This window comes from Cannabis sativa, chromosome 6, assembly GCF_029168945.1.
Source record: "Cannabis sativa cultivar Pink pepper isolate KNU-18-1 chromosome 6, ASM2916894v1, whole genome shotgun sequence".
Lineage (NCBI taxonomy): Eukaryota > Viridiplantae > Streptophyta > Magnoliopsida > Rosales > Cannabaceae > Cannabis > Cannabis sativa.
In genome coordinates this window covers 66,548,206-66,692,384 of record NC_083606.1, presented here as the reverse complement: position 1 = coordinate 66,692,384, position 144,179 = coordinate 66,548,206, and the positions used below count along the sequence as shown (strand labels likewise).

The window sequence follows — 144,179 nt, the reverse complement described above, 5'->3', positions numbered from 1 at the left end:
GTGAGCCTATGTGTTTAATTTGATTATAGATACATATAGGTTGTTGTTGCTAAAATAAATTATCATAGTTCTTGATAGAATTTATTTAGGCCCATTTAGTTATTGGGCTTATTCAATTAATAACAGTTGTTCTTATTAAGGTTAAATTCCTCTCTTTTGGGCCTTGTGTGAGAGTTGGGAGCCATAGAAGTGGGTACAACATACTAAACCCAGCACCCCCTCACATGAACCACCCCAATTGTGAAGGCCCATTTGCCTGATTTGAACAACTGTACTAGGTTAATTACACTAGTTTAACCTAATAAAGTTGATTAGCAACATAATTAATTTCATTTATTTTGAAATTAATTTAAGAAAATTATAGTTTAAAGAATTTTTTATTCTAAGCTAAACTATATGTATTTTCTTGTATTTAATTAAATATAGAATTATAACCATCTAGATTCTTTCTGGAACTTAATTTAAATTTTTCATTAAATATTCTTATTTAAGTTGATATTTAGTTATCTACAACTAACCAACTTAAATCTGAATATCTTTTGAATTTCAAATTTCAAAATTAAGTTGAGGAATTTTAGGCATTGGTTATTAAGATTCTTTAGATATTTTTTTTTAAGTTAATATCTTTTCGAATATTAACTTAAAATGGAATATTTTCAAATTAAGTGGTTACAACTTAATTTTTGATATTTAATTAAATTTAAATTTGAAAATATTTAAGTTCTAGATTTTTTCTAATACAACTTAAATTAGATATTTTTTCAAATTTTGTGGAAAAGATACTTAGTCAAATAAGATATTTTCTAGATAGTTATTTCTAGGGGAAAAAAAGAGGAATATTCTAAAAAGGGAAAAATATTACAACAATACTGTGGGCCGGCCCAATGAACATTTGTACAGCCCAAAAGGAAAATATTACAAAAATACCACTTGCCCTTACCTTCAGCCGCACGTCACAAACGGAGAGGATGAATGAAGCTCCATCGATGCAGTCGGCCACGCAACCATAATGAAACCAGATCGAACGTAAAACAGCTGTAAATCCCGTCGAATTTCAATAGGAAACGATCAAATCCAACGATCTAAACATAAATTTTTTAAAAAAAAGAGCAGGACAACCGTGGAGAAACTGAAATTCAACATTTGATTTCGGTTTTTATAGTGCAATATCACTCAAACGATCGTCGAAAATTCAGATTGAAGCAATGTAAATCTGTATTGAACAGATCTGGAGCTCCCCCTCAAATCCAAAAAAAAGGTATGAACTGAATTTTTTTTTTCAACAATGATACACAACATTTTTAGTTGCATTCTGGTTGATTCAACGGTGTGCAACATGCAATTCATATGGTAAAACCAATAAACAAGAACTGATTCTGATTAAGGAACCAAGGGATACTAATAACTTTTTTTTAATTTTTTTTGCGTTGGCTTACAGTTGCATTATCGTTTGAAAATGGTTTAGAAATCATGAAGAAGTGTTATATGACAAGTACCAAGAGCTAGCATATATACAAGGTAAGATGTATGTTAATGGTAGCAAATTAGTTTTATAATAGTTGTAAATCGATCTGATTCGAATAAACATGATGAAAAATGACAATGAGTAAGAACTATGTAATTTTGGAGATATAATTGTGTTTTTTCAGTTGGTTTACAGTTGCATAATCATTTAATAATAGTTTCATTACGTTTTTTGCAGGAATTTATTGTGGAAAAGATAGAGGACAGAACAGTTTGAGAAATGGTTAGTTTCCCAAAATTTAAATGAAGTTTCTTAATAGTTTTATTCTCGTTTCTTTGTAGTTTATTAACAACCAAAAAAATGGCAAAATCAGGAATCAGGACAGGAAATACAATGCTTGAACAAAGGAACAGAGATAGAAGTAAGTTTGTACTCTATTTCATAACATAATAAAAACCAGTTTTAAAATTCGTTGCCTCGGACTAATAACCATTGCAAAAACACAGGAAAGGAAAGACATTCCATTCCTAGTCTTCTACAATGGAAAATTCGATGATCGAATGAATTATGAAAATTATGAAGCCAGTGGACACTACATTTCTGCCAATTGTAACTATGAAGATTTGCAACAGAAACTCAAAGATGCCCTGGAATGCAACCAAGAAAACACTGTTTTGCAACTGAAATATCAAGTGAAGGAAGGATACCAACCATTGAGGATAAAGGATGATCAAAGCCTGCATTTCTACATACAACTCAAGGCGAAAGACCCCGACTTCACAACATACCCAATGTGTGTGAATGTCATCAACAACCCAACAACAACCATCGATGCAACATTCTTTGGAAATGACAATTCATTAATTACACATAGAAGCGCCTTCCAACCAATCGAATACAATGCAGCAACAACAGAAGACTCAACAAATCAACAACATATAATTGAAGCAAAGTCTTGGAATTTGGGGAAGAAAGTTTTGACTTCATGGACTATGCAAAACTTGTGGCGAGAGGAAATGGTTGAGCAACCGGAAAACAACGAGAAAAAAGGAACCGAAATCACAGATTATGACGAACTACTAATCACGAGATCCGCATCATCCGGAAATAGAAGAAGCACAAATATACAAAGACAAAGAAACAACTGCGCAGAGTGTGCTTGGTTTCTATGCAATTAGGAACAACTTCCAATTCAGAGTTAAAAAATCATGTGCAAGAACATACAAGATTTGTTGTTTGGATCCAAAATGCAAGTGGGCACTAATAGCATCCAGAAACGGGCCAACAAAGTCATTCATCATTCGAAAGTACGACAGAAAGGTGATACACACTTGTGATCTAAACATCAGATTTGCCGACAAGAGACAAGCTACAACGAAATTGATTGGAAACTACATCAAGCCACGGTTCACCAACATAAAAACAACTCAAACGCCACAAGACATCAGAGGAGAAATGAAACACAAGTATGGGGTCGAATGAACTACATGAAAGCATGGAGAAGCAAAGAGCACGCGCAAGAAGAATTACGAGGAAAAGCCAACGAATCATACGGAGTTGCTGCCGGTTTTTTGCACATGTTGCAAAAAACTAATCCCGGAACAATAGTGCACATGGAAACGAGAGGATGACAACGGCTTCAAGTACATGTTTGTCGCCTTGGATGCATCAATAAAAGGATGGAAGAAATGCAAACCTATAATAGTTGTTGACGGAACTTTCCTTAAATCAACATATGGAGGTACACTTGCTCTGCTTGTACACGGGATGCAAATGGGCACATTTTTCCACTAGCTTTTACATTGTGGATTCGAGAAAACAACAACTCATGGCAATGGTTTTTCACAAAAGTGAGAGAAACATATGGGATTAGAGAGGAACGATGCTTGATCTCGGATAGACATGAGAGCATAAGTAAGGCGGCTTGTCAAGTATTTCCGAAATCACACATTGCTATTGTGTATACAACCCGTTAAGCAACCTAAAAGCAACCTTCAAGAAGAATGCAAGCAAAATTTGGATAAACCATTCTTCGGCTGCAACGCAGCATACACGGAGAGGAAATTTGAATACCATATGAGCGAGTTGGACAACTTGGACATCCGTGTAAGACCATATTTACAACAAGTTGGATACCACAAATGGTCAAGATACCACTGCAAAAACAACAGGTATTCAACTATGACTTCAAACATTGCTGAATCTCTAAATGCAGCAAACTTGGCAGCTAGAGAGCTACCAATCACAACACTGATGGAGTCATTGAGAGCATTGGTTCAACAATGGACATACACAAACAGGAAAAAAGCACATAAAACAACAACATTTTTAACACCTACAGCAGAAAAGAAATTAGTCGACAACTTTGTGGAATCATTGACAGAAAATGTAATGACATGTTTAATATTTTAGTTGCATTATAGTTTCTTTATAGTTTGTTTTTCGTTGTTATACATATTAATAGTTTTACACTTAATACGCAGGTAAAACCAATAAACGAGACCATGTTCGAAGTCATTGAACTAACCAGATCATGGGTCATCAACTTTGAAGGAGAAAACATGCGGTTGCAACGATTCCAACTTGATGAGTTACCGTGTGCTCATGCGCTTGCTTTGTTATAAAAGAGATGAACTTGAATGTTTACAACTACGTTCGGGTTATTACACCACGCGAACATGGCTTGAAACATACATCGGCTCAACATATCCGTACACAATCACACAACTTGGGATGTGCCACAAAACATAAAAGATATCATTGTTACGCCACCAAACCAAAAAATAAGATGCGGAAGACCAAGGAAACGAAGGTTTTTATCTGAATGGGATACAAAAAAACATAACAGGTGCGGCAAATGTGGACAACACGGACACAATCGAAAGACATGCAACAATCAAGCAATAAAATAGATACATATGAAATATTTGAATTGTTTAATTTTGTGTGCAAATTCAAATAGGTTGATCTGTGATGTTCTAAATACATGGGATTTCATTTTTATGAAATTTGAAACAGTTTTTTAATAGTTTCAAAATCGTTTTGTTACAGTTGCGACACTTTGTAAAATATTAAGTGGCGGAATGACTTCTTCTTCACAGTTTTAAAGGCAGTCAGTCAATAATTGATAAAACATCACTTGAATAAGGGAAAAGGATTAATGGAATACGAAGAATAAATATACATTCATAGCACTATTTAGGAAAAATGAAAACATAGTTTGTATTTAGTTGGTTAATAGTTTCTCTATAGTTGTGCGACCGTATATAAGAACTTGAACAATTAAAAAAAACAAACAACTTTGGGAAATACAAACCTATACAATAAAGATATTATAAGGAGTGAATGTCAAATATCCTAAAAGTTTTAAACCAGCTACATAGTATAAAATCAAATATAATACCTACATTGAAACAACAACACTAAAACTTGTCAAGTAAATAGATTCAACAAATAACAGAATAGAGCCACCAAATTAAAAGATCCTATTTCTTCAATTTAGATGCCTTAGAAGACTTGGTTTGCTTCTCATCCTCGCTGTCAATACTTTCGTCAATTTTCCTTTGTCCGTACGAGTAGAAAAGTGAAGCAAGTCGGGTTCGATAAACTTCGATGTCAAAGTCTGCAGGGACATCCTTTCCGTGTATAAAGAATTCAGCAAAGGCAGCAACATATGCTCCACAATCACTGTTAAAAAACATAGAGAAAAAATAAACAGTTTAGAAACTAAAAAACAACATAAAAGAAACTTAAAAGAAACACTCACTTCTTCTGCTGAGACGCAAGACCACTAAGCTCCACGATTCTGAATGGAGCTGTAGGGTCAGAAACTGAGGCAGGAGCTTGTGCTCTATTCTTCCAGAACCCAAGTAAATCGAAAAACAAAGGCAGCAACACGGAATAAGCCTTCATCGCATTCCTAGCTGCGGCATTCATCTTCGCGGTTCTCAAAGAATTGTACAGAAACAACGTCCCTTCGTTCACGTCAAGACGCCCAAAAACCCAATGACTTTCCCTTCTTAAATTGATGATGAAAAGCACGTGATCGGCTTCATACCAAGGCTTGGAACAGGGAATGCGCATACCTCGGATGTAATGCGCAATTGGGTGGGCAGCGTGAATGTGTGACATCTTAGTCTTCATTGACTTGGCCTTGTTAAATTTGTGGTACAATGCTTGGATGGAATCATCAAAAAGACAATCAGTAGTTGCGAAATTCAACGTCACAGCGGAAGAATACTTACCTTTTTTCCGAAGGTAATAGAATATGGTGTTCATATGCTGAGAAAAAAAAACAACACAGAAACACAAATGAAAAGGTTTAACAACTGTAAAAAAACTGAAATGTAGTATCAAAACTAAAAAACATTTATAAAGCAACTAAAAACAAACTACCATAAGTACAATATAAATTGGAAACTTTACCGAGTCGTTCATAAACATGTCGCATGTGGCCAAATGGTAAAACCAAGTTTTATCCTCAACATAATCAACACCTAGCCTAAAACCGGGGTAAATTTCTTTGCGCCGTCTTCATAACAATTATAATGCCTACAACAACAAAAAAACGGCAAAAAAATAGCATTAAAACGGGAATAAAAGCTGAAAAAAAAATAATACAAAAACGATTTAATAAAAACAGTGACCTAGGATGTTTAAGCAATCCTTCACCAATCCAAGAGTCAAATTTTGCCTCAATCTCGGTAGATACGGGATCAGCAAAAGCATCATTAAGAGCATAAAGGCCCTTCACATAAGTCACCATTTTGAAATCCCTATCATCCCCGAGTGATTGAGAACACCGAGGACATAAGCTCCATTGGAGTGCTCCCGACATCGACGGACCCGAAATCAACAAATGGAGATTTCAAGGCCGGAGCACGCTTCCTCTTATCCAACGAGAGGTGTATCGAGACGGTATCCTTAGTTTCTTCATCGGTATGAAGGGCATACCGACTTTTCACCAACAACATACGGATTGGGTGCGGCGACCTAAAAAATAAAGAATGCATTAAAACAGTTGCAAAACATACTAGAAACTAATGAGCAACCAAAAAGAAACCTAGTTTTTTTGAAAACAATTAAAAGTAAACTTACATTGATTTTAGCAACAGCCTCCAAGCCGCCAACACAACTTGATCATCATCTATTACAAGTCGGCTCAACCCATCAAAGAAATCGTCCCCCTTCAATCGAGACTCATCGCCCTTCGGCTTCTCAACATCCTTAACATTTTTATCACTCCCTCCAACATCCTCGAAGGATTCACATCGGCGAAGGAACGGCGAATGACGGCCTTGTCGGCATCATCGGCATCCCCACCAACTTTAACCAACTCACCACCATCGTCGGAGTCGGAATCAATATTTTACGGATCGAGCAATTGCTTCTCATCATCCTCGGCATCATCATCATCATCATCATCATCGGCATCATCATCGAATCTTGAGTTACTAATTCATCCGATGACTTTCCCTGTATCAACCAACATAAATGAAACTTAAATAAAACAGTAAAGAAACTATACAAAAAAAAATATAAAAAAACCTAAACAATAAAATAAGAATAAATACCTCGTCAGAAGGACGACGATGAATGGCATTAACTTTCTCTTGGATATCCTTAATTACAGTCATTACGGATTTGAAATTAAAATCAACAAAACACCTCAATGAAATGAAGTCCTCGGCCAATGATGATTGATTCGAAATGAGCATCTCCAGCTTAGATTTCATCCAATCAATATCTGCTGAATCAGACTTCTTTGAAGATGACCCACCCTCGAAGGATTGCTTCGCTACACCACGTTCATCAATAGATTCATCGATAAATAGACGAAATCGAAGTTGAAGCTGCTGCCTCTCTTCATCAGTAGGACGCATGTTTTTTATCTTCAACTGAACAGCATAATCAAACATAATATGAAAAAAAATTAAAACAATTGGAAAAACCAAAAAACAACAACATAAATAAAACTGAAAAGAAACAGGAAAAAAACAGTAAAGAAACTGTAAAGTACCTTCTCCAAAGGTAAATCAAAAATCTTGCCCTTCAAGTCTCGAAGGGTTGGATTTTTGGTGATGATGGTGTTGCTCCAGTTCAGAATCCTAGGAATAGAAGATGAAACTCTCTTACAGAAAGAGTTCACCATTGCAGGACAGCATTCATAAAACCAAACAGTGAAAACCCAAGGACATCCCAATGCCCTATACCAGCCATCATATTGGCCTCCCTTCTCTGCCTTTCTATTTTTCATAATGATCCCATGCTCAATCCTACCTTTGAATGAGTCAATTGTCAATTCAAATGATTCCCTACCCCAACAATACTCATCCCACCGACCGCTATCAACTACATCTAGAACAAACCTAGACACTTCTTTGTCAGGAGTATTGCTAAGAAGAAAACACTGAATGAAATACAAAACAGCCATTTTCAAACCAATAGACTCATCCAAACCCCACCGACTACCCAAAAAAGCATCCTCGATGGCTTTGTTGTCAATAGTTTTTACACCACGGAAACATGTTTCTACCAATTGATTTGTTTCCTGTGAAAACAACAACTTGTTGCAATCACCGAAACAATCTAAACCAGAAATCAGGTAAAATTCTTCGACACTAAACCGTATGCAACGGCCAGCAACCTTAGCCCAAAACTCCTTAGGATTAGGCTGTAAAACTTCCCTTAGTAATAAACTATGTACGACTTGTGGATGAAAAACAAACTCAGGCATATCCAGAAAATGCCCAAACTGAGTACGACGAAACAAAGAAAGCAAATTAACGAGATAAAGTGTTTTTAATATTATCTATCACGGAATAAACAACGGGTGCATACACACTTAGATCTGTAAAAATCAGAAGGACTAAATTTACAGTCCCAAACCTGCAACATAACGAAAAGGGCCAAGATAAATTATAAATCCTGAATAAAACAGTATGAAAACTGTAATACAACTACAAACAAACTAAAAACAAACTATCAATGGCAAACAACTACACAGAAAATAACAGTAAAGACCTGAAATCGTTTGGAAACATAAAAAAAACAGTAAACAACTAACCCTAAAAGAAATTGAAAAATGCAGTATAAAAAGAACAATAAAACTATATTAAAACAACAAACAAACTAAAAAACATATACAACTATAGAAAAATATAGAGCAAAGATTTGAAAATCGTTTTGAAATCTAAAATATAACAGCAAACAACTAAACCTAATGAAAATCGAAAACACATCAAAACATACCAGTAACAAACTATTAAAAAGCGAAAAGAAACTACCGACGGCGATTGAAAACACCAAAAACGAAAACAAAACACATAACCTGTAAGCACAAAAAAACACTGAAAATAAAGAAAACAAAACCAAATTAAAGAACAACACCCAGACCAGAATCAAATGAAATGGTCAAAAGCAACAATAAATAACTAAAAAATTTAAAAACATGAAACAAAATGCGCAAATGAAACCCTAAAATTACACAAAGCATAATGAACATGAAAACGCCAAAATCTGGGTAAAGCATAAATGGAAGAAAGGGGGAAACGAAAATAAAACTAAAAACCAACCTCAGTCCGATCTTCAGCATGTGTAATAGATTTTTGAAATTTTTTCCCAGAAATTTCTGGAAGCGTGTGCTCCTCCAAGTTCAGCTTCGTTTTCTTCGAAGAATGGGGTCTCACACGCTTCGGCATTGGAGCTTCAAAATCAGAATCAAAATCATCAATGATTGGGCGTTTACCCTTGGATTTGTTGGCCAAAGATTTCTTGCCCATTTTTGATTTCTGTTTGAGAACTGGAGAAGGGGATGAAGATGAACGAGTGATTGCCATCCTATAAATAAGATTGAAAAAAACTGAAACAGAGAGGGAAAAACAGTTGCTAAATCGTGGGCTAAGAGGAAGTTGAAAATTCGTGGATGAACCAAAAATAAGAGGGAAAAACGTGATAAATTATGGGTGGTTAATGGAGGTTACTTGAATTCAAAATGAACTTAGAGAACAGAAATGAAGAATCGAAAATGAAATGAAAACAAAAAGAAAAAAGAGAGGGAAGAGAGTATGATTTGATTGATGATGCATGGGGAGAGCACACGTGTATGCATGGTATGATGAGTAAGTGGTAAATGTGTAATAAAAATAACTTTGTAAGTAGAAATGTAGTAATAGGCGTGTGAGGGTAATTTTGTAATAAAGTGTGTAAAAAGGATTTTTCATGTAAAAATTTCTATTTCTAGACTACTTATTATTTCTAATATTAAATGGGAAATATTATACATTGTGAAATTAATTATTTATTAATTAATTTTGGTACAATTTATTTTAAGTATATTTTTCCTAGTATTAAACTAGAGATTAATAATTAAGCCTTCTCTACACTTAATTATTTATTTCTTGAATTTAATACATTTAATTAATTTGAAAATTAAATATCTAAGTTGATTTTCATCATCATACTTAAATATTTCTTTTTCATGACATTTAATTAAATAGAAAATTATTTTTAGTTGAAATTTATTTTCTCAACTAAATTTAAATAATTTTCAAAATATATTTTTTTTATTTTATTAATCAATTTTCGAAATTGCATTTCTTAAATGCTAGAATTTCGAATTTTATCTTGAAAAATAGATTAAGTTGTAAATTAATTATTTATTTTAATTAATTCTTGGATCAACTTAAATCAATGATTTTTTCATTTATTGATTAATTTAAAATAAATTGAATTAAAGTATATTATTAGAAATTGAATTAATTAGTCAAAGGAAAATCTAGATAGATGATATTTTTGCTTGAAGTATTTTTCTAGTGTATTTAATTAAATAGAAAATTAATATTTAAGTTGATTTTCATCATCATACTTAAATATTTTAAATTTTTCTTATATATTTAATTAAATACGAAAATTATATTTTTTGTTGTAAATTAATTTTATTAATTAATTTTGGGCCAACATTAAATTAAATAATTTTTCCAGGATCTATTTTTTATTTTAATATGCATTTTTCGAAAATTGTATTCTTATATACTTTAATTTTTCGAAATGCAATATATATTTATAGAAAATTAAATTTGAGTTGTAAATTAATTTAAATTAATTTTGTAACAACTTAAATTGAATATTTTTCTAAATATTTATTGGAAATTATTACTAAGATGGAAATAATTCATGTTATTTTCATATCCATCTAAGTAAAATTTATAAATATTAAATTAAAATTTATATTTAGAATTTTTCATTCTAAATTGGAAATTTTAAATAAATATATATTTAAAATAATAAATTAAATAAAGAGAATCAAAGAAAATAGAAATTTTTACATTAAAAATACAAAATATTAATTTTATTACCAAAAAACCACTACACTGTTACCCAAACATTTATACCCTTTTCTTTTAATTTTTTATATTTGTACCACATGCACACACAATAAATGCTTTCTTGATTGACACGTGAGATTGATGTACCACATCAATCTTTCTATATATCATTTCTCTCTTTTTTTTTCTCTTCTTTTTTATTTTTATTTTTCATTTCTTTTTCAGTTTTTTTTTTTAAATATTAACCTCCATAGCTAAACACTTCCCCCTCCACGATCCCAACTCAATTTCCCTCTTCTTTTTGTTCTTTAATTTTTTTTCAACTCCCATTACCGAATCCCATAACTGTAATGATTAAGATGATGCTCAGGAAAAAAATTATCAAGATGATGCTCAAAAAATGATTAAGATGGAGCTGGTCTTCGATCTCAGGTTTGTTTTCGGTTTCTTTTTCGTTTCCCCCCTTTTTGAAATTTTTTTCGTATTTGACATTATTGTGTTTTGTGTTTATCGATTTTTCTATTTTAGGTTTTTCATTTTAACATTTATTTTAGTTTTGTTTAGTTTTTTAGGGCTTTTATTTTTTAGTTTAATTTATTTGTTCTTTTTAAGAGTTTTTCATTTTCGTTTGTTTAGTCTTAATTTCTGTTTTTTTTTTTTTTTCTGTTTTTGTTTTTTCAGATGTTTTATTGTTTTTCATTTCAGTTTCTTCATTTAATTATTTCTCATTTTGTAATAGTTTTTTCATAGTTTTTTAATAGTGTAAACACCTTCTGTATGTATTTTTTTTAAATATGTTTTTTGTCTAGTTGTTTCTTGTCCATTTTTATATCATCAATGGGTAACAATGAGATTTATCATGGATGTTGATGTTCAAAGAGTTTTTCCTGTATTTTAGTTTGTATACAGTTGTTTAGTAGTTTTATTATAGTTTTGCTACTTGCATATGTTATTTCTATATAAAACTAATATGCAACTATTTCATTATAACTACAATTTTTTGGTCCCCGTCAAATTAAATTCATGCATAATATATAAACTATAATAAAACGATAATATAAAAAAACGACGTGGGAGAATGGTCTTTAACTTTTCTCTCTTCTGAGGACGGGTCTTCTACCTTTCCTCTTCGCGTGTGTACTTTGTTGATCCCTGCCTTAACCTTAGTTCTTTGTTTCCCTGCTTTTGTTCCTTGTTTGTTTTGTCTAGTTCTCTCCTTCTTCTGTCGTCCCGTGGCTGGTTTTTTTCCTGTGTTATTTTCTTTCGTGTGTGTTTGGAGTGAAGTTTGTTTTCCTGATTTCTTTTTTTCGTGTTGTTTGTTTCGTTAGTGTGTGCGGGTTAGTTTCTGTGTGGGGTTTGTTTTAAGGTTGTGCGAGTGTGTCCTGTTAAGGTGGGGTAAATTCCTTTTGTTTTGTTTTGTGAAGCTTTTATTTCTCATTCCCTTTGTCTGTTGTTGTCGGGTAGGTATGGAAATAGTTAATACTCATAATGAAGCTCTTAAAGGCAAAGCTTTTACGTGCATGGAGGCTTCTATCGCTTTGTCCCCTAGTGCCTCTTCACTAAAGGTTTTGTCTTCTCTCTGCTTAGTTGGCAAGGTGGTGGCGCCCATGGTTGTGGATGCTAGGGATGTCACGGATGTAGTAACCAAAAAATGGCAGAAAAAAGTTGTTGTGAGTTCACTGGCTGGCTCTGGTCAAAACTTCTTTAAGCTTGGCTTTGAGAACAATGTGGACAGGGAGTGGGCTCTGGAACAGGGTCCTTGGTCCTTCAAAGGGTATACCTTTGCTCTTCGCACGTGGAGTCCAAGCTGTGAGGGGCTGGTGTCCTTTGAGAGCATCAAGTTATGGATTCAAATCCACAACTTACCTCATGAGTTCTTCTCTGTAGCAAATGGCCAACTTTTAGGCAACTTGATTGGAAAAGTGATGAAAGTTGAGTTGGAGGAAGACAACCCAATGTCTTGGAGTCTTTATCTCAGGGTGTTGGTGGAGGTTAATATTGAGAAACCGTTGGTATCGGGTTGCTACTTTGATTTAGCTAATGGTGTGAAAAGATGGTTACAGTTTAAGTATGAAAAACTGGGTATTTTCTGCTATTTTTGTGGATGCTTGGGACATCAAAGGAAAGGCTGCTCTCTATCTTCTCCGGTGACTGTCGAGAGTCTAAAAGGTGTCCCCTTTTCTCTTTTTGGTCCATGGCTTTCTCCTTCTTCCAAGTATCATGATGTGTTTTCAAGCGTATCGCCTCAGCCTGTGCCGGTTCAGCATTTGGCGATTCTGCCAGTGCACCCTTCTGCTGGGACGTCGGCCGTTAATGGGAACGGTCCATGGCTACCTCCTGCTGGGACGTCGACCGGTAATGGGAACGGTGAAGTCGTGGTGAAAGGGACGACCATTGATGTGCGAAGCTCGAGGAAAGAGTTGAAGGGGACGTCTCGTCCATCGCCTGGAAAAAACGTGCTATCAAAGAAAAAATGGGTTCCCAAGGTTCGGTCAGGAGGGGTTGTACGAAGCTTGCCTGGTTTTGGTAATGGGGTTAATTTTAATTCAAATGGTAAGGGAAAGGGGTCTGATTATTTCCCATGTTTGGAGACATTGACAAGTGGCAAGGAAGGTGTCAACCCCTTATCTCTTGGGCCGACCGTTGTGAGGGGTCCCACAAGTGTACCAAATATAAATGACAATAGAAATTTTAATGAAAAGGCTTTTTCCTCTTCAGGTGGGCCTCGGGTTGGGCTGTACTCTTCTATTGGGGCTTCTATTGGTCCGCCTAATGTAACTAACGGTGAAATGATGGGCCTGCCTATTTGTAGTGGGCCAGGGGCCGGTCCCTTTAATGGGATATTGATGGAAGCTGAGTTATCTACAAAGCCCATTGACATGAATGATAATTTAGATCAAGTGAGCCTACTCCCTTCTAGTTTAATCAATACCGTGGCTCCTTCGGCCCCTTTGGAAAGTGGTGGACTTATCATTGGTGAAGAAACTCCTTTAGGCCATAAGGAAGGTAGGGAGGCCGAGCCTAATGATGAAGAAGAGAGGGCGTTGACTAGTTTTTTCAATGCTCAAGAACAATTGCTCTATGATCTAAAGCATTTTGGAAAGTTGGACTTATTTGAAATAAAGAAAATTGGTGGTGATATTGGTGTCCCGCCTTCTTCAGAAACAAATGAGAGAACAACTCTGTTCAAGAAAAGGAAGTTTGAAGGCTCTGCTTCGTTGTGCACTAGACCTCATAAGGTGCATAGGAAGTATCCGGATGTTGTTCGAGACTTTCCTTGGGACCCAGTTCGGCCGGATCTTGAATCCAAGGTGGAGGAAGATGATCCGTCGGAAGAGAGTTCTAGTGCTCCGAGTTATTCTGATGGCTTCTTGAAGAACCCTTTGGTCGGATCTTTTGTGATTAAAGACTCTGACTCAAGCCTGTCTGTTCACTCTAATACCCCTGTGGAGGAGGATGCTTTATCTCCTCCACAAAAGCCATGAGAGGCTTAGCTTGGAACTGTAGAGGGTTGGGGCAGACCTCTACAGTTCGCGAGTTGAAGTCCCTGATCAGATCGCGCTCTCCTGATTTTGTTTTTCTGACTGAACTAAAAGTGGATGCAACTCCTCTGGTACGTATTCTAACATCCCTCCACTACTATTTTAATATTAATGTTCCCCGTATTGGTACTGGGGGGGGTATTATTTTAGCTTGGAAAGTTGGCTTTAGCTTTGAATGCGTCTCTTGTTCTAGTAACCATATCTCGGGCTTGGTCTATTCGGACCCCCCCACCCACCCTTGGCTTTTATCTTGTGTTTATGGTCCTCCCCACCTCCATGCTAAGAAAAAATTTTGGGCTGATCTCATGACTTTAGGGGATAGGTTTGGGGGTCCCTGGTTGATTATTGGTGATACCAACTTCGTTCTTTGTCACTCTGAACGTGAAGGGTCGTCGGGGAGGGATCCGTTTGTCCCGTTCATTTCTAATTTGGTTGACTCCAGGGGTCTGATTAATTTGTCTATCCAAGGGGAAAAGATGACTTGGGATAACCACCGGTCTGGAAGTAAACATGTGAAATCTGCCCTGGATAAAGGCATTGTGAATGGTAGTTGGCTTCAATTATTCCCCAAAGCTGTCCTTAGCTCTTCTCACACGAGCAATTCGGATCATAGGCCGCTGTGTCTTGATATTGTGGGTCCCCCCTCTAAATTTAAAAGATGCTTCAGGTTTGAGGAAGGGTGGACGAGAGATGAGAGGAGTAAATTGGTAGTAGCCACTGCTTGAAAGACAGTTGAGCATCCTTGGGCACCGGCTAGTGTCTTCAAGAAAATTGGGGCTACTCGTTTGGCTCTGCTTCAGTGGAATAGGACTCAATTCGGTAAACTAGATTGTCTAATTAAAGACTTGGAGCAGAAGCTTGATCGCCTCCAGAAGCTCCCTGCTGGAGGGCGTGACTGGAAGGAGGAACGTGATATTCGCCAGTTATTGAACGAGTCTTTGACTAGGAAGGCCATTTATTGGAAACAAAGGGCGAGGATTGATTGGATCAAGAATGGTGATAAATGTTCTAAATTTTTCTTCCTTTCGGCTGCTATTAGAGGAAGACGAAATGCTATTGAAAGCATTATGGATAGAAACAATGTATGGATTAATGACCGGGAGTCAATTGGGCGTGAGTTCATCGAGTTTTTCAAAGAAATCTTCTTGGGGTCGGGTCCTGGGCAAGCTTTGGACTGTAGAAATCTTTTCCCGGCTAGACTTTCCCAGGAAGAGCTAGAAGGAATTTCTCTCTGCCCTTCTCGTGATGAAATAAGGAGAACGTTATTTGCTATGAATAACCATAAGGCTCCTGGACCGGACGGAATGTCAGTTCTCTTTTTCAAACACTATTGGGAGTCTGTGGGTGATGCCTTTTGTGATGCAGTAGTTGACTTTTTTGAGTCTGGAAAGATGCATAGAGGTATAAACTCGACTAATGTGGTCCTTATACCAAAGATTCAGAATCCGAAAAGACCTAGCCATTTCAGACCTATTTCTCTATGCAACGTGCTGTACAAGGTGATTTCCAAGATAGTTGCTAACAGACTAAAGCCTATCCTCCCTTCTTTGATATGCCCTACTCAAGCGGCTTTCGTCCCAGGGAGGAATATCCAGGATAACAATGTGATCGTTCAGGAGATTATCCACTCATTTAACAGGAAGACAGGCAAGGAGGGTTATTTTGCAATAAAGATTGATCTTGTTAAAGCTTATGATAGGTTAAATTGGGGAGCCATTAATCAAGTGCTTGAGTGGTATGGTTTTCCCCTGAAGTTCCGTAATTGGGTCACCCAGTGCATCTCCACCTCCTCTCTTAATGTGTGCCTTAATGGAGGAGTGGTGGACAAGATCATGCCCGCTTGTGGACTTCGCCAAGGGGATCCTCTTTCTCCTTACCTGTTTATCTGTGCTGCTGAAGTTTTATCTAAACTTTTGGAAGATGATCTTGCAAAAGGGGTTTTTAAGGGTATCAAGTTAAGTACAGGTGGACCGGTGTTAACTCACTTATTCTTTGCCGATGATTTAATTCTGATAGGTCGGGCCAATGTGAATGAGGCTAAAGGCTTCCGGAATTGCTTGGAGAAATTTTGCTCCTGGTCTGGTCAAAAAGTGAACAAGCTCAAAACGTCAATATTTTTTAGTAAGAATACTTCCATAGGGATGAGAAGAAGCATAAAGGAAGCTTTGGGTATTGGTTCTCCAGAAGGTATCATCAAGTACTTGGGTCTGCCTCTATTTAGATCCAAACAAAAGGATGCGAATTTCAACTTCATCCTTGAAGGTCTAACTTCAAAGTTACAAGGATGGAAAGCAAAGACGCTATCCAAAGCTGGACGGGCCACTCTAATTAAGTCTGTGGGTCTTTCGCTTCCTCTGTATGCTATGCAAACCACAAAATTTTCTGATAAGTTGGGGAAAAGGATAGATGGTCTCGTCAGGGATTTCTGGTGGGGTTTTGAGCGAGGAAATCATGGCTTGCATCTAAAAGCTTGGGATAAACTCTTCCTTCCTAAGTCTTTGGGAGGGCTTGGGTTTCGGAAAACGAAAGAAATGAACCTGGCTTTCTTGGCCAAATGGGGTTGGAAGATGTTGAATGGTTGTCAATCTCTTTGCTGTAGAGTTCTTAGAGCCAAATACCTACGAGGTCAAGAGTTTCTCAGTTGCAACTACAAAGAATCTGACTCGTGGTTCTGGAAGAATGTGGTCAAAGCTAATGAAATTCTGAGGAAAGGGGCTTGTAAACTTGTGGGTCATGGTAAAGACACCTCCATTTTGAGGGACCCCTGGGTTCCTCATCTAAAAGGTTTCATTCCGAAACCAATGGGAGAAATCCCGCCTAACTTAATTTGGGTGGCTGACCTAATTACCAATTCTGGTGATTGGGACATTCCCAAATTAACTGGATTGTTCGACAGTGATACAGTCTCGGCTATTTTGAAGGGAGGCCCCCCCTCGGGCCAGGGAACGGATAGATGGGGATGGACTTTGGAGTCTAGCGGAAAGTTTACAAGTAAATCGGCTTACCTAGCTCAAGCTCTGGAGAGAGCCAGCCACTGTGAGGTGGCTCCATCGCTCTGGAACAAACTTTGGAATAGCAAAATTCTAGAGCGGCACAAGATTCTGTGGTGGTGCATCCTCTCCACGGCGCTTCCTGTCAGAGGGGTTATTGGGAGGAAATTCTATATAGCAGACACCAAATGCCCTTTTTGTGAACAAGAGGAGGAATCCATTGAACACCTCTTTCTCACTTGTGATGTGGCGTTACACTTTTGGCGTTCCTCCCCGTGGGGCATATATCCAGTCCGTGGCAATGGAATTCGTGTTTGGGATTGGGTGAAGTTTCTCTGGAGCCTTAAAAATAGGGGTATTCGCGAGGAGGAGGTTTTTCTCTATGCATCGATAGTAATTGATACTATCTGGAGGGCGCGAAATGAAAAAGTTCACAATAATCTTTCCCCGGATGTTCCAAAATGTATTGACCTTATTTACACTTCTTTTGCAGATTTACATGCTTCTCTAGTGCCGTCACCAACTCCGACCTTGCCAGAAAATTGGAATCCTCCTCCTGAGGATTGGATCAAACTAAATTGTGATGTTCGAGTAGGACTGGCGAGCATGTGCACAGCTGTAGTTGCTAGAAACCACCTGGGTGAGGTGATTCGGATCCATACAACTCAGTTGGACTTTTCGGATGCTTTATGTGGAGAAGCTGCGGCCTGTTGTTCAGCCATTTCTCTGGCAATTGATTTAGGCTTAAAGTATATTATTATTGAGAGTGACTCGAGACTAGTTATCAATGTCCTCAATGGGAAGGAGTCTCATTGGGCCCTTGAGAACTATGTCTCCTTTTGTTTGAGATCCACTTCCTCATTTACTAGTTGTAATTTTTTCTTTGTTAGTAGACAATGTAACTTTGCAGCCCATAATGTGGCTAAGTGGGCGTTTACCCACCAGATGTATGGATGTATCCCGGTCTCCACTTTACCGGAGAACCTTCTTTGTAATGACCGTGAGGTCTAACTTTTGGTTACTTAATGAAGACTTTCGCTAATTTCAAAAAAAAATAATAAAACGATAATGCAACTATAAGGCAACCAAAACAAAAAATAAACAGACTTATACGTAACTGGTTGTACCTTAATTCGAATTTACTCTTCTTATTGTGTTTCTAAAAAAATATATTTATATTGGAAACCAGTAATCAATCAAAATGCAACTGTATATAACGTACATGTATTATTCATGAGGTTTTTTTTAAAAAAATTTCACATCATACAGTTTTTTTGATTTTTTTTCGTCATTTTCTATTTAAATCATTGCAGGTCTTCTTTTTCAGTTTATTTCGCCAGAATTAATAGTTGTATTTTTATCGTTTTGGTTTCATTTTGGTTGTTTTGCAGTTTTGAAACGATCGCGGTATTTTCACCTTCATGGTTCGCTCTGTACAGCTGAAGACTTAGTGCATGTGGTATTTTTGTAAATATTTATATGTGGACTGTATAAATGTTTAATGGGCCGGCCCAAAGTATTTTTGTAATTTTTTTTCCTTTTTTGTATTTTTCTGTTTTTTTCCCAAGAAAATACAACTCTTTTTAAATAATGAGCTTTTAATCAAAAGACATTCGATCTCCATTGTGGGTTTTACACCGCGTTTGTTTTAGTGAGTAATCCTCCCTAACGGAGGAACGTTCATTAGCAATTTCGCACCGTTTAACCTCGCATGATAAGTAGTTTGTAAGTGTTTTGTATGGTATGGATCACCCTAATGGTGGCGACCATACTTGACTTGCAAGTAGTTTGTTCTTATTCAATTATTTGTTGTTCTCATACAACTCACGGCAACATCATTTATAACATAAATGCAATATTTTTAAAATTTAAAACATATATAATCATAATTTTATTGATTAACTTTGTCCAATATTATTATTAACATATTTTTAAAAATCAATATTTCCACTAGTCTAGTTTGAACTAAAAATAGCAAAATGATCCATATTTATAACCAATTTAATAACAAATCATTATAGGGTATATTTTAAAATCAACATATGATCAAGATATTATGTTTAAATAAAATCAATATATGATATATTTTTAAAGATTAACACATTATCATGATTTTTAGGTATAATTAATACATTATAGAGAAGGAGGTAATTTAAAAATTTGGAATCAAATTACTCTAAATTGTTATATATATAGCACGTTGCTGTATACACACACCATTTTTCTTATCAAAATATCTTAATGTCATTACAATGGCATTGAGATAAAGAAAAAGAAAATTTCAACTATATGAATGTCATTTGTGAAAGAAGTTTATTTTTTTCGGCATCAATCACCATTCTTTGCAGCACAACGGAGCAACAAATCTCAAATCGTAAGCTACTATACATAATTTTCAGCACCGATAGGTAAGAATCGTATATGATAAATAACCATTTGTTTAATTTTGTTAGTATTTCTAATTATTATTTTAGTAATTAAATATATGATATCTTTATATATTAAAAGTGTCTATCTAACGTCATTTCTTGGTTTAACAGAATATACTTAAAAATAAAAGAATATTCTGTTAAATTTACTGATTAGGTTTGATCTCCCGTTAACAAATAAATCCAATAATTAAACCCAAAAAATTAAATAATCTTTTAAATATTAATAATCTCTTTTTAAATTACAAAAATCATATTAGCACATATCTCTCTAACAAACTTATCTTAGACTTATTAGTTAAAGATAAAGATGAGATTGACGAAGTCGGTACAAAGAGGTGAGCCATTGTATACTTTAATGTTAAAAATCAGCATTACACATTACTGAGCTTGAAACATTTATAATTATTATATCAAATTCGGTTGGTTTCTTTATTGTGGGAGTTGCTAACAATAGTTTTCCATGATTGAATTATGTGTTTCAGGTGACACACGCGGACTTTAAGAAGGCGAAAGAGAAGGTAATGTTCAAGAAGAAGGAAGGAGTGGACTTTATATGTGATAAGATTGTCCAATGTTGTTGGAGAACTATGCCACCATTGGAAGATGAATTAAAACCCAAAACTTTCATTTATTGTTATTCAAACTCATAATGGATTCCCTTTCAAAAAAAAAAACCCCATACTGAATTCTAGATTCTTCTTCTCCCAAAACCATATTCTTCCCTAAAGGACAAGGGCTTCGAGACAGCCAGCGACAACGAGTTTGGGAATAGCGATGACGATGACAATCTCACTGTCTGAGAAAATGGCCGGCCGGTACGGATTCTCGTCATCGTCTTCTTCTCAGGCGACCATGAAGGTCACCACCACTCCATCTCCAAATCTCGCTCTCACCAATCTCGCTTACGTCTGTCCCTCTGATCTCCAGAACTTCGCTGTCCCTAGCTCCAAGCTTTTCCTCGCATTGATCGGAAACTCATTCGTTCTTTCTCTTTGATATCCTTTATTAACTCAATTATCATCGATTTAATCCTTTTGTGTTCTTGATTGTTCTGATTCTTGCATTTCGAACTTTACATTTCCTAATTTCTTGCTATGATGATAAGAAAACATGTGTTTATTCAAATTATATTGTTATTGGATTTTTCTTAACTAAGAAGATACTCCTCATCCAAGCATACACAGTGGAGAAATCGCTCTAAATGCAATCCAACTTCGGCATGCGAAAGTTTCTACTGGCGATGTTGTACCGGTGATCAGGTTATCTTCACATTACTATTGAAATTTTGATATTATGCATTGGACTATATATGTATAAATATGTAATTATGGCTGTATTAAATCGGTGTGTTGTGTGTGTAGATTTATTCCACCTGATGAGTCTAGCCTGGCATTGCTCACTTTAGAGTTAGAGTTTGTGAAAAAGGGTACTAAAAGTGAATAGGTACGCTGTGCTGTGCTGTGCTGTGCTTATTGAGTTTTACATATTCAATTGGATCTAAATAAGCATCGTGACCATGAGTTTCTGGTTATGTGTTTTTAGGTTGATGCTGTTCTCTCGGCCAATCATCTTAGAAAGAGGTTTATTTACCAGGTAGATTTTTTACCACTTTATTTTATTATTGATCAAATTGTAGTTTAGATTCTGGAGTGTCATGATCAGATGTTTTTGAACTGGAATTATGATTTTGATCAATGCCAACTGTTTAGTTTAGAGTATAGTGTCTTGCTGAATGCTGAACTTTGATGATTAATCAAAATGGAATGGCTTTGTTGTGCTATTTTTTGGATTGCTTTAAAATTTGTTATAATAATATATCCATTTTCTCTCAATTAATTGGTCATATTTCTACCTACACATTTCATAATCATGTTTTTGGTTTGTGTTTATTTTATTTTTTTGTAGTCTTTCAATTATTTTTGTTGATCATATTAAATATGTCCTTAGAGTGAAGAAAATGGCATGGAGATGACAAATTTCTCAGAATTTGAAGGAGTTTTTTGAAAGACCAACTAGACAAACACCTAACTAAATTGGAGAGAGTATAGCTGATGGCCAACAAGTTGTTTAACTAAAATATGGCCAACAACTTTAATGGTGTAAGGTTTGTAATTCTTCAGTTGATGTGGAAAGGCATGCTATTGACTTTATGGAGGCTGCTAAAAAGCTTCAATTCCATTTAATTGGCCTGCAACGTGAAGATGAACCAAGCAGGGCTGAAACACTGAGAAAGGTTATTGCATGATTTTTTGAAAGTTAAAACGGAGCTTATCAACAAACATGAGAAGTTGATTCAAGGGTGGAGAAAAGAATTGAAAGACCAACTAGACAAACAGTACCTAATTGAATTGGGAGAGAGTATAGCTGATAGCCAACAGGTTGTTTAACTAAAATATGACTTTCGCAGGTTGTCATTGGCATAATTTTATTAGTCTTTTGTACAACATGTAGAGCATTTTGTTCAGCTTTGTTAGAAGTGAAAGTGTTGGTCTAGGATTGACGAAAGGAATTGTATGACTATGTTTTGATAAGCAAATCAGTTTTTCTTTGTTGACAATCTTGTTTCATGTATTGTGATAACAGTTGAATTAAAATTAGACACAGAAACATTAGCTTTTGCTCTCTATTGGACTTTGTTGCTTAGGGAAACCTAAGGAATTAATAATTCATGAAAGAAATTCTGAAATTCGATTATGTGTGAGTGACAGTGCAAGTCATGAGAGCATACTTTTTCTTTATTTCTAAGGGAAAGAAAGGACCGAAGGAGAGCCTTCTTGTGTTGTGTCGAAAAACTTGCCCTAAAAACCATGCATCTATCTTTAAATTATAGTGCTAATTTTTATTGTTTCTTTAAATTATAGTGCTAATTTTTATTGTTCCTTTAAATTATTTTGTTATGACTTAAATATACCCAATTATATTTTACTAACCAAATATGATAGCTCACATATTACAAAGCTCACATATTACAAATCATTCGCATGATCATACATTACAATATAAATCAAACAATAAAGAACTAAAATCTAAATAAAATTAATATTTACGTGCCTCGGCACGTAACTTTTAACTAGTATATATGTAAAGCCCGCTTAGTTAATTTGGAAATTAGCAGTTATTTATGTTAATCATGAAATTATTTATAGCTATTTAAATAATTTATCATTGATATTTATGGAATTCAGATATGCATAATTATGTCATCAGCAGTTTTTATATTTCGCATTTCCGGTGTCCGGTATTTTGGAACTCGGCGTTTGGCTCAGTAGAAATCACAACTTAGTATGCTAGTATTTTGGGGACGGGTTTTAGACATTGGGAATGTCGGGAATGGCCGGGAATTTAGAATGTCCCAAAAATACCCCTTTAGTATGATTTATGTGATTTTATGGTGGAGGGGCAAAATGGTCTTTTTGCCCCATTAGTGTTTTGTCTTATATGAGTTTATTAAATGGGAAAAATAAATGAATTAAATGTTTATTCTTAAATAATCTTTTGGCTGAAATGGATTTAATAAAATGGTATATTATGCTTGAAAAATCCTTTTCCTCTCTTTTCCAACACTTAGTCAAATTTAAGAAAAAAATAGAAAACTCTTTTTCTCTCTTTTCCTCTCTTTTTCGGCTGAGCTTGGGGGGTTCAAAGCTGGGATTTTGGTTGGTGATTTCTAGTGATTTTGCTTGATCAAAGTGTATTTTCTTTAAGGTAATTCTTGGCTTTAATCTCTTCCTTGTTTTTCTTGAAATTCTTGATGAAAATGGGTGTTGCATGCTTGATTCTTGGATGTTGTTGCTGCTGATTATTATTGTTGTTGTTCCTTGTTTAAATGCTGAAATAATTAGGTTTTAGGAGATTGTATAGCATGCTTGAATCCTTGTTCTACTTGGTTAAGTGCTTAGGTGAAAAAGTTATGAATTTTGAAAGAAAATGTTGTGTTTTGTTTCTGTGAATTCTTTGAAGGTTTACGTATGTTTTCAGAGGTGTTATTATGCTTAGTTAAGTAGAATTAACTAGGCTAGGATGCATGTTAGTGGATTTAACCAAGTTTGAGTTCTTAAACTCAAAGCTTGGTCTTTAATGGTGAATTTTGCATATGTGTTTTCTGGGTGAATTCGATGCCTTGGAATTGTTATTTGGGGCATATAGAACAGGTCTGGAAAGTTTGGGACCAATTGGGTTTGAATTGGTCAAGTTAGGAGATTTTTAGTTGGCTGCCTGCGAGGAACCGGAATTCCGGTTGAGCATCCGGGTCGGATGGGGGTTCGAATTTCCCGAACCGAATTCGGTTGGGCAACCGGTCTCACGGTTGGGGGATTTTTCGAACCCTAGTTTTCTTCGTTTTTGGGTTTTTAGGGGTATTGCCATGCTTTTTATCGATAGGGAAACTTTTAGTTTCGAGTTTTAGTCCGGGAAGTGATTTAGCGTGTCACTTATAGCGTTGTGATTTTTATGGTTTAGGAGCCGATGGTCGCCGTTCGGCTTCGGTTCCGGTCGGGTTGGCGGCACACCTGAAATCGGAATCCAGGTAAGATTAGTATAACAGTATGCATATGTAGATTACATGTTTAGCGAGCATGTAGGAAGCCTATTAGATTACATTAGTTGTATGTTGGCTTCGAGCTATCCAACCCTGTCACGTCGGTACAGGCTGGAGTATGACCAGCAGTCGGAGTATGACCGGTTTGACCGATCAGTGACATCGGGTTGGTGGTCCCGTGCTATTGACGTATCCGTCGGTACAGCCGGAGTATGACCAGCAGCCGGAGTATGGCCGGTTCGGCCGATCGGAGGATACGGTAACACGTCGGCACGACAGCCGGAGTATGACCAGCAGCCGGAGTATGACCGGTTCGACCGATCAGGTTGTTACGTGTCAATAGTACCGTCCCTATGAACGTTCAGAACTCAGTACCATGTTGGACATGGCAGTAGTGGCTCAGTACCATGTTGGACATGGCAGTAGCGGGACTCAGTATCGTGTTGGACACGGCAGTTAGTATTATGTATGAGTATTATTATGCTTTTCTTGCGAGTACGTCGACTCACGGTTTATGTTCATGTGTAGGTAAAGGCAAGGTCGTGGGCGATGGACCGTGACCGAGCATATGAAATTGTACATGTCGGGGCGATTAGGCCTGGAGCGTACGATCCTCGGGACAGCAGGGCTGGGATTTTTGTAACGGTCGTTAGATGACCTTATTTTGATGTAAAAGTTGAATAGTAAAAACGTTTGTAAATATTTTTATAAATCGGGATCCCGAGACTTTTTGGTAAAATGGTTTATGAGTTTAATGAAAAAGCAAAATTTTAATTAATCACGTTTTTCCATAAACCTCGTTGATTAGCAACGAGCTGCACAGTACGTTTAAAAATCACGTAATACGCCTAAATTAGTTAGGGTGTTACAACTTGGTATCGTAGCCGCGGGTTGTCTTAGAAGATCGTCACGACATGTACAATCATCATCAGCAGTTAGCTCGGTTCACGGTTCAGTAAGCCTTTATTGCTTTAGTAGTTTATTTTATTCAGTTATGAAAAAGAAAAGCCTGTTAGGAAGCATGTTAGTAGCCTGATAGTAGAATAGGCGCATGTTTCATTTTCAATTTCCGAATTAAGCGGCATTAGTAAAGCTCTCGATGATCGTGACCTGAAGTGCCAACTCGGGATTTCGAGGCAGTTCAGACTAGATGGACGCCAGGCGAATATTAGGAGTCAGGGCATCTCAGTCGGGTCAGATCAAGGTCGAGGAGCTCAGTTCCCCTCAAGTGTTTTGGGCCGAGGTAGAGGTCCCAGGGGCAGGGTTCGCGGTTGGAGTGATGTTAACTCGCCGCAAGCTGCCCAAGTGAATCAGGAAGCCCGAATTTGGGAAGTTACAGTTTGCGGAAATGCAAACCCGGGTAGAAGAGCAAGATCTCGAGATTCAGAGGTTGAGACAGCAGGGTGCTCTTGCAGTTCCAGTGCCCGTAGTTCCAGTGGCACCTCGCTCGCCGCCTGTGCCGAGATAGTGGTAGCGGCCATTAGATTGGAACCTTAGTCTGAGCGGTTCCGGAAGCAGGCACCTCCGGTTTTCCTGGGAGGTCCGGACGTGATGAAAGCCGAGTAGTGGCTGACGGTGATCACCAAGATTCACAACTTTATGGGTATCACCGGGAACGACAGAGTGGTGAGTGCCACTTTTCAGTTATAGGAAGACGCTCTGGTCTGGTGGGTCATGGTGTCTCAGATCCATGACGTCATCTCTATGACCTGGGAAAGGTTTTAGGAACTCTTCAGCGTTAAATGTTATAACGAGGCGATCAGAAGCGCCAGGAGGAAAGAGTTCGCCCACCTGACCCAGCGAGAGAATATGAGCATGACGGAATATATTATTCGGCTTAGCCGGTTGGCGAGGTTAGCCTCGGGATTTGCGCCAACCGATTTCAGTAAGAAAGAAAATTTCTCGATGGACTTAATGTGAAGATCAAGTATGACCTTATGATCACTACCGACGATAAGACCATCTAAGCTGAGATGGCGAAGAAAGCATGGTGAGCTGAGGGCGCAGCTAGATGTATGTGGAATCAGTTAGAACTTCGGAAGGTGGCGGGGCTCCTACCCCTTCTGCGTCAGGTTTCAGCAGGGGAGGTAGCGGTTCGGCCATGGACCGGAGGAGGAATCATCCACTGCATCTGGTGGCTCGAGGCAGAACAAGAGGTTCCGAGGGAACCAGAATCAAGACGATCGTCAGGGTAGTGTTGAGACCCGTTATTCCTACTGGAGTGTCTCATTAGTAAGAGGCATCCTATGGATGAGTGTTTAGGTCAAGGATGTCTGGTGTGGCAGCCAGAGTCTTTAGAAAAATTGGAAAGATCGTATGATAGATATGAATCAGGGTTTGGAACCCTGTTACCTGGCGGAGAATTGGTCATCTCCAATAGGTGGATTAGAGAGTTAAGCGCTGATCTGATAGAGATGAGCTTAGTCGAATTTGATATTATTTTAGGAATGGATTTCCTATCTAAATATTCGGCGAGCATTGACTGTAAGAGGAAGATGGTGGTCTTCCAACCGGAAAGTGAAGAACCGTTTGTGTTCGTGGGTTCAGTTCAGGGATCTCGGATCCCGGTGATCTCGGCTATGTCAGCGAGAGAATTATTGCACGGCGGGTGCTTAGGGTTTCTGGCCGTGGTGGTGGACACCACTCGGCTAGACACCATTCGGCCAGAGGACATCAGAGTGGTTCGGGAATTTTTGGACGTTTTTCCCGAAGAACTTCCAGGGTTACCACCTCAGCGGGAGATTGACTTCGTGATTGACTTGGCACCAGGGGTGGATCCGATTTCCAAAGCCCTGTTATAGGATGGCTCCAGCTGAACTTAAGGAATTGAAGATTCAGCTCCAAGGGTTGCTTGACATAGGGTTCATTCGGCCCAGTGTGTCACCCTGGGGAGCCCCGGTTTTGTTCGTCAAGAAGAAGGATGGATCTATGAGGATGTGCATCGACTACAGAGAGTTGAACAAGCTGACGGTGAAGAATAAATATCCATTACCTAGGATCGATGACTTGTTCGATCAGCTTCAGGGGAAGACGGTCTTTTCTAAGATTGATCTCCGTTCGGGTTATCATCAGTTGAGAATCCGAGAGGAGGACATTCCAAAGACGGCTTTCCGCACTAGGTATGGACACTACGAGTTCCTGGTTATGTCATTCGGACTAACCAATGCTCCTGCAGCATTCATGGACCTGATGAACAGAGTATTCAAGGATTTCCTCGATATCTGCGTGATTGTGTTTATCGACGACATCCTCGTGTACTCTCAGTCAGAAGAGGAGCATGAGTTACATCTTCAGATGGTACTGCAACGACTTCGAGAACATAGACTCTACGCCAAGTTCAAGAAATGTGAGTTCTGGTTGTCTCAGGTGTCCTTCCTAGGACACATTGTGGGTAAGGATGGGATCAAGGTGGATCCCGGGAAGATCGAATCCGTCAGGGATTGGCCGAGACCGAAGACAGTGACAGAGATCAGAAGCTTCTTGGGATTAGCTGGGTACTACCGTAGGTTCGTGGAGGGGTTCTCCAAAATTTCAATGCCCCTAACTGAGCTTACGAAGAAGAATCAGCGATTTATCTGGACAGATAAATGCGAAGCTAGTTTTCAGGAGCTGAAACAGAGATTGATTACTGCACCAGTACTAGCTTTGCCTTCGGACAAGGAGAAGTTCGTAGTCTACTGTGACGCATCCAAACAGGGTTTGTGGTGTGTATTGATGCAAGCCGATCGGGTTATCGCTTATGCCTCCCGTCAGTTAAAGGATTATGAACAGCGATACCCGACTCATGATTTAGAATTGGCCGCAGTGGTTTTTGCACTGAAGATTTGGCGGCATTACCTTTATGGGGAGAAGTGCGAGATCTATACCGACCATAAAAGTCTCAAGTATTTCTTTACTCAGAAAGATTTGAACATGAGACAAAGGCGTTGGTTGGAACTTGTGAAGGATTATGATTGTGAGATCCTTTACCATCCCGGGAAAGCCAATGTAGTGGCCGATGCCCTGAGCAGAAAGGGTCCCGGGCAAATGGCTAGCATGGTTCAGATCTCACCTCAGCTAGCAGAGGATATGGTTAGATCCAGCATTGAGTTTGTGGTAGGTCAGCTGCACAACTTAACGCTGCAATCTGATCTGTTAGAAAGAATCAAGGTTGCTCAGACGACAGATCCGGAGTTAGTGAAGATCCGAGATGAGGTATTGGCTGGTCAAGCCAAAGACTTTTCAGTGTCAGCTAGTGGGGTGCTTTTGTATAAAGCCAGAGTTTGTGTCCCGAACAGTGTGGACTTGAGGAACGAGATCTTTGAGGAGGCTCATTCTACTCCGTATTCTCTACATCCCGGCACCACCAAGATGTACCAAGATTTGAAACCGTACTTCTGGTGGAGCGGTATGAAGAAGAATTTGGTAGAATTCGTTTCGAGATGCCTCACGTGTCAGCAGATCAAGGCTGAACATCAGAGACCAGCAGGGTTGTTGCAGCCTCTAACCCTACCAGAATGGAAATGGGAGGATATTACGATGGATTTTGTGGTCGGGTTACCTAGGACCACGGGTATGTATGACTCCATCTGGGTAGTGGTAGATCGATTTACGAAATCTGCTCATTTTCTGCCGGTCAGAACAACATTTACAGTGGATCAGTTGGCAGAACTGTACGTCAAAGAGATAGTGAGACTTCACGGGGTACCGAAGTCTATAGTTTCGGACAGGGATCCGAAATTCACCTCCAAATTTTAGCAGAGTTTGCAACGGGCAATGGGTACGAAGCTAAAATTCAGTACAGCATTTCATCCTCAGACAGATGGTCAGTCCGAAAGGACAATTCAGATATTGGAGGATATGCTGAGAGCCTGTGTTATGGACTTTGAGGGTTCATGGAGTAAATATCTACCGTTGATAGAGTTCTCTTACAACAACAGTTACCAGAGTACGATAGGGATGGCACCCTACGAACTGTTGTACGGTAGAAAATGCAGATCCCCTATCCACTGGGATGAGACAGGGGAGAGAAAATACCTAGGTCCAGAGTCAGTTCAACGGACCAATGAGGCAATAGAAAAGATAAAGGCTAGAATGCTTGCCTCCCAGAGCAGACAGAAGAGTTACGCAGATCCGAAACGTAGGGATGTTGAGTTCCGAGTAGGGGACCATGTGTTTTTGCGAGTATCTCCGATGAAGGGGATCAAACGTTTCGGGAAAAGAGGCAAGTTATGCCCTAGATTTACAGGACCGTTCGAGATTCTCGAGAAGATAGGTCAAGTGGCATATCGATTAGCATTGCCTCCAGCTTTATCAGCAGTGCACAACGTATTTCATGTCTCAATGTTGAGAAAATACGTTTCAGACCCCTCTCATATACTCAGTTATGAGAGCCTTCAGCTTCAGTCAGATATGTCTTATGAGGAACAGCCAGTGCAGATCCTGGATAGAAAGGATAAAGTCCTTCGAAATAAGACCATAGCGTTGGTCAAGGTTCTCTGGAGAAACAGTAAGGTGGAAGAAGCCACCTGGGAGATAGAATCAGATATGCGAGCTCAATTTCCAGAGTTATTCAGGTTAGATTTCGGGGACAAAATCCTTTTAAGGGGGGGGATAGTTGTAAAGCCCGCTTAGTTAATTTGGAAATTAGCAGTTATTTATGTTAATCATGAAATTATTTATAGCTATTTAAATAATTTATCATTGATATTTATGGAATTCAGATATGCATAATTATGTCATCAGCAGTTTTTATATTTCGCATTTCCGGTGTCCGGTATTTTGGAACTCGGCGTTTGGCTCAGTAGAAATCACAACTTAGTATGCTAGTATTTTGGGGACGGGTTTTAGACATTGGGAATGTCGGGAATGGCCGGGAATTTAGAATGTCCCAAAAATACCCCTTTAGTATGATTTATGTGATTTTATGGTGGAGGGGCAAAATGGTCTTTTTGCCCCATTAGTGTTTTGTCTTATATGAGTTTATTAAATGGGAAAAATAAATGAATTAAATGTTTATTCTTAAATAATCTTTTGGCTGAAATGGATTTAATAAAATGGTATATTATGCTTGAAAAATCCTTTTCCTCTCTTTTCCAACACTTAGTCAAATTTAAGAAAAAAATAGAAAACTCTTTTTCTCTCTTTTCCTCTCTTTTTCGGCTGAGCTTGGGGGGTTCAAAGCTGGGATTTTGGTTGGTGATTTCTAGTGATTTTGCTTGATCAAAGTGTATTTTCTTTAAGGTAATTCTTGGCTTTAATCTCTTCCTTGTTTTTCTTGAAATTCTTGATGAAAATGGGTGTTGCATGCTTGATTCTTGGATGTTGTTGCTGCTGATTATTATTGTTGTTGTTCCTTGTTTAAATGCTGAAATAATTAGGTTTTAGGAGATTGTATAGCATGCTTGAATCCTTGTTCTACTTGGTTAAGTGCTTAGGTGAAAAAGTTATGAATTTTGAAAGAAAATGTTGTGTTTTGTTTCTGTGAATTGCTGAAGGTTTCTGTATGTTTTCAGAGGTGTTATTATGCTTAGTTAAGTAGAATTAACTAGGCTAGGATGCATGTTAGTGGATTTAACCAAGTTTGAGTTCTTAAACTCAAAGCTTGGTCTTTAATGGTGAATTTTGCATATGTGTTTTCTGGGTGAATTCGATGCCTTGGAATTGTTATTTGGGGCATATAGAACAGGTCTGGAAAGTTTGGGACCAATTGGGTTTGAATTGGTCAAGTTAGGAGATTTTTAGTTGGCTGCCTGCGAGGAACCGGAATTCCGGTTGAGCATCCGGAATTCCGGATGGGGGTTCAGAATTTCCCAGAACCGGAATTCCGGTTGGGCAACCGGTCTGCCGGTTGGGGGATTTTTCAGAACCCTAGTTTTCTTCGTTTTTGGGTTTTTAGGGGTATTGCCATGCTTTTTATCGATAGGGAAACTTTTAGTTTCGAGTTTTAGTCCCCGGGAAGTGATTTAGCGTGTCACTTATAGCGTTGTGATTTTTATGGTTTAGGAGCCAGTAATCCGCCGTTCGCCTTCGGTTCGGTTGACCTAAGACACACGAAATCGGAATCCAGGTAAGATTAGTATAACAGTATGCATATGTAGATTACATGTTTAGCGAGCATGTAGGAAGCCTATTAGATTACATTAGTTGTATGTTGGCTTCGAGCTATCCAACCCTGTCACGTCGGTACAGGCTGGAGTATGACCAGCAGTCGGAGTATGACCGGTTTGACCGATCAGGCTGACACTGGGTTGGTGGTCCCGTGCTATTGACGTATCCCGTCGGTACAGGCTGGAGTATGACCAGCAGCCGGAGTATGACCGGTTCGACCGATCAGGAGGATACAGTAACACGTCGGTACAGGCTGGAGTATGACCAGCAGCCGGAGTATGACCGGTTCGGCCGATCGGTTGTTACGTGTCAATAGTACCGTCCCTATGAACGTTCGAACTCGCACCATGTTGGACATGGCAGTAGTGGCTCAGTACCATGTTGGACATGGCAGTAGCGGGACTCAGTATCGTGTTGGACACGGCAGTTAGTATTATGTATGAGTATTATTATGCTTTTCTTACTGAGTCTGTCGACTCACAGTTTATGTTCATGTGTAGGTAAAGGCAAGGCTGTAGCTGATGGACCGTGACCGAGCATATGAAATTGTACATGTCGGGGCGATTAGGCCTGGAGCGTACGATCCTCGGGACAGCAGGGCTGGGATTTTTGTAACGGTCGTTAGATGACCTTATTTTGATGTAAAAGTTGAATAGTAAAAACGTTTGTAAATATTTTTATAAATCGGGATCCCGAGACTTTTTGGTAAAATGGTTTATGAGTTTAATGAAAAAGCAAAATTTTAATTAATCACGTTTTTCCATAAACCTCGTTGATTAGCAACGAGCTGCACAGTACGTTTAAAAATCACGTAATACGCCTAAATTAGTTAGGGTGTTACAATATATATATATGTACAAGACATATATAAATTAGTTAATAAATTTATTAAACTGTAGAATACAAAATTGTTGCAATTTTAAATGGACAAATAAAAAAATATTTTATTTCAATACTAACACAATAATTTATTTAAAATGTTTATAATTTATTTTTTTTGTTGAATAATAATGTTGTTATTGTTTATTATATATTACTAATGTTTTATGTTTATTACAACAGTGGTTTACAAAAATTTATAATAATATTGTTGAATAATAATAATATTGTTGAATAATAATATTGTTTATTATATATTACTAATGTTTATTTTAAAATCATAAAATAAACAATAGAAGTGGAATTATAATAAATTAATAATAAACAATTTTTTTTAGAAACATAATTAATTATTATAAAATAAATGTTTATTATTCATTTTATTTTGATTAATTATAATTTAATTATTTTTTATTGAAATATAGTACCAAAATAATTATGTATATAAATTTTAAAAGTGTGTTTATTTAATTTTAGTTTTAAAAAACAGTTTAATCAGTATTATATATTAGTGTGTTTCAAGTTAAACATGATAGTTATAGTACTTTATGTTTATTATGACAATGATTTAAAAATTCTTAATAATAAAAAATCTTTATAAAAATACAAAATAAACAAATTTGTGAAAATTGTAAACGTAAATATTAAACAGTTTTTAAATTTATAAAAAAAAAAAAATTATTAAGAAACCTATGTTCTTTACTCATTTTATTATAAATAATTAAATTTTAATTAATTTTATAGTGTGTTTATAAATAATTTTAAAAAACAATAAAATGTATATTATATATTATTGTGATTCATGTGTGACATCATAATAATAATAATGCTTCATGTTTAATTTAACAATAATTTTGAAGTTTTTAATAATTAAAAATGTTTATAAAAACACAATAAAAACAACCTTGTGAAATTATATAAATAAATATTAAACATTTCTAACATTTATAAACAAAATAATTTTGTATTGAGAAATGAATATTTATTATTCATTTTATTTGGATTAATATAATATCATTTTATTTATAATTTAATTAATTTTATATAATAATATAATATCAAAACTAAAAATATTGTTTTATTTAAATTTTTAATATGTGTTTATTTATAGGTTTAAAAGCGTCAAAAAATCAATAAAAATCAGATGTATGATTATTATGTTATTCTAACAAATGTTTATAATTATATTATGTAGTAATAAATTTTATTCTATACATTATTTATAATATCACATATTCATTAAAAAAAATACAAAACAAATAATTTTACAAGCTAAATTAAAATTTAAAAAATAAACATACTAAAATTGGTTGTAAAAAATAAATGTTTATAATCTGTTTCAATATGAAATATTATAATAATAAAATATAAAATAACAATTGTATATAATAATATGTATATAACCTACATAAATAATATTATTAAAAATTAAGTTTTTTATTTAAGTTTTTTCTAATAAAAACAAATATGTATATATATGTTTTAGTAAGAAAAGTTAAATGACGACAGTATATGTTTACTACAATGGAGATTGGGAAGATCGTTACACATATAAAGATTTTGATGTGCGCAATATAAGTTTTCCCTGCTCTGGAATGTTCTAGGGTCCTTTCTGGTTTTTCCAGTTTCACTCCCAGTCTCTCTTCCAGTTTACTTCCACTTCCCAACCGTCGTTTTTCTCCTTCTCTTTCTCTAATTAATGCATCCTCATCATACTCTGCATTTCATCATTGTTGTTTCTTAAATGCAGCCCCCGTTTTTCCTCTACCGAGGCTACCATTAATGAGTGCTCAGAAAATATTTGGTTCTCCTTCTCTTCCCCATCCTTTCATGCATTCATTAACCGTCTGTTTCTTCAGATGGAGGCGCATCATTGCCCTATGGCTGGGCAGGCGAGGATCTAGACCTCCAGCAGTTCGAATGGCGCACACACCTCCTCATCTTCCAGGTTCTACTTACCTCAGGTACATCTTTCTTTCCTTTTTCTATTTAAAGACCTGCTTTTTGTCTTCTGATCATCCTCCGTCTGTACCTTTTACCATTTTTGCTCTCTTAAATTTCTTGCTTTTGTACCTACCCATGGCTCACCTACCCACTTCCCAGTCCACTCAGCTAACCCCAGAAGAAGCCCTTGTCCACGACTTTGACCATGTCTCCCTTCACCCACAACCCCAAACCCATTCCTATTGTTTGGTTGTTAAAATCTTATCCCCTAAAACTTTGAAAATCGATTGGATTCAGAAGGCTATGAATGAAGCCTGGGTTGCCCGATGCCCCTTTACGTTCTCTGAATACCATTCTGGACTCTTCCTCGTCCAGTTTGGCTGTGAAGGCGATCGTCGAAGGGTCATGGAAGGCCAGCCATGGCACTTTGATCGATCTCTCATGATCTTTGCCATCCCTGATGGCTTTGACACCATCCTCCCCTCCCAACTGCGATACATCCCGCTCTGGGTTCAGGTTCATTTCATTCCATTTGGGTCCAGATCCTATGGTCTGGCTCAATTTGTTGCCGATGCCATTGGTGACCTCATTGAGGTCCATCTCATTTCTCTTTATGACTCTGTCACTCCCTTCATGCGAGTTCGTGTTCTACTGGACACTACTAAGCCCCTCCACCGTGGAATGAATGTTCGATTTAGGAAACTTTCCCTTACCAAATGGCTCAAATTCCTTTACGAGGGTATTCAGAACTATTGCTATCATTGTGGAAAACTTGACCACACTTTCAACAAGTGTGACAAGTTTCTTCATCATTGTGACCACCACCCTTTTCCCCCTAGTTTAAGCTACAAGGACGTCCTTAGAGCCCCTGCCAAATCCATCTATAAGAAGAGCATCTTTGAATTGTCCAACTCCATTCCCTTTGAGGAACAACCATCCCTTACCAACCTTGACCACCATAGCTCTCAAGACCAAACAAATAGTTTTCTAGTGACCACTGTTCCCACCACCTTCCCTGCCACTGTAGCATCCTCTACTCTCATTCATTGCACTACTGATCCCACCCCCAACATTACCCATCCCCACCAGCCTCAAACGGTCAATCCCACTCTCCACTGCACCCTACCAACTCACCCCATCATGACCACCACCACCCCTCCAACCATTTCCAAAGGCAAAGCACCTATGTACCCACAACCATCCCTGGTTTCTCTGAACAGTCCACCTCTCTCCAGTCTCAACATCAATGATTCCCCTGATGCCCCATCCTCCACCAGGAAACGATCTTTTGCTCGACAGACCTGTCAAGTTGGCTCCTCGGTCCGTAGTATGCTGAAACGGGCCCGAGCCTCTCATGCCGACTTTGCTGTTGTTCCATCCATGTCCGACAACGAGGAAACGGCGGGTGTTGCTCAGCAACCCCGTCGAGAAAAATGAATTTCATCAGTTGGAATGCTCGTGGATTAGGGAGTTCCCGAGCATTCCAAAATTTCTCCCTCCTCGTGAAGCAGCACCAGCCCCAGCTTCTTTTTGTCATGGAAACAAAGCTGCCAGATTCCTCCTCTTTTGTTGCAAGGGCTAATATGTTTTTTGATAATGTTTTCCAAGTTCCTAGATCGGGTTTAGGGGGGGTTTGCTTTTGTTTTGGAAGGAGAATGTTTTTGTTAATATTTTGTCACATTCCCTCCACCATATTGACTGTATGATTACTATAAACAATATTAGTTTTCATTTATCTTGCTATTATGGATCTCCCTATGTTGTCGATAAATAAGCTTCCTGGACTTTGTTGCATCGTCTTTTTGATACTGCCCCTCTATTACCGTGGCTCATTATTGGGGATTTTAACGATTACCTTGGTTTCAACGATCGTAACACCCGTGGTTTACCACCTTCACATGCCATGCATTCTTTTCAAAATTTTGTTGGTAAATACTCGCTTTTCCCGCTTGTTTTCTCTGGCAGCCGTTTTACTTGGAAGCACGGTACCACCCTGGAACGTTTGGATTGGGCCATTATTAATCAGAAATGGGCCGACCTCTATCCTATGGCCTCTCTCCAACATCTAGGTTTTTTCGGCTCTGATCATACAGCACTAAAAGTGTTGCTCGATGGCAACCCTGTTATGTTTGCCCGCAATTCCACTTTTCGTTTTGACAATCACTGGTTACTTGAGCCTGACTTTCCTAAGCTTTTAAGAGAAAGTTGGTGCACGGACTTAAATCCTTCCGCTTCCAATAACCCCATCCTCACTTTTCTGTCCAAACAGAATAATTGTTCCGTTTCTTTGTCCTCTTGGGGTCGAAATAAAAATCAATTCTCAGATCGTATCAAAAAAATCCAAACGGACATGGAGCGTCTCATGGTGGGTCCTACTGTTTCCCCTTATGACGTCAAAAAGGCCAATGATCTTCAAAAAAGTCTAGATACCCTTTTAGTCAAAGAGGAAATCTTTTGGAAGCAACGCTCCAGAGTTAATTGGTTAAAAGCGGGGGACAAGAACACTAAATATTTCCATAACCGGGCCTCTGCGCGAAAACGTACCAACTTCATTAAATTTTTAACTCTGGAAGACAGTTCTCAAGTAACCTCTCTCAACGATATTACCACCACTTTTGTCCAGTTCTACACCGAGCTCTTCACGTCCCAAGGTACTAACACGGACGCTATGACTTTTGCTACGCAAGGTCTCTCTAAACGTCTCACCCCTACTCAATCAACCTTTCTTTCATCTCCTTATACCTTGGATGAAGTCAAAACTGCCCTCTTTCAGCTGGCGGGTGACAAAGCCCCGGGTCCTGATGGTTTTAATCCTAGTTTTTTCCAAAAAAATTGGGACTCTGCTGGCAAGGACCTCTGTCAAGCAGCTTTACATGCTCTCACCACCAATGCTGACCTGAGACAGGTCAATGAAACTATTTTGGTGCTCATCCCCAAAATTAAAAATGCTTCTCGTGTCAAGGACTTCCGTCCCATCAGCCTCTGCTCCACTCTCTACAAGGTAGTTTCCAAAACCATTGCCAATCGTCTCAAAACTACTCTCTCCGATTTAATTTCCCATAACCAGGGCGCTTTTCTCTCAGATCGCATTATCTTTGATAACATCATTATTGCCAATGAAGTCATTCACGCGATCACCAATCGTAAGCATGGGAAAGTGGGCTGGGCTGCTCTGAAGCTTGATATGGAAAAAGCTTTCGACAAAGTGGAATGGGCCTACATTGACCACATCCTTCATCATTTTGGCTTCCCCGACCCTTTCATCTCTCTCATTCTCAACTGCCTTTCCTCTGTTTCCTTCTGTCTCCGCATTAACCACTGTCTCTCTCACCAAATTTTACCTTCTCGTGGAATTCGTCAGGGCGACCCTCTCTCTCCCTATCTTTTCCTCCTTGTTGCTGAAGGCCTTTCAGGGACCATAAACGCTAAAGCCCACTCTAACGCTTTCCACGGGATTTCCATCTCCCGCTCCGCTCCTACTATCTCCCACCTCCTTTTTGCTGACGACAGTCTTCTTTTCACGAAGGTAACTCCATCCACGGCCATGGAAATCAAGGATATACTTAACCTTTATAACCTTGCTACTGGCCAATTTGTCAACTTCCACAAATCCTCCATCCTCTTCTCTCCCAATACCTCCTCCGTCGACTGTCGTTCCTTCAGGGACACTCTTCACCTTGATGACAAGCCTTTCATTGATAAATATTTGGGGGTTCCTCAATGTTTCTCTAGGTCAAAAACCTCCTCTTTCCTGTTTCTTCTCCAAAAAGCCAGTTCTAAGCTTTCAGTCTGGAACCAAAATCTTTTCTCTAGAGCGGGAAAAGAAGTCCTTTTAAAAGCGGTCATTCAAGCCATTCCTTCGTATGCTATGTCCTGCTTCCGCCTCCCGGTGTCTCTCTGTAAGCATTACAGCAAGTTAATGTCTAAATTTTGGTGGGGATCCCTGGGCCAAAACCATAAGATACAATGGAAAAAGTGGGACAATCTTTGCACCTCCAAATTTTACGGGGGTTTGGGTTTCAGAAACATTGTTCATCACAATCAAGCCATGCTGGCCAAGCAAGCATGGCGTATTCTCACCAACCCTGACTCCCTTGTTGCCCAGATCCTTAAGGCTAAATATTTTAAGCGCAACGATTTTTTGCTCGCGCCCACTGGCCACACTCCTTCTTTCTGTTGGAGAAGCATCCTTTGGGGTCGCGATCTTCTGATCAAAGGCCTTATTTGGAAAATTGGGGATGGTAACATAGTCAATATCTCTGAATCCAATCGGCTTCCCTCTCATGGCAAAGCTGTTCTAAAACCTGGCCTTTCACCTCCTTCCCAAAATGTTTCTTTTTTTATCACTGAAGACCGACATTGGGACCTTTCAAAACTCAGGCGTTTTTTTGATGAGGAGATGTGTAATGCCATTCTTGCTGTTCCCATAGACCCTCACAACAACGATAGCCTCATCTGGAACCATCACCATTCGGGGGTTTTCACTGTTAATTCTGCCTACCACTTGGCTTATTCAAATCTTTCCTCTCCTGGTCCTTCAAACCTTGCTACCTACAAGCGTTGGTGGACCTCTGTCTGGTCCTCTAACATCCCACCCAAAATCAAACATTTCGTCTGGAAAGCTTTCCATCACATCCTTCCTTCTAATCTTAACCTTTTCCATCGTAAGTCCACTACCTCCCCTTTTTGCTCCCTTTGTCTTTCTCATCATGACTCCAATACTCACTCTCTTCTTGAATGTTCCAGGGCAGGTAAAATTTGGAAACACTCTTCTTTTTATCAATTTTATCTTAAAAATAAACATTGTGATATTAAAGAGTTTATGTTAAGAGGTTTTGAAAGTTTTGATAAAGATCAATTTTACTCTTTTTTGGGTTTAATTTGGGCCATTTGGAATAACAGAAACAGAGCCATTTTTAATCCTAATCATGTCACTGATTTCTGTGTGGAGAGCTATGTCAGTTATTATTTGCAGGAATACAGGGATGCGCAAAATCGGATATCCATATCATCTCACACCTCCCATCATCCTTCACCGGGTGTTCAAGTTCCAAAAGATACATATCGGCTTTCTGTGGATGCCGCTCTTTCTCATTCAACTAACCAACACGGGTACGGGGCGGTTGTAACTGATTCCAAAGGAACAGCCATTGCAACTTTTACGGCTACTTCGCATATAGCTCTTGCCCCTATTTTCGCCGAGGCCGAAGCCCTCCATCGAGCTCTCCTTTGGTGTCAAGCAGTCCGTTTCCCAATTGCTGTCATCACCTCTGACTGCCAAACCTTGGTGCACCGTATCCAGAATTTTTCTCCAGATCGATCAGCGCTCTCGGGTCTACTCGCCCTCATAGTCTCCTCTTTGTCGTCGTTTCCAGGTGCTGTTCTCCACCACATTCCCAGATCTACGAACATCGCAGCTCACGACCTCGCCAGATCAGCCCTTGGAACGGACAAAGAGATAATTCGGAACCTTTTCAGTTCCCCTCCTTGAAGATCTTCGCCTTCTCCTGCTCTCGGTTTAGATCTTCTTTTTCAAAAAAAAAAAAAAAAGATTTTGATGTGACGGGAATCTTGCTACCAAATGAATGTAATTTTCATATTTTGAGTACAATTTTATGTTTGAAACTTAAAGTCTCTAGTGATACAACAACATTAGAGATCAAGTTCCAACCAAAAATTGGAATACCCCCAATGACCTTGGATGATGATGATACATTAAGCTTCTATCTTGAACTCTTAAAAAAACATGTGGATGAGACGAAGTTTCCCTTGTTGGTAAATTGCAAAGAAAACATAAGCATCCTTGACCTCCCCACAACACAATACACATTAAATAAACAGGCCTACAATAAAGGTAACCATGAATTACTATTTGGTACATTAAACAATGCAATTTTTACAAAGTAAATAAATATTAAAAAAATATTACAACACAATACACAACAAAACATAATAAAAAAACCACAAAACAACAAAAGAAAAAAAACAACTAACAAAGATAAAAATACCAAAGAAATGACATTTATAGATGGAGCATGAATAATTCTTCCACCAAAAAAATACATTAAAAAAATAAACAAAAACAACCCATCAAGATTAACAAAAACATATATAAATTTTTAAAAAAAAACACTAAAAATGAATAAACAATATTAAAAAAAATATTACAATGCGATACACAACAAAACATAATAAGAAACACCACAAAAAAAAAACAAAAGAAAAAAAACAACTAAAAAAGATAAAAATACCAAAAAAAAAAGAACCTTTATAGATGGAGCATGAATAATTCTTTCACCAAAAAAATACATTAAAAAAAATAAACAAAAACAATCCATCAAGGTTAACAAAAACATATATAAATTTAAAAAAAAACACTAAAAACATATAAACATATTAAAAAAATATTACAATACCATACACAACAAAACATAATAAGAAACACCACAAAAAAAAAAGAAAAAATAACAACTAACAAAGATAAAAATACCAAAAAAAAGGACCTTTATAAATGGAGCATGAATAAGTCTTCCACCAGAATCTGAATCGGATACTTCATCTACATGCGTGTGTGTGCAGATTTTTTTAGCGGGTCTTTTACGGTCCGGTTGCTTCCCACTAATTTTTTTCTTGATTCCAGCTTTCTTCACACTAACAAGGGATGAGATCTTCTCATCATCACTATCAAAATCACGAGACTCAATAGACATATTATCAGTGGAATGAGTTTACACCATTGAAAAATTATCTAACAAGAATGCAATCTATAAAATAAAAAAGAAAGAATGAATGAAAAGTAAAATATGGAACATATATGTATATCACTAATTCAAAATATATGTTAATTAACATTAAAATATATTAAATTGGCTTGATATGATCATATGTATAATTAATATCAATTTTTAATATTTTTCCAATAAAATCTGATAATGTACGTATAGCTAATCTTTTTAATAATCATATAACATAATTAGAATTTGATAATTATGATTAGATTATGATAATATACGTATAGCTATAAATTTTTTAATAATCATATAACATAATCAGATTATTAAAATAATATCATAATTAGTTTTCATTTCCCTTGCAATTATAATAATATATGATTTCAATTTTAAAAATATAACAGTTATGATATTCACGTGAGTTGTATGATAACAAATTTATAATTAGAATCTTTTATGTTTTTTAATTATTAATATATATATATATTTTGCTAATTAGTTGTGGCCTTTTCATTAATATCATATCAATTCGTCATAAATATTTATTATACAAATCTATATATAGAAAGTTAAATTATTAATATATTTATTATAATTTAATTAAAAATATGTATGAATTTTCGTAAATATGTTTTGAAATGTGTATATTTTTAAAATTGTGTTTTTTTGCATATTTTTTGTAATTATTTAAAAAAATGTATACATTTATGTAAAATGCCCTATATATTTCATAATAATTATTAAATTATATGAGAATTATATATACTTTTTCCAAACACTCAAACAAAATCTCAATCATTATTCTAAAGTAAAAAGTAACTAGTATCAATTATCTCCAATATAAGGAGTATTGTAATTTTCTGGTTGCCTACTTAAAGCATATATATATATATAGGAGAAATCTAATGTACTCTCTTTTATCTTTACCTCATAGCATAGGGAAGTTAAATGCACCATTAACAATAAAGAAAAATATTGTATATTTGATATTGGTGCACTCTTTTACAGCTGATTATTTCTTAAAAAAAAAAAAAAAACTGCTTTATCAAATACAGCGGCATGATGTTGGGTTTGAGGTTGAGCTTTTTAAAAATTTCGTAAGTTAATTGTAAGTTATTAGTGACTATAAATTATTTATAAGTTTTAAAAAATTATATAAATATATAATATATTTATTTTTTATGAATTAAGCGTTTATATATTATAATGCATAATTTGAGACTCGAACTCAAGACCTCCAACACACACGCACTCTCTTATGCCCACTTGAGCTAGCCTCAAGTGATTTAAATATATAATATTTCAATAACAATAATATATATCATGAAAAATTAAGATAATAATTATTAAAGATCTAAAAACACAAAAATATACCAATACTAAGTGTCGAATTACATATTTTAAATTAGAAATGCATTTTTTTAAAAAAATAATTATATTTTTACCTATAAATTTATGACACTACTAAATAATGTCTCCCATGATAACGGAGTGTTGTTGTGTTCATTTAATCCAATCCGCACTATTTTGCTCATAGATTCGTAGTAAGTGTGAATTTCATATTTTGGGTCCAATCTAATTTGCACAATAGCTCAAATTCAATCCAATTCAATCAGTACAAATACAGATTGAATCGGTTATTTTGGATTGGTTACTTTTTAATATTAAATTTTTTTATATTTATAAAAAATATTTTTTTTCTTCACATTTGATATTTTATATTGATTAATATTATATTGATAGCAAAGTTAGTAACTAAAACTATTTTTAAAAATAAATATCTATATAAAAAAAATTAAACTATTTTTTAAAAAAAATAATAATAATTTAAGTTAAAAATTAATATTTTTTTTATAAATTATTAATATTATTTTATTTTTAAAATAAATATATCATTAAATATTATTATAATGTATAAAGTTTTAATTGTATACAAGCAGTCTTATCGTAAGAGTATACACCTTATATTATAATAACCACACGATCTAAAATTAATGGTTTAAAAAAGTACCCTACCGGTAGGGAACTTTTGTTAGGTCCTAACATAGTCTTGCCCTATATATATATATATATATATATATTTATATATATATTGATCAACTTCGATGAGACTTCATAACACTAAATATATTGTAATTTATACTAGAAATATTTTAACTAAACACTATAAATTACACTATAAATAGATTTATCTACTGGGCTGTAGATCACACTATATATTTTGTTTAACTTTTTAATAATTATATAATACTTAAAAAAACAAAATAATAAAAAATATAATATTTGGTATTAAAATATTTTTATTATATTAATGAATAATAGAATGATAAATAATATAATATTTTGTGTATTTTAGTGTTGCAGGTGGAATAATAGGTTTTTAGTATTTATAACACCAAATTTAAATTTCCCTATTGAAGATTCCAGTATTTTTAACACCAAATTTAAATTTCCCTATTGAAGATGCCCTAAGACAATTTAACAATATGAAAAATTTTAAAAAAACCATAAAAACACTAATAAATTAATAATCTTCAGAGTTACCAACACTAAGAATATCAATACCCCATATAACACTTTGCTACAAACAGCTCCATTACAATTACTTTCTTATTCTTTTTTCATGAAAGATCACAGCTAGCTAATAATTTCGAATACGATCCAAGATTGACTTATCACAAAGGTTGTTACTTTGTTGAAGTTGCACATAATCCTTATACTTCATTCCAGCAAATGCTGATGAATGAGAATCATGGCTTTCAACCAGCTTTGGTACTGGATTCACAACTGTCTCAAGGGCTGGTCCATTGGCTATGGCTAGTGAGATTCTTGTGTCATTTTTGTTCACTACGGCTCGATGCACAACACTTTTGTACTTCCCATTGCTCAATATCTAAATTACAAAACAACCCCAACAATATATTTAAATCAAAACATATATAATTATAGAAAATTTTAAAATGCACCCCCTTCAAAATGAATGCATTGATACATCTCTATCCGTTTTAGTATCTGAAATATTTTTTTAGTCAAATTTTTTCTTGTAATCATGTAAATTATAGTTATTTAAGAAATTCTGTAAAATTTTAAGAAATTCAGAAAAATTTAACACGCTGAAAACTGTGTTCAAACAGTACGTTACACACGTGATTATTTTATTTTATACGCGTGTAAAATAGACTGTTTTAAGATTGTTTTCTATATTGTAAATTATTCTGAATTTCTCAAAATTTTGTAAGATATCTTAAATACTTATAACGTACATAATTATAATAAAAATAAACTAAAAAATTATTCTGAATACCGAAACAAGTAGATGATGCATTAATACATCCCCTTTAAAGGAGTAATTCCTATAATTATACAAGCAATTATCTGTAATAGATATATAAACATAGAATAAGAATGGTGTAGCCATCAGTAATCTCAACCTGTTGAAATGAGATTTAATTTCATATTTTTTTGATCAAATACCTCAAGATGGTCTCCTGTGTTGACCAAGAAGGAATTGGGAATAGGATTGACATTGACCCAATTGCCCTTGTGTTGAATTTGAAGTCCACCAATTCCATTTTGAGTGAGAAGGGTTAAAAGGCCATGGTCTGAATGAGGTGGCAACCCCATTGCAAGCTCTGGCTGAGGACATGGAGGATACAGATTTGCTATAAATATTTGTAAGCCTGAATTCACTTCAAGTGTTTTGTATATGTAATTGCCTTCCAATTCTAAACTCTTTGATATGCCTTCAAGTATTATCTTCACTACTTCCCTGGTTTTCTTCAAGTACTCTAATGCAATCTCACTTCACACAAACAATTAAAAAAAAAAAATCAACAATTGAAATTTGGGATTTCAATAGAAAAATCAACACATGCATCTTGCATTTAACATAAAGTACAACTATCAAACGTGTTCTTAAAACCTCCCAAATAATATGTATTCCAGCAATTGCATGGTTATTACTTTTTCAGTTTTCCATTCAATATTTTGTTACAAAAATGGTATCTAAAATCTTTAAACTTGTTTGTTGCTGTATTAGAATTCTTATTTATATATATCTAAACCTAAAATTCATATACATATATATTTTAAAAAGTTAAATATCATATGAATCAATATATATCTTAAGAAAAGTTGATGCTGCAACCCTATCGATGTATTCCTATCTGTTTCGTTATTTAATTATAAGAATATTTTTTATTCTATAATTTTTTTTTATAATCGTGTACATTGTAATTATTTAAAAAAATCTTACAAAATTTTGATAAATTATGAAAAATTTAACACGCTGAAAAAATGATTCAAACAGCGTGTTGCATTTATATGGTAAATTATTCTGAATTTCTAAAAAAAAATTGCATAGAATCTTAAATAACTATAATATACATTATTCATTAAAAAAATTAGACAAAATATTTTTTAGATACGAAAACAGTAAGGAATGCATTTGTGTACTCTTTTTCGAGGTGTGTTGTAGAAGCACTCTATATCATGTTATTAATATTACTAAAAAATTCTACAACTCAGGAATGCACTAGTGCATCCTTTTCTGTTTCAACATTTGAGATAATTTTTTAGTCCAATTTATTTTAGCATGCTCGTGTACATTTTAGTTATTTAAGATATTCTGTAAAATTTAATAAAATTTAACATGTCAATTAAAATACGGTTCAAATTATTTATTGCATGAGTAAATTTTTTTTATTTTATATATATATATAAAAAAAAAATAGACTGTTTTAATATTATTTTTTTATATTTTAAATTATTTAAAATTTCTTAAAATTTTATAAAAATTAAATAATTATAACGTCTATAAAAAATAATAAGATGAAAATATAATCTTAAATATCAAAACAGATCTTTGTAGTGCATTATTATTTACTATCAAAAATTGATAAATACTTCTCAATATATATGACAAAATAATAACAATAATAGATGTATAGTAATGGGCCCACTCTATTATTACTTTTCTTTGAAAAGTGTGATGATTAATAGAGAATAATGTAGAAATTTTATGAGTGAATAATATTACCTGAACCCAGATGGGTTATTAGGGAAATGAAAATGATGTGTTAGACATTTATATATATAAACTGAAATGTATATGTTTAAGTATTAAGTGCGGAATTAATCAAACATATATACACTATGAATAAGGATCGAAATACCTCCAGCCATTAAATCTTGAGCTTCAAACCCACATAAGCTTTGATCTGCAAAGGAAATTGACTACCATGGGTAATCGGGCTTCCTCGCTCTCTCAACTCTCTTTAGATGGAATTTGCTGTTATGAACAGAATGAGTGAGGAGCTCGGGGACCGAGACCCTATATTTATAGGTGAGATACTCCATCAGTATCTGTGCCACATTAATTGTCAGAATATTTTGACAATTAATTCAGGAAATCAAATCAGGTAATGAATATAGAAATCTGACCATATATAGAATATTACGTAATTGATTACGTCGGATTCAATGAATATAAAATATTCATTTATCAGAATCAATAATATTATTTTATTTCCTTAATTAGAAATATTCTAATATTCTCCCACTTGGTCAGCATTTAAACTAAAACATTCAAACCCAAACGTTCCTCATTATATAATAAACATACGAATCATAGCGACATGTCCTCATTATAAGTCGAGTATTATCTTCCATGTATTACGATATATTTATTATATAACAATGTACTTTATGTGGCAATGTACTTAAGTGAATAAACCCTAACCCTTATGTTTATTCAGGTCCTCTTACGATAATTTTCTCAGATGAAATTAAGGTGCACATAAATATGAGAAAATATCGAAATTAGAGTTTCATTAAATAATTTTTGGTTGTACAAATAAAAAAACTGCATATGGGTTAACTGAATCCCACATTTACTTTATGATCCTTGAATTTGTGTTGCGGCATGCCTTTAGTCAAGGATCTATGCGATCACCCAATTCAGTTTGCGTGATTAATGACCACTTATCACGCCTTTTTTATGGCTAAATACTTAATGTCGATATGCTAGCTTCGACCAGTACTCTTAGAGTTATTAGCCATAAATATTGTAGCTGAATTTATCGCAAAATTTTCTTAATGGCCTAATGAAACTGTAATTCTGAACTCTAGGCCTACTATGAAACTCTATAATACATCATACGAGATGTATCCTCAAAACAATAAATGAATCTGACTTCTATAGTGGAAATAACAATCAAGATTCTCTACAATATAACTTACTGGTAATCTTAAGGACGTAATAAAATATTGATTTACGTGAATAAATACAACCAGTGAAGTATGTTAGAATCTAATTGGTTAACTATATTTCCAGATGGTCAATTCATCTTAAAATATGTATGAATATAATTTTTAGTATTTTAAAGATACCTCATCACTTTGTATGAAAAATAAAGTGGTCTTAACTTTAGTTATTCTGATACTACTTAACGATCCTGAAACAAATGTAATGCAAAGTCTTATTCAGACTCTTAGGCATACATTAGGCTTCTAAAATAGAAGCAAATGAATGTTCTTAATTTATTCTCACTCCACATCATTTTTCAGATGCTAGTTCGAGTTATATTTATCACACTTAAAGATAAAAGTTATATCAGATGAATAATACATAATTTTATTTAATCAGAGATGCTGTGGCTACTCTCTAATTAATTAAAATTATATATATTATTTAAATTCCTTATCTCAAAATAATAATTTGGGATATGAATTATTTCAACTTATATAGAAAACTTTTATCATCATTTGCAAGTAACATATTGTCTACGTATAAAACAAATATTACTCTCACTAACCTTCTGGTATATAATTATTTCCATAATTCTCTTTTCAAACCTAAAGGAAAAGATGATATAATACCAATTTGTGAGATGTTTGTTTTAATCTATAGGTAGACACTTTAAGCTTGCATATGTTCACCACTATTAGAGGAAAATCTTTATGGCAGTCTATATACCTTCTCCTCTAGTTCACTATTTGGAATTGATTAATGAATTGAAACAAGCAACAAATGCCAAGGTCTATAATAGAATCTTTTATAAAAACAAGTGAGAATGTAAATCTCATTTGTTATTGATTCTTAGTTCAAAATGAACTTCTTAGCAATGAATATTCGTTTATATCTTTATGTTTCTCAATGTTGCCTAATGAATATTATTGGTGAAAAATCTATGCTTAATTAATGTTCTCCACCCCATTAGGCAACTTTACTAAGGATAAACTTTATTGCTATTTAAGATATTCATTTCTTCATTCATGGCATATTGTACTACAACTTCAATTCTTTATCATTCTATAATTTAATTTATGTCTCAAATTAATATTGTAGTTGAACTCTTATTGTACAAAATGTAATCACTAGAAAACATTGATCTTATTGTTCTAATAAGTCATCTTAAGGATGGACCAACAAACTCTTAAAAGAGCAAATGGTTCAATATACATGTTATTATAAGCAATTACTAAATAACATAACTTATTAGAATTTTATCAATGACTTGTAGATTATTAATGATTAGTTATGAATTCTCAATAACCATTAACCTTAAGGGTTGTTGTGAATCATAATTAATCTAGCACTTGAGGTGGAAGTTTGAGAAAATATGAATGATCTTTCTTAGAAACTAGGTTCCTAGATTGATCACTCCCACTGATCAAGTCAATTCTTAATTCCACAGTTCTAGTGTTGTGAGATGGATAATAAAATATGTAACCCTTAAACCTTATAGCTTTTCAAATGAAATATGCTCATTTATGGTTTAGGGCCCAGATCTTTTCTTTGACAATTGTACTCTAACTATATATGGGTATTTATAAAATGTGTACATGTCATCAAGTCGGTTTTCAACCTTATCACAACTCAAAATATGTTTGAGAAACAACTTTGGTTAGAACACGATTCGATATGTACACCCCATTGTTGAGAATCAATAGACAAAGATTTAGGAAAGATTGGAGTTTGCTATGTAGGCTCCACCCCATGTCCAAAAAATGCTTAGTTTCTTAAATCTGTTACACACTATAATTTGGGTGTACCAAGCATATGTATCGGGCAATGAACCCATGCTTTTAAAGAAACTTTACAAATACACTGGGAGTTTATCCATACTCACGAATTTTGATGTAGTATTCTCCATTTTATATTTGATCTCACTATCTTAATATGCAAAATGCACCATTTCTCTACTTAAGATTTAAATGTCTTTGAAACATATAAATCCATACTTTTGTAGAAAAATTATTTATGTGAGTAATCGTTAAAAAAGAGATGCAAAATTTGAGTCCATGTCTTCAAAATCAATTGACTTGTATGATTTCTAATATGATAGAATTCTAGTATGCACCGATTTTGACTTGTTGGAATACATATTCTTAATGAAATTCACACAAGTTCTAAATAAAGTTAGTAAAATCAAGTGTAATGAAGATCCCCACCATTTACTAACATTTATTCTATTTATGGAGATATGTTCCATAATTTTTGGTGCTATAATGTAGAAGAATTCTTATTAATAACACATTTCTTATTGTCAGATTGAACTTGCATATCTTTATGAGTGACATCATTTGTAGTAAAGACCTCTAAATGTGTCTAAATCAAGTTTCAATAGAATCTTGGAACATAAAGATCTTTGCCAATTTTAAAACAAAGCCACTACTATATTGCTTGTTCCTTAAACTTCTAAATGTGAGAAGTTATCTTGTCTGTGGATAAGATTTGCTCACAGTTACTGACTTTCTTAGGTTTATTTGTAAACCTTGCAAGAAATTATGAATGTGGAATAACAATCTAAAATAATCCACTATGTGTTAATAATCACATTAACTATATTAGAATGAATTCATACACAATAAATTAAAATTTATTGGTGATAATAAAGTGTGATTTATTTTTCTTAATTATACAGTAAAAACTGTATATGCTAGATGAAATTATCAGAATAAATTTTGAAAAATTCTACTGTTATGGAAGAAATTTTCTACTAGTATGGAAGAAATTTATGAATAGTGATGTAATAAAATTACATATATAGTTTTGAGGTTTAAATGAATCATGTTTTTACCAATGAATAAACATGCTTACATATGAAATCTTATTAAACAAAAATTGCCTGTGGGCTAAATTTTTAATTTAATAAGATTAGATTTAGATGTAGATTATGATAGATTTACACAATTTATGAAAAAACTTAAAGTTTAATATTTCTATCTCAATGAAAAGTATGAAACACTTAATTATTTATAAATGTTTCAAAATTTTATACTTTATGATAAAATTATTAAATTAAATCTACATAATTTCCTGTGGGATAAATTAAGAGAATTTAATTTAACATATTAATCATGTGAATATAATAAAATCCCTGTAGGGTAAGATTATTATGTTCACATAATTCATGTCCATTATGTGATCTTAATCCACTTAATATATATAATTTTATATAATTAAGGATGCTGTGGCTACTCCCTAATTATTTAAAATTATGTGGTTCACTAGACACCAAAGTATAAACTGAAGATTAAAATTTTACTAAATCCAAAATTGCCTGTGGGCTAAATTTTAAATTTAATAAAATTAGATGAACTTTATGATAGATTTAATTAAACAATTAGTTTTGGAAAATGAAGGTTTATTATCTATCTTTAATTAAATTTGTGATAACACTATTAAATTAAATCCCCATAACTCCCTGTGGGGTAAATTAAGAGAATTTAATTTAACATATTATCCTAATTAATTATACAAATATAATAAAATCCCTGTGGGGTAAAATTATTATACCTATATAATTAATTACAAGTTATGTCCATTAAGGTGAATTTTAATTAATATATAATTTTATACAAATAAGGATGCTGTGGCTACTCCCTAATTATATAAAATTATATTTTCACTTTGACATTAGGTATTGGGCTCTACCTAAAAGTAATTTCGTTATTAACATAGTAGACAATCACTGAGATTAATGCTCCTAGTGTGGTCGTCCGAAGATCATTAAAAACCGTTCTAGATATGAGCATTTGTCCCAAATTCATGTTTTCTTATGTCAAACCACAAAATTACTTACATTTTATTCATATTTTATACATTTTAGGAAGTTTTATGAATATTTTATGAAGTTTTATGAAACTTAATGTGCTATATAAAATATTCAACCTATCTTAATGTTTGAATATTTCTAAATATATCTAGCACTATAAAAGGAATTTATGTATAGCATTTAAATCATACAAATCTAAATTAATTGCATTAAACATAAATTTGCCAAATAAATACAAATTAATACAATTATTGTATGATAATAAATTAAATGCTTAATTCCATAATATATAATTAATTATGCATTTATGACCATATAATATCTTAAATATTTATGACCATATAAATAAGGTAATTATACAAATTAGTACAATTAATTATATGGAATGAATTAAATGCAAAATTAAAGACTATACTTAATGGCAGATTTTTCAAATTTTATTAATTTAAACAATAAATTACATAAATTTGGTAATAAATAATTAAATGCACAATTATACAAATTGTACAATTATTACATGCCTAAATAAATCATGTAATTAATTACCATATTAAAACAAATTTCCATTTTCAGTTTATACTAAATAACATATTAATTCTAAATATATGTATTAAATTAAAAATGGAAATTAATGAATGTAATTTATTGACTAAATTAACAATAGGAGAATAATTTATATTTCCAAATAAATAAAAAATATATAAAAAAAAAATCGAAAATACACTGCCATAAACGACATGATAAAATTTCCTTAAACTTCCAAAAATCATGAAATCAATTCCAAATGAATCTAAATGCAAAAATTAAGACATTCATATAGATTTTATGCATCGAAAATACATAAAACAAAGACTTTAAAAATCACCAAAATTTTCTGAAAAATAATTTTGAGATTTCTTTGTTTTTTCAAAGTGGATTTTCATGCTTAGAACAATCTATATTAATATATGAATGTATTAATACATATACAATATATATATAAATATATATACATATATATACAGAAAAATAAAAATACTGTATGTATATATATAAACATGAAATGTATATATTTGTATATAGCATTTAGATATATAAATAATATATATATATATAACATATATACGTAATGAAATGAAGAAAATATATATATATATATATATGTATATGAATATATATATATGAACTGAATGAATAAACAAGTATATATGTATGAAAATATATATGTATATATATAATTGGGATTGAATGAATATGAATATATAAATATATATATCAACACTGAATTAAATATATATATATATAAACACTGTATATACGAGTATATATATATATATGAAACTCAAACTAAAATCAAGGCAGAGATAAAAACCGCTCTACTACCAACTGTTAGACATTTATATATATAAACTGAAATGTATATGTTTAAGTATTAAGTGCGGAATTAATCAAACATATATACACTATGAATAAGGATCGAAATACCTCCAGCCATTAAATCTTGAGCTTCAAACCCACATAAGCTTTGATCTGCAAAGGAAATTGACTACCATGGGTAATCGGGCTTCCTCGCTCTCTCAACTCTCTTTAGATGGAATTTGCTGTTATGAACAGAATGAGTGAGGAGCTCGGGGACCGAGACCCTATATTTATAGGTGAGATACTCCATCAGTATCTGTGCCACATTAATTGTCAGAATATTTTGACAATTAATTCAGGAAATCAAATCAGGTAATGAATATAGAAATCTGACCATATATAGAATATTACGTAATTGATTCTGTCCAGATTCAATGAATATAAAATATTCATTTATCAGAATCAATAATATTATTTTATTTCCTTAATTAGAAATATTCTAATATGATGAGGATGGTGCTGAGGAACAAGAACCTTAAGATAATCTCTCCAATACAAAGCTTTCTCTACCGATGCATTGAAGCTTGTACCATACCTAATTGTGTCCATAACATGTGTACCCTTAAACACAAGCTTCTCTTCTTCACTAAGATCAAAAAAACCTCTACACCCTTCTAAAACTTCACTCATTAATCTCTCTGCCACACCATGATTGATCACCTATATATTAATCATAATAGAACAGCAATATTTCAAATATGATCAATATTGTTTTAGAGGTATTAATATTAATTAAGCTTAATTAATAATTACCATAAAGAAGCCCCAGTCTTGACATGCTTTGCCTAATTCAGTGATGGTTTTGGACCGTTGATCTGGATCACTAGAGGTTAGAAGGGAGAGATCAATGATGGGGATTTGGAGTTGTGGTTGAGGTTGAGGTTGATCATTGGGAGTAGTATTGGAGAATATTGTATAGGTGGGGGGAACTGAAGTTAGGTTAGGTGATTCAGCTAATGCTTTGATTGACATCATTTTTTTTTATTGGGAAGGGAACAATATTATGTGACCATAAATTTTGGAATAATAGAGAAAACGAGAGGGAGATATATATTAAGAAAGAGAAATGGTAAAAGGCTAGTACTAGAGGTAAGGCTATTTAAATTTTGGGCCTTTACTTTTATTCACAAATATATAAATATTAAAAAATAATGTGAGGAGACTCAAACTTAGACTTGTGTAACGTGTTATATATTCTAACTAGCTAAGTTATGAATATTTGTTGTTAATAATACAATTAATTTTACTCAAATAAAAATTTAATAAGACATTTTATTTTGTTTGTCCCTTGTAAGTGCAGACTCTAACACGAACTTAGTCTATCAATATTTAAAATTGACTTTATTGTTTTTTTTAGGACCCGTTTGGCACGCAGGACTGGATTGGATTATTTATTCCACCCTGCTGGATGGGATAAATAATCTCAGACAGCTGTATTTGTTATCTAGACTTCTAACATGCTCAAACACTGGATTGGACAAATTAACATGTCTAATCTAATCCAGTCCTGCGTACCAAACGGACCCTTAGTGTAATTAAGAATAGAATCCTATTTAGAATTTGAAACCTTTAAATAGTGCAAGCTAAGTACCACGTGTGTGTTATTATAGCAATGATGAATATTAATGGTGCATGGATAAGAACACCACTTGCATATTTGTACCCACTTGATAGCACAAGTGGTGGCTAAGGCTAACCTTAGACTTGGTATTTATAGGTAGGAGGGTCCATGGTACTATAGGATTCAAACTTCTGTATTATTGTCCTCTCGTGAACGTTGGTGTTCTTATCCCTCACGTACCTTGGTGGTGGAATCTTGTCATTCTCAGACTACAACAAAACAAGTTTAGCATTGTGTTCCACTGATGACAAAACCCATAAACCAACAAACTTGAGAGCAATTGCCACAAATAATTTCTCAAACTCAACTGTTGTAAATAATAAAATTAAAAATCATTCGTATGACTCCTTTATACTATATATCTGCATATATAGAGATATGATCCGTCCGCGAAACAACGTATCTTTAAAAGAAAAAGAAACCACATTATTTTAATGGACTATATTGAAAAAGTCTAACTGTCGCACTGCAAAAATATGTCTAATGTCCAGTGGTAGTTGATTTTCTTAACCCCATTTGAATTTTTCTTTTAATTATTAAGACTATATGTTTGTATTTTAATGCATTGCCAAGTGTCACGGGCTATCTTTCCAAATACCGTCAAGTCATGCTCGCAAGCATCCATAAGTGCATCCATGTATTGAGGCTTTCTAACTAAGATACTCACAGTGTCCATAAGTTCTCAATATGATAAGGCAAATCCCAACACTGTCTCCCGCCTAATCACTCGTGACCAAAGTAGACTCTGTGGCAAGATGTCAGCACTAAGCCAATGTCCCAACACTTCTAATCATGCCCCATTCAATATTGTCCGAATAATCTACCTCATTGCACAAGGACTCTCATACGTATATGGTCCGATCCTCAAGACACCATGCCTCCACACATGTTGGCAGGTCCTCGAGAGAAGCCACCAGACTAGTAGTGTAACGCCTTGTCCAACAGAAACGCCACGTATGTGCTTTTATAAAATTCTCTTTTACTAATTTATATAATTATACCAAAAGTGTGGTTAATTAAAATTTTACAATTAAAATAAACACATAATATTTATTAAAGATAAGTACTAATCTTTATGGGGTCCCCTATTAATACAAAATATTTACATTCGGTTCCAAAAGTGTTTTACAAAGTACGATTATACTTCAAAATACAATCAAAACAGTTTATCCTGTCCACCAGGCCGTGGCACCGCGGCTGATATGTACATTGCTGTTGCGACCTCAAACTCATGGTTGCTCAACTTTAGCCTTCCCTTTACCTACATCATTTAGCACCCGTGAGTCACAGAGACTTAGCAAGAAAAGTGAATAAATCTATAAACAATATAGCATTCATTTAATCACATCGATATTAACATGCTTAAACATTTACACGATATCATAATCACACAATCTTGTACTTCATAAATTACCCTTACTACTCGTTACTCACGAGCTATATATATCACTATCGTTGCCCGATACAGCAAACGATAAGTAAGAAACCTATCCGCGGTTTCAGGAGTAATTACTTGTAACGGTAATGACCGTTTTCAACCCTCGGTCATAACCGAGGCTTAGCAAATATATATTCAGGTTCTCGATCATAATCGAGGCTATAACCACACAATTGTTAATCACTTAACCCTAAGTAATGCATAACACTTTTCTTACCTCAGTTCAGAACTCAAGTGTGCGGGTCGACCTAAGTGGAAACAAAGTTGGGCGATCCCGGTCCTATGTCATGACAACCAAAACTCAATAAATGTCTAAAACCAAAAGTCCGAAATCAAAACCCTAATCCTAAAACCAAACATAACCTATCCTCCAATAATCCTAAAATAGGCTATACAACACAAAAATAACCTAAAACAGGTACTAGGTTTCACCCCGAGCCAAAACAGAAATCGAAGAAAAACCCGAGATTTCCCCCTACAGGGCAACCGGTCGGCAGAATAGAAAATAGAGCTTTCTCCCCCAAACTCGAACCAAAACCAATCCATACATGTCCAAACATTCCAAAAGAATATAATACCACAAATTCAACTCATCACAAGCATCATTTAATCACAATTTAATCATTTAATCAAAATTACATACTCAAGTAAAAAATTATACTTCATCCAACTCAAACCAAGCTAAACATCCCCTATTTCTAATCAATCCAACTCAAACAAACCTAGAAGCTTACTCTAACCTTAACTAACTTCACAGTCCCTGAAAAAAAAAAAACAAAAACTAAAACCCTAAACAACGTTGATTCATTACCACTAAAAAACAAGGAGAAGAGCACCAAGAACTCACCTTAAAAGTCTAGACAACAACTAGGATTGATTCCTAGCAAGATTTGGATTGAAATGAGGTGAAATTTTCTGCTTCCGCTTAGCTTCTTCTAGGGGCGAAAGAGAGGAGAGAGAGAGAGAGAGAGAGAGAGAGAGAGAGAGAGAGAGAGAGAGAGAGAGAGAGAGAGAGAGAGAGAGAGAGAGAGAGAGAACTACTTGTGAGATGAACTTAGTTTCTAGGTTAATCATTTTTCATTCCTATTTCCTACAAAATGAATTAATTAAATAAATAACTTATAAAGTTAATATTACCTCAGCCAAAATTAAGTAAGACAAAATTAGAAACGCTACCCCTAAAATGATATTTTTCCCCTTATAAAGCCCTTAAACATAAAACCAAACCTAGGGGTATTATGGTAATTTAACTAACCAACAAAACAGACATCTTAAAATTCTAAACTAGTCCAGAATACTTCCAATACAATCCTTCATTTATTTTCGTAAAATTTTTTACCACTCCGCTGAGCTTCCACGGCCGTCGGGCCCGAAAATATTTTATTTTAAAAATAGTATCTACGATACCCAAATAATCTAATATAATCTCCGTAATTAATAAATTATACTTTATTTAATCATTTATTACATTCACACTAATTAACCTAAGTAAGATCATAATCATACTTCTTACCAGAATAATTTTCATATTTAATAAAATGTGCTCAATTAAATACCATAATATTTTTAGGGATATTACAACTATATTCCCTACTTATAGAAATTTTGTTCTCAAAATTTACCTAAAAACCTCAAGATATTGCTCCCGAATCTGGGACTCTAACTCCCAAGCTATCTCTTCAACCTTGCTGTTCCACCACAACACTTTTACTAGCGGAATAGTCTTGTTTTGCAAGACCTTTTCCCACCTGTCCAGGATCTAAACTGGTTGTTCTTCATATGACAGGTCAGTTTGAAGCTCGATATCCTCATAACTTAAACCATGAGTTGTACCAAACACATACTTCCGAAGCATCGAGACGTGAAACACGTTATGAATCCCAGATAGAGCAAGATGTAAAGCCAACTGATAAGCTACCTGACCTACTCTCTCAAGAATCTCAAACGAACCAATAAATTTGGGGCTCAACTTTTCCTTCTTTCCAAACCTTCGAATTCCCTTCGTTGGGGACACCCGAAGGAAAACAAAATTCCCAACCTAGAATTCAATATCTCTACGCTTTGGATCTGGGTAGCTTTTCTGTCTACTTTGTGAGGCAAGCATACGAGCTCATATCTTTTCAATGGCCTCACTCGTTCTTTGGACAGCCTCGGGTCCAAGATACCTACGTTCACCGGCATCATCCCAGTGAATGGGCAAACGACACTTCCTTCCATAAAGCATTTCATATGGAGTCATGCCAATAGTACTCTGATAACTATTGTTATAAGAAAACTCGATCAAAGAAAGATACTTGTTCCAAGAACCTTCAAAATCCATTACACATGCTCTCAGCATATCCATAAGTATCTGAATAGTTCTCTCAAACTAACCGTCAATTTGAGGATAGAAGGTTGTACTAAACTTTAACTTGGTACCCATTGCTCGCTGTAAGCTTTCCCAAAACTTGGACATAAACTTTGGATCTCGATCTGAAACTATCGACTTCGAGGCACCATGAAGCTGAACCATCTCCTTGATGTATAAATCAACATACTAATCCATTGTACGCCAGAGTATTGAGTGCATGTTGTATTATGGCTGGTTGAACTTATAGTATGGATTGATGCTACTAATATGTACTAGTATGACTAGAGTAGTGAGTGTGTGTGGTATTATGGTCAATCGTACTACGGTCAATAACATTCGAGACTCAGTTATGCATGTTTAACATGGTTTATGACTTGTTGATAGGTGTATGGGGCGCTTAGCTACAAGTCGGTTATATGTTATGTTTTATGCTTTTCTTACTGAGTCTATCGACTCACAAAGGATATGTTATGTGCAGGTAAAGGCAAAGTTTTTGTTGAACGGTAGTGATTTTGGAGTTGAATGAAGATTGTACATATTGAGACAGTTTGACCTGGAGTGTTAGATCTTTGGGACAGCTAGGACTCACAATTTTGTAGTCGTTGTGTGACATCTTTTGATGATTATGTGCAATCAAAAATGTAGATACAGGATCCCAAATTTATAAATGTAATGCACTTTATGTTTATTTATTAAAGTTTAAACTAAATCACGTGTTCATTAATCCTTTTGATTAATAAAGGTTGTACAATAATTGAGAGAAATATTGTAGCACGCCTAAATTAGTAGGGTGTTACAAAATTAAATATTATCTTTTATTTTAAAGGATTAATTAAAAAGTTTGTTTATAACATTATATATTTTTTATATATCAGAATAACTGATAAGGCAGTTAATAAGCTGACGTTAGGTTTGAGACAAAATATGATTAATTTCTCTCTCTCTCTCTCTCTCTCTCTCTCTCTCTCTCTCTCTCTCTCTCTCTCTCTCTCTCTCTCTCTCTCTCTCTCTCTCTCTCTCTCTCTCCTCATCTCACACGACACACACTATTGTGTATTGTGAGTTTTGTGATCAACCCTATCTCATCATAGTATCTCATGAGTTGAGAATATCTGTGGTTACATAATTATACTTATCATATAGAATCTGATAATCCACTTTATTCTTGAGTGTTGAGGTTGCTTGGAAAATTGTAGTGTGAACTCTTTAGCGAAATTCTTGGATTGGATGTCCGATAATAATACGAAAAGATAGCGAGAATCTTTTAATAGGCTACAAGAGATATTGTCTCTCTATTTATTAATTTATATTTAGTCTATATATTATATTGAGATCATTAAAATTATGCTTCATATTGGATGAAATTATTTTTAATCAAATCCATTTCTACTTTTCTAACCCTAATATATAAACCATAAAAATCAGTAATTACATCACCGCCTATTTAACTAAGATACATGTTCCATAGATTATAAGTGTTAAATTACTATTATTATTTTTTAGCTTATATCAATATATTTTTTATTATAACAAAATTTATCTAAATAAATTATACATGACATTACGTAATATAACAATTAAAAAATTAAAGTACTTCACCTAAAAGAAAAATTAAGCATATACGTGCAACGTTAATCTAGTAAAACGTACGTATTCTCATAATTGCTATATATATCTTTATATATTAAAAGTGCCTATCTAACGACATTTCTTGGTTTAACAGAATATACTTAAAAATAAAAAGAATATTCTGTTAAATTTAACGATTAGGTTTGATCTCCCGTTAACAAATAAACCCAATAATTAAACCCAAAAAAATTAAACAATCTTTTAAATATTAATAATCTCTTTTTAAATTAAAAAAATCATCTTAACTATATCTCTCTAACAAACCTATTTTGGGAGAATATTAATAATTTTTTTTATTTATTTTTTTAAAAAATCTTTATTTTTTTTTTTGATTCCGATGCATAATGTGATGTTATTCTTTTTAATTGCTTTATTAATTTCTTTTCTATTCTAATGAGAAGAAATTTTTGGCAATAGAGAGTCATCAAATGTAGAAGTATTGGTGTTAATTCGGCCCGATGATTCAAGTGTCATGGTTTAGCAAAAATACCACTTCTATCTTTGTGTGATTGCAGATATACCACTTCTGTCATTGACCTACTTTTTAGCTGCCTATCTAACGGCATTTCTTGGTTTAACAGAATATACTTAAAAATAAAAAGAATATTCTATTAAATTTAACGATTAGGTTTGATCTCCCGTTAACAAATAAACCCAATAATTAAACCCAAAAAATTAAACAATCTTTTAAATATTAATAATCTCTTTTTAAATTAAAAAAATCATCTTAACTATATCTCTCTAACAAACCTATTTTGGGAGAATATTAATAATTTTTTTTATTTATTTTTTAAAAAAATCTTTATTTTTTTTTATTCCGATGCATAATGTGATGTTATTTTTTTTTAATTGCCTTATTAATTTCTTTTCTATTCTAATGAGAAGAAATTTTTGGCAATAGAGAATCATCAAATGTAGTCCAAGTGTTGGTGTTAATTCGGCCCGATGATTCAAGTGTCGTGGTTTAGCAAAAATACCACTTCTATCTTTGTGTGATTGCAGATATACCACTTCTGTCATTGACCCATTTTTTAGCTTTATAAATGCAGATGTTCATATAATATTAACACTTTACAAAATATTTATAGATATAAACTTACATTACAATGCTATGTTAAAAAAAGAACTAAATAGAATAATCTACTACTCCAATAATAAATTTATTTATAATTTTATAATTACACTAATATTATTTTTAATACATTATTAAATAATATTTCAAATATAAATATTTAATTTTTTCAAACAAAAAATTTGAAATCTTTAAAAATAAAATATATTCAAAATCTTAAAAAGACTAAAATCTTAAATAAAACTATCAATACGTGGCTCGGCACGTACATTCACCTAGTATATATATATATATATATAAATCTTCTATATAAAGTGTGCCTATATAACCGAATTCTTGGTTTATGAGAAATTCATGGGTGACTTTTTATTTATATTAAAAATAAAATAGTTCATGAAAAATTGATGGATCACTTTTTATTTATATATAATAAAATAAATAAAATAAATCTCATTAAATCTAAAAAAAAATAGGTGTTTGCTGTTGTACATCTACGATTGGGGTTTCTTTAATTATTTATTCATTTTCCTATTACAATTTGGACATTCCCATGGGATCACACAGCCCAACAAAGTTTACAATTAACAAATGATTGTAAGTGCTCGACATATGCATTAGTTTCCAGGAGCAAAGGTTTTTAAAGTTACATAATAATTTATATATATGCTGCAAACACAATATACAAAAAATAAAGAAGAATATGGAAGAAAGAAGAGACAATTATTCACATCTAGAAAAGTAGGGGTGTACAAAAAATTTCGTAGACCGCCTAACCCGAATAATTCGCCCAAACCAAACCGAAAAAACCGATAAAAAATACAAACCGACATAACTCGACAAAATTCTAAACCGCCCAATCAGTTAATTTGGTAGGTTGAAAATTGACCCAAACCGCCCAATTAAACCGCCCAACCCGATTTAACTCGATTTTTATTTCTTTTTTTTTATTATTATTTTATATATATTATATAATATATGATATATATTAAAAAAAAAATTCCCAAATCCTAAAATTCTTTCTCAACCTCTCAATAAAATTCTTTCTCACATATATTGTGTATTTATGTAGTTAATTTTTATTTTAGTTGAAACTAAAAAGAAAAACCCTCTTATTTCAGTTTGGGCGGGTTAACCCGACCAAACCGCCCAAACCGTCGGTCGGGTTAAGATTTTTTTTTTTAATTGGGTAGGTTGTATGCAGAATTTTACAAACTGATCTTTACGTTGAGTTAGAAAATATGTAGTATAAACTGACTAAACTGGCCGAATGTACAACCCTACTAGAAAGGCAGTAGAGATAATAATAGAAACTTTTCATTTTTTTTTTCTTTTTTTTATCAATTTTTTTTTTCTTTTTGAATAAAGATAAATATGAAATTTTAATCGTATAGAGTTTTATTTTAATAAAATATAATATTTTAAAATAATTTAAATTCAAATAATTTAATAGTATTTTGTTATAGAATACTATCACTTTTTGTTAAACATGGTTTTTACTTTTTTGTCGACACTACCATATTCAATTTATCAACGAAAAAATAGATAATTCAGATATATGCGGACCCAGCTAGAATGAAAAGTGCAAAATACAAAAATTACACTATTGTCTTTATCGAAGCAAATAAAGATTGAAATCCACCAATGACTATCATTAGTTTTCTTATCTACAATTTTTAGATAAATGCTATTTTCAATTATCAACAATTTAGAGATTGATTTTTAATTTTCTTTTTATCTTACACCCATTTAAGTAATGTTTCTTTAAGTATTGGAACATTAATTTTTAATTTATTTTTGGATTAACTTAAGAGCATATTTAAATCATTAAGCTTTCTTAAATACTAATATATTGCATTCGGTATTCACTTTTAATTGAAAATATTATAAACTATAATATTTAGATACACATAATAATAATCTCACCTAATAACTAATAATATTTTTTTCTTTAATTTTTAATTGTATCAATTTCAAATAACATAGAAAAAAAAAACTAGCATAAAATTTAGTATACGTGCCTCGCACGTAGCTTTTTACTAGTATATATATATATATATATAACAAAAATGTTAAGAGTGAAGATACATGCATCACACATTACACTCAAACATTATATATTGTAACATGACTAATTTTCAACTAATCACATTTATGTAAATTAATGGGGCTCAGTACGTATATTATTTCAATGTAATTTGTATATGTCTACATATCATTAATCTTAACAAAATATTTTAACCTACAAAATGATCATAGAAAAGGTCATGAGGTACAAGAACAGCCACTAGAATCCTTAGACATGACTTTTGATGCCTTGTTATCTTCAATCTTCCTCAATTTCACCTGAGTGAGTACCTTTATTGCCCACTCAGAGAAATAGGTCTCGTTGTGTCCGACCCGGCCGCCCTTGAAGATGGACATGCAACGACGATCGTCCTCTGGGTAGGGACAAGCCTCTCCGTCGGGGTCTCGCCACATTCCCTCATGGCGCATGCCAGACCAACTAGCCAACCATTGGAACACGAATTGGCCTACACCTGCTAGCTTAAGCCAGCCTTTGGGAAAGAACTCCATAACACTACTGTTTCGGTCTAAAAACAACAGGTTGGTGAGTTGAGCTCCATGTGGGGATACCAATATGTCTGTTGAGCTCATTAACTTCACCTGTTTTAATAATTTGTGTCACAAATGTTAATACTAATCAATAGCATAGATCATATCAAATTAAGGTCCAATCTAAGTTGTTAATTTATTATTGAAATAAATTAAGTTTCATATTTATATATATATAGGGGTGATCATTTAATTCAATTTGTATATTTTGCTTAAGTACATTTGATAAGTGTAGATTTTATATTTTGGATTCAATCCAATTCACATAATAATTCTAATCTAATACAATATACGTAAATCGGTTAATTTAGATTAGTTATTTTTTTAATATTAAATTATTTAATATTATTAAAAATATCATTCATAAATAATACCCATTAAAAGTTGAGAGAAAAAGAAAAATCATCACATTAAATTTATTAGGCCAGTTACTTGCATTGAATTGACATGCCTTCACATGTTACGTATCTTCATCACACCGTAAGGATGTAATATAAATATAATGTACAAATAGGGTGTTCGGTTCACCCACTTGTGTTATATTATGTTATATAATATTGTGTTGAATTGTATTATATTATATATTGGATTAAAGCATGAATGGTGCACAATAATATTATATTATACTGTATTAATTTTTTTTTTTTAAAAATCAATAAATAAAATAAATATTTTCAATTATATCATATGTAATACTAATCCTCTCCTAGGTCTGACAGTACTGGCCTTAACCTTCAACTCCTAACTCCGACCCTAACCTCGAGCCCCAAACCCTAACCTCGAACCACAGGGCATGACGGCCCCAGCCCCGGACCTCACATCGAACCCCAGCCCAAGCACTGGATCTCGACACTAGACCCTGATCCCAACCCAAGACCATGGGCCTCGACCCCAACCCTAGCGCGCTAGACCCCGGTCACCTCAACCACGATTCCAACTTCAGACCTCCGACCACGGCCCCGATATTGCGCCTCGACCCCGAACACAAACCACAGCCTAAAGCCCCGATCCTGGACTTCCCTGGCTTTACCCTAGCTCTGACATTAGTCTCGAACTCCGGCCTCGACCGCACAGACTCGAGCCCTAGCTCTTTGACCTTGGCCCCAACCCAGACTTAGCTCCCAACTCTTGAATCCCAACCCCGGCCCCAACCTCGAACCCATATATGTCCCGACTCTTGGATCCCAACCCCTACCCCAACCCGACTTAATAAGGTCTAACAAAGTATACTGTATAAATTAGAATTGTGTAGGATTGATAACTTATGATGTAAATAAAATTGAAGATGATTTATATATTTTGCTACATTAATATATATTGTAGCTGAATTTATATTTATTTGTTTGTTTTAAAAAAACTATATATGTTTATGGACATTGATCATATGTGTAGTTCTATATTTATAAAATATTGGAGAGTTTTGTGATAGGGTAGTTACTTTTTTATTATTATTATTATTATTATTATTAATACAGCATAATCTATTACTTTAGTTAGTTGTTTTTATAAATATATGTATATATATAACAGTGTTCCTGGTAGTAACAGTAGACCTCTCCTATAAAATTATACTTAAAAAAATCGGAAAAAAATCTTCCGTCCCCAATTACTAATCACATTCCTGTCTCTTCAATAAATAGCTGCCATGTGTCTTTCTCTTTTTCTACTTAACCCATTCAATTTTCAAGATTAACTCTGTTAGTTTCCATCTCTTCTTCTCTTTCCTCATAACTAATTATTTCCTAATTAATTAATGAGTATATTCAAAAAAAAAATATATATATTCTATAACATTTAATATATATTCATCGAAAAAGCATGATATATTCATATAAAAAAAGTTTCTATGGTATATGCAATGCAATTTTAATAAAATTTATTTAAAATATTTCATAGCCTAAAAATTAAATAAATGGCTACTATATTAATAGAAAACTAAATATTATTATTTGAGTATAAAAACTAATTGTATTATTGTGTACAATCCATTTAATTTATTTTCGAAAAAAATTTCTCTAAGACTTAATAATTTTTTTGCAATTAAAAAAATTATAATTTATATATATGCAATATATATATATAATCAAACCTAAATTTTTATTTTGTAAAGACTTATTTATTGAAAAAAAAATATTATATTTATATTAACTATAAATAAATATTACAATAAAGTACAATTTTAAAAATATATATATAATTAAGGTAAATTTATATAATTTTTCAAGCCTTAATTGTTATAAACATATATTTGTGGGAACTTTTTATTTATTATTTTGATGATATTATTATCAAATTAAAAATGATTTTATTCTTTTTAAAAAATAAATGTACATTTTTTTTTCAATAAGACTAACAGTGAGTATTTAGAGATTGCATGGATTTTTTTTTTTCTTTTACTGGAACGAAAATATTTTTTTATGAATATTGTAAGGTTTTGATATCGTACTATTTTATTTTATTTGTACAAAAAAAAAAATTGAACTATGATTTATAAGATATATTTTAAATGTATGTTTTATTAAAATTTTATTTAAATATTATTTAAACTGTATATTAATATATTATCCCCTTTTTTAATTTTAAAGAAAAAGGATTACAATATATACGAAATAATATACATACTTTATTAAAATTTTATTTATATTAATGTATGGAAGTTTTTTTCTTTGATGAATATCATATTTTTTTTTCATAGGATTTTTTATTTTTTTTAATGTACTCTTTATTGAAAAAAAGAATTACTTATGAGGACCTTAAAAAATGGTTATAAGGAGAGAGGAGGGACGAGAGAATAAACTAATGGATCATTTCAAAATAAATAAATAAATGAACTAACAGAGCTAATTTAAAAAATTGAATCAGTTAAAGTAAATAAATAGAAAGACAAATATTAAATATCTATTAATTAGTTATGAGGAGAGAGAAGAATAAATGGAACTAACAGAGTTAATTTTGAAAATTGAATCGGTTAAGTAGGAAAAGAGATAGACACATGACAGTTATTTATTGAAGGGACATGAATGAGACAGGTAATTGGGGACAGAAGATTTTTTTCCAAAAAAATCAAGATAATTTACCATGCTGAAATCATAGTTCAAAAGGTATGTTGTTAATTTATATGCATGAACAAAAAGAAAAACTTTTTGAAAACTCTAATTTCAATATCGTAAATTATTTAAGTTTTTAATAATTTACAAAAACTACTCCCAAAATATTTGGACAACTTTTTTTCTTTCACTATTTCCAAAACCTTCTAAAAAAAAATATCACCATAAAACAAAAATGCAATAATAATTTTAATTCTAACCTGTTCACAAAAAGTGAGGTTATTGGAATGAGCCACCATCATCCGGCAACCCTCCACCTTAGCACACTCCCTTCCAAATATTCCAATCACCGCCGACTCATTCTTGAACGACCGCGCACCCACTCTCATCAACAACGTCAAACCAATCTCCGGCACCTTCCCTTCACCGGCGGCAGCTCTAACGGTGGATACATTACAATAGATCCTAGCCTTACACCTCATCAGATCATAAACCTCCATTCTCTTCATCCTATGCATCCCACCCTCATTATGTCTCATCACCACAGCTTGCTCAAAGCAAAACGGTGCCGTTTCATCTTCAACACCATCATCAAACCCTTCAATCATTGGCTGCCCATCAAACGTAGCCTCCATCAAAGTGCTCAACCAATGAGCCATTGACAATCTCAGCTCACCCCAATGGTACAGCACCCACCTGCAGGTATTATTATTTATTATGTACATCATACCCAAATGTGAGGAGAAGTGCTAGATAGAAAAAGTTATATACCAAAAATATAAGAAATTCTAAAATACATCCCCTTCAAAAATTGTACCAGTATGCTTCTATCTATTTCGACATATCATATGGGAAAATTTAGTCCTTTTTTTTTCATAGTTGTCTATGTTGAAGTCATTTAAGACATTCTTTAAAATTTTGTGAAATTTAAAAATATTTAACACGTCAAAAATATGGATTCAAATAGTCTATTCACACACTTATAAAATAAAAGAGTCGCATGAACAACAAACTGTTTGAACTTTATTTTCGGCAATTTTGGCTTCATACACTACTACAAAAAGGACTATTCCCAACGGTTAATAAGAGGGTAAATTATGAGAACCGTTGGAAAAGGTAAGAGGAGGTTTTTTCCATCAGTTTAGCACCGATGGAAAAAAACCGTTGGGATAGCTATTGCCAACGGTGAAGAACCGTGGGCAATACTAAATAGAATTTTTTTTTTAAAAAAAAAACAATAAATTCCAACAATTTATAACTGTTGGAAATAGTATATATAACCAACGGTTTATAACCGTGGAAAATACCACACTTATAAACACTGTTGGGAAAGATTCTTTATATATATAATGTATATGTTAAAAAATTAAAATATCCCTCTCCCATTCATCTCTCTCGCTCACACTCTCATTCAGCCCCAAACCCTATTCGAAGCCCATCTGTATTCCTCCTAAACCCAACCCTCTCAGCGATCGTCGTCCCAAAATCAAACCCTCTCCTGTCATCCTAAACCCAAACCCAACCTCCATTGCCGGCGATTTGGAGGTCGTCCCATCCTTTCACCCCTATTGAGGTATTTTACTTTCTTATTTTCTTTAATTATTGTTATTTATCCACTTCAAGTTTCAATCTTGTTAATGAGTTTTTGTAGTTTATTCATTTTCTGTGAGCTTTATATTGCGATTATGAATTTTTTAAAAATGTCTGTGCATTGATATATAATATATATATATATATATATATGAGTGGGATGTATACATTTTATATTGCTCATTGATTTTGATTTGTCTATTTGATTAGGGTTCAGATTTGTTTATTTATTTTAAAATAACTAGAACTCCATTTGTGGGTTTAAGAGTTTTGGAGCTTGTTATTCATATTGTATTTGCTGAATTTAAGTGATTCACATTAATTTTTGAAGATTTTCCCCTAATGAGCTTTTTTTTTATTTAGTATAGTTTGTTGAATCTCTCCCCTCACTCTGCCACACCACCACCCTGTCATGGTCAAACTGTTACTGCACTTGGACTCCTCAAGGTTTGCTAACATGTTTCTTTTTATGTATTTTTTCATTATACTTTTTTATAATCAATATTAATTGGTTAGAAATTTTATACTAGAAATATAAGTTTAATTTTAATAGCACCTAGATTGATTGATTAACTTATATTGTTCTGTTCTCTTCTCTTTGAAATTTCGTTCGTATACACTATTGTTATTCTCTATGTTGAATTGGTATTACATAAGTTTAAGCATGTCACTTTAATTAAATTGGACAACTCAGATTATTCAGGTGTTTAAGATTAGTTGTGTTTGCTGTCAAACTTGAGAATGACACATTCCAACGTTGCTTCTATAAATTTCTTTGGATAATTCTTGTATGTAGTAAATATAATTGGCATAGGATACAGACCAAATAGATTTTGATATAGAGAGTTAGCTAATAGTTATGTCATTTGTGTAGTTGTTACAATAAGCAGTTAATTACTTTGAATAATTTGATATTAATTGAAAACTCTATCCTTTTTTTTGGAAAATGTATGGTGCAGTCGGTTATTTTGAGTCTTTTTTATTTTTAAATACTAGTTGTCACAGTATGAATTCATTACTTCGAAAAAGTGTCCTTGGCATCTGATTGTAGCAATCATCAGGATCATGAAGCTTAAAAGGGACATATCTATACATGTATAGTGTTCCTTTCATTATCATTCTTTTCTTTGTTTTATTTAATTGGTCCTAATTATGATCTAGTTTTGATGAAACACAGAAAATTCCATATATATAGAGAGTAACATATCAAAATTCATTAATTAATTTGTAATTACATATATATAGTCTTGTCAATATGATATTTTCTTTCCCTTATTTTTGTTGGTATATTATTTTTAAATGATGCAGAACTCTCTGGTTAGATCTGAAGTTATGAGTTTATTTTTGTGTTTATCTTTTGAAGTGTTTTTAGCCTATGTAAGATTAGAACAAATCAGAAATTGGTCACATTGCTGAAGCTAATTGTCTTTTTTGTGGAGATCATTTGGAGACCCATCTATATCTTTTTTTTTCAGCTGTCACTATAGCTCTTCTGTGGCTTTGCTGGTTTTTTCTTGGGCAAGTTTCAATGTGCATTAAGAAGATCAAGAGGAGCAAGCATTCAAAGTTTCAGAAAGAGGTTTATCTTTCAATTGTGAATAGCCTTGTATATAATATTTAGAAAGCTAGAAATAGTACTTTGTGAAATAGTAATGTGTATACTATTTATACTCTTGTACAAAAAATTGAAAGAAGCATTTGTAATAGATTTTCTCACTTTAAGAATGAGAAAACAAGTCATAGAGATTGTAATTAGTCTGAGAAAATTATCTATAATTAAGCTCTTTGCTCCTGAGTTGTAATTCATCTTGTTGGGAAATAAAATAGATTATTACTTGTAAAAATTATAGATTAGAATAAATTTGTAATTGTAATTTTACTAAAATATTTTTGTGTAACAACTAATCTAAGAAAAAATTATAAATTTTCGTGCAAAATTTGTTTAAACCTTTCATTAAGAAAATTAAATAGTAATAGATTTTTTTTTTTAATTTACATAATATTTTTGCCATCAGTTATAAACAGTCATTTAAAGTGACTTTTTCCAACAGTTATAAACAGTTATAGACTTTTTCCAACATTTATAAACAGTCATTTAAAGTGATTTTTTGCAACAGTTGTAAACTGTCATTTAAAGTAACTTTTTCCAACAGTTATAAACTGTCTTTTAAAGTTCCGTATTTTTATGACACCCACATAGCCAACGGTTTTAGGAACCGTTGGGAAATAGTATAAAAGACAGTTATAAACCGTTGGGAATAGTCCTTTTTGTAGTAGTGATAATTTAAAAACGGTTTTCATTTTTTAAAAACAAAAAATAACTTTTCAAAACTAAAAGGGGGCGTTTACGCAAATTATTTTAAAAACAGTTTTTTGAAACCCGAGTTTTAAAAAATTAAAAAACAGAAAATATTGAAATGTTGTTTTCTATTTTCAAAAAAAAAAATTATTTTTGTCTAACATGTTCTTTTTATATTTTTCTCACATACCTAGACCTGGACTCGAGCCCCAGACCCTAGAACCTGACTCCGACCGGATCCTGACCCGAACTCTGAACTCTGGGCCCCGAACTTAAACCCTTGATCTGAACCCCGAACCCTAGACCTCGATCCGAACCAAAACCCAAACCCCAACCCCGGACTCAGACTCAGACCCCAACCTAGACCCCGACCCAGACCCCGACCCCAAATCCCGACCTCGACCCCGACCTGGACCTGAACCTCGGACCCTTGACTCGAACCCTGGACCCCTAACCCAGACCCTGGACTCGGGCCCCAAACTCGAACCTGGGGCCCGTACGGGTCCAGGTCCGGGGTCAAGGGTCTAGGTTTGGGGTCAAGGGTCTTGGGTCTAGGGTCCGAGGTTTGGCTTCGAGTTCGAGTCTGGGTACGGGGTTTGGGATATGGGGTTCGAGTCCAGGTCCGAGTTCAAGGTATATGTTGAGTTTGGGTAGGCTCTGGGTCTGGATCTAGAGTCCAGAGTCCTAATGGGTTCCAAGGCTGAGGTGGGATAAGTTCATGTCGTGGTATGATGCTAAATATTGATTTTTTTTTAATAAAAAAAATCTAAAAATAGTTTTAAAAAATATGAGCCAAACACCATTAAATTTTTAAAATGACAAAAAAAATATTTTCTATTATCACTTTTAAAAACACAATTATAAAAACTAAAAATTAAAGATACAACCAAACAACCCTTAAATTATTTTGAATTTCTCAAATATATAAGATATCTTAAATAACTACAACGTAAATAAAAAAAATTAAAATAAAAAATTCTCTCAATTACTCAAACAGATAGACTTACATAGCATCCAAAAATATATATTGAAAATACTTATGTGAAAATTACATGTTATATATGGATTCTTACAAAACTTGTACAAAACTATTGTTTTTATCAAATGAAATATTTTATGCGAAAAATTAATATCTATTTTTATATAAAGTGTGTCTATATAACTGAAATTCTTGGTTTATGAGAAATTCATGGGTGACTTTTTATTTTTATTTAATAAAATAATAAAATATTATTTATATATAATAAAATAATAATAAAATAAATCCTATTAATATTTGAACTGATATTTAGCATATTTCAACTCTATATATAATTACAACTATATAACTCTATAAATTAAAAATATATATATAAAATAAATTGAACCTTAAACCGTATATACAATAAGTTTGTTGAGAGAGATCAGGAAAAGAACGAACTATATATGGAATTTTTTTTTACCAAATCGTTTAGGTTTCCTCTAGGTATTTATCTTCATTTATATATTTTTTTTCAATCGCAGTCCACTCCCACTATTCAATGAACAGAGCAAGCAAATTCTTATTGCCGTCTAGATGGATGAGTGAATCTGCGAAAAATGGAGGATCTAACGCAAATTCGCTGTGAGAAATTCAAAAAAATCGTCCCCCAATTTCAGGTTCTGATCCAATTGAGTCTTCTTTTTATTCGTAAATCATCCCCTAATTTTTAAGATTAATTTTTTATTTTCTAACATTTTGGGATTTTTGTCTCCTTATTGAATCTTTTCAAATCTGCATTGTTTCTATCAAAATTAATGAGCTCACATCGTTGTTGTGTTATACGGAGACTAAACTATGCCATTTGTTATGTTTAATCTTCACATCAAAAAACATGTTGTTATATTCTATATTTGGATTATGTTAAAAATTTGATCTTATGAAGAATACGTTTAATTAGCTTAATGTGTTTTACTATGCAGTATATTCATATACATTCCTTTTTCTTTTCTATCTTGGAAAGGATGGTTAATAAATATAATATATAGCTTTTTTTTTTTGAAATAATATATAGCTTTTTTTTACTCTCTCTAATATGAAATAACCAAAAAAAAAAAAAAACTGAATTATCCATGCGCGTTGGGTCCATATGAGTCAAAAAAATCATAAAATTATCCTTTACAAAAATATACACTGATATTTTTTAAAAAAAATTTTTTGATGATATCAAAACAAAAAAAATTACTTACCCTAATTTCGCTTTATCTTAAGAAAAAAGAAAATTATTTTTCTAATTATTTTTTTTTCACAGGAAAAAATATTTTCGTGTACTGTGTCCAATTAATGGATACTGCAGAGGTGTAGTTTTAAAGAAATAAAATTACTTTACTTCTCTTCCATAAGTAAATTTTTTTAATTAAATTAATTATGCACACCATGTCTAATCATCTTAAATGAAAATAAATAACTATTTGTAGGAACACCGCCGCTTTGTCGACACTACCATATTCGATTTATACACAAAAAAATGGACAATCCAGTTATATGCAGACTCGATTAGAATGAAAAGTGCAAAATAAAAAATTATACTATTGTCTCTGTCGAAGCAAATGTTATCTTCAATTATCAACAATTTAGAGATTAATTTTTAATTTTCTTTTTATCTTACACACATTGTGTTTCTTTTTAATTTTTAATTTTCTTTTTATTCATGGGTCACTTTTCATTTATATATAATAAAATGAATAAAATAAATCTCATTAAATCCAAAAAAATACGATTGAGTTTTTACTGTTGTACATCTACGATTAGGTTTTCTTTAATTATTTATTGTATTCCTTTTCCTATTACAATTTGGACATTCCCATGAAATCACACATAATATTCCAATCCGCACTTCTCTTTTTTTTTTTTCTTAACAACTTAATAACAAAATATATAAGTAATAATAATAATAAAAAAAGAAGCGTGACTTTTATCAAAGTTCACAAAACCAAGCATCAATGGCGAAAAAAACCCAACAAAGTTTATAGCTAATAAATGATTCTAAGTGCTCGGCATATGCATTAGTTTTCAAGAGCAAAATTTTTTAAAGTTACGTAATAATTTACATATATGTTGCAAACACAATATACAAAAAATAAAGAAGAATATAGAAGAAAGAAGAGACCATTATTCACATCTAGAAAGGCAGTAGAGATAATAATGGAAACTTTTCTTTTTTTTTTTTTTTTTGTCAATTTTTTTTTCTTTTTGAGTAAAGATAAATATGATATTTTAATCGTATAAAGTTTTATTTTAATAAAATATAGTATTTTGAAATAATTTAATAGTATTTTGTTATAGAATACTATCACTTTTAATTTGTTAAACATGGTTTTCACTTTTTGTCGACACTACCATATTCAATTTATCAACGAAGTAAATGAAGATTGAAATCCACCAATGACTATCATTAGTTTTCTTATCTACAATTTTTAGACAAATGCTATCTTCAATTATCAATAATTTAGAGATTGATTTTTAATTTTCTTTTTATCTTACACCCATTTAAGTAATGTTTCTTTAAGTATTGGAACATCAATTTTTAATTTATTTTTTGATTAACTTAAGAACATATTTAAATCATCAAGTTTTCTTAAACACTAATATATTACATTCGGTATTCACTTTTAATTGACAACATTATAAAATATAATATTTAGATACACATATAATAATAATCTCACGTAATAATTAATAATATCTTTTCTTTAATTTTTAATTGTATCACTTTCAAATAACATAGAAAAAAACTAACATAAATTTAGTATACGTGCCTCGCACGTAATTTTTTGCTAGTATTTATATATACTGGAAAAAACACTATAAGCGTAATTGATTATGCATCTGGTTATTTTAAGATAACTATTACCTTAAATTATTTTTTACGTTTTTTTTTATTTTCCCATAAAATATATTTTGAAAAAAAAAATACATTTTAATAAACTTTACTAAAAACCCAAACAAAAATCAAAATTCCCATCGTTATCTAAAAAATGTGCAGTCAAAAGTCTACTCCAAACTACAAAAAGAATCGTGTTTTACAGTACTACCTATACTCCTCTAACTCTATGTTTAGTGTAGAAGAAAGATGCAAGGAAATAATAATTTTAACAGAAGAATGAAGGAGAGTAAAAAATGGTTTGTTTGTGGAGAAGAAAAAGTACAAATGGAAGAGAAATTTTTGAAGAGTAAAATAATAATGAGTCCTACTACTATTCTTCCCCCTTAAATGAAAGAGAAAATGAGAGAAATTTTTTGTAACATGTTAAATTTGAAATTATTTATTAAGTCTTGTTTCTAATTCAAAACATTAAAAAAATATTAAATTATAATTTTATTTCATGCTTATTTTTTAAAAAAAATTACATAGTACTAAAAATTATAAAAAACAAAAAAAAAAAAAAGAAAAAAAAACTACAAATATTTTACACTGAAAAAATTTTATTTTTACGCTTTGAATTTTTTTATTTACAAAAATACTTTTTGAGTAAAAACAATAAAATATTTTTTTTATTGTTCTATAATTTATTTGTAGTTTTATTATTTGTTGTCATGTTATTTTTCTGTTTTTTTTTTTTTGTTATTTTATAGTTTATTTATATTTGATTTAATATTGTTGTCGTGAAGTTAATTTTTTATTTTTATTTTTTTTTGTTAGTTGTTTTCTTATTTTTTTGCTGAACAAAGTGTATTTTTGTAATTTTAAAACTTTATAAGCGTATTTTTGTAAATAAAAAATTTTGGGACATAAAATTATAAATAAAAGAGTAAATACTATTTTGAACCCTGTATTTTATAAAAATTACTAATTGGGCTCTTTATTTTGTTAAATGACAAAATGGACTATGTATTTTTTAAAATATTACAAATATGATCCTGAACTGATTTTTTGTCAAAATAAAATTTAATAATAATCCGATGTAAAACTGTTATAATAAAATTATTTACATTTTCTATATCTGTTCATGTTAAAAATTGTATTCAAGTTTGTCTTATAAAAAAAAAAGTGTTTAAAATTAAATTCAGGATCCTATTTTTACCATTTTAGTTTTAGAAAATACAAGGTTCATTTTATCATTTAACAAAACAGATGGTCTCATTGGTAATTTTTGCAAAACATAGAGTTTAAAATGGTATTTATCCTAAATAAAACATTAAAAAAAAAAAAAAAAAAGTATTTTTGAAATTCCCCTATTTTTTTCCATCATCCTTACCCATGATTTTTTCTAAGCCTCCTTATTTTTCTTTCCATTCAACCAAACAATGGTAAAAGAAAAATAGATCGATAACTCAAATTAGTCTTACCTGTCCGGCGTGGAAGTACACTTGTTTTTGATGTGCCACCCTACAAACGGAACCATGGCGCACAAGCCATGCCAGATGTTGTCATAGTTATAGTGATTGTTAGACACAAACGTTAGGCCCTTCATGAGTGTGGCGTTATGCGGCAACGTGTCCGGCCACGCCAAAGCGTAGGAATTCCACGAACCGTCGTGGCGGTCGCGGCCTTTAATGCAAAGAAGTCTACCTTCCGATGACTCGGAAGGGAATTCTTGGTATTGTACCTCCCCTTCCTCGTGATCATCGTACATAGAGCTCATAAACCACGTGTGGCCCTGTTGAGCGGTGTTAGAGTACCGAAGATCCTTCAGAGGAAGGAATGTTACTGCTCGGCGGAGTTTAGCTGAAACTTCCTCCGCCGAGCAGGAACAGTTTTTAACTGTTCCAACCGAGGCAGCAGCATCAGTAGAACATTTTTGTTCGACTGTGACTGCTGCTGTCTCGGTGGAATTGTTGAATATGATTCTCTGCCACTGTTGGGTGAAAGACCATGTGGCGGGCTTCGGAGGGAGTTGGAGAGAGTTGATGTGGAAGAGAATGAAGAGGACTACACAAGTGGCAGCTAAAAGGTAAATGGAGAATTTAGGAGAGTAAAAAAGGTGGTTATTATTACGATGGTGATATTTGAGTTGTTGTGGTGTTTTGCTCATGGCGAGAAGAAAGGTGGAGAAAGAAGAATTTGATGAGAAACGACGTCGTTCAAGTGTTTGATTGATTGAGAGAAAGAGATATTGAGTAACTAGTTACAAATGTTATGATTTTTTGGCTTAAAGATTTCAAGAGTAAAGTATCTAGTTCATGTTTTGTGCCATTAAATTGAGAAGCTACCAGATTTTGTGGCGGAAAGGAAGTGAGTGAGTTTATTTTATGAAGATGGTGAAAACCAAGTGATCTTAAATTATGGCTAAAGCAATATTTATAAAATGATTAATTGTTTGTAATCAGAGCTTCTTGGCAAGAGTTTCATGTAATTAATGCTTTCTGCCTTGTAAGTAACGTAGATCATGTATATAATGTCAAACACGTTTACACACTTTCTCAAGTTATTTTTCTTAACTGCCCTCCAAAAAAAAATTACTTTCTAGAGTGGATTGAGATAAGAGTTTTGATCAATACACTTTGGAATTCGATTACCAGTTAAATATTTTTTTACTAATCATGCAAATTAATAAATGGTAACATTTTGTTTCAATAAATATGAGGCTTTAGATCGGCGTAATTTGAATACCAAATAACAATGATTTGCTTCTCACGTTTCAAATCAATTTTTATTCGCATCATTAGAAGGAACATAAAAAAACACAAAATTCATTTATTAAGAGCGCACGTGATTGTAATATAACACTATAATTTAAAAAGACTAAATAACTTGCCACAATCAAGTTATGCTGGCATTTTTATCAAATCTTATTTTCAACTCAAAGAAACTCGTGTTCCAAAGTTCATCAGCTTTTTAAATCTCAAGATTCTTTGATATCTTTATTGGGTTATATATGAAATCAAATCAGTAACTATTTCCTATTTTAGAGCAATACTTAAGATCAGAGAAAAGTAGCTAAAGCCAACGATTATATATACAACAGAATCTGTTGGATTTTTGATAAATCTTTTAACAAAATATAGAAATATTCTAGTACGATTCAACCAACTACATCCCACAATACAATTTTTATAAAAATTAAAATTTCATCTGCAATATAAAAATCTTTGGGTGTATTCGAGCGTGCTCTAAGTGCAGTAGAATTTCGTTACCGTACGATTAGGCTGTTTTATCATGGAGACGACCGGCAAATTCCTATTGTACACTCCTAGACAGTGTCGCAAACATTTTAAAAAAAGTGACCTAATTCGCAACTTAATCCAAAAAAAATCATTCGATAATATCGTTCCTCTTTTATTTTTCCTAACAGTTTACTCAAACAAAATCTATGGCCATAATTGATAATGGGAATATGAGTCAATTGAAATAATATTTTTTCCAATAATCCGAAGTTCATTGGATCGTTAAGTTAAAAATTGATCGTATTATGTAATAGTAATAGCTATATTCTAATGTTTTTATATGAACATATATTTTTGTTGCAATGAAAAACCAAATTTATATCTCGTATTTACAATCTGTACCAAACTGATTTCAAGTTCTAAACTATTGAATTTCGTTGCAGCAAGAAATATTGTTCATGATAAGAATCAGATTGCAGGACCAGAAATTTAAAATTACTTCATCCTCTCTTTCAGCTGAATTTCTTAGCCACACTTGAAATAAATAAATAAATAAAAGTGACTGAACTGGTATTCTAATCACTATAACAAATGAAAAATAGTCAAAAGTAGAAGCCAAGATTGATACCTCAAGCAGGTGATACCAAATCTCCAATTCAAAATTGCTGCCATATCATGTGTCAATCTTGACAGCTGAAGTGGAAGTTTTCTCCAAGAATCAGTACATTAAATTAACATAGAAGGAAAAAGTTATCTTCACTGCCCTTCAAAATTTCGATATCAACTCAAAAAATACATATGTTACAATTCTCCATATCTGAATTTTTCATTCAACCTTATCCTGGTGGCTGAGGCTGACCCCAATGAATCGTATTCAAGTACTTACTTGTTTCGGTTAAATATAATATCGTATCATAATCACCATCATAATCGGATATTGTGGTGTGCCGGACCAGTCTGAAAAACTTCTGCATGTATGATCGTCCATCAGAAATCCAAAGATCCACACTGCTTGCTCTCTATACTTTTTGTAACAGATTTTTCATTCACATCCTTCTTACGATCATTATTTACTGCACGACTCCGCCCAATGCCAAGTTTTGGCAGACCCCGATTCAAACCATCAAGTAAAACACAAGCTTTACACCATTTCTGCAAAAGAAGTTGTAAAATTCGAAGCTCAGATGTTAAGCTAAATTTAATACACCCACAAATTACTATTCCCGATTTTATGTTAGCAAGAACTATACAAATGGACAGAAGGATTCAAAAGTATCTTTTTTTTTTTTTTTGAAGATCAAAAATGACAATTTACGAAACCACATATATTACAACAAGACATGAGCATATAGTTTCCTATTTAGTAAAACTAAATATTGAAATTGCACACAGATTCCAACCTCCTGTAACACTAAGTGATCAAGAAGCTGCCACAAATTTATGTGCTAATAGAGATGGTGACAGTATCACATTGAGACTAAGCAGGCACTTATTTGAAGAACAAAAATATTTGAGTTTGTCACAAAAGCATCAACACGTGATTGCTACAATACCAAATTATATATCTAACTCATTAAGGTACTTTTGCAGATTCAATCACTGTTTGATGCAGATGCAGGACTGGAATAAACATACCTGGCTTGAAATGTAACCGCAGCGTTCACATGTCCCCTGCTCTGGCATTTTTGTAGTAGTGGAAATCCTAAAATCCTCTCCTGATTTGATAATATCAAGTATTGCTCTGGGCCTGCATCAACAAATATATAGAATGCTCATCTAATTCCACAGTAAATGCTCCAAAAATTAATTAAATTGTTCCAGACAAACTCTTAATGTTCAACTTGCAATAGTAAAGAACCTTATTCTCTCCAAATCCTTGATGAACTCCCGAGCAAAACCACGATATGCATTTGGAGAGTAAATGCCTGTTATTTATAAACAAACAATCCATAATCTTTAATTTGACAATATTAAAATAAATACATCAAAATTTGGTGACATTCAAGTAAAATTATGTCTTTTCATATGTAGTGCTTGACCAAGTGCATGCATTTTTCCTTGAATCCAGGAAACACATCCACATTTCTAGTTTGATCTAAGAATGTAACAATTAAGTAACAAAAATATTATTCATGTAAAAGAACTTAGTTACACCAAAACAAAATGTACAAGGAAAGAACAGAAGAAATCGTATTTAAATATATCTAAAATGTTAAAATTAGAAGAATTACATTCAGTGGAAAAGTAGTCCAGCCTCTTGAAATAGGCATACGTTTATATGCAGTTAAGGATTTGCAATAACGTAACCTGAAATGAGAGATGAATAGAAAATAGTACAGGTACTAGATAATAATTTTTTTTACATAATGAATTGAGTATTTAAAAAAGGATATATAACGATCTCCTTCTCATATGTGTACTTGAAAGGTTTGCACCGCGGAATCGGTCCATCTTCGCCGGTGGTAATTGCAGTGCATCTACTCAATCTACAAAGAAAAGAAGGTAATTCTTACACATCCAAACAAACAAATAGAAGATAAATAATCATGTGAAGAATTGAATAAAATAAGGACAAGGAATGACCGATGCACACCTAGCAATATCACCACGTAAAATGTTCAATAGAACTGTTTCAGCAATATCATCTGCATTATGTCCAGTAGCGACCTTGTCGACTTTTAACAGTGCAGCACCACGATCAAGGGCCTTAAGGATGTGTGTGAGAGAGAGGGGGTCAGATTCAGATGACTCTTCTCCATTAGAAGGATTCAAAGTAAAAAGAATCAAAAAAAGCAAAAAAAGTGCCCATGAATCATACTCAAATAACAGTTCAAAATATACAAAAACTTCACATTAAGAGCTTCAGCAATATAAACTGAACTCCCGTTCACTTAAACAGGAGGCAATTCAATCAAATCTTCACAAAATATTTATGAGAAAAAATGTAACAAAAAAATTAAAGAAATAATATAGATTTATGGGAGTTTTCTTTCTGCGATGGTGGGATTCAAGAAGCCAGTGAATCAAGTGTATGAGTAGCTTGATGTCTCACTAAATTAATCAATTGGAAGCAATGGAAAACAGTTCAATACTTGCAGACTACATATAAAAAAAGTTTGATGATTCTCCTAGTAAATTACATATGCACAGTAAACCTGTGTCCACTAAATTATATATGACAACAATTTTTCTATTTTGATAAGATACACTAATAGGGCCTTAAACACTGTTAGAAGTGCATCTTTGGTTGTTTGTTCGAATTTCGAAAAAGCTTCCAATACCCATTCATATGCAAACAACAAGATGCAAGATTTTTGGCCATAAATGTGACAATGTAGCATATAGTAGTTTTCCATATATAGCCAATAGCATGTACATATGTTTATGGTCCAACCCCACTTATAAAAAAATAACACCTAAGCCCCAATTCCATTTAGAGAGGAACTGAAACAGAGTATCAGTATTTCTTTAGCTAACAACAAATGGGGAGATCGATAAGCTAACCCAAAAATACTTGAGAGAAAAATTAAATGAAATTAATAAATCACTATTTACCTGCCGACGGAAAACACCGCAAAATGTGCAATTATTTTTCAGACCGATCACCTTTACTATTTCATCCATAGTCCATCCATATAAATCTTTGTATGAGACAACTTTAAGAGGCAGTCCATACTAAAAAACAAATTGGAGAATAAAGAAATCTTTCAGGATAATGTAATAAGACATACAGATCAATATAGTTAACTTTTTGGCGAGATGGTAAGAGAAACAATATGGAGATTGTTTGAAGACTCATGCAATAGGAATGAAACTTATAATGGAAAAAAAAAAAAAAAAAGCAGAACAAACACAATAGAATAATATTTATATTAAAACTGCACTCGTTAAATTTAAGTTACCTGTATTTCATTTCTTTTGACAGTTTCAAGTGAATCATCCCTGTATCCTGTAATGCCCTCATCGACGGACAAGAGAAAGAGATCTAGGCCGTATTGGTGCTGCTTATTCAACTTGGACAAGACATAAGCGAGGACAGTGGAATCTACAGAAGATGTGGTAGGAATACAAAACACATATTACATAATTAGTGAAATGAGGGGGAAAAAAAACTTATAATTGAAAATAAGTAATTCTAATTACGCTGACAAATGGCTCTGTGATCTTAGCAACTCGCATGTAATTATGGCCTAGGACTACATTTATGAAAGATTTTCTTATAGAATTAAAAAAAAACAATTTTGAAAGTGAGTAAAAAATAAAAAGATTTCTTTTTAGTTGTTAAGACTTTTTATAAATGATATAATTCCTACCTAAAAGAAATTATAAGACCTTAACAAAGAAGCTACAACCAAAAGCTTTGCCAAAGGGGTCTCATTTGTCATAAAATTGTACCCGATTTTCAAGTATACTTAGCAGCTTCTGCTCCTACAGATGAAAAAAATTTCATCATCTAATAGTAGTTCCAGCAATATATGTGTACATACATAATCTATATCAACTCCCAAATGAAGCATACACATTAGTTTAACACTAATTTTCCAACTTCCTATAGCTATAGTAATTCTCACTCCCTCCACAGACTTTTTCCTCTATTTTTCGTATTCGGTTTCTACTACAACAGAACAAACCCATGATCATTCACCAAGAACCTCCTATCATGAAATTAAAAGAATCAAACTCCTATGCCTCTATTTTGCATTCAACCAAAAATTTCATAAATTTACTTAACTCATACGCAGTACTACACGATCTGTTTTAATTAAAAAGAAAAAAATAGAAATTCACATAACCTCTGCAAAAACAGATAGTAGGAAACAAGAAAGCCCTCACCTTTTCCACCAGAAGCACCAATGGCGATGCGTTCACCAGGCTTAAACAACTGATTCTCAACAATTACTTGATGAATCTCCTCCTCAAATGCCTCGTAGAAACACTCCCTGCAAATCTTCACAAAACACCAAAATTGAAAACAAACACAATCCAAGCGATTCCAAATTGAATTATGCCAAAGCTTGTTGCTTTATCAAAAATATAATAAATCACGGCATGGTAACTTAAATCTGTTTTTGCAAAGTTAACTACATAGTCAAGAGCCTCATAGAAGAAGTTAAGAAAATTGAGAAGCCAAAAGGGTTTTGTTGTGTGTACCTGGTCTAGGGTTTTGGGTCTCTTAAGGGCAGGTCTTCTCTGGTTACAGACGCAGCACAAACGAGGGCCTGTGGTCTTGGGCTTGGAATCGAGTGGTTTATCCATTGAGGAAAGCCGAGTAAAGAAGTGAGAGCAGTGAAGCTCTTTATCTTCTCCGGCGCTTACTGTGCTATGAATCCATCCGGGTATGCCATTCTTAACCCGTTTTTAAATACACTCCCATCCCATGCTTGTTGAAATTTGGAAATTAATTAGTTTCTCTTAAAAATAATAATGGGTAATATATTTACACTTGGAAAAAATTTATAAGCTAATTAGGATTTTTTTTCTCCTGAATTTTGTAATGTACTAAATTAGACCCTGAATTTTTCTGGTCGTTAAAAGTTTTCCTGAACTATTGAGATTGTTAGATTTAAGTACTTTTGTCTAATTTCATTCAATTTTACTATTTTAATGATTTATTATATACCAAATCATGTTCTCCAGATTTTGATATCTACTAAATCATGTCCCTTGAACTTTAACATGTACTAAATCATGTCCCCTATACTTTCATTCATGTTAAACTGTTTTTACTAAAATTGGACAAAAATCCTTAAATTCAACAATCTCAATAGTTTAAGGGAAATTTTTAACGACCTTAAAAGTTTAGGGGGCATGATTTGGTACATGTCAAAGTTCGGGGGAAAAAAATCCTAATTAGCCAAAATTATAATTACCCGCCATTACTAAATTCATCCTATTGAATATTATTTTTCACAACCACACCCCATTCCATAGAGCATTGTTATTGGGCACCAGTAGTGTGTAGCACCTCTAGACATGTCGCCTTACGATTGGCTAGTGATATTCCCTAAAAGTTATTACATCAAACTATATGGAACTCGATACTTTAATATTGTCTGAATCGGCACGAGACTTGGTATTCGCCATTTATTTGGGTTTATGAATACAACGGTGCAATCAGATTTGAGAACTTTGTGATTTGGTATATGGTGATGACCATATGTCGACAGAGCAAAAATCATATATGTTCCTGGTAGAAGGCTAAAAGCTTAGAATGCTCCTTAAGGGGGAGTACATGGTGTTAGCTCTCCACCACCTCCTGGCACCTTGGTGCTAAGTGAGCTACTACTAGTCAGTGCGACTAGTAGGGCGGGCATATGAGGACAACGATGGGACTGATATGTCTCCATGAGTTGGAATACTCATGGACACTATTGCGTCGACCCAGTAGTGCGTCTAAAAATGCTGCCAGAAATTAGCAGGTACGTTTCCATTGGCTTGCCGATATGCCGCTTGCACTGGACGTGGCCTAAGCCTCCAAGAGATGTTGTGGTTGTTGGAAATTATTGTACCAGGATCTTAGATCTACTCACAAGTATGTTTATTAACATCCTAAATATGAACTTTCTAAAACGATAAATTAAACACATATAAAGTTTAGGAAACCTTACATTGGGTGCAGCAGAATATAATGACTCCTTCCGTTCAGATATCTAGCCCTTGATTCCTTTCTGTAGCAGAGCATTATCAATATCTGAACCTGGATCTCTTTCTCTGAATCTTTGATGCTGAAACCTCCTTCTTGCTGAAAGTCTTTCTTCACGATCTTCCTCACTATGATTGAGGTATCACTTGCTGTGTGTGGGCACTACTCTCACACTAAGATTTTCAAAATTCAAGAGGGAAGAGAAAGAAGAAGTGGCAGCTAAAGATAGGGAGAGAGAAAGGCTCAGGTTTTTCTCTGAAGGAAAAATAGAAAATTTAAGTGTGATTTTCCTGAAGCCTTCACTATCTATTTATAGCATTCCACTAGGGTTAGGTTTGAATTATTTGGCATTAAAATAATGAAAATATCAGTTTAAATTTCCTACAAAAGTGGCAGGCCCTATACTAGTGGATTTGGGCCTCACTTTTTGCAATTTTGCAGTTTTACCTTTTCTGCACCTGATTTTCTCAAAAACGCCAATTTTCAAATTCAACCATTTAAATGCCAATTCTAACTATTTAATAACTATAAATAATTATTAAATAATATTGTCATTTATCATACTTATTAATTGAACCATACAAAGTATCATAATTAACAAATATGCCCCTATAAACTCTTTCTTTACAATTTCGCCCTTACTTAGTGAAAAATTCACAAATAGACATAGTCTAATTTGAGAATTATAATTGATTAATCAAAACCAATTACATGAGTCTTACAAGCAATATTATCTCAACTAGTGGGGGGACCATGGGTCTATATAACCGAGCTTCCAATAAGTAGATCAAGAATTTAGCACTAAAATTCACTAACTTATTAATTCTTCATTGAATCCACGCATAGAACTTAGAATTGCACTCTCAGTATATAGAATGCTCTATATGTTCCACCATATAGACACATCATTAGTTATCCATTGTTATAATCCTAATGTGATCAATGATCCTCTATATGAATGATCTACACAGTAAAGGGATTAGATTACCGTAACACCCTACTATGTATTTTATCCTTAAAACACTTGACCCCGTATAAATGATATTTCAACTTATGTGAAATGAGATCTCCACCATTTATTTTCGTTTGGTCAAGCTCGAAGGAGATCATCCTTTGCTTACTATTTGCCAGATAGAAGCTATAGATTCCATGTTTATGCTAGCGCTCCCACTCAATTGCACTACCGTGTTCCCAAGAAGTACGTATCACCTTGACCTAAAAGCAGGCTTAACTAACAATTCAAGGAACACGAATAGCCTTTCAAGATTGAGCCTAATCATAACAGGATTAAGATCATTTGATCTAGGATCAACTAGGCGATATTGACTTGAATAGATTTTACGGTAAGTTTAATTAAATCTAAGTCAAAGTTCAATATCGGTCCCTTCCGATGCATACTCCATGCATCCAACCTGAGCTTTACTTTAACCAATGTTCTGGAAAGAACATAGTATTTCTCCAAATACAAGTAAACTCTTGTTGTAGATTATCATATCAGTAAAACCTTGTGTCTGATAAATCTAGGAAACTTTATTCACATAGTCATGTTTACTTTCCAATGTGTTGACGGCACAATAAACATGATCAAGTATGTGAAAAGGGTTTCAGATGAATTTATACATTATGTACATATAATCATGAAATAAATCATGTGAACCATGCAACATTAAATGTTATTTCTGATCTATATTAATAAGTAAATCTGATTATATTGAAATGAGTTTTATTTAGGGCATAAAACCCAACAGTGGTGTGCCTTGGCCACGAGTCTCAACACGAGATGACACGAGTAGTCATTCGTGGGCTAGTTTGCATACGGATATGGGAAAGATGCACCATGCTAGAAAGAGACAGAGGTCTAACATATGCTACTAGTTTGGTGGCTTGTATCAAGGGCCTGCTAACATGCGTGGAGGCATGATGCATGAGGATTGGACCATGGACATATAGGAGTCCTTAGGCGATGAGAAAGATTGTTCAAATAATATCGAATGGGGCATGATTAGAAGCATTGGCACGTCAGCTTAGTGTTGGCATCTTGCCACACATGCTACCTTGATCACGAGTGACTAGGTGAGTGACGGTGTTGGAATTTTTCTTATCATAGTGAGAACCTATGGATAGTGGAGTATCTTAGCTAGAGTGCATCGATGCATGGGTGCACTCATGGATGCTTGTGAGCATCACTCATCGGGAGTTGTTCGAGAGGCGAAAGTGTGCACGAGGCACACGGTCACGCGAAAAATGAGCCCATTGTTACTCGAATGGTTGGAAGGTTGACCTTGGCTAAGACAAGTCAAGGTGCTGCACGGGTGTTCTGCTGCCTAAAAAGGTGAGCCTGTAACAGTTTATATCAGACCTATGTTCATCTCAATGGGAGGTGAACCTGGTTAGCTTGTCCTAGAGGGGATGTAGGCGTGTGGAAGGACTAAGATGGTTTGAATGCTGGAACAAGATGTCGTTGAGCCAGTTAATCTCCTAAAGTGGATTAGTAGACCGAGATGGAGTTGAGACTGGGTTGCTTTTCTTTGTGAGAATACTAGACATCTTAGAGAGGAGATGATGATGGTTGCTTCGAATTAATTTCAGAGATGCTAGAAAGACAACTACCACGTGCAATTGTAGAGAGGCGCAACAATAGATTTGAAACTCGTTGGCATGGTACAAGGTTTGATTGGGTAGTCCATATTGTATGCTTGGTACACTAGGTCGAGTTTGCCTGTGCGACATCGTAAGACGCAAGAGGTGCTTTTATTGGAAAAGAAGCTTGTTGGCATGGGTGTGGAAGTATTATAGGGGTCGTCGGATTCTTATTAGTCACGACAGTGGTCGAGAGTTGATGACCAAGATGGTTCAAATTAGGATAGACATGGAATGCTTCAGTTGCTACGTAGTGTTAAGAGGGATGCACATGGAGACCAAGGGGGCAGATGCTACGATCGCCAGAGGATGACCGTACTTGGAGGCATTTGCATGTGAGTTTGATTTAATCCATATGGAAAGCATCGAGACAGTTAAGTGGGATGTGTTGGCTTGTAAAAGCACCAATGGGCGTAAGTCACACAAAGGCATCGACAAAGATGCAGAGTTGTGGAATGAATGCATCAAAGAAGTCAGTAGGACTAAGAAGAATGAGTGCAAGCGTTAAGATGGCGTTAGAGTTTGAGTGGAGGCCAGAGGGCTGTGCCAGTGAGACTTAGTAGTCATGTGAGCCTGCAAAGGTCAAGAGGGGTGCTAGAATTTGCAAGAAGGCCAGAGGGTTGCATCACTAGAACTTAGTACATCGACAGAGCTTGGAAGGGCATGATGCTAGTGCGAATTAATTGGATGGTTGAGTGGACAGTGCATGCATATAGAAATCGACTGGGGTGCTATATGAGATAGTTAACTCGAGAGTCACATCCTACGAGATGCACTTTTAGATGGCATGGTGTGCATGAAGAGTTGGGTGGTCAGGCATTTGCGTGTGGGCATGTTGTCGAGGACGCCAATAGATGAAGTGGGGGAGAGACCCTCACGGTTCACTCGGAAGACTAGGTATTCATTACAGGCATCGAGATGAGTATCATGGAGATGGATTGTTATTCAAGTTGTAAAGTCAAGAAGACTCGAGACACAAGGAGTGCCAGTTGAAATCTCAATCTTTTCTAAAAAAGGAGAAGATGCTTGGAAGAGTTCTCGAAAAACATCATTGAAATCGACCCAGGTTGACAAAATGTCAACCTGGGCACTGGGCAGCCCCAACTATCAACCTGGGTGGTAGGCCTTGTTTTTGGTATCTAGGAAGTGTTGTTTCCTCTTTGAAAGGATCTATTTCCCCATTTTTTATGAAGACAAAGAAGATGCAAAAGTCAGATTGTTGATCTGATACTTGAAAGGTGCCTAGATTGACAAATTGTCAACTTGGGCCCTGGGTTGCTCGGGGCCCTGGGCCCCTGATGCTCAAAAATAAACTTGCTCCAATTATGATTCTAATGCCTTAAATATGTTCGTGGTATATCTAGTTGATGTCCCAATACAAGTTTTGACCCATTTGCGCTAAAACAGTCCCAAAAACTAAAATCCTAGTTGGGAATGCCAACATGGGCGCTCGGTGAAACCCTAGGTGCCCAAGTTGGCTCCCAGGTTGCAGATTCGTGTAATTTTTGCATGTTCGGGTTTAGGGTCTGGATCTGGGTTTAGGGTCCATGTTCGGGTCCGATGTCGGTGTTTGGGGTCGGGGCCGGTGTTCAATGTCTAGGGTTCGAGTTCGGAGTTTGGGTCCGGGATTCAGGTCTGAGTTCGAGTTTAGGTTCGAGTTCAGGGTCCAAGTCTCGATTCTGGTCCAAAGTTTGGGTTCAGGTCCAGGATTCGAGTCCAAAATCTAGGTTTGAGTCTAGGGTCCAAGGTTGCAATTCGGGTCTGAGTTCGAGTCAAGGTCGTCGTCGGAGTTTATTGTAAAAAATTTATAATTTTACACAACCTATCAGTACAAATCAATATCAATTAAAGTATTATATTAAATATTAATAATCTAATATGAAACTATACCAAACGAGTAGCAATTTGTAATTCGAATGTAGGTACGGTGTCTAAATTCCTCAACGAAAGACTTACAACAATCAAACCCCAAAACCCAAACCACCGTTAATGGCGTCTCGCGCAGTTTTCCTCATCCTCAGGCGGTACGTTCTATAACAACCCTTGCTGTCAATACTTACTTGCTTTCCCTTACTCTTGCCTCATCTGTCTTTGTTTGGTTCCCGAGAGAATGCAAATGGATATTTGGGACTCTGAATTCAAAACTCTTTTATCTATTGCCGTAGTTTCTAATCTGTATAATAAGTTTGAACTGTCTACAACTCAATCACAAATCGCATAGCTTAATGCATTCCCGTTTCTTTATTACTTCATTTCTCAGATTCAAAGTAGTGATTTTTCAAAATACTTTATTGATCAACTGCTTAAAGTCAAACCTTTATCGAACTCAGGAGATGCAGGGAAATCAGTTCATTGGAAGAAAATTCTGGGTCGGTTTCGGTTCCTTTCTTCAGCAATGGAGGATTTTGTAGACAATTATCTTCGGGAGCTTCCAGTGCTGATATCGTCGCTGATTATGTGGAGAAAGATGACCTTAAAAGTAGAATCTTTAGGCTCAGGCAACCCAAGCGAAGTGTTGCAAACGTTCTTCAAAAGTGGATTAACGAAGGAAACCATATTGATATCTCAGAACTTCGCCAGATTTCTAAGGATCTCAGGAAATTTCAGCGTTACAAGCATGCCCTCGAGGTATTTTCTTTCTTCCTTAATTGCTGTTTGGTTGCCATGAATAAATTAACTTAGAACATATTACAACTCTGTATCCATTTTCATCTATGAAAACTTATGATTTGGAAATGCTTAACTCAAATCTTCATTTTTCTTAAGCTTCATAGTTCAGCAATAAATATGTAACTTAATTTGAGAACTAAAATAGTCGCATGCCATTAGGATAATCCCTGAAGAGAAGCAAAAGAAAGTAGTTGAAAATGGCTTGTGATAGCACTCTTTTCCCTTATGTGAAGCCTTGATTATTAACTTATGAGTTCGATTTCATTGAAATTCTCTTTTTTTGTTTATCAATTTTTCGGTTTGCACAAGATGAAGTTTGTTGAACATTTGGTCACAATACAGAATATCAGATCTTGCTTAAGAGGAGAGAGATGTTATTAGTTACTTGGCATAGTAGACTCTCGAGTACATAAACCTTTTAATTTAAAGACAATCTTTGCCCAACATGAGCTTGCTTTATCTTTTTTCAAAACATTTTAGAAGGTTGCATTAGTATAATTCTAGTTCATATGATTTCACATGTCTATGTAAGAGTTACTCAAGAAATGGTTTCACATGGAATCCATCTTTCATGGCAGATTCATTCACTCATTAGGTTTTATGTAACAGTTGCTGTGACTCATAAACTTTTGTCTTTAGGATTTTTTCACTCTCTGTAACTCTGCTGTCACAGAATACTTGGTAGAAAACAATATTAAGCTGTCTTTAGTGATTTTTATTAACCTTTTGTTGGGGAAAGGGGACACATTATGTTTTTTGTCAGCACTATTACCTTTCCTCTCATCTTTGGGGAATGGTAGAGAACAATGTTATGTATATTTGGATGCATTCTGATGAAATTTCTGTACAAGCTTGCAGATATCAGAATGGATGCTTACTCATGATAAGCTTGAAGTATCAGTTTCTGACTATGCTATCCGCATCAACTTAATGACAAAAGTGTTCGGTATTGATGCTGCTGAGCGCTACTTTGAAGGTCTTCCCCTCACCTCAAAAACTAGTGAAACATATACTGCTCTCCTCCATTCTTATGCTGGAGCAAAGTTGACTGAGAAGGCTGAGAGTCTTTATGAGAGAATGAAGGATTCAGACTTGTCCCTTACCGCCCTTACATACAATGAGATGATGACGATGTACATTTCAGTTGGACAAGTGGAGAAGGTCTCTTTAGTCGTTGAAGAACTGAAACGAAAGAAGGTCACACCTGATATCTTCACTTACAATCTATGGATAAGTTCGTGTGCTGCAACTATGAATGTTGATGAAGTTAAACGGATTTTAGATGAAATGAGATCCGATCTGGGCTGTGATGAAAGTTGGCAGAGATACATAAATCTTGCTAAAATATATATTTCTACAGGTCATTTTACAAACGGGGAATCTAATTCTTTGGTTTCAGCTGAGAAAGGTATTACACAAAGGGAGTGGATAACATATGATTTTCTCATAATTTTACATGCTGGTCTAGGGAACGGAGACAGAATTGATCAAATATGGAAATCTTTGAGAATGACGAAGCAGAAGATGACAAGAAGAAACTATATTTGTATTCTTTCTTCATATTTGATGCTTGGTAATTTAAAGGAAGTGGGCGAAGTTATTGACCAATGGAAGCAATCAACTTCTACAGCTTTCGATATTGCTGCCTGTGGTAGGGTTTTGAATGCATTTACAGATTTTGGGTTGACTGAGAAAGCCAAAGAATTTCACTTGCTTCTGATTTACAAAAAGTTTGACACTTCAGATATCCAAAACAGCACAACAAATTAGTTTAGTCTAATTTTATAGAATTACTACATGTGACATTTTTGGTGGTTGAACAGAAAGAAGAGCAAGGAGAGGATCAGCCGACCGAAAGTCATTTAGCGTTGGATCAAATTCAGTAATAAGCATTTTCTTTATCAGTTATGCGTTTCATTTTTTCTTCTTTCTCACATCTATAAATAAAGAAACAAAGTTGCACACAGGTTATATGCTCTTCATATTATATTTCTTTCGAAGGCTTGTTTATAGAGATGGGTTGTTTACTCTACTAACAAAAGTTGATGTTCCCACTTAATTAGTGTTACTTATTCATGTGAATATGTTGAAGTTTGAAACTTCTGTTTTTTGTCATTCTTTTAATCTCAATCTTTGAATAAAATTTTATGTCAGTTTAGTTGGTGTTTTTGAGGTTAAACATGAACTCCTCATTGGTGAAGATGTTACCACAAAGGTTAAACAAACTCACCATTTGGCAATGGCATCTACTTAATCGTTACAAGATCTAAAAGAACAGAATTTAACAAGTGCGTAGTGTTTTAATGAGGTAAAGAGTTTATAGTAAGGTAGTCTATGATCTTATTGCAATCAAACCAAATACACAAAGAACTCCACTCTTCTGGTATTGCTACTAGCCAAGGCCAACCACCATTGCATCAGATATGACTGTTGACACAAATTCCATCACCGAAACAAGCTGCCGACACACCACCTATGCTGTTAGCAAACGAGCCATCTGTGAAGATGTTTATTGTACCAGGAATTGAGACAGCAATGTGAGTATAGGCTGGTTAGCCATCTTCCGAATCAGAACCACTCCCTAAGCGTGTAACCCCAATAATCGTAATGTGAAGATGTACCATCAATATCATTACCCACTTGGCCTGCAGTCTTCCATTTAAGTTGCACCACTTTGTTGAATCCCTCTTTCATGAACTTCTTTTTGGAAGTAGACTCACAAAATTCTTCATACTCTGCCATCTTCTTTTTTATGTGAGCTATTCTTTTGTTCATTATTGTTCGGATATCAGTTTCAAGCGTTAAACTTAGTTGGAGGTAGAAGAAATCTCTTGTGATCTCCTCTAGACTTGCCTTGAGAAAACCCAGTTCAAAGTAGGTGTGCAATTGTACAAACTTGATGTGGTGATACCAATATTGAAGAAGATCTTTAGTGATGTCTATCACCCATGTAGTATGCATCTCTTTCATTGCTTTACATATAAGGAAATAACACATGCTCTTGAATGCCTTTGAATACCCGCAACGACTACCAATATCTCCATATTTGTGAAGCAAATTTTTGAAAACAGGAACTAATTCTAAAGGTATGAAATAACCTTCAATGTCAGCAATTTTTAGTGCTAGATCACTAGGCTTTATTTTCATACTCCTCTTCTTATAGATCTTACCAAACTCATTAAAAATATATGACATGAACTCAGTTTCAGTAAAACTAGAGAACGTTAGAATCTCATCAATTTTTTCATCTTCAGTCTCCAATTGAGTGGTCATTTCACTCTCTTCTTTTTTCTCATCCCATGTAAAATAAGCTTTTAACACGAACAATTCATATTCACTTAATTGAAGTATTAAATCTTTCAAGCTCAAAAGAGATGTGCCATGCTCTATCTCTCCCCATCCACCATAATTTGTTTCCTCACAAAAGTCATATCCCAAGGCTTTTAGCTCAACATCTTCAAGGTCCCCCTTTAGTACATCTATAATCTAAACAAAATCAAGTAATACACATTATTATAGAAAGTTACTAGTATGAGTACTATCATATTTTTTTGTCTCCAAAGATTTTGGTTATTTACATGATTACAACCTCCTATTATAATTTCTTAGTCAACCTCTACGTTCAAAATCACATGCCGAAATATTTTTTTTTAATTTTTTTTTCATAGCAGTATTCATTAAAGTTACAAAATTATCCCTGTAAATTTTTGAAAAATTCTGAATAGTTTACAATATTGAAAACAGAGTTCCTGATATTCCAGTTTACCACGCGTGTTCAAAAAACTTCAAACATGTTTTCGGCACTGTAAACTATTCGAAAATTTTCAAAAATTTATAGGAATGATGTTGTAAGCATAACGAATACCCCGTGAAAAAAAATTTGAAAAAAAAATATTCCGACATGTATTTTCAAACATAGAAGTTGACTAAGATGTTGTAATAAGAGGTTGACGGTAGCACTCCTCTATTTACATTACTAACAATTTGAAAAAAGAATAACAAAATAAACATTTTTTTAACTCTCAATGATATATATTCTTAACTATACAAAAAGTGTTGTCCACCCACTCAACTTAAAACTATGTATGGTTAATTTTTTTTTTCGAAATGTGTTAATAAGTATATGTGTAGCTAGGGGTGTTCACAAAGTATCCGATCCAATTCAATCCGCACGATCCAATCCAATCCAATCCGCAAAATGCGGAGATCCGCACTTGTGCGGATTGGATTGGATTGAAAAATCTAAAATCCACACTTGTGCGGATTGGATGTTGTTTGACCTCAAAAAGTAACCGATCCAATCCAATCCGCACTTAATTTTTTTTTTTTTTGAAAAATTATAATATGTAATATATATTAATTAAAAAAAGACACAAACTTCTAATTTCTTAATCTTTTTTAGTAATATATTGAGTTGGTGCATTTTATTTATTTTGTAATAAAAAACACAAGAAAAATAATTCTTATTAACATAGACACATACACATAAAGTTTAAATATATATACTACTTTATTTATTTTAGTGATTAGATACATATATATTTTAGTAATTAGATACATATATATTTTAGTGTAAATCTAAAGATATATATATTGATATATATATATACTAGGAAAAAACTACGTGCGAGGCACGTATACTAAATTTATGCTAGTTTTTTTCTATGTTATTTGAAAGTGATACAATTAAAAATTAAAGAAAAAATATTATTAATTATTAGGTGAGATTAGTATTATGTGTATCTAAATATTATATTTTATAATGTTGTCAATTAAAAGTGAATACTGAATGCAATATATTAGTGTTTAAGAAAGCTTGATGATTTAAATATGTTCTTAAGTTAATCCAAAAATAAATTAAAAGTTGATGTTCCAATACTTAAAGAAACATTACTTAAATGGGTGTAAGATAAAAAGAAAATTAAAAATCAATCTCTAAATTACTGATAATTGAAGATAGCATTTGTCTAAAAATTGTAGATAAGAAAACTAATGATAGTCATTGGTGGATTTCAATCTTCATTTGCTTCGATAGAGACAATAGTGTAATTTTTGTATTTTGCACTTTTCATTCTAGCCGGGTCCGCATATATCTGGATTGTCCATTTTTTCGTTGATAAATTGAATATGGTAGTGTCGACAAAAAGTGAAAACCTTGTTTAACAAAAAGTGATAGTATTCTATAACAAAATACTATTAAATTATTTTAAAATACTATATTTTATTAAAATAAAACTTTATGCGATTAAAATTTCATATTAATCTTTACTCAAAAAGAAAAAAAAATGATAAAAAAAATGAAAAGCTTCTATTATTATCTCCACTGCCTTTCTAGATGTGAATAATGATCTCTTCTTTCTTTCATATTCTTCTTTATTTTTTGTATATTCTGTTTGCAACATATATGTAAATTATTACGTAACTTTAAAAAACTTTGTTCCTGGAAACTAATGCATATGCCGAGCACTTAGAATCATTTATTAGCTGTAAACTTTGTTGGGTTTTTTTCGCCATTGATGCTTAGTTTTGTAAACTTTGATAAAAGTCACGCTTCTTTTTTATTATTATTATTACTTATATATTTTGTTATTAAGTTGTGAAGAAGAAAAAAGTGAAGTGCAGATTGGAATATTATGTGTGATCTCATGGGAATGTCCAAATTGTAATAGGAAAAGGAATACAATAAATAATTAAAGAAAACCTAATCGTAGATGTACAACAGCAAAAACTCAATCATATTTTTTTTTGAATTTAATGGGATTTATTTTATTATATATAAATGAAAAGTGACCCATGGATTTCTCATAAACTATTTTATTTTTCTAATAAACCATTTTATTTTTAATATAAATAAAAAGTAAATACCGAATGCAGTATATTAATGTTTAAAAAAGCTTGATAATTTAAATATGTTCTTAGGTTAATCCAAAAATAAACTAAAAATTGATGTTCAAATACTTAAGGAAACACAATGTCTGTAAGATAAAAAGAAAATTAAAAATTAATCTCTAAATTATTGATAATTGAAGATAACATTTGCTTCGACAGAGATAATATTTTGCACTTTTCATTCAAACCGAGTCTGCATATAACTGAATTGTCCATTTTTTTGTGTATAAATCAAATATGGTAGTGTCAACAAAACGACGATGTTCCTGCAAATAGTTATTTATTTTCATTTAAGATGATTAGACATGGTGTGCATAATTAATTTAATTAAAAAAATTTACTTCTGAAAGACAAGTAAAGTTATTTTATTTCTTTAAAACTACACCTATGCAGTATAATCCATTAATTGGACACCAGTACACGAAAATATTTTTTCCAGTGAAAAAAAAAATAATTAGAAAATTAATTTTTTTTTCTTAAGATAAAACGAAATTAGGGTAAGTAGTTTTTTTTTTTTTTGTTTTGATATTATTTTTATAATATTTTTTAAGATCATCAAAAAAAGTTTTAAAAAATATTAGTGTATATTTTTGTAAAGGATAATTTTATGATTTTTTTGACTCATGTGGACCCAACGCGCATGGATAATTCAGTTTTTTTTTTTTGTTATTTCATATTAGAGAGAGTGAAAAAAAGCTATATATTATTTCAAAAAAAAAAAAAAAGCTATATATTATATTTATTAACTATCCTTTCGAAGATAGAAAAGAGAAAGGACTGTATATGAATATACTGCATAGTAAAACACATTAAGCTAATTAAACGTATTTTTTATAAGATCAAAATTTTAACATAATCCAAATATAGAATATAACAACATGTTTTTTGATGTGAAGGTTAAACATAACAAATGGCATAGTTTAGTCTCCGTATAACACAACAACGATGTGAGTTCATTAATTTTGATAGAAACAATGCAAATTTGAAAAGATTCAATAAGGAGACAAAAATCCCAAAATGTTAGAAAATAAAAAATTAATCTTAAAAATTGGGGGATGATTTGGTAAAAAAAAAAAATACATTTATAATTCGTTTTTTTCCTGATCTCTCTCAACAAATTAATTGTATATGCGGTTTAAGGATCAATTTATTTTATATATATATATATTTTTGATTTCTAGAGTTATAGTTGTGATTATATGTAGAGTTGAAATATGCTAAATATCAGTTCAAATATTAATAGAATTTGTTTTATTATTATTTTATTATATATAAATAATATTTTATTATTTTATTAAATAAAAATAAAAAGTCACCCATGAATTTCTCATAAACCAAGAATTTTAGTTATATAGGCACACTTTATATAGAATAGATATATGTATATTGGTTTAATTTGTATATAAATAAAGATGGAAATAGATTATTATTGGAGATTAAAAAACAATAGTCTTTTTTTTTTAATTTTTTTTCTATGAAATATTAAATAATTTATTATTAAAAAAATAACCGATCCAAAATAACCGATCTAATCCGCACTATTGCGGATTGGATTGGATTGGATTTAAACTTTTATGCGGATCGGATTAGATCCAAAATATGAAATCCGCACTTAGTGCGGATTGGATGTTGTTTGACCAAAAAAGTGCGGATTGGATCGGATGAACACCCCTATGTGTAGCATTACTCTTTGAAAAACACACAAAAGCACATGTCATAATGCGAATAAAGACATTGTACTTAAAATTTATCTAAAATATTCTATATATAAGCAATACACAATTTAATTATGCAATAAAGACACTGTACTTAAAATAAATTCAAATATATTTGGGGTGCATTTAAATGTACTATGTTAAACATGTTAAGTAACAAAACTTAATGTAATTAGAAAAATGAATTGCAGAGGAAAGTGAAATTACAAATCTATAACAATTTGTTTGTGCTAGCAATTTGGACAAATTAAGTGCAAGATAATATTGTACATAAGAATAGTCTATTGATTTCACGCCTCTAATCACAAAGAGGATGCGGTATTATTCCATAAACTCCCAACAACCATTCAGTTAGTTAGTTTGTCTTTAACTAACTTAACTATCAAATAAGACAACTTGCATATTGGTCCCTTGGCCTATATAAAGAGAACTACTCCTCTCATTTCATAACAAGAAAAAACACAATGTGTAAGAACAAGGAGTGAAGTCAAATACAAGAGAAAGACACAATACAGAAAGAGAGAGTTGTTATTAGAGTAAAAAATGGAGAGAGATATTTGAGAAAGAGAGGGCTGAGATTGGGAAATTGTATTGAGCATCATTGTTGATTATGTTGGCTCGGTAGTCGGGTTAGTGAGTTAATGAGTGTTGAGGGATTACACCATGGATGACTTGCTATGATTATTTCCTTGTAGCTCCTGAGATTGATATCTCTTATTCTCATTATCAATAAAGATTGGTGACAATGTTTTCAAACTAGAGTATGACCAAGTTGACATTGAACTTAGGATTGGAACCAGTATAAATCTCTGTGTTATTGTGTCTGACAGCCATTTAGATTCATCTGTGTTATATTTTTCTGGTTTATGTGTTTGCTGGTTTTTTGTTCTTGATTTATTTGTTTTGATTTAACTTTTGTTTGTTTAAGTGTGATCTTGAAGCTGGAATTACATAGGTTAATTCCTATGTATCAGAGCCAAATTTTCCTACAAATCAGAGCTTGGTTCTTCGATTAACAAGGGAGATTCAAAGATCACTTGCTTCCGCACCAAGAACTCATCAAGAATTCATCAAGGAATTCTACAAGAACACAGATTGAAGGAGAATGTTGATGGCTTGGTTTGAACTAGAGAAGTTCGATACATCAACATATTTCGCAGTATGGCAAGAGAGTTTGAAGGGTATACTTGTGCACCAAAAGGTGGCAAAGGTACTCGGAGATGAAAAGTTGCTGGCTGAGAAAAAGCCAGAGGAAATTGCAGATATGGAGGAGATGGCATACTACACCATCATCATGTACCTGTCCAATGGAGTTAGAAGAAAGCTAATCCAAGAAAAGACCGCAAAAGAATTGTAAAACAAACTAGAGCAGCCGTACATGGCACCATCAATATCGAGCAAGATTAATCTTCTTGAAAGATTATACGGGTTTAGAATGAACTCTTCTCTTTTCTTGGATGATAATATTGATAAATTTAATGAAATAATTATTGGTTTAGCTAACATTGATCATAAGGTAGACGAAGAAAGTCAAGCAATCATATTGCTCAGATCATTACCAATGGCATATCAAGAAGTTAAAGCAGAAATTAAGTATGGAAGGGATGTGATCTCGTTGGAGGGTGTTCATGCGACATTAAAATCAAAAGACTTTGAATCGCAACTCGAGAAGGAGACTAGAAAAGATGAAGCCTATCTTGCAAGAGGAAGAAGTCCAAAGAGAGGATCATCAAGGAACAGCCAGTGACCATCAAGATTGAAGTCAAAGATCAAAGACAATCGACAATGTTATCAATGTGGATAGATTGGCCACATTAAAAGATTCTGCAGTCAATTAAAGACGCAATCTGGTTTCAGATCCAACTATGATGACAAAAGATGCAACAAAAACCAGAACCAGTATTCAAAATCTAATGGTCATGGAAATCAAAGAAAAGACTATGCAGCCGTGGCTGAGAGCAATGGAAATGGAAGTTTAGATGGGGAATTATTTTTTATTTTAGAAAATAATAACAGTAAAGAGTGGATCATTGATTTAGGATGCACTTATCATATGTGTCCCAACTTAGAATCTTTCTTTGATTACCAAGAAACTAATAATGGTAGTAGAGTACTAATGGGTAATGATGTTTCTTGCAGGGTTGTTGGAATTGGTAAGGTGGCTATAAGGCAATTCAATGGTGAAGTGAAGATTTTGCATAATCTGAGGCACATTCCAGAATTGAGGAGGAATCTGATATCACTTGGAACCTTGGAAGATGAAGGTTATGGCTATAAGTCCTTGAATGAGAGCCTAAGGATCACAAAAGGTTCAATGCTTGTGATGAAAGGAAAGAGAGTACATGGGTTGTATGTACTCGAAGGTGAAACTGTACCTGTGGCTGAGGCAGATACAGTAAAAGGCTTAGAAAGTGATATCCAGCTATGGCATCAAAGGCTCAGACATATAAGTGAACAAGGCATGAGGGAATTGCACAAGAAGGGAGTCATTGAAAAGCTTCAGACATGTGCATTACCATTCTGTGAGATTTGTGTTTATGGCAAGAAACACAAGATCAAGTTTACAACAACAACTCACAACACAAAGGGAGTCCTAGAGTATGTGCATGCTGACCTTTGGGGGCCAACTAGAATCCCAACACATCCAGGTAAACACTACTTCCTATCTATTGTTGATGATTTTAGTAGATGTGTTTGGACCTATTTACTTAAAATCAAAGATGAGTGTCTAGAACAATTTAAGATATGGAAAGCTTTGGTGGAAAACAAAACAAATTTAAAGGTTAAGACACATAGAACCGATAATGGTCTAGAATTCATCAACACTGAGTTTGATAGGTTGTGTAATGAGCATGGGATAACTAGGCATAGGATAGTTGTGAAAACTCCACAATAGAATGGAGTTGCTGAGCGTATGAATAGAACCCTTTTGAGCAAAGTTAGGTGTTTACTTCTTAGTTCATGATTGGGAAAGCCTTATTGGGGAGAGGCCTTAACTACTGCTTATTACCTTGTTAATAGGAGTCCTAATAGAGTCATAGACTTGAAGACACCTTATGAGATGTGGCATGGGAAAATACAAAACCTGAAACACTTGAGAGTGTGTGGATGTACAGCATATGTACATTAATCTAATGATAAGCTTGATGCTAGATCTATCAAATGCACGTTTCTAGGATATCCTATAGGCACAAAAGGTTATAGAATTTGCATAAACCAGAATGGGAAGCCTAAGGTGATTATTTCTAGAAATGTTGTGTTTAATGAAAATAATTTTCCTCACTTGAAAGCTGAGAAAGGCAGTGTGTTACCTGATGCAAATTCATCTGGCAAGAGGGAAGATTTGGCATAGTTTGAATTAAGCTCAAAGGATTTGAACCAGCAAGTGAGAAGAATGACAGTATAGACACAACTCCAAATGAGACTGAGGAACAACCAGATTTGTCTGACTACCAGCTTGCTATAGATAGAACCAGAAGAGAAATCCATATACCAGCAAGGTTTGCAGAAGCTGATCTAATTGCCTATGCTTTGTCAATAGATCATTCATGTGACGTACCAGAACAATTAAGTATAGAAGAGGCTTTAAATGGAAAGTACAAGAAGGAGTGGTCTCGGGCTGTGGATGATGATTAAGCTCACTTAGAAAGAACAAAACATGGGTATAGGTTCCAAGACCTGAGGACAAGAAGGCCTTCTAAAAGTTAAAGAAGGTGTGACAGAAGATGAGCCAGTAAGGTTTAAAGCAAGATTAGTTGCTAAAGGTTTCACTCAGGTGGAAGGGATAGATTACACCGAGGTGTTCTCACCTGTGGTGAAGTATAAGACCATTAGACTTATGTTGTCAATGACAACTCAACGAGGTTTAGAAGTGGAGCAACTTGATGTTAAAATTACGTTTCTAAATGGTTACCTAGAAGAAGAGATATACATGGAGCAACCACCTAGATTTCAAGTGGAACAAGATGGAAAAGAGATGGTTTGTAAGTTGGAAAAGTCCATAAACGGCCTTAAGCAATCACCACGACAATGGAACAAACGATTTGACAGCTATGTTCAGGAGATTGGTTTCACAAGGTCCAAGTTTGATCACTGTTTGTATTTCAAGCACCTAGAAGAGTCAACAGTTGTGTATCTTCTACTCTATGAAGATGATATGCTAATAATGGGCAAAGACAAGGTAGTAACCAAAGGAAGTAAAGATAAACTCAAGGCTGAATTTGACATGAAAGAATTGGGACAAGTAAAGAAGACACTTGGTCTAGAAGTTCATAGATCCAAGAGAGATGGAGTCATGCATTTGAAGCAAAAGAATTAGGGGTGTTCAATAAAATTTACAAACCGCCCAACCCGAATAAACCGCCCAAACCAAACCGAATAAACCGATAAAAAATACAACCCGAAATAATACAATAAAAATCCAAACCGCCCAATGAATATATTGGGTGGTTTACAAATTATTCTAAACCACCCAATTAACCCGAATAAACCGAATTAAACCGATTTATATATTTTTTTATAAAAGTGTATATATTATATCACATAAATTACATTTATTAGTTAAACTATTTTGTATTTAAAGTTTAAACATTTTAGTGTTTGACTTAAAACTTAGACTTTATAGTTAATAGTTTTTATTGTATTTGGATATTGAAGTTAAAGTTTAAAATCTCTACCATATTTTATTACTTTTTTTATTCAATTATTTTATGTTTACTCAATTATATTTATCTTATATTAAGGTTCTTAAAATTAATTTAAACTATAGTATTTTTTAACTTGAAATATAAATAATATATTTTTATTTTTTAAAAAATCTAATTATTTGAATAGTAGAAACTAACAATAATAATTATAAAAAAAAGTGAAGAACGGTTTGGACGGGTTAACCCGACCAAACCGACGAAATCATTGGGCGGGTTGAACTTTCTCTAATTTTTGATTGGGCAGGTTATGGTTAAATATTTGCAACCCGATATTTATATTAGGTTGATAAAAATATGTTATAACCCGACTAAACCGACCGACGTACACCCCTAAAAAGAATTACATTGAGAAGATCCTAACAAAGTTCAAGATGCAAGATTCTAAGAGCACTTCAGCACCTTTTGGAGGATAGTTTGTATTAACTAAGGAAGAAAGCCCTATGGCAGCAGAAGAGAAAGAAGAGATGGAAGAAATTCCATATGCAATGGCTTTGGGGCGTCTCATGTATGTCATGGTTAGCACAAGACCTGACATTGATCATGCTTTAAGCATATTGAGTAGGTTCATGTCAAATCCTGGAATAAACCATTGGAGGGCACTCAAATGGTTGTTGAGATATTTGAGAGGGACATCGGTAACTGGATTGACTGACAAGAGAGTTTTAGAGAAAGTGACATCGAAAGGATATGTGGATGCTGATTATGCATCAAGCAAGGATACTAGAAGGTCTACTACCTCTTATGTGTTTCAAACTAATGGAGATTGTATTAGTTGGAAATCACAACTCCAATCTGTAGTAGCGCTTTCAACTACAGAGGCAGAATTCCTGGCGACCACAGAGGAATTCAAAGAAGCAATTTAGCTACGAGGAATTCTGAAGGAGTTAAAGCTTCTAGTTGGAAAGACAAGGGTATATTCTGACAGCCAATCCTCGGTTCATTTGTGCAAGAATCCAGTTTATCATGAGAAGACAAAACACATTGATATTTAGTTATTTTGGATAAGACAAAAGATAGAAGAAGAAGTAATCGAGCTAAAGAAAGTGAAGTCAGAAGAGAACCTTGCTGACATTGGCACTAAGGTGTTACCTGTTAGTAAGTTCAAGCATTGCTTGGACTTACTCAACCTTAGTTGCTCGGTAGCTACACATGAAAGCATTACCACCTCCATTGGATAGATACGCTTAGCTTGTTGGGGCTTGAAGAAATAAGGTGGAATTTGTGGTATTATTCCTTAAACCCCCAACAACCATTCGGTTAGTCAGTTTGTCTTTAACTAACTTAACTATCAAATAGGACAACTTGCATATTGGTCCCTTGGCCTATATAAAGAGAACTACTCCTCTCATTTCATAACAAGAAAAAACACAAGGTGTAAGAACAAGGAGTGAAGTCAAACACAAGATAAAGATACAATACAGAAAGAGAGAGTTGTTAGAGTGAGAAATGGAGCGAGATATCTGAGAAAGAGAGGGTTGGGATTGGGAAATTATATTGAGCAACATTGTTGATTATGTTGGCTCGGGTTAGTGAGTTAATGAGGGTTGAGGGATTACACCATAGATGACTTGCTGTGATTATTTCCTTGTAGCTCCTGAGATTGATATCTCTTATTCTCATTATCAATAAAGATTGGTGACAATACTTTCAAACTAGAGTATGACCAAGTTCACATTGAACTTAGGATCCAGTATAAATCTATGTGTTATTGTGTCTAACAACCATTTAGATTCATCCGTATTATATCTTTTTGGTTTATGTGTTCGCTGGTTTTTTGTTCTTGATTTATTTGTTTTGATTTAACTTTTGTTTGTTTAAGTGTGATCTTAAAGCTAGAATTACAGAGGTTAATTCCTATGTATCAGAAATAAATTTTCCTACAGAGGAGTTTCTTTTTTTTCTTTTGAAATATCCGAAAGAGGAGATTGGAACTTCAAATCTCCTTCTCCAATATAAATAATGAAAATAAAAAACACCAAGATTGTTAATTTTCCTTTTATATATGAGATTGTTTATTTATTCTAAATTAATATGAAAATAAAAAAAATAAAAATTAAGCACGTACATTGCTTACAACTAATACAAAAATAAAAATAGATATCTAAAAAGAATATTTATATTTACATATACATAAACTATAACATACCTCAGAAATCACACAATGCACGTGAGCAAAATATTTGCAGTCGCCACAACAATATATGCGAATTCGTGGATTTCTTTCTGTTTCGCAAATATCGCAGTTATATTCACCAGAAGAATCTTCAATGAATGAATCAACAAGAAGTAAGGAGTGCACATGACCTTCGTACTTTATGATACGAGGTAGTGGACCACATAATAAATGGAGCTTGAAATCACAATCACAACAATGGAATCTGAAAGACTCGGTTTTTTGGAATTCGTTCGAAACATTAATGGCCATGAATGAAGACTGAAAACAAGTATTGTAAATATTGCATTGGTCAAATGCAGGAGACATTTTCTTGACAAAGAAAAGAGGATGATCATGGTATTTATATTTTAAGACTCCAATAACATTGCAATCCATACACAACCGAAAATTACATGGTTGACATTCGTAATAAAAGGCTCTTGGATCTTTACTTTTACAAAGAAAGCATTTACCCAAGTAGAACTTTATCATACGAAGGGAAAGACAACCGTGATTAGGATGGGCGAATGTTTGGATTTGTTGTGGGAGTTGGTCAATGCATTGTTTATGAAGAAAATACTTACATCTATTACAACCATAATAAACTTGATCATCTGATGGTGAATCTTTAGATTGACATGCAAAGCATCTAACATGAATATTTTTATAAATAGTATCGGTTGTGTCAACAAGTAGTAACAAGTGAGGATGAGTAGAATGTTGGATGCAATGTTTTTGACCTTGAGGACATGAGTTTGACATCAAGGCACAATCCACATCGAAAGATAGACGACATTCAATACAACTGAACATGAAACTCTTTCGAGAGTATTGGCCACAAGAATCGCAAAGAGCATTTTTTGGGGTAAGAGATAGAGGGTGGCGAGGATGAAAAGGGTGATTAATTTTCTTAATTTTACATGACTTGTGAACATAATATTTACATGTATCACATACATAAAATGGAGCTACAACAGAAGACTCGCATATTTGACAAGTAATTTGGTTAGCATTACCAATCTCACTATCGTTTACCAACAAAACATGTTGCTGGGGACAAAAGTACTGTTGAGTAATCTCCATTTTGTATCTGTTTTAATTCATTAAAGACAAACCAAATCAAAATAATTGCAATATGTTTGATGTGAGAATACACTAAAATCAAAATAATTTAGCCAAATAATTGATCGACTTACCAATAAATCAGAGAATTCCCACGCAACCAAGTAAAATAATACAAATTAATAGTACTATATAACGTACTATATGGTTTTCTTATGCCTTATGAAGCTATGGTATATATGTAGTTTTGAAGCAAAAGACAAAAAGAAAAAGTGAATAAATTCTCTGCTTATTCATAATCATTAAAGTTTCAAACTTGTCTGAGTATATTTTCATAATCATTAAAGTTTCTTGCATAACTGAAGCATAAAATTGGAAAAGGAAATTCGAGTCAAAATCATGAATTCTTTTTTTTTTTTCTTTTCATGAAACATTTGGTTATAAATACGTATAGATACTTTATTTATTATGAAAGCAAGACATGTATTTGATCAATATTGGAATCTATAGTTTTCTGTTACAATAAGTGGTTTTGTATAGTAACAAAAATAAACGAATGTTATATTTTGTTATGAATATTTGCACCACAACTATAGTACTCTTTATAAGCTTTACCTCTCATTTTTTTTTATTGAGACAAAATATGTCAAGCTTTAATTTGGTTTGCATACTTAATTATTGTTAGTTTTTCAACGTTAAATATTATAAATAGATTATCACTATGTACATATGTGTCATAACGTGTAATATTTTTTTAGACAATAATTCACTAATTTTAATTATTTAAATATTTAAAAATTATTATAAATATAATAAAAATAAGATTTCTTTTCTTGTCTTTTCTTTTTCTTTTTCCTTTTCTTTTATTTTTCTTTTCCTTTTCTCTTTCTCTTTTTCTTTTCTTTCTTTTCTTTATTTTGTGACACGTCTTAGTGACCTACACAAAAAGACTTTGAAAATTCAGTGTCAGTGTCCTATAACTTGGGTTACTAAAAATATAAGGGATCACTAAAGATAACTCTCATAATTTTTATTATTTTTGAGTAATTTATGATATAAATACTTAAGTGTAACTCCCAGTTACAAATAAATACCTAAATTTAATTTTTGACGGTAATAATACTTAAGTTATATTTTTAGAACTTCGTGAGGTACCTGGCTATTAAATGTCAAGTCATTATCCATGTGTCATTTTCTTATTGGTATATTTAAACTAATTTTTTAAAAAGTAAAACTTTAATGACTTGGGCCAATCAGAGATTGGTGTGTGACAATTTACTTAACACTTAACATTTAGGTATCTACAAAAGTTCCAAAATTATAACTTAACTATTATTACCGCCAAAAATTAAACTTAAGTATTTATTTGCAACTAGAATTTAAACTTAAGTATTTATGCCGCAAATTACTCTTATTTTTTTTTTTATAAAAAAAATATTTACCAATAGTGACATATCAAGCGAGATTGGGTAAGTGTGTCCTTACCCACTTAGCGCGTCACTATATCATAAACCTAAATTAAAAAATAAACTCCATAATTAATATAATTTTGTTGTTTATTTTTTATTTTTATACATATATAAATGCTAGCTGTAAGAATTTAAAATAAATTTAAAAAATAAAAAATAAAGAAAGTTGTGCATTTACCTAGCTCACATATAATACACTCTTTATAACTCTTCTTTTTTCAAACTAATAACCTTAACAACTCAAAAAACAAGAAAATTGGTATTTTATTAAAATAGCCTTTATGAAAATTTTTATTAGCAAAATAATTTGACAACAAATTTACTAGCAAAATAACTTTTTATGGTCACAGAAACAACCATGAATTACAATGAGCGACCATAAACGACTATTATGGCCGCAAAATGACCATAGATTTACACTGTGCGACCATATGAAGTAAATTAAGTGAGGTTATTTTGCAAATCTTAGTATATGAAATAGTTTGTTTGGAAAATTTCTCAAACCTAGCTCATCATTCCCAACCGCCTCCCCCTCTCTCTTTGTTCCTTTCTTGGTCTGGGCGGAAGGAAGGTAGACAATCAAGCAGACAGCCAGGTGAATGGCCGAATGTGGCTAGGTGATCGATTATGAATTCTACACCCTTCAAAACCTCCATATCTTTCCAGATGTTTTTCCTCTCCATATAAACCCAAGATCTAACCTGTAGAAAACCCCCAGATCTTGGCGATGGTGGAGAGGAATGACAGGGATGGTGGCTCTAATGGAGACGAACGATAGATGGTGCGCTAGTGGAGACGAACTCCCTCTTTGTCTCTTTTCTCTGTAGCTCGATGGGGAGAAGCCTTCGTCGGGACTTTCGTCTAGTTTGGTTTTGTTGTTAGAATATTATTCTCCATTATGTAAAGCTTCTCATAGATTAAAACCATTCTTAATCTATCTTTTTACTGTAGATGGATGGTTGTTGTTGGTAGTTTGTAGATGCGTGGTTGGCGATTCGTGGCAGTTTATATTCGCTGGCGGTTGGTGGTTCGTGGAGGGAGAGGCTTAATAATATTTGGAATGAGATTTGACTATATTATTTCTTATTTTTATTTATATACAGTTATGGAATTTTGTGTATAATGTGGGTCCGTACTCACCTTTTTTTATACTGTTATGGGTAATTTGGGTTAATTTTATGATTTTTTGTTCAAAATGTGTATTATTTGTTGAATATTATGTATTAGATATTTTGATATGTATTAGATATTGCGCATTTTATGCCTTTTTTTGATTATATTGATCTATAAAATTCTACTAAAATTTAAATTTTATTGTTTTAAAAGTAGAAAAAATATAATTGTAGTAATTATTTTAATTTCAGGCTAAAAAAAAAGTAATAATAATTATACCCATTTAAATTATATAAGTAGAATATTTTTAAAAAAAATACATGTGAAATATAATTTTAAAAATATATTTAGCGACACATTGGGAGGGTGGCTATTATCTTTAGAGTCTAACAGTGTGGTACTCTAAAATTCTATAGTGACGTTCAGTGAGAATCTCTAATAAGTTTTAGTGACCCGCGCTAAAGGGTCACTAAATATTACTTTTTCAGTCACCCATATTGAAAGATCAGTAAGCATCTTTAGAGTCTCTCGTCATGTGGATCACTACAGCTTATTTTTGTAGTAGTGACAAACTTCTAGCTTTGCCCAACAACAAGACTTGGACTGTAGTGCCCCTTCCTCAAAAGAAGAGAGCAATTGGTTGTCGTTGGGTCTATAAAGTCAAGTATAACAGTGAGAAGTGAGAGATCTGTCAAGAGTTAAGAAGCTCCCCTCATTGTACAAGGCTACACTGATCAACAAGAAGAATTAGATTTCTTTGATACTTTCTCATAAAAGATGGTTACCGCCAAGCTACTACTTTCCATATCAACAATTAAGCGATGACCTATTTTCCAACTTAATGTGAACAATTCCTTCCTCAATGGTGATCTCCATGAGGAAGTCTTCATGACACTTCCTTCCTCTACTACTACATATACACAACTTGTATGCAAGCTGCACAAATCGATTTATGGTCTCAAACAATCTTCAAGAAAATGGTACCGTAAACTCTCGAATGCACTTCTTCAAGATGGATTTCACCAATCCCAAGCTAACTACACTCTATTGACAAAGGGTTCAAATGACACTTTCATAGCTCTTCTTTCTAGTGTACGTCGACGACATAATCATTACTTTATTAAACACATCTCTGCTCCATGAACTACAAGACTCACTCAATTCAAAGTTCAAACACAAAGCCCTTGGTCCTCTCAAATACTTCTTAGCCTTTAAAATAGCGCGATCAATAGAAGGGTTGTTCTTATCTCGATGAAAATACACGATTCAACTCCTAGAAGATACAGGATATACAAGCAGTAAGCCTGCCAAGACCCTAATAGATCCTCGTATCCAACTGGATGATGAACAAGGAGAACCTCCCGATGATCCTTCACCACATCGTCAACTCATTGGTCAACTCCTTTACCTTACTTTATCAAGATCTGACATCACATACGTCGTTCACAACCTCAGCCAGTTCATGTTGAAACCTCGTACACCACATTTGCAGGCAGTTCACCATTTGATTCGTTACTTAAAAGGAAGTCCTGGTCAAGGCCTCCTTTACTCTACATCATCTTCATTGCATCTTTGTGGATTCTCATACTTCGATTGGGCCTCTTGCCCAACTACTAGGCGTTCCACCATAGGTTTTTGTGTGTTCTTTGGTGACTGTCTCGTCTCATGGCGGACCAAGAAGCAACGAAAAATCTCAAAGAACTCTACTGAGGCTGAGTATCATGCGCTGGCTGCCTCAAGTAGTGAGCTTACATGGTTACAATATTTGCTCACTGATTTTCAAATACAGTAAGATGCTTCAGCCTTTATCTATTGTGACAATCAATTAGCTATCAACATAGTCAACAGTCTCACCTTCCACGAATGTATTAAACATATTGAGCAAGATTGTCATTTCATCGGGGATTCAAGAACAATACCATTCGGCTAATCCTTATCAATATCACCTTACAACTCACTAATGCATTCACCAAACCTCTTCCCTCTACCACCCTTACTTCTCACATTGCCAAAATATCTGTATACAACATATACAATCCATCTTAAGAGGATAACAGAATTTATATACATTTATGCTTCAGTTAGTTCTACATCGTTAGTGGTTATTCTATTAGGTTGGTTAGTTTATTTATTGAGCTATTTGAGCTCTTGTTGCCTTTGTAAATATTTCTATATATAGGTCATAGATTCAGTATTGTAATGTCATTTAATTCCAAAAATACAACTCACCACAGAAGGAGCAGTTCCCCAAAAACAAACTCACTAATGGTCTTAAGAGGAACATGTACGACCATTCGACAAGGGCATCTACGACTAAATCATAATTATAAGATCCACCCACGCATACTAAAATTCACAAGATCGAAAAAAATAAATAATAATAATTGAGGAATGTTTCAATGAAGCAAAAAGTATAGTTTCCATTAAGGTACAACTCAATCAGGCTTTCAACAAAAGTTTTAGTTTAGCCCAATGCATCCATGAGAAGCTCACCAGCGCACAACGTTGTAAACTTACTTAGGTAAGAGCAAAGGATGTATAACAACGTCACAATTGGTGGTGGGAGTGCTGAAAATCAGTAAAAATGAAATTAATTAATCGTACAAATGTTCTATTTTTTGTGTAATCATATATATATAAAAGTCATTTATAAACAACAGGTAAAACAAAAGAGTGTTTTGTGCAAAGAGCTTAAAAGAATATTACCCACAACTACTTGAAGTATTTTGAAGATGTGCTATCAATATTATTACCCACTTGGCCTGCCATCTTCCATTTAAGTTGCTCCACTTTGTTGAATCCCTCATTCATGAACTTCATTTTGGAAGTTGACTCACAAAATTTTTCATACTCTGCCATCTTCTTTTCTATGTGAGCCATCTTCTTTTGTATGTGAGCTATCCTTTTGTTCATTATTGTTCGGATATCAGTTTCAAGCATTTGCTTTAGTTGGAGATAGAAGAAATCTCTCGTGATCTCCTCTAGACTTGCCTTGACAAATCCCAGTTCAAAGATGGTGTGACACTCTACAAATTTGATGTGGTGATACCAATATTTAAGAAGCTCTTTAGTGATGTCTATCACCAAAGTAATATGCATCTCCTTCATCACTTTACATATCAAGAAATAGCACACGCTTTTGAATGCCTTTGAATAACGGCTACGACTGCCAATATCTCCATGTTTGTGAAGCAAATTTTTAAAAACAGGGACCAAATCTAAAGGTATGGAATAACCTTCAAAATCAATAGTTTTCAGTGCTAGATCACTAGCTTTTATTTTCATCTTCCTTTCGCTATAGCTCTTAAGAAACTCATCAAAAATAAATGACATGAACTCATTTTCAGTAAAACTAGAGAATGTTAGAACCTCGTCAATTTTTGCATCATCAGTCTCTAGTTGAGTGGTCATTTTACTCACTTCTTTTTCTTCCTTATTTTCCTCATCCCATGTAAAAGAGCCTTTAAAATAAGATAGCTCATCATATTCTCTGAATTGAAGTATTAAATCTTTCAAGGTCAAAAGAGATGTGCCCTGCTCTATCTCTGCCCATCCACCATAATCTGTTTCTTCAGATAATTTCCAAAAATCATCTCCCAAGGCCTTTAGCTTCACATCTTTAAGGTCCCCATTCAATACATTTATAATCTAAACACATTCAAATAATACACATTATTATAATAAAAAGTTACTACTATAATTTTATCCTTTAAGAAGAATTTGGTTATTTTTCTCAATTACATATTAACAATTTGAAAAACACACAAAAGGTAATACACATTCTAATTAGTTGTACTTAAAAATAAATTCAAATAGATTTGGCCAAAATTTAAATATATTCTGTTTAACCACTTAAGAAACTGAGCTTAATGTAATTAAAAAAATGAATCGTAGACGAAAGAGAAATTACACATCTATAATAATTTGGTTTTGTATTAGGGATTCACACAAATTAAGTCCTAAATGGTTACAAGTTTTCTTGACATGCCTAATATTTTCTTATGTAAAACTTGGGGTGCTTCCTTTCAGTAATCTTTTACTTTATTTTTCTCTTAAATTATCTATAGATATAATAAAATTCGTTTCAGTGCAATAAATTTAGGGTGTGTTTGATAATAATTATTTAAACTGTTATTTTTTTCTTAATTTGAAAAGTAAATATATTTTTAAAAGATATGTTTAATAAAACTGCTTTTATTTAGAATTTGTTTAAAATAAGAATAAATTTTTTTTTTAAAAAAAAATAATAATTACTTTCAAATTTATCTTAATAATTTTTTTACTCATAATCTATTTGGTACTTTTTTAATATTTATATAAATTCACTTCATTTTTTCTCTCGCCACTTTCTCTTAAAGTAAAACACCCACAGTAATATTTTCAAAATAGTTCAAAAGATAAAAATATAAAGAATGTGTATTATTAAAGTAGGATCTATCAAGCCAGATAAAATAATTCAAAATTATACATTATAAATAGTGTTACTTTGCAAAACACTATTCATTCTTAAGACATTATTTTAATAATTTCTCTCTCATCTTTCTATTTTTTCCATTTAATATTTTTAACATTCTTGTTTATATAAAATAAAAGATATTATAAAATATAATATTTAAATGATCTAGAGAAAGAAATAATGTAAAAAATATAAAATAATGTGTTAAATATAAAATATAATATTTAAATGATATAAAGAAAGAAATAATATAAAATATAATGAAATTGATGTACGGTGTAATGTAAAAGCGTGAGTTAAAATAGAAAAAATAAGGCTTTGATGAGGTATTTTAAAAAATCACTACAAGAGATGTCACTTTTGCCAGCACATTTTTGCGATGACAAAAGTTGGTATTGTGCTGGTAAAAGAGAATTTACTTATGATGTGTTGGCAAATCCATGTTGGTATTAGAACTTTTGCCATCATAAAATGAAAAGCACTGGAAAAAATGATTTTCCCAGCGCGTAAATACGCTGGTAAAAGTTAGATTTTAGCCACTGCAAATGTACGCTGGTAAAACTTTGACCTCTTTGCCAATGCAGTTTGCCAAATGCACTGGTATAAGTAAACCAGCGCAGTAGTGAACTGTGCTGGTAAAAGTGACATTTCTTATAGTGAATAAAGTTGATAAATTGTTGGGTCTGCTCTTATATCTCCACTTGAATTAAAGAATAAAAACACAATTTTTATTTTGTTTTTTTTTAAAAAAAAATAAATAGATCAATTACAAGACACATTTTTTTTATTTTTTAAAAAATTAAAAAAAATAAAGTATTTTAATTTCTATGTTTAAAGTTTTAAAAAAGAAATCACATATAACATATTCTTAGTTTATTTGTATCAAAGAAAACAAAAAAAAAAAAATTATTTGTCAAGAAAACAAAAGAAATGTTATAATTATGATTTAATATGTTTGAGGGTAATAGTATAATAATATTAGAAGTAACAAACCAATTAATTATTTTTACATAAAAAAAAATATTTTTATATCATATAATGTTTTATATATATTTTGTTTACTTTTAAAACTTAAACTTATTTGTATACTTTTTAGTATTTAATTAGTTATTTTTGAATTATATTATGATAACTTATAAATTGAAATACATTTAAATAAGCTTAAAAATTATTTCAGAAACTGATGAATTATCATGTAATATAACAAGCTACAATTTTAATATATAAATTTTTTTATATATCTTTTTGTTATTTTGAAAGATAATTAGTTATTGTATAATATAAATTAATTTAATTAACAAATTTATAAAATGGATGATGATTAAGATTTAAACAAGTTATAAAAGAGTAACTTATCACTATATTAGTAATTAAATGGTCATTTTTTTCTTGGAAATGGTGAAAAAAAATACTTCTTACATCTTGAAATGTTTACTTTAAAGAGTAGATCACAATTATATATTTTTTTAAAATCAACTGAGTAACGACGTGACCAAAAATTATTTTTAAATTTAACAAAAAGCGAGAAAAAAATATAAGAGAGAGAGAGGGGCAATGAAAGTTTGTAAATGTTAAGGAAACCTTAAAAAAAAGAAAAAAAAAAAAGCGAAGACATAATTGTAAATTAAATTCAATTAAAAGTATTAGATGTAAATTCTCCAATTATTTATTCATTTAAAATTTATATGAAAGCAAAAAAGAATTCAAATAAAATAAAACAAATAAACACATTGTAAGTATCTTTCACCTAATATAGAAAGAATTAAAAAAATATATACTATGGCATACCTCAGAAATCACGCAATGCACATGAGCAATATATTTGCACTCGCCACAATAGTATACGCAAATTCGTGGATTTCTTTCAGTTTCACAGATATCACAATAATATTCACCAGAACAATCTTCAATGAAGGAATCAACAAGAAGTAAGGAGTGCACATGACTTTCATGCTTTATAGTAGAAGGTAGTGGACCACATAATAAATGAAGCTTGAAATCACAATCACAACACCAGAATTTGAAGGACTCAGTTTTTTGGAATTCTTTAGAATTGGACATGACTGATGTCTTAAAACAAGTGTCGTAAACATTGCATTGTTCAATTTCAAATGCAGAGGACATGTTCTTGACAAAGGAAAGAGGATGCTCATGATATTTATAATTTAAAACTCTGATAACTTTGCAATCCATACACAATTGAAAATCACATTGAGGACATTGGAAATAAAAGGCTCTGGGGTCTTTGTTTTTACAAAGAAAACATTTACCAATATAGTACCTTTTAAAACGAAGAGAGAGACAACCGTGATTAGGATGGAGGGATGTTTGCATTTGTTGTGGGAGTTGGTCAATGCATTGTTTATGAAGAAAATACTCACATCTATTGCAACCATAATAAACTCCACCATCTGATGGTGAATCTTTAGTTTGACATGCAAAGCATCTAACATGAATGTTTTTGTAAATAGCATCGGTTGTATCAACAAGTAGTAGCAAGTGGGGATGAGTAGAATGTTGGATGCAATTTTGACCTTCAGGACATGTTATTATGGAGTTTGACATCAAGGCACAATCCGCATCCAAATCAAAATTACATTCAACACAACTAAACATGAAACTGTTATAGTGGTATTGGCCACAAGAATCGCAATAAGTACCTCTTCGGATAAGAGATAGAGGGTGACGAGGATGAAAAGGGTGATTAAGTTGCTTAATTACACAAGACTTGTGAACATAGTATTTACATGTATGACATACATAAAATGGAGCTGCAACAGAAGACTCGCATATTTGACAACTAATTTGGTTATTACCAATGTCACTATCCTTTACCAACAAAACATGTTTTTGGGGACAAAAGTAGTGTTGAGTATGTTGGATTAAAAATCCTAAGTGGGCACATATGTATAATGTATATGCTATTATAAAGTGTGATACAAAATTAAGTGACCAATTATGTTATGGGTATCAAAAGGGTATTAAAGTGTCATGGAATTAATGTGTAGATACCATAAGCTAATTTATAATTTGTTGAGGGGCCAAATTATAAATACCCAAGAGTTATTCTAAGATGATTCTATAAATAGGTAATGGTCCCCAAGAAACACTAGGGTTTCTGTATTCTCTCCTTCCCCATCAGAGAAAATACTCTAGAAAATTAGTGTATTCTTGGAAGATCAAAACCTTCTCTGCAATCTCCAACAATGGCTTCAGGTTAGTGCTTCCGCTGATCTTTTATCATCATATTCTTCTTTAATTTAACAAAGGTTTTATAGATTTATGATTTAGGGTTTTCTATATTAAAGCACTTTATGAATATGTTTAGATCTGTGATTTATATATATTTTAAGTGTTTTATAAACCCTAACAAGTGGTATCAGAGCCACCTTTGTTGAATTAATTGAAGATCTCATGATATTGTTTATGAAATTTGGGGATTTTGAAAATTAGGGTTTTGATTTTTCTTTGAATACATAATATTGCGCTGCAATGTTTTAGTTTCAATTATATATATATGTTAAAATTATGTGTTGATGTAGTCTGTATATACTTGGCATATATATATAAATGATTTTGGGTTTATCACTTTAGTTTTAATTTCATTGGCTTGAGTTGTCGATTATTGTGTGGATTCATATATATATATGCTTGATTATCCTAATCGGATTAAAGCCCAGCCGAATGCTTTATATGGTTTTTTGGTTATAAAATTTTTTCTTTTTTACTCGTGGCTTCAGATAAATGAATATATATATCATTCGCATATCAATATCTTAATTGTATAAAAGCCCAACCCAATGTGAAGACATATACCTTTTGTCTGTTCAGTCTTTATTTGTTATGCTTTATCTGTTCAATATACGACTTCAGGCTTCAGTTTATATTATATATATAATGATGATTGTGTTTTTGTACAAATATGAATATTGCTTATTATTAATTGGGCTGGCTTTAGATTTAATTATAGTTGCTGTATATTATTATTTACCTCATAAAATAATATGTTTAGATTTATATATTGGTATTATTATATACTTTGGTTCAAACAATAAAATTCATTTTTTGGTGTTGGTTATGACTAATATTTTAAGTAAATTAATTGAAACAATATGTCACCAAAGTGATCTCTTTTGTGTAGATTAATTTATTTAAATGTTAGGATGGTTGTGTGTTTGTAATTGATGCTTATATTAACTAGCCCAAAGGTAAGTGAATATTTTGCTAGATATCAAACATACCTGTGGCGATAAATGTGTGACAATTATAAGGTATTTTGTGTGAGCAATACGTTAGTCCAAAGATTAATCTATTGTTTGACACAGTTTTATTGTCAATATTTGATTGCTACACCAAGAGTACCGCTTACAGTTAATATTACTGTCCAAAGACTTGATATTAATGTGTGTTTGGTATCTTGAGATGGGATTAACCAATTTTTGAATTTATTGTTTAATTATGCATATTAATGTGAGCTTGTTTTATTTGTTCTATATTCAGCTAGTTCATCTTCTGCTGCCTCAATATCTGCTAACATTAATTCTATTCCTATGCTTAATGGGACCAATTTCAAGGATTGGAAAAGGAACCTACTTATAGTTCTGGGATGTATGGATTTGGACCATGCACTAAGGAATGAACAACCTGCACCTCTCGCTAAGGAAAGTTCCCATGATGATAAAAGGGAATTTGAGAGGTGGGATCGTTCAAATCGCATGAGTCTAATGATTATGAAACACAGCATTCCAGAAGCCTTTTGGGGCACCGAATCCGAAGGGGTTACTATGGCTAAGAATTTCCTTGAACAAATTGAGGAACGTTTTGCTAAAAACGATAAGGTTGAAATGACAACACTTCTTGGTTCTTTAATGAACATGAAGTATAAGGGTCAAGGAAATGTAAGGGAGTACATTATGGAAATGCATCATATTGTCTCAAGATTAAGGACACTTAAGATTGAGCTTTCAGATGATGTACTTGTACTCATGGTTTTGTTAACGCTTCCTCCACAGTTTAACCAATTTAAAATTAGTTACAACTGTCAAAAGGAGAAATGGACTCTCAACGAGCTTATTTCTCATTGTGTGCAAGAGGAAGAAAGGTTAAAAAAAGACAAAACCGAAAGTGCTCATTTGGCCACTACCCCTAAGGATAAGGGCAAGAAAAGGAAATTTGAGAATGAAGCTGCTAAGGGTCCAGTTCAAAAGAAACAACAACAAGATTCTAAAGGTTGTTTCTTTTGTGACCAACCTGGACATGTGAAGAAAGATTGTGCCAAATATCACGCATGGCGTGTAAAGAAAGGTAATAATCTTGCTTTGGTCTGTTCTGAGGTTAATTTAGTTTCAGTACCTAGAAACACTTGGTGGATAGATTACGGTGCTACTACTCACATAAGTGTTTCTATGCGGGGTTGCACGAGCTACGAAAGCCAAGTGATGGTGAAAGATACATCTTTGTGGGCGATGGTCAATCGGTGGAAGTGGAAGCAATTGGGCATTTCGTATTGTTATTAGGAGCTGGTTCTTATTTGGATTTGAAAGACACTTTTGTTGTGCCGTCTTTTAGACGGAATTTAGTTTGTTTCTTTGTTGGACAAATTTGGATATTGTTGTTCATTTGGAAACAATCAGTTTACTTTGTCTTTAAATTCAAATATTATTGGAACTGGTTATTTGAATACTTATGACAATCTTTATTTGTTAGAAACAATTGCATCCTATAATGAAACCTTGCATGTGGAATCACGAGGTACTAAACGCAAATTAAATAAAGAAAATTCAGCGTCATTATGGCATAAACGCTTAGGTCATATCTCAAGAGGTAGAATTGAGCGTCTTGTGTCTGATGACATTTTAGAGTCTCTTGACTTCACAGATTTCAATGTCTGCGTAGATTGTATCAAGGGAAAACAGACCAAAACTAAGAGATTAGGTGCCAATAGAGCTTCAGAAGTCTTAGAATTGATTCACACAGATATTTGTGGGCCATTCCCTACGGCATCTTGGAATGGTCAACAATATTTTATATCATTCATAGACGATTACTCACGTTATGGGTACCTATATCTCATTCATGAAAAATCTCAGTCTGTGGACGTGTTCAAAGCTTACAAAGCTGAAGTTGAGAATCAACTCAACAAAAGGATTAAGAACGTCAAATCTGATCGTGGTGGTGAGTACTACGGTAGATATGATGGCTCAGGTGAACAACGTCCAGGACCATTTGCTAAATTCCTAGAGGAATGTGGTATTGTCCCACAGTACACCATGCCAGGATCACCTAGCATGAATGGTGTTCTTTGAGAGACGAAATAGGACTCTTAAGGATATGGTAAGGAGCATGATCGCTCATTCTACCTTACCCGAGTCCTACGGGGAGAAGCATTAAAGACGGCGGCTTACATTCCGAATAGAGTACCAAGTAAAGCGATTGCAAAAACACCTTATGAGCTTTGGACAGGTCGAAAGCCTAGTCTAAAGCATTTCCACATTTGGGGATGTCCAGCTGAGGCAAGGCCTTATAGGCCACATGAAAATAAATTGGACTCCAAAACAGTTAGCAGCTACTTTATTGGTTATTACGAGCGATCTAGGGGCTATAAGTTTTATGATCCCAATCGTCGAAATATATTTGAGACGGGAACCGCAACATTTTTTGAGGATGTTGAATTTGGGGGGAGAAATAAGGTTAGAGACATGGTTTTTGAGGAGGAATTGAATTCAAACTCGGTTCCTACTATCATTTTAGACAATGTTCGAGGCTTCCACACTGTCATTGATCAAGAAATGAATCCGGTACCTCAACAAGATAATGTTGAACAACTCCCAAATCTAAATGAGGCTATTGTTCCGAGAAGAACAAATTCAACACCCTCAAGAACAAGAGCCATTAAGGAGGTCCACAAGAGAGAGAAGAAATGCTATTTCAGATGACTATTTTGTATTTCTTCAAGAACATGAGGATGAAATTGGAATGATGGAAGATGATCCAATCAACTTGCATCAGGCCATGAAAAGTTCTAACTCTCAAAAGTGGATTAATGCCATGGATGAAGAGAATAAGTCTATGCAAGACAATAAAGTTTGGGAAGTTGTCCCATTACCGGAAAGGTGTAAAACCAATTGGTTGTAAGTGGATACTTAAAACCAAGAAGGATGAATATGGTAATGTGGTGAGATTTAAGGCACGTCTTGTAGCAAAAGGCTATACTCGAAACAAGGCATTGATTATACAGAGACTTTCTCTCGGTTTCATCGAAAGACTCTTTTAGGATAATATTGGCACTTGTTGCTCATTTTGACCTTGAGTTACATCGGATGGATGTTAAAACGGCGTTTCTCAATGGCGACATTGATGAGACAATTTATATGGAGCAACCGAGAAAACTTTGTGGTTGGTGACCCAAAGAATATGGTTTGCAAATTAAAGAAATCCATCTATGGACTCAAGCAAGCTTCTCGTCAGTGGTATCACAAGTTTCATCAAGTAATTATCTCATTTGGTTTTGAGATGAATATTATTGATGATTGTGTATATCACAAGTTCGATGGGAGTAAATACATATTTACGGTTCTATATGTCGATGACATATTGCTTGCTACTAATGATATAGGCTTATTGCACGAAACCAAGAGATTTTTATCTAAGCAATTTGAGATGAAAGATCTTGGTGACGCCTCTTTTGTATTAGGAATTCAAATACGTCGAGATCGTTCTCGGGGTATTCTTGGATTATCACAAAAGAGCTATATCGATAAAGTACTCAAAAGATTTGGCATGCAAGATTGTAGACCGTGTGATACCCCCGTTGCTAAAGGAGACAAATTCGATCTTAGACAATGCCCTAAAAGCGACCTTGAAATTCGGGAAATGAAAAAGATTCCCTATGCATCGGTTGTAGGGAGTCTAATGTATCTTCGAGTATGTACGCGTCCGGATATTGCGTACATTGTTGGGATGTTAGGCGGATATTTAAGCAACCACGGTATGGACCATTGGATAGCGGCCAAGAGGGTTATGAGGTATCTTCGGAGAACAAAAGATTACATGCTCACATACGGGAAATCGGATCATTTGGAGGTCGTAGGGTATTCGATTCGATTTCGCCGGATGCCAAGATAACGAAGGTCTACATCGGGCTACATTTTCTTGTTAGTGGAGGAGCTATATCTGGAAAAGTGTCAAACGGACACTTGTAGCTTCTTCCACCATGGCGGCAGAATTCGTAGCGTGTTATGAGGCATCAAATCGGGGAATATGGTGAGAAACTTTGTCACTAGGCTGCGTGTTTTGGAGAATGTTGAAAGACCACTTAAGATATTTTGTGACAATAAATCAGCAGTGCTGTATTCCAACAACAATAGGAGCTCATCCAAGTCAAAGCATATTGACATAAAGTTCCTAGTTGTGAAAGAAAGAGTGCAGAGTGGACAGATTTCCATAGAGCATATTGGGACAAACTCCATGATAGCGGATCCGCTCACAAAAGGATTACCACCCAAGGTCTTTCATGAGCACACTGCTCATATGGGTGTAGTATTGCTTGAGGATATCATGATTTAGTGGGAGTTTGTATTCTCTTTGCTTTATGTTTGTTTAAGACATTTATGTATTTGGTTATTTTCTGATCAGAAATAAAGTTTTCAGTTTATTCACTCTGTTTTGTTATGTTTAAGTTTGACCTCACTTTGGTTTAAGGAGGACCAGTTGGAAATAGGCATGTTCGGTTCACATTGCGTGTAATTTCCATGCTACACATCCATGATTGATCTATGTCATTTGGCTATATTTGTATATGTGACCATTGATGGGTTTAGTCATGATTGATATGACGAAAATCGCTTTGATCCTATATGGGTATAGTTGATGGACGAGATTGTTGTGAATACCTTTACATAATAGCAAATTTTGAGCTCATAAGGTTATACATTTATCAGGTAACATATGTTGCCCAAGTGGGAGATTGTTGGATTAAAAATCCTAAGTGGGCACATATGTATAATGTATATGCTATTATAAAGTGTGATACAAAATTAAGTGACCAATTATGTTATGGGTATCAAAAGGGTATTAAAGTGTCATGGAATTAATGTGTAGATACCATAAGCTAATTTATAATTTGTTGAGGGGCCAAATTATAAATACCCAAGAGTTATTCTAAGATGATTCTATAAATAGGTAATGGTCCCCAAGAAACACTAGGGTTTCTGTATTCTCTCCTTCCCCATCAGAGAAAATACTCTAGAAAATTAGTGTATTCTTGGAAGATCAAAACCTTCTCTGCAATCTCCAACAATGGCTTCAGGTTAGTGCTTCCGCTGATCTTTTATCATCATATTCTTCTTTAATTTAACAAAGGTTTTATAGATTTATGATTTAGGGTTTTCTATATTAAAGCACTTTATGAATATGTTTAGATCTGTGATTTATATATATATTTTAAGTGTTTTATAAACCCTAACAGAGTAGTCTCCATTTCAATCTAATAAACACAACTGCCAAATTAATCAAAAATATTAGTTATATGTTTTAAGTAAGAATACTAAAATAATTTGACCAAATAATTAGATATACTCACCAAATGAATCAAGGAATTGCCGGGCAACCAACTTAAATAATAACAAAAGTTCACACGAATTAATAGTACGATATGTTTGATTTCTTATGCCTTATGAAGCTATGTATGGTATATATTTATAAGATCTAGTGAACTAAAAGACAAAAAGAAAAAGTAAATAAATTCTTCGCTTGCTGCAATAAATATATTCATAATCATTAAAGTTTCAAACTTGTCTAACACTTTAGTTTATTTTGAAAGTTGTTAACAGTATTGCAGAGAACAATAACCAATGATTTTTTTGAAAGAGAAAACAAAAAAATAAAATTGATCAATAATGGTTTTGTGAAGTTGATGCATTAGTTGGTTGTGATTGTGGTTTGTAGTTTGTAGATGATCATCATCTCCCTAGCCCAATATTATTGCAAAAGCACACCTCTTATCGTAAGTCTAATTAATATTGATTAGGCAAAACGCATGATTAGCATCAATATGCAATGTAAATAAAGTACTAAAATTGGAACAAAAATCAGCACAACTAAGCTTTACCTCTCTTTTTTTTTTTAGGTTTTTTGCTCATTTTTACATTCGACTTTAAAATAGTTTTTTTTTGTTTTTTGTATTTTTACTGAAATTCATAACTCGCGTAGCAATTATTGGGGTAACATAAATCGCAACTAAAATTCTTATAGCAACATACAAATAAACTACTAGAGCAATTCAAACTATAAAGTTAAAAAGAAAAAAAAAAAGTCAAAAAATGTTATATGTGATAATTTCATTTTTTAATTGAGATAAAATATGTAAAGTTTTAATTTGGTTTGCATATTTAATTATTGTTAGTTTTTCAACATTAAATACTATATGGATTGTCACTATGTACATGTGTTATACTTTTCTTTTTGAGCAACTGTAACTTTAAGGGCATTTTACAATTTTGTATACATTATTTTAATTAATTACAAAATATGTGCAAAAAAAACTTATTATCATTTTCTCATACACTTTTATATATAATTAAAAACTTTTTTTCAATTTTTATTATAATATATATATGGTAATAATTATTGATTAGTATATATATGGTAATATTGGTTATGTTTATTTTTATGTTTACAATTATAATAAACATACTAATAATATAAAACATTTTATATATGTGTTTATTGACTATGTTTATTTTTATGTTTACAATTATAATAAACATACTAATAATATAAAATATTTTATATATGTATTTATTTTATTTTCTATTAATTAAACATAATAATTTAATAAACAAAATAATAATATTCACATAAGTTTATATATCACTCTACGTGTGTTATGTTTATTTTTTTTTTAGTAATTTTTTAGAAAATAAATAATATATATATAAAAAATTGTTTATCTTTATCTTTTTCTTTGTTTATTAATTGTGTCGTGTTTATTTTTTTTAATTAAATAATTTTTGGAATTTATAAAGTTATGTTTGTTTATTTATTTTTTGATGTAAGAATTATACTTCAATAAAAAACTCGTTCACTAACTCATTAGAAAATAATCAATATATAAAAACAATAGAAAGAAAATATACTTATTTTAGTATAGTATAAATTGACTATGTCTGTTTTTATGTTTACAATTATAATAAACGTACTAATAATATAAAATACTTTGTATATATATGTTTATTTTATTTTCTATTTATTAAACATACTACTTTAATAAACAAAATAATAATATTCACATATGTTTATTATATCACTCTACGTGTCATGTTTATTTTTAATAATTTTAAGTATTGATTTATATTTATATACATTAATGTTTATAATTTTGATATTTGTATTTTATTAAAAAAAATCTTATTAAATTATAATAATTCATACTAAAATAGATAATAAACATTTATTTTTTAATAAAAAAATAATTTAACTTGTTTATTTTTATAAAACTGTTTAATTAATTTTACGAAATTGTTTATTTTGAGGTTTAATAAACATATTAAAAATGTATGGTTTCATGTAATAAGTTTTCAAAATGTATAAATTTTTAAAATAATTTTTTTTTGCACATTTTTTGTAATTATTTTGTTTTTGTTGTACATTTATGAAAAAAGCCCTAACTTTAATTACTTAAATATTTAAAAATTATTCTAAATAAATAAAAATAAAAATTCTTTTCTTTTTCTTTTTCTTTTATTTTTTTTCCTTTTCTCTTTTACTTTTTCTTTTCTTTCTTTTCTTTATTTCACGACACGTATTGTTCTTTTTCTTATTCCTCTTACATAATCTCCAACAGTTACACCATTATAGTGTATCTTTTTCAGTAAGTTGGTATATAATTTATTAATTTTAGTCCACTTTCTCCAGTAATTTACACCAAATAAAAATATTTCGCTTAAAAAATCTTACATTTTATATTATTTATATTAATAACTAATATTAACAAATTTATGATATAATTATATAAATTATCAATAAATTAAATAATATCATGACTATTAGTAAAATAATATAGTAAAATAAAATATTTATTAAATCAATTAAACATTACACATAATCTTAGAAAAAACCTTAAATAAAATCACAATTACACAATTTAATTTTATATGGCGTTCTCTCATGTGATCAATTAATGCATCTCAAAGGACATAGTGAACAAGTGTATCATTTATTGATTTGTCTTTTGGAATTTTATTATTTTCACTAAACATATAGATGGTGATGGCGAATGTAATTTATTTCAACTACTCATTAGGATAAAGAAAGCAAAATCTATAAGGAAAGATGATGAAAAAATTTCTACTATTGTTTAAACTATTAGAGAAGAAAATGAGCAACTCGTTGAAATGTTCGACTCAAGTAGAGCACAAAATTGTAAAAATTTAGAAGCAAAATTGGCTTTAAGGAGAATATTAAGAAGAGAAAGAATCTTATTGAAGGATTTGAATTCTATAGTTAAATCCTATTACACAAGAATCTTTTTAAAATGAGTAAACAAAGTTATGCAAAAAAGAACTCACCAACAACAATATCAAGGTTCTTAAGATACCTCAAGTCTATATAAACTAATATTTTGATACTCAATCGTCTTGAACATTGAATCATTATTTTGTTATTTATTGTTGTATTTTTCTTTTACCTTGTTCTTTTTAGTTTTATGTTTTCTTCATTTAAAATTAGTATTTTTGTTATTATTATTCTGTATTTTCAAATTATGTTAAATGAATGATTATTTTGTAATAAATTTAGATCAAGAACTAAAATGTAAGATTATTTTTAAGGAAATAAATTAAAAGAAGGGTTAAAATAGAAAAATTAATGTCCTAATTTGATGTAGACTAAAAATTTAACACCGTTAATAGCGTGCAATTTAGTGGATAATTTAGTATATCCTTGAAGTGAAATTGTATAAAAATTTCATACCAATTTAATAAAATAATGCATTAATATAAATACTTTTAATCTTCTTCTTTACCATTACTAGAGCCACTATCATTATCACCACCACCACCACCACCAAAACCACACTAATTAACAATGCCATATCAACATTTGAATAATGAAATGACTAAATTTTTATAAATTAAAAAGTTAGAAGGAAAATTTTTAACTGCAGTATATTTTAAAATCTAGTAGCGTCATGCGTTTAGAGGACAAAAATCTAATTATTCTTTCAAATATTTATACTTTTGAATTCAATGTTAATGGAACATTTTCCTGACACACTCTTTGCACATTCACACTCAAATAAAATTCACATTGACCATGACTTTGCATTTGATTGAAAACAATGTCTATAACATCATCCTTGACAAAATATTTTATACTTTGTAACATAAAAGTATGTTTTTTCTTTATTTCCTGTAAAACAAAAAACAATGAGTTCAGTTATAATTAGAGTCTAAGTTGTTCTTGAAGATCATTATTTGCCCAAGAAAATTCTATTTACAACATCAACTGGCAAAGCATAGGCTGGATCTATGGCTTTCAATCCTGGATATTCAAGAAGTGACAGTCCTGCATTGTATCAACCAAATTCAAAGTCATAAAAATAAAATTGAACATAAAGATCATTTAATTAGCACCCAATCAAATTCAGGGCACAAGCAACAGAGATAACTCCACTGTTTCCTAAATTACTACTATTAGAAATGATTACTCAACTATCCTGAACTATGAAATATTACTAATATGTAGAGAATTTATTATAAATTTATAATAGAGGACAAATAGTTAAATCCAAAATATTGGCATTATAGATGATTTCAAAATGCAATTAAGTCCTTAAAGACTTAATTTTCTTAGTAAGAGAGTGGCATTCAAATTCAAAAGACAATGGAAGAACTCAAGTAATTTTACCAGCTACACCAAAGTATGTGTGGTAAACATCAACTGCATCATCTGGTCTATCTGAAATTCCTCCATTTTCAACGTCCTGAGATTACAAAAGTCAACCAAAAATCTTGAAGGTGATCTGGAAGATAAGAGTAATTCGCTTAGTTATAAGTTTACCTGGCAGTCCAAGATGAACTTCACAAGTTTTTCCTTATTGATCCAATGTACTCTGTCAATCATGATCAGGCTAGAAAGAACCCACCACGAATAGCCGACCTGGTTAAGAAAAACGAATTCAACAGATTAGCTCAAATGATTCAAGATAAGTGGAGAGGTGTTATATTATTTTTAATATAATAATATGTAGATTAAAATGTGGTAATATATATTATTATGTGAATAATATATATTAAGTGTATGGTAATTAATATATGTGTAACCTATAATTTTAACCTACACTTTTGTAACCTACATAGTAACTTGGAGAGGAGTTACAATTTGTTATCACTTGTAACTCATGTGTTAATCACACATCATTAGTGTAATAAAAGGGTTGTTACACAATTGATGATGAAATTCAAATGTTATGAAATATAGTTGTTACAAACTATATTAATACTCATTTATATGAGTGAAATGAGGTGTTGTGTATTTGAATTCTAAGTGATCACCTATACATTATAAAAGGAGGTCTTTGGTGCTCATTTGAGAGAGAGATGAAGTTTTCTATCAAGAAAGCACTTTGCTAGAAAACCCTAAGGCTTGATAATTCCCAAAGCTATTTCCTAGAGAGTTCCCTTAGTACTCAGAGATAGGGGAAATAAGCTTTTGGACAAAGGTGTAATACCTACTTCAAGTCATGGTGATCCCCACTATTCTACACTCAAGGTTGTGAGTGAGTATATATATATTATTGTCTTGTTATATATATATATATATATACTATTTTACATGTGTTGTAATCTTCTTCTTCTACCTTTCATATATATATGTGTGTGTGTGATATATATAGTGTATATATATGTGTATTATAATATATATTTATTTATCTCTTTTATTGTCCTTGTATTATTTTTACAATAGAGTTGTAATATCTTGATTTTCTTCCATTGTAATAATATCCCTAACAATCAAAAGCTTATTTCTTTTCAATGGAAGAGGTGATAAATCAAGATTGTGAGAACAGAAGGATAAGAGATTTTATGTGAAAACCATTCATGGGTGAGTATGGTGGTGTATATTATGTGATTTACTATATTTTATATGATAATAATATATATGATATATATATATGAGTTATATACATGTGGTATATATATTTGACCATGTGTTTATATCATATTATATATATATATGATATTTAAATTTTATATCATGTTATTTTATGTATATGTGAGATATATAATATATAATATGTATATATGAGTAATATATATTATATATATGTAGAGCATGTGATATAATATATATTAGTGAGATTGAATATGTAGAAATAATTATTTCTATGTATTTATATGAGACATGCATATATAATATATGTTATATATGTGTATATAATATATATCATGTATATTAATGTGTATATATATTCTATATGTGTGAGGTATGTAATATATATAATTGTGTAATTAATATATATATTGTGTATATGATATGTATGTATATATGTTATATGTATATGAGATATATAACATATATGTTTATATAATTAATATTATGTATGTTATACATACATATTATATTAATTGGCATAAAATTATTATTTGAGAGTTATAATTCATGCATGGGAGTTATATATTAATTTTGTACATTAATATATAAATTATATAATGTATATGATAATAATGTTGATAGTAATATAACAGTGTTTATTACTATTGATGTGGAGATTATTATCATATATATTATGAATAAAGAGAATTTGAAATTCTTTTTTCAATAGTGATTTTAAGAAAAGAAATTGTAACTTGTGAGAAGTTAGATTCTTTGACAATTTAAAGTGATAATTACTCATTACATGAGATTAAAAAAAAGTGAACTATGACAGTTACACTTTTATTGGACTTGCATTGTCATAAGCAAGAACAATTAAGATCATGGTGGATCCAAACTTGTGAAATGAGTCATAAATTGGAAGAGCAATTTTAGACTCAAATAAAGTGAATCAATGTGGATTCAAGAAATTGTGAAAAGATAACAAAATTGAAAAAGCAATTTTGAATCTTAATAATCAAAGTTGTAAACAAAATTAATGAGAATTTTGTTAATTTTGGTATAATTTTGGGCTAATCTCAATATGGAGATAATCTTAAAATTATGGGTAAAAATAATCACATTATTTGTGAGTAGTAATGTAAGTTTGGTATTTTAATTTTGTTGAGAAAACTAAAAATGTCAAATAGTACTATTTTTCAAAGTGGTCTTAAAGAGTCATTTGAAGAGGAAAATACACAAAAGTGATATTTTATATACACTTTATGGTAAAAATGTGGGGGTGAGCCACAAATTTAATCAAAATGTGTTGAGACATTATTGATTAATTTATTTGATTTTGAATTAATCAAATTTGGCTATGCGCATATGTAAAATTTTGACATATTTTGGTGTCAAATTTTGGTGAAAATAATTTCAAGAAAGAAATTAAATTTAAGAAAAATTATAGAGACAAAGTAGTCTTCTATATTTTAAAATCAAGATATTGTCTTGATAATGAAATGTGAAAGTGTGGGGGTGTATACTCCAATATGAGAAAGTTTAGACATACTTGGTGTCTAAAATTAAAATAAAATGTAATTTAGACATGTTTGATGTCTAAATTAGTGTTTAATTTTGATATGTTTGGTATCAAAATTATTGAGAATGTAAGTTGTGTGAAAATTAATCTTTTATGATTGAATTTTCAAAGCTTAAGTACTTAAGGAGAAAAGTGGTCACAAAGTGAACACTATATTTTGGCATGCATGATACACATGGAATCAATAGTGAGAGGTTATAACAAATCGCTTAATCTCCGTACAAGATTAAAGTAAGAATTTTCGAGGGATGGGACCTAAACTCCCTTAGTGTTTTGCTCATTGATGATAACCTATCTTAACACTAGTAAACATCTAGTCTTAAGTTCAATAGGTAATAACAAGTCAATAGAGTGAATATGGTACTCAATTGTCCCATCTATGGATGAGTACATGTTGTGAAAATTGAGGGTTAAAACCAAAAGGTTTTTTAATGGAGCTTAAGCTTAAGAAAACTCACTTAAGCTTAAGAAGTGTCTAAAGAGTGGTGAGACACTAAAACTCCACCTATATGGACTAGAGGTGGTGTCGCCTCTCATGAGAATTGGGAGTATTCTCTATAGAGTCCATGAATTGGAATTTTGCACATGGCCATTAACGGTGCAAGAGCGAGATATGCGGTCTCAAGTGAGCATTAGCGAGGGTGTGTGTGTTATCACCGGTTTGTACTAAAGGAATAGTGGTTCAATGCTTTTGCAACCAAAATTTCATCAAACTTTGTGGTAACTACACTAAGGTAAAATTCAAATTGAAAGATATTTTACCTAATGCACCTAAGCAAGACTTCTTTGAAAGTGTGTATTTATTCAATCAAAGTGGGGAAATGTTATATTTTGATATAATATTTTGATTGATTAAATAAATGTTACAAGTGTGTCACACATTTTAATCTAGTGGGGGATTGTTATATTATTTTTAATATAATAATATGTAGATTAAAATGTGGTAATATACATTATTATGTGAGTAATATATATTAAGTGTATGGTAATTAATATATGTGTAACCTATAATTTTAACCTACACTTTTGTAACCTACATAGTAACTTGGAGAGGAGTTACAATTTGTTATCACTTAACTCATGTGTTGATCACACATTATTAGTGTAATAAAAGGGTTGTTACACAATTGATGATGAAATTCAAATGTTATGAAATATAGTTGTTACAAACTATATTAATACTCATTTATATGAGTGAAATGAGGTGTTGTGTATTTGAATTCTAAGTGATCACCTATACATTATAAAAGGAGGTCTTTGGTGCTCATTTGAGAGAGAGATGAAATTTTCTATCAAGAAAGCACTTTGCTAGAAAACCCTAAGGCTTGATAATTCCCAAAGCTATTTCCTAGAGAGTTCCCTTAGTGCTTAGAGATAGGGGAAATAAGCTTTTTGACAAAGGTGTAATACCTTGTTCAAGTCATGGTGATCCTCACTATTCTACACTCAAGGTTGTGAGTGAGTATATATATATATATTATTCTCTTGTTATATATATATATATTATTTTACATGTGTTGTAATCTTCTTCTTCAACCTTTCATATATATTTATATGGGTGACTATTCAATGGTTACATTTTTATTGTACCCATATAGTTACATTTTTCTCTAACCTGTAATAGCAGGTTACTAATAGGTAGACTTTCCTTTTTTAGATTTAATTAATTATAATTAACTATTTTCTTAAAATAATTAATTAAATAGACATTCCTTTTTTAGAATTATTTAATTATAATTAACTATTTTCTTAAAATAATTATTTAAATATTTATCAAGACCTCTTTTAGCAATTAATATTTATATTTAACTCCTTACTTGAATTATTTTAATAATTAAGCCATTTAATTATAATATTTACAATAATTTTTTTTTTTTTTTACAAAAATTAAACTTCTTTTGACACAAATTAAAATTCTCTTCTTATAATAAATTTTCAAATAATTAATTATTTTTAAATGATATTTAATTATTTTGTTACAATTATATGAACTAAGTATGAGACCTCAAACTAATCAATCGATAACAAGTGCAGCCATTTTTTTTTTCTAAAAAATCCTTCAACTTATTTCATTTTTTACTTTTTAAATATTTACATAAAAAAATTAAATAATTAAGTGTAATAATTTAAAATTAAGATTACAAGTATAATAAAATTTAAATTATGAAATTACATGTGTATAATTTTAAATTATAAAAAAAAAATTATAAAATTTTAAATAATTTAAGTATAAAAAAATAAATTGCTAAAAGATCCTTATATAGTAATAAATTGCAAAAAATTAATTAATAATTATAATTAATTAAATTTTAAAATATAATTAATCTTAATTAAAGTTTTATAAGGAAATAAATGATTAGGTTACTTTCAGGTTACAAGTTATTTATTATTTATTTTTATTTAATTTCCAAATTAATCACAACCATTTAATAGTAATCCAATGGCTTAAAAAAATGTAACCATGATGGTTACAATAAAAATGTAACCATTGAAACCTCTTCCATATTTATATATATGTGTGTGTGATATATATATAGTGTATATATGTGTATTATAACATATATTTAATCAATCTCTTTTATTGTCCTTATATTATTTTTACAATAGAGTTGTAATATCTGGATTTTCTTCCATTATAATAATATCTCTAACAAGAGGTCTAAGAAGCAGGGCTGTAAATATATGCCATTTCTTTTTAAATAAGAATTCTACATACATCTGGAAGTTTCTCTGGACACCCATTAAGACCTCCAGATTTGACTTGCCGCTCACACAACCACCACCCTAGAAGGTCTTTGTCGATATGATGCAGAGACCCCGTCATAGCAAAAGCTCCCACACAACAGAACACTGCAGTGATGGTGGTGACAAAACACTATCGTTATTCTTGACTGGACTAAATTAAACATGCTAGGAATAGAAGTAAATCACATCCACAATTAAAACTTAAAAAACTCATATATTGCAACAAACTTACTTTGCCCAGCATGAGACTCTCCACCAGGTGTACATCCAAATCCACCATCCAGGTTTTTGCAACTAACGATATACTTCACCGCCTTCTCAACATTAATTTTATTCAACTGATGCAGCAATGCGAGACAGCATATTGCAATATAGGAGAATCTAATACAATTTTAAAGACAAAAAAAGAAAAAGAAAAAGAAAAAAGAAATGAATACTAACTTCAACAAAGTACAAGAGATGCAAAAAAGAAAATGAGAGACAAGACTACCTTGTATCAACCTCGCCTCATTCATCCCCGGAAAATGATCCATCTTCATTTTGCAGCCCAGCAACATCTGATAATAGCTAAGTAAGGCAATAAAATCTGTTTGAACTATACATTAAATAGTTATTACAAAGAATTACTAACTTTGTTAAGATATAAAATCTCATAAGCCAAGCAATCACCTATCCTGGTTTAAGCTAGCAAAGCTACACTACCTCCAAAATGCATAACCAAAAATACAATAAAATATTTGAAATGAAATATTACTATTATTACACAAAAAAAAAAAAAAAAAAACTTCAAGCACTAACTCACTTATGCATTCACCAAACCTCTTCCCTCTACCACCCTTACTTCTCACATTGCCAAAATATTTGTATACAACATATACAATCCATCTTGATCGGGGATAACAGAATTTAGAGATGATTGCGGCATAAGTCCCTAAAAATTCCAGTTTGATGCAGATAAATCCTCAACCTCAAAAATTGGCGGTAATAATCCCTAAGTTCACCATTTTTGTTTGTCTGTTACTACCTAAGTTAACGGATACGTTTGTGTATGTTAAAAATGCCACGTGTTAAAATATTATTCGTCCAAATCATAATTTTAATTAAAAAAATAATATAAAAATTAAAAACATTAATATTGTTTTTCATTTTTTTTTCTGTTTTTTTTTTCGTTTCTTCTCCAATAGCAATATACAACTCATCTTTGTTTTAGTTTCTTCTCCAACAACAATATACAACAGCAATAAGAAATTCATCATCTTCTTAAAAAAAATATACAACTCATCTCTAAATCAATAACCATTTTAAAGTCTAAAAAATCATCCCCTTAAGAAACATATACAACTCATATTTTTTCACAGAAAAAAAAAATCTGCACAAACAATTACAGAAAAAAAAATCAATGCTCAATCACTCAAACAATTCTAAATGCATACTTAAAAGAAATATGTTCAATCACTCGAATATTTGAAACTTATTGAGAGTCTCTTATGTCGACGACGAAGTTGGGACGACAAGGAGAATGAGGGGATTTGGGTTCGCATAGATCTAGGTTCACCTTCAACCATCAAGGCCAGATCCGTGGTGTATGCGCGAGGAGGAGATGAACTCTTGGTGGTCTTCGACTGTGAAGGCTAGATCTGTGGTGGTGGCCTCCATTTTTGACGACGAAAGGCAAAGCTTCGTCAATGGCGGAAGAACAACCCAACCTCGGCACGATTGAGGAGATGGAGAATGAGAGAGCTTTGGGGGTTTCTGGATTCTCGGTAGTCCATTTGGGTCAAGGGTGGCCGGAGCATTACAGTCCGTCGTGTGGGTTGGGTAGGGGTTGGGATCGGGGTTGGCTAGAGATAAGAAGAAGATGAAGAAGAAAATTGAAAAAAAAAATTGATGTTTTTAATTTTTAATAATTTTTTTATTTTTTAAATTATTTTTATTTAAAATTATGATGTGGACCACTAATACTTCAACATGTGGCATATTAAAATACACAAACGGAACAGTTAACTTAGGTAGTAACCGACAAACAAAAATGGTGACCTTAGGAACTATTACTATGAGAACAGAGTGTTTGGAAAAAAAAGACAGAGTCTCAATATTTCTTTATTCACTGTAATGAGCCTTTTACTAGAGCTAAGGGTATATATGCCCAAAACAATTAAAGTTGGTGAGATAAACAAGCCTAACAACTAACAGAATATTAACAGAAATTATAACCAACTTTACAACAGAATTAAGACAAACCTAAACATCTAATAGCCCCCCTCAAGGTGGAGTGTATATGTTTAGAACACCCAACTTGGATACAATTTGATTGAAGTGAGTGGGAAGTAGAGCTTTTGTAAAAATGTCAGCGAGATTCTGTTGTGATGAAACATGTGTTAGTCGTAGAAGGCCTTGTTGTATCTTCTCCCGAATGAAATGGCAATCGATCTCCACATGTTTGGTGCGCTCGTGATAGACGGGGTTCTCACTGATGTGAATGGCAGCGGTGTTATCACAGTACATTCGTGTGGGAGTGATCGGAGTGACACCAAAATCTTTGAGGAGTGCATTAATCCAAGTGAGCTTGGAGGTTGCATTTTCCATAGCTCTGTATTCGGCTTCAACGGAGGAGCGGGAGACTACTTGTTGTTTCTTTTGATTTCCATGAAATGAGGGAGCTGCCAAGGAAGATGCAAAAACCAGAGACAGATCGTCTTGTGTCTTGGCAGCTGCCCCAATCAGCATCAGCAAAAAAAGACAGCTGAACATTGGCTGACGAGAGGTTGGTTTCAGCATAAGCTGTGAGTTTTGGACTGGTTCTTGCAGGAAAAAAAAGGCCTTGACCGGGGGTCTTTTCTGAGACATTGTAGTATGCGTTGTGTGGCATGGAGATGAGGTACTCGTGGAGACGAGAGAAATTGACTTAAGTGGTTAACCGCATAGGAAATATCAGGCCTAGTGATGGTGAGATATATTAATTTGCCAATGAGGCTGCGGCAAGTAGTGGGATCTTTGAGCAACTCACCTTTGTCTTTGCTTAGCTTTAGGTTTGTTTCCATCGGTGTGGAAACAGGTTTAGCACCCAAGTAACCCGTGTCATTTAGTAATTGTAGTGTAAAGGGTCTTTGGGAGATTGATATGCCTTGACTAGTTCTACCAATTTCAAGACCAAGGAAGAACCGAAGAATGCCAAGGTTCTTGAGTTTAAATTTCTTGTCCAAGGATTCGGTAAATATGGCTATGTTGGATGCATTGTTACTAGCAACAATGATACCATCAACATATATCAAAATAGCCAAGAAATCAGTTGATGTGTGTTTGATAAACAATGAGTTATCAGACATGGATTGAGAAAAACCATCTTGAAGCAGAGTGGTGCTAAGTTTAGAGTACCATTGCCGGGATGCTTGTTTGAGGCCATAGATACTTTTTTGAAGTTTGCATACGGTGTTTGGCAGAGCTTTATATCCAGGAGGAATTTTCATGTAAACTTCCTCATGGAGATCCCCATGGAGAAAGGCACTGTTGATGTCCAATTGGTGGACATGCCAATTATACATGGCAACAAGAGCTAAAAATATTTTTAGAGTGTTAAACTTGGCAACGGGGGCAAAGGTTTGAGAAAAATCGATGCCTTGTTTTTGATTGAAGCCTTTGGCAACGAGACGGGTTTTAGACCTTTCAACATCTCCATGTTCGTTGTATTTAACTTTGTAAACCCACTTGCAACCAATTGCTTTTTTGCCCGGTGGGAGTTTGGTAATAATCCAAGTGTGATTTTTTTCTAAGGCTTGGGTTTCATTGTCCATAGCCTCGAGCCAATGCTGAAATAAGGAAGCTTAAGCATAGTTTTTAGGCTCAGTTTGAGTGTAGGCAACAAGAACAGCAGCCCGAAACATAGGGTGAAGTTTTAGATAAGAGAGATATGGCTCAATTGGATGAGCAGTGGTAGATGCATGACACACATAATCGTGTAAGTGTGCTGGTTTTTTGCTTGTTCTTCCACTAGAGGTAGTGCGATTGGTGGAAGAGTTGGTGGAATGGGTTGATGCAACAGTATTGTTGTTGTTGCTGTGATTTATAGCAGCAGCATGTTGTGGAATGGCAACAGTAGGCGACTGGGGTGTATGAGCATCCTGTTGATGAGCAGGAATGCTTTTGAGCTCACTTACATCAGGGAGTTGCTGATGTGTAGGAGTAATGTGCTGATGGTCAGTCTGAAGTTGATGGTTTACATCATGAATTTGTTGATGCAGATCATAGGATTGGTGATCTATATCATTATTTTTGAAATGGCAGCAGGAATTTGCTGAGTAGTAGTGATGTGCTGATTTTCAGCATGAAATGGTAGAGTTGCAGCAGGTATTTGTTGAGGTGCAACGTGAGATTGTGGATTGGTATGTTGATTATTTGAGTGTACAGCCTGAAGTGGCTGATGGACAGCAGGAGGAGGCTGGTTTGTAGCAGGGATTTTAGTCCCTTTTTGTTGAGTTATTGGTTTGGAGCAAGGTAAAATTGCTTGGTTTAGGCAGCTGTCAATCTCAGAGTGAGTATTGAGAGTTGAGAAAGGAAATATGTGTTCATAAAACACAACATCTCGAGAGATGTAGATTTTTTTGGACTCGATATCAAGGAGTAAATATGCTTTCATTCCCAAAGGATATCCAATGAATATAGATGCTTTACTACGAGGGGAAAACTTGGGTCGTTTGGATGTGAGAGTAGACACATAGGCAAGGCATCCAAAGGACCTTAAGTGGTCATATAGAGGTGGTTTATTGTGTAGTATCTCAAAGGAAGTAGTGCCTTTGAAAAGAGCAGATGGGGTTCTATTAAGGAGATAAGTGGCTGTCTAGACAAGATAAGGCCAGTAGGCTAAGGGAATATGAGATTGAAAGCCCAAGGCTCTTGCAACATTGAGGATATGTTGATGTTTGCGTTCAACCACTGAATTTTGTTGAGGTCTTTCAACACAAGAGTGATAGTGTATGATTCCTTTAAAGGCAAAAAAAAGAATGCATATTTAGTTCTTTGGCATTATCGGACCGTACAGCTTTAATATTGTGTGAAAATTGTGTACAAACCATGTTATATAACGATGGTATGATGTGTTGAACCTCGGATTTTTCTTTGAGCATATAAGTCCAAGTAAATCTTGATTTGTCATCATCAATGGTAAGAAAGAATTTATATCCTTCTGTACTAATTATGTGAAAGGGGCCCCATATGTCCATATGAACTAAGTCAAAAATGTTATTTGCAAAGTTGTGATTTGCAACAAAGGGTAGTTTTTTTTGCTTTGCTAAATGACATATATGACAGTGAGTAGAAGATGAATGAATAGAAGGGGAACCAATCTTTTTATTAATAATATTGGAAATGTACATAGATGGGTGGCCAAGGCGATTGTGCCAATAGTCAACACTAGTTTTATTAAATGGAAAAAAAAAAAATTGAGACGTAGCAGCAATGGATGTCTTCTGTTGCAGGAGATAGAGTTTTCCATGCTTTCTAGCTATCCCAATCTCCACATTCTGAGAAGGATCCTGGATTACACAAGTATTATTGTCAAGATTTATTGTAAAGGCAGTGCTGTCCAATAGTTCATTAATGGATAAAAGATTAATTTTGAAACTAGGAACAAAGAGGACATTATGTAAAGTCAGAGAAGAGTTTATATTGACAATACCTATGTTTACCACAGGAGCTTTATGGCCAGTGGGTAGGATAACATCTTTGGGATATGTAGTGTTAGAAAAAGAACTAAAGCAAGATTTGTGTGCACACATATGTTGTGTTGCACCAGTGTCGATAATCCAAGTAAAATCAGAGAGAAAAGAATTTTTACCAGCCAAATTGGAGGCAGCAGCAGGTTGTTGGTCCGATTCCACGCGAGCAGTGGTGTTTGTGAGCTGCTGACTTAGGAGAGAGATTAATTGCTGACATTGGCAGTAAGATCAGTTGGGTTGACAGGAGTATCAACCTGGTTGGAAGAAGAGTCTTGGTGAGCTTTAGCTTTGCCTTTGTCCTGCTTCTTTTTATCTCCATATCCGGGTGGGAAGCCATGAAGGAAGAAGCATTTATCAACCAAATGCCCAGGTTTTCCACAGTTTGAACAAGAAGGGCGAGGCTTCTTGGTGCGAGGGGGATTGGTAGATGGGGGTTTGAGAGAGGCAGCAAGAATGGGGCTGTCATGGGAGCCAAGAGAACGCTATCTCTCTTCTTGTATTATCATAGCAAAAACTCTGGAGAGATTTGGTATGCGCTCATTGAGCAAGATTTGTGCACGGACAGATGCATAGGACTCATTCAAACCAGTCAAGAATTCAAGGACTTGGTTTTGATTGTAGTAGTCAAGAAAAATTTTCATCGCACCACATGTGCAAGTAGTATTTGGTTGGAATTCTTTTAACTCATCCCATAGGGATTTGAGTTTAGTGAAGTAAGAAGTGACAGATCTGTCACCTTGTTGTAATTTCGTGAGTTGGGTTTGGAGTTGGAAGATCCGAGGGCCATTGCCCTCGTTAAATCGCTCAGCCAGGTCTTGCCACATATCGACAGCAAGATCAAAGTACATGATACTTTGAGCTATTTCAGATGAGACCGAATTTACTAGCCAAGACATCACCATATTGTTACAGCGAAGCCAAGAGTTTAGGAGATTGTTACCAGGTTCAGGCCGAGGAAGAGAGCCGTCGATAAAGGGAAGCTTGTTCTTCGCAGCTAGGGCCATCATAATTCCACGTTTCCATGACTGGTAGTTGCTGCCATTAAGGACGGTGGAGACGAGGACAAGACCGGGATGGTCACCGGAGCTGAGGAAGAAGGGGCTGGAGACATCATCGCTGATGTGTTGATTACTGGTTCTCCGTTCTTGAGCTGGAAGCTGGGTGTCGATTCTTGGAGATTGGGTTTCAATTTCATCTTAAAGCTGAGATCTGGATCGAACAGCAGCTGGTTGACGATTGGTGGTTACTGGTTGGGCAAGAGGAGCTGAGGTAACATCCGGAGGAAGATCAGAGTTGTTTGTTGATGGTGGAACACCATCTTGAGATCTTGTGGATGGTCTGGCCATGGAGGCGTTTTCTTCTGATACCATATGAGAACAGAGTGTTTGGAAAAAAAAAAAAAAAGACAGAGTCTCAATATTTCTTTATTCACTGTAATGAGCCTTTTACTAGAGCTAAGGGTATATATGCCCAAAATAATTAAAGTCGGTGAGATAAACAAGTCTAACAACTAACAGAATATTAACAGAAATTATAACTAACTTTACAACAGAATTAAGACAAACCTAAACATCTAATAATTACCGCCAATTTTTGAGGTTGAGGACTTATCTGCATCAAACTGGACTTTTTGGGAACTTATGCCGCAATCTTCCACAAAATTTATATACATTTATGCTTCAGTTAGTTCTACATCGTTAGTGGTTATTCTATTAGGTCAGTTAGTTTATTTATTGAGATATTTGAGCTCTTATTTCTTTTGTAAATATTTTCATATATAGGTCATAGATTCAGTATTGTAATATCATTTAATTCCAAAAATACAACTCACCACAGAAGGAGCAATTCCCTAAAACAAACTCACTAATGGTCTTAAGAGGAACATGTACGACCATTCGACAAGGGCATCTACGACTAAATCATAATTATAAGATCCACCCGCATACTAAAATTCACAAGATCGAAAAAAATAAATAATAATAATTGAGGAATGGTTCAATGAAGCAAAGCATAGTTTCCATCAAAGTACAACTCAATCGGGCTTTCAACAAAAGTTTTAGTAGAGCCCAATGCATCCATGAGAAGCTCACCAGCGCACAACGTTGTAAACTTACTTACGTAAGAGGAAAGGATGTGCAACAACATCACAATTGGTGGTGGGAGTGCTGAAAATCAGTAAAAATAAAATTAAAAAATATTAATATCTATTCTATATAAAATGTGGCTATATAACAGAATTCTAGGTTTATGAAAAATTATTGGGTGACTTTTTTTAAATAAAAAAAAAATAACAAATTATTAAATGTTGCCAAGGGTCAGCATCCATGTAGTTAGTAAACCTAAATATAATTAATCCACCGTTACAATTAATCATAGATTTGTTCATATTGTTTATTTTCTTATTAAAAATTATTTTCAAATTTTGATATTTAGAATTAGTTAAATTTCAAATTAAATTTGAATGTTTTGATAGTTTAACCAGATGAGCATTTTCATTAATTGTGAAGATAAATTTAGGACGAATAATAATTTTTTTTAATTACTATAATTTTTATTTTTATTTAAATCACTATTATGCTTTCAAATTTCAATGATTATCACTACATTGAATATTATTAATTTTAAAATTATGATATTAAAAAAAAAACTAAAAACTAAAATAAAATTAACATACCTAACTTGGCACGTAACATCTATCTAGTCATTTATAAATGACAAGTAAAAGAAAAAAGTGTTTTGTGCAAAGAGCTTAAGAGAATATTACCCACTACTACCTGAAGTATTGTGAAGATGTGCTATCAATATCATCACCCACTTGGCCTGCCCTCTTCCATTTAAGTTGCTCCACTTTGTTCAATCCCTCTTTTACGAACTTCTTTTTGGAAGTAGACTCACAAAATTCTTCATACTCTGCCATCTTCTTTTTTATGTGAGCTATCCTTTTGTTCATTATTGTTCGGATATCAATTTCAAGCGTTTGCTTTAGTTGGAGATAGAAGAAATCTCTCGTGATCTCCTCTAGGCTTGCCTTGACAAATCCTAGTTCAAAGTTGGCGTGCCACTCTACAAATTTGTTGTGGTGATACCAATATTTAAGAAGCTCTTTAGTGATGTCTATCACCAAAGTAATATGCATCTCCTTCATCACTTTACCTATCAAGAAATAGCACACGCTTTTGAATGCATTTGAATAATTGCTACGACTGCCAATATCTCCATGTTTGAGAAGCAAATTTTTAAAAACAGGGACCAAATCTAAAGGTATGGAATAACCTTCAAAATCAACAATTTTCAATGCTAGATCACTGGCTTTTATTTTCATTTTCCTTTCTTTATAGCTCTTACGAAACTCATCAAAAATAAATGACATGAACTCATTTTCAGTAAAACTAGAGAATGTTAGAACCTCATCAATTTTTGCATCATCAGTCTCCAGTTGAGTGGTCATTTTACTCACTTCTTTTCCTTCCTTATTTTCCTTATCCCATGTAAAAGAATCTTTTAATCGAGATAGCTCATTTTCACTGAATTGAAGTATTAAATCTCTCAAGGTCAAAAGAGATGTGCCCTGCTCTATCTCTGCCCATCCACCATAATCTGTTTCTTCAGATAATTTCCAAAAATCATCTCCCAAGGCCTTTAGCTTCACATCTTTAAGGTCCCCCTTCAATACATTTATAATCTAAACACATTCAAATAATACACATTATTATAATAAAAAGTTACAACTATAATTTTATCCTTTAAGAAGAATTTGGTTATTTTTCCCCAATTACATATTAACAATTTTAAAAACACACAAAAGGTAATACACATTCTAATTAGTTGTACTTAAAATAAATTCAAATAGATTTGGCCCGAATTTAAATATATTCTGTTTAACCACTTAAGTAACTGAATTTAATGTAATTAAAAAAATGAATGGTAAAGGAAAGAGAAATTACACATCTATAATAATTTGATTTTGTATTAGGGATTTGGACAAATTAAGTCCTAAATGGTTACAAGTTTCCTTGACATGCCTAATATTTTCTTATGTAAAACTTGGGGTGCTTCCTTTCAGTAATCTTTTATTTTTTTACTTTTCTTTTAAATATAATAGATTTGAAATTTTAATTATTTGTTTCAGTATTTGATAATAATTATTTAACAGTTATTTTTTTTCTTAATTTGAAAAGTAAATATATTTTTAAGAGATATGTTTAATAAAACTGCTTTTATTTAGAATTTGTTTATAATAAGAATCCAATTTTTTTTTAAAAAAAAAAAAAAAACTAATTACTTTCAAATTTATCTTAATAATTTTTAAAATTACTCATAACTATTTAGTACTTTTTTATTATTTATATAAATTCACTTCATTTTCTCTCTCACCACTTTCTCTTAAAGTAAAGCACTCACAATAATATTTTCAAAATAGTTCAAAAGATAAAATATAAAGAATATGTGTTATTAAAGTAAGATCTATAGATAAAATAGTTCAAAACTTTACATTATGAATAGTGTTTCTATGCATGTAGAGAAACACTATACATTCTTCAAACATTATTTTAATAATTTCTCTCTTCTATTTTTTCCATTTAATATTTTTCACATTCTTGTTTATATAAAATAAAAGATTTTATAAAATATAATATTTAAATGATATAGAGAAAGAAATAATGTAAAAAAAAATATAATATAATGTATTAAATATAAACTATAATATTTAAATGATATAAAGAAAGAAATAATATAAAATATAAAAGAGTTGATATACGGTGTAATGTAAAAGCGTGAGTTAAAATAGAAAAATAAGACTTTGGTGAGGTATTTTAAAAAATAAAGTTGAGAAATTGTTGAGAGTACTCTTATATCTCCATTTGAATTAAAGAATAAAAACACAATTTTTATTTTGTTTTTCTTTAAAAAAAAAAATAAGCAATTAATTCAATTACAAGACACATTTTTTTTAAAAAAAAAAACTAAAATAAAATAAGGTATTTTAATTTCCATGTTTAAAGTTTTAAAAAAGAAATTACATATAACATATTCTTAGTTTATTTGTATCTAAGAAAACAAAAAAAAAGTTATTTATCTAGAAAACAAAAGAAATGTTATAATTAGGATTTAATATGTTTGAGGGTAATTTGTTCAAAAAAAAAATAATATGTTTGAGGGTAATAGTATTTGTGGTAGATAATCCATTCTAAACTTAACCGGTTTTATCTCCAATTTTAGTTGGTCTAGCTGTTATTTTCAGCTGAGATCTTTCCTATTTTAGGACGTCGGTTAGTTTGTTAATAACGGACTTGTCATAAGTTTTTAAGTGCTGGATATGTCAGCTACTAACACTATAAAAGTGCTATTCATTGTATTCAATGCAAGGCAAGAAATCAAGAGAAAAACAGAGAGAGTTGAAGCTGAATGCTGGAAGAAGATCAAGTTCATAGTTGACTAAGTTTGCTCTGGTTTGAGTGTTGTAGAGTCAATTATGACTGGGATTATTCTTGAGTGCATTGCACTGTAATTGGAGCTTGTAATTACTGATTCATAGTGGAGAAATCTCTTTGGGGGAGTAGGACTCAAATTTGAGATCCGAACCAGGATAAATCTTTGTGTTTTCTCTTTGCTTTCATTGTTTATTTATCTTGTTTATCTTGTTTATATTTCTGATTTTGCTAGTTTAATTCTTGTCGATTAATTGATCATTGATAGTCTTCAGTTTGTGTTGTTGGTTTACAACAGTGGTATCAGAGCACCAAGAAGAATTCAAGAACTTCTGAAACTCAAATCTTGTGATAACAAACCAGAAAAGCTACTGCAATGGGTTCTTCATTAGCAAGGTTCGATTTGGAAAGATTCGATGGAACGGATGACTTCTGTTTGTGGAAAGAGAAGATGCTAGCCATATTGATCTACCAGAAGTTAGATTCAGCATTAGATGAAGATCTTGGTTCTAATGATGTCAAGAAGAAGGACATGGATGAATCCAAAAAGAAGGAATCAGACACTATTATGAAGCAAACTAGATCTTCCATTGTCATGCACCTTGCAGACAATGTTCTGAGGCAGGTGATTGGTGAGAAGACAGCACTTGGAATTTGGAGTAAACTCAATCAATTGTACATGGCTCGATCTACTGTAACCAAGATTTTCTTGAAAGGAAAGTTTTATGGGTTTAAAATGAATGCTACTGTTACATTAGATCAGAATCTTGATGAACTTAACAAGATTGTGTTGGCTCTTACTAATATGGGTGGAACTATAAAAGAAGAGGATCAAGCAGTGATCTTGCTCAATGCTTTGCCTGATCAGTTTAAGGAAATGAGAACAGTTATCATGTACAGCAGGGATACATTAACTTTAGATGATGTTATGAGTACACTCAAATCAAGGGATGCTGAGTTGAATTGGCAAAGAGCTGCTAAACAAGAATCAAGAATTGTTGATGCTCTAATGGTTCGAGGCAGAGTACCTAGCAGAGGCAACTCAAGATTCAGAGGAAACTCAAGGTCAAATTCAAGGTCGAAATCAAGACCTAGGGAAACAAGGAAGTGTCATCATTGTGGCAAAGTTGGACACTTGACTAGAAACTGTTGGGACTTAAGAGACAAAAGAAAGAAGAAAAAGGATAAAGAAGATGAGGATAGCAACAATGATTCTAATGCAGTAATTGAAGATTCTGATAGAGATGTTCTTACAATTACCAATACTGAAACTAAGGTTGAAAATTCAATAGATGGTGATGTTTGCACCAGTTCTTGTCTCAAGGATCAAGATTGGATCATGGACAATGGGTGTACATATCACATGAGCCCAAATAGGGACTAGTTCATGGATTACACAACCATAGATGGTGGTAGTGTTGTAATGGGGAATGATCACAGATGCAATATAATTGGAATTAGTTCTATTGTCATTAAAAGTTTTGATGGGACTTTCAAAACATTACACAAAGTCAGGCATATACCAGATCTGAAAAGAAATCTAATTTCTTTGGGAACTTTAGGTGATGAAGGATATGATTACAAGACAAGCAAAGGAGTAATCAAGATCACTAAAGGGTCATTTCTAGTGCTAAAAGGAATTAAAAGACATGGTCTTTATTACCTTGATGGAAAAACTGTCACACCAGCACAAGCTGCTGCTGTTGACAAGTGCAACTCAGAATCTAAACTGTGGCATGCTAGATTGGGTCACATTAATGAACAAGGTTTAGTGGAGTTATCAAAACAGGGTCTGCTACTAAACTATACTCATGCTAACCTACCATTTTGTGAAATATGTGTGCAGGGAAAGCAACATAGAATCAAGTTTTCAAATAGCAATTACAGAGCAAAATTAGTTCTAGAGTACATTCATGCTGATCTATGGGGAGCTAGCAGTGTAAAGACTCAAGGAGGTAAACAATATTTTCTATCCATTGTAG

At 32.9% G+C, this 144,179-nt stretch overlaps 10 protein-coding genes and 2 long non-coding RNA genes across 16 annotated transcripts in view; 5 read left to right on the top strand and 7 right to left on the bottom strand.

Moving 5' to 3' along the window:
* Positions 1-839: 839 nt before the first annotated feature.
* LOC133039355 (uncharacterized) lies at positions 840-2,643 on the top strand. Its single transcript, XM_061118230.1, has 4 exons — positions 840-1,518; positions 1,703-1,747; positions 1,839-1,886; positions 1,972-2,643. The coding sequence occupies exons 2-4, from the start codon at positions 1,745-1,747 to the stop codon at positions 2,641-2,643; spliced, it is 723 nt and encodes a 240-aa protein (XP_060974213.1). The 5' UTR covers positions 840-1,518; positions 1,703-1,744.
* Positions 2,644-4,662: 2,019 nt separating this feature from the next.
* LOC115719979 (uncharacterized) lies at positions 4,663-5,967 on the bottom strand. The gene is made up of 3 exons (XM_061117462.1): positions 5,891-5,967; positions 5,232-5,746; positions 4,663-5,152 (listed from the first exon to the last, which is right to left on the bottom strand). The coding sequence occupies exons 1-3, from the start codon at positions 5,906-5,908 to the stop codon at positions 4,951-4,953; spliced, it is 735 nt and encodes a 244-aa protein (XP_060973445.1). The 5' UTR covers positions 5,909-5,967; the 3' UTR covers positions 4,663-4,950.
* A 14,951-nt stretch (positions 5,968-20,918) lies between these two features.
* On the top strand, positions 20,919-22,379 carry LOC115712514 (uncharacterized). The gene is made up of 4 exons (XR_004010880.2): positions 20,919-21,014; positions 21,117-21,198; positions 21,298-21,348; positions 21,703-22,379. It is a non-coding gene; the product is annotated as an uncharacterized LOC115712514 (long non-coding RNA).
* Positions 22,380-43,438: 21,059 nt separating this feature from the next.
* On the bottom strand, positions 43,439-53,485 carry LOC115695436 (2-oxoglutarate-dependent dioxygenase 19). Its single transcript, XM_061117461.1, has 5 exons — positions 53,148-53,485; positions 52,845-53,054; positions 45,974-46,011; positions 44,410-44,737; positions 43,439-43,828 (listed from the first exon to the last, which is right to left on the bottom strand). Exons 1-5 carry the CDS (start codon positions 53,367-53,369, stop codon positions 43,577-43,579), a joined length of 1,050 nt encoding a protein of 349 aa, XP_060973444.1. The 5' UTR covers positions 53,370-53,485; the 3' UTR covers positions 43,439-43,576.
* Positions 53,486-62,554: 9,069 nt separating this feature from the next.
* On the bottom strand, positions 62,555-76,474 carry LOC115724791 (uncharacterized). Its single transcript, XM_030654141.2, has 3 exons — positions 75,362-76,474; positions 66,425-66,860; positions 62,555-63,168 (listed from the first exon to the last, which is right to left on the bottom strand). Exons 1-3 carry the CDS (start codon positions 76,045-76,047, stop codon positions 62,767-62,769), a joined length of 1,524 nt encoding a protein of 507 aa, XP_030510001.2. The 5' UTR covers positions 76,048-76,474; the 3' UTR covers positions 62,555-62,766.
* Positions 67,235-69,598, top strand: LOC115713719 (uncharacterized). 2 transcript variants are annotated; one of them, XR_009688653.1, is made up of 3 exons: positions 67,235-67,737; positions 68,118-68,201; positions 69,230-69,598. It is a non-coding gene; the product is annotated as an uncharacterized LOC115713719 (long non-coding RNA). The 2 variants fall into 2 exon arrangements; XR_009688652.1 differs by having other exon boundaries at positions 68,118-69,598.
* A 1,266-nt stretch (positions 76,475-77,740) lies between the features above and the next one.
* Positions 77,741-82,518, bottom strand: LOC115725550 (cytoplasmic tRNA 2-thiolation protein 1). The gene is made up of 10 exons (XM_030655110.2): positions 82,271-82,518; positions 81,953-82,067; positions 81,022-81,164; positions 80,675-80,794; positions 79,713-79,825; positions 79,513-79,605; positions 79,351-79,391; positions 78,978-79,044; positions 78,755-78,866; positions 77,741-78,271 (listed from the first exon to the last, which is right to left on the bottom strand). The coding sequence occupies exons 1-10, from the start codon at positions 82,373-82,375 to the stop codon at positions 78,107-78,109; spliced, it is 1,074 nt and encodes a 357-aa protein (XP_030510970.2). The 5' UTR covers positions 82,376-82,518; the 3' UTR covers positions 77,741-78,106.
* Positions 82,519-88,278: 5,760 nt separating this feature from the next.
* LOC115725217 (pentatricopeptide repeat-containing protein At5g09450, mitochondrial) lies at positions 88,279-91,148 on the top strand. Its single transcript, XM_030654661.2, has 3 exons — positions 88,279-88,426; positions 88,733-89,030; positions 89,931-91,148. The coding sequence occupies exons 1-3, from the start codon at positions 88,392-88,394 to the stop codon at positions 90,840-90,842; spliced, it is 1,245 nt and encodes a 414-aa protein (XP_030510521.2). The 5' UTR covers positions 88,279-88,391; the 3' UTR covers positions 90,843-91,148.
* Positions 91,149-91,291: 143 nt separating this feature from the next.
* On the bottom strand, positions 91,292-104,954 carry LOC115725216 (uncharacterized). Of its 3 annotated transcripts, none has more exons than XM_061117460.1 (4): positions 104,734-104,954; positions 104,554-104,627; positions 103,529-103,644; positions 91,292-92,558 (listed from the first exon to the last, which is right to left on the bottom strand). In XM_061117460.1, the coding sequence occupies exons 2-4, from the start codon at positions 104,618-104,620 to the stop codon at positions 91,641-91,643; spliced, it is 1,101 nt and encodes a 366-aa protein (XP_060973443.1). In that variant the 5' UTR covers positions 104,621-104,627; positions 104,734-104,954; the 3' UTR covers positions 91,292-91,640. The 3 variants fall into 3 exon arrangements, with proteins under 3 accessions (XP_060973443.1, XP_030510520.2, XP_030510519.2); XM_030654660.2 differs by having other exon boundaries at positions 103,529-103,605; positions 104,734-104,953; XM_030654659.2 differs by having other exon boundaries at positions 103,529-104,627; positions 104,734-104,952.
* Positions 104,955-108,069: 3,115 nt separating this feature from the next.
* LOC115695435 (uncharacterized mitochondrial protein AtMg00810-like) lies at positions 108,070-108,973 on the top strand. The gene is made up of 2 exons (XM_030622500.2): positions 108,070-108,238; positions 108,459-108,973. Exons 1-2 carry the CDS (start codon positions 108,070-108,072, stop codon positions 108,971-108,973), a joined length of 684 nt encoding a protein of 227 aa, XP_030478360.2.
* Positions 108,974-109,357: 384 nt separating this feature from the next.
* On the bottom strand, positions 109,358-121,286 carry LOC115724591 (uncharacterized). 2 transcript variants are annotated; one of them, XM_061117457.1, is made up of 4 exons: positions 121,214-121,286; positions 113,426-114,528; positions 109,888-110,829; positions 109,358-109,749 (listed from the first exon to the last, which is right to left on the bottom strand). In XM_061117457.1, exons 2-3 carry the CDS (start codon positions 114,251-114,253, stop codon positions 109,894-109,896), a joined length of 1,764 nt encoding a protein of 587 aa, XP_060973440.1. In that variant the 5' UTR covers positions 114,254-114,528; positions 121,214-121,286; the 3' UTR covers positions 109,358-109,749; positions 109,888-109,893. The 2 variants fall into 2 exon arrangements, with proteins under 2 accessions (XP_060973440.1, XP_060973441.1); XM_061117458.1 differs by lacking the exon at positions 121,214-121,286 and having other exon boundaries at positions 109,358-110,829; positions 113,426-114,362.
* A 17,258-nt stretch (positions 121,287-138,544) lies between these two features.
* Positions 138,545-144,179, bottom strand: part of LOC115725495 (uncharacterized) — a 17,156-nt gene continuing 11,521 nt past the window's right edge. Inside the window, exons 3-4 of the mRNA XM_061117455.1 lie at positions 139,533-140,450; positions 138,545-138,933 (exon numbers count right to left, since the gene is read on the bottom strand). The gene's annotated coding sequence lies outside the window, so the exon portion shown is untranslated. The remainder of the gene's footprint in view (positions 138,934-139,532; positions 140,451-144,179) is intronic.

What these genes read in the sequence shown, in the direction of transcription:
- LOC133039355 (XM_061118230.1), top strand. An exon ending in ACAAAGGAACAGAGATAGAA is followed by an intron (nt 1,887 to 1,971) that starts GTAAGTTTGTAC and finishes GCAAAAACACAG; the next exon opens with GAAAGGAAAGACATTCCATT.
- LOC115719979 (XM_061117462.1), bottom strand. An exon ending in CTTGCGTCTCAGCAGAAGAA is followed by an intron (nt 5,153 to 5,231) that starts GTGAGTGTTTCT and finishes GTTTTTTAACAG; the next exon opens with TGATTGTGGAGCATATGTTG.
- LOC115695436 (XM_061117461.1), bottom strand. Translation starts at nt 53,369, where the DNA reads ATGATGTCAATCAAAGCATTAGCTGAATCACCTAACCTAACTTCAGTT. An exon ending in AAGACTGGGGCTTCTTTATG is followed by an intron (nt 53,055 to 53,147) that starts GTAATTATTAAT and finishes ATTAATATATAG; the next exon opens with GTGATCAATCATGGTGTGGC. An exon ending in ACACAGGAGACCATCTTGAG is followed by an intron (nt 43,829 to 44,409) that starts GTATTTGATCAA and finishes TTTGTAATTTAG; the next exon opens with ATATTGAGCAATGGGAAGTA.
- LOC115724791 (XM_030654141.2), bottom strand. Translation starts at nt 76,047, where the DNA reads ATGAGCAAAACACCACAACAACTCAAATATCACCATCGTAATAATAAC. An exon ending in TGTACTTCCACGCCGGACAG is followed by an intron (nt 66,861 to 75,361) that starts GTAAGACTAATT and finishes TAATACCTGCAG; the next exon opens with GTGGGTGCTGTACCATTGGG. An exon ending in ACCTCACTTTTTGTGAACAG is followed by an intron (nt 63,169 to 66,424) that starts GTTAGAATTAAA and finishes TTATTAAAACAG; the next exon opens with GTGAAGTTAATGAGCTCAAC.
- LOC115725550 (XM_030655110.2), bottom strand. Translation starts at nt 82,375, where the DNA reads ATGGATAAACCACTCGATTCCAAGCCCAAGACCACAGGCCCTCGTTTG. An exon ending in TGGTGCTTCTGGTGGAAAAG is followed by an intron (nt 81,165 to 81,952) that starts GTGAGGGCTTTC and finishes CATCTTCTGTAG; the next exon opens with ATTCCACTGTCCTCGCTTAT. An exon ending in TCAAAAGAAATGAAATACAG is followed by an intron (nt 80,795 to 81,021) that starts GTAACTTAAATT and finishes TTTGTTTTTTAG; the next exon opens with TATGGACTGCCTCTTAAAGT.
- LOC115725217 (XM_030654661.2), top strand. Translation starts at nt 88,392, where the DNA reads ATGGCGTCTCGCGCAGTTTTCCTCATCCTCAGGCG. An exon ending in GTTTTCCTCATCCTCAGGCG is followed by an intron (nt 88,427 to 88,732) that starts GTACGTTCTATA and finishes TATCGAACTCAG; the next exon opens with GAGATGCAGGGAAATCAGTT. An exon ending in GTTACAAGCATGCCCTCGAG is followed by an intron (nt 89,031 to 89,930) that starts GTATTTTCTTTC and finishes ACAAGCTTGCAG; the next exon opens with ATATCAGAATGGATGCTTAC.
- LOC115725216 (XM_030654659.2), bottom strand. Translation starts at nt 104,620, where the DNA reads ATGGAGATTACTCAACAGTACTTTTGTCCCCAGCAACATGTTTTGTTG. An exon ending in TGCATTGTGTGATTTCTGAG is followed by an intron (nt 92,559 to 103,528) that starts GTATGTTATAGT and finishes GATTTTGTTTAG; the next exon opens with ATTATAGATGTACTAAAGGG.
- LOC115695435 (XM_030622500.2), top strand. Translation starts at nt 108,070, where the DNA reads ATGACACTTCCTTCCTCTACTACTACATATACACAACTTGTATGCAAG. An exon ending in CTACACTCTATTGACAAAGG is followed by an intron (nt 108,239 to 108,458) that starts GTTCAAATGACA and finishes TTCAACTCCTAG; the next exon opens with AAGATACAGGATATACAAGC.
- LOC115724591 (XM_061117457.1), bottom strand. Translation starts at nt 114,253, where the DNA reads ATGTTTAGTTGTGTTGAATGTAATTTTGATTTGGATGCGGATTGTGCC. An exon ending in TGCATTGCGTGATTTCTGAG is followed by an intron (nt 110,830 to 113,425) that starts GTATGCCATAGT and finishes GAATGTGTTTAG; the next exon opens with ATTATAAATGTATTGAATGG.